The sequence below is a fragment of the Anas acuta genome, chromosome 11 (assembly GCF_963932015.1).
Source record: "Anas acuta chromosome 11, bAnaAcu1.1, whole genome shotgun sequence".
In the NCBI taxonomy this organism is placed as follows: Eukaryota; Metazoa; Chordata; class Aves; order Anseriformes; family Anatidae; genus Anas; species Anas acuta.
The window spans coordinates 19,497,472-19,610,394 of NC_088989.1; the positions used below are offsets into that span (position 1 = coordinate 19,497,472).

The 112,923-nt window shown below is 43.6% G+C and overlaps 1 protein-coding gene and 1 long non-coding RNA gene across 6 annotated transcripts; one reads left to right on the forward strand and one right to left on the reverse strand.

Annotated features, from left to right (window-relative positions):
* Positions 1–7,336: 7,336 nt before the first annotated feature.
* On the reverse strand, positions 7,337–102,998 carry PHF2 (PHD finger protein 2). Of its 4 annotated transcripts, none has more exons than XM_068694087.1 (22): positions 102,701–102,998; positions 51,924–52,009; positions 46,949–47,063; positions 41,456–41,616; positions 38,863–39,004; positions 35,932–36,118; positions 35,238–35,400; positions 34,082–34,169; positions 33,359–33,465; positions 32,084–32,175; positions 30,698–30,787; positions 29,029–29,400; positions 28,022–28,141; positions 26,687–26,805; positions 25,834–26,012; positions 25,536–25,609; positions 23,557–23,714; positions 15,995–16,272; positions 13,348–13,443; positions 12,327–12,436; positions 10,877–11,138; positions 7,337–8,276 (listed from the first exon to the last, which is right to left on the reverse strand). In XM_068694087.1, the coding sequence occupies exons 1-22, from the start codon at positions 102,796–102,798 to the stop codon at positions 8,188–8,190; spliced, it is 3,186 nt and encodes a 1,061-aa protein (XP_068550188.1). In that variant the 5' UTR covers positions 102,799–102,998; the 3' UTR covers positions 7,337–8,187. The 4 variants fall into 4 exon arrangements, with proteins under 4 accessions (XP_068550188.1, XP_068550189.1, XP_068550191.1 ...); XM_068694088.1 differs by lacking the exon at positions 102,701–102,998 and adding an exon at positions 92,861–92,889; XM_068694090.1 differs by lacking the exon at positions 10,877–11,138.
* LOC137862256 (uncharacterized) lies at positions 102,996–107,313 on the forward strand. 2 transcript variants are annotated; one of them, XR_011100141.1, is made up of 3 exons: positions 102,996–103,369; positions 104,480–106,879; positions 107,139–107,313. It is a non-coding gene; the product is annotated as an uncharacterized lncRNA (long non-coding RNA). The 2 variants fall into 2 exon arrangements; XR_011100142.1 differs by having other exon boundaries at positions 104,480–106,076.
* Positions 107,314–112,923: the final 5,610 nt, after the last annotated feature.

The window sequence follows — 112,923 nt, forward strand, 5'->3', positions numbered from 1 at the left end:
TATGTTGAAGGAGCTGTTACAGTCTTTAACTTTGGGTGAGGGACATGTAAACCATACGGTATTAGTGCACTTTTTATTGTATAACTTGTTCTATGTCCTATTTTACAGTCTGCTCCAATAAATTTATACATAAATGCTGCTAGGAAACATTCACCCCTTCTTCCCTTTCTGCCTCCTCTGGACTGGGGCATCTGATATTTCATATTCTGCGGAGGTATTTGTTTTCCAAACCAACCCACCAAATATATTTTATGACAGCAATAAAATAAAGTGGCTATGTGGTTGGAACTGCTGAGTTCAGCAAGGAAGGTGAAAAAATGGCCACTGGAGGAGAGCTGCTGCTACCAGCAAGTGCAGGGAGCCCAGATAGGGCCAACTGATGGGGCCTTCAGCCCCGTGGTGAAGAGTTGTATGAGCCACGGGTGCAGTGCTGTACACCCTTACAGATGTGGCAGATTGGGCCCTGCCATACCAGAATCACACCAGAAGTTACGAACAAGCCTAGGGTGGCTGAAGCCTTCATGAGCTACAGCGCTGAGTAAAAAGCTGAGCTACTCCATCCAGTGGTTTCTCGTTCCCTTCACCATGTGCTGTTGTTAGGCAGCAGTCTCTTAATCCAGCTGTAATTCCTCAGGATACAGCTTGTATCCTGAGCAAAGTAATTACAGATCTCAGAGCTGCAAGCTGAAGGTACAGTAAGAAAAATGATGCCACTATGTGTTGAGTGGTTTACCTATGGGCTTATCAGACACCAAAGCCCTCCCTGGATGTGCACAGAGGGAGAGAGAGGCACTTAATCTATCTAATGACTCCCGTGACATTGATATACCATCTCTCATTGTTGTGTTAAGGACCTCTTGAGCATTCTGCTCATGCATCACTGGATGACATTATCCCAGCATGTTATGGCCAGTGGCACACCTAGGTTAGAAAGGATGTTGTGGTATCCTAGAGGAAACCAATTAAATTATCATCGTCTATTCACCAAAGCAAAGGTAGACCATGGAAAGACTCCCTTGTGTGAGGCATTATTTGCCCTGCCTGCAGCAGCAGTGCACCCCACTTGCATGAAGTATCTCACCATTAGGTGCAGTGCAGTGCTGCATCTGATGCTTTCAGCAAAATGTTGCTACACAGCAGCATCGTGTCCAGTTTGACAGCAACAGGGGTGGTATTGGTCTGCCTAGGCCTGGAGGTAGGTCATGGTACTACAAAAACTGAAAGAGAGAAAGGGCAAAGAGGGAAGGAAGGAAAGGAATTTGAGGGGTCAGGGATTTCCCAGCAGGCCTGCAAGCAGCACCACATTAAAAATGTCTCCAGCTCTGGGAAAAGGCCATTTGTTCCATACCACAAATTCAGGGAAAAATAAATAATTTCTGAGATGTCCCTGTAGTGTAAAGCAGATCAAGAATGAAGGTGTGGGAGGGAACAGACAAATGGCCTTGTGCTAAAAGTCTTCCTGTTATGTAGAAGAAATGCCTGTTCTTCTCAGCACATGGAGGAGACACATGCCTATTTGAAGTGATACAATCTGTGTTACCACTGTGAAGAAAAAACAACAAATGGCCCTTGTGCTGCCCTCCTGCTGAACCATCCCTCGGAGGGAGGACATGCCACCACGGCCAGGCAAGAGTGAGATGCATGCGACCTGAAGACCTGTGGTGGTGCAGGGGATATCGCTGTGAGAAGGGCTCATGGCACAACTGGGTGTAAGCACCCACGTGGCCCTCACAGAGCTCTGAGGCACAAGCACGGTCTTCATGAAGGGGCAGCAGGCTCTGTGTGAGCGTGAGGCAATGCAGAGCAGAGCTGTGGTCCCGGCAGAGGTCTGCCCGCAGTGCCAGCTGCTCTCTCACAGCTAAAGGCGAGATACGAGCAACGAGCATGGCCAGGCGAGGCGTGCGAGGCTCATGGTGCGGGCAGGCCTACAGAGCTCAACCAAGATGCCCTAGTGACCTCAGGAGAAAAGGGTGCATCATGTTTTTCTCCAGCTGCCAACAAAAGCTTTTTAAACAGTAAATGAAGGAGTAGTGTAAACACAAGGCCTTTTAAGACGTGTCTCCTTGTCACTTAAGTGAGGGCTAATTATTAATTTGATGAAGTTGAAGGTGAGAGAAAGACCGCAGGGCCCTCTTTTTAGGAGCGGATCCCCTTTGCACATAGCCTGCAAACTCCTGCCAGTGCACAGAGGGGCGAGCCAAGGAACCGAGGCGAGCAGCGGCTGGCAGCCATAGGTTCGCTACGTGCCTTTCTCAGAGAAGTGCGCCATGGAGCTAAATGTTTAGTAAATACAGTTAGCTGGGGGAAAGAAGTATGTAAAGTTTGACAGAACAGTGACCTAAAAATGGGCCTCAAAGTACGTCTTCGCAGCAGACTGAAAACAGAAGGAAATCTAATTAATTATAATTATTACACTTCTAAGAGAAGAGGAGAAGCAGACTTTCTCTCATGATATACAGAGAACAACTTCAAAACTGTTTACACAAATGCTGTGAATTCTGCTGGGTGGGTACTACAAATCCATGTCAGATGTTAACGGAAAGAACAGCGTTTGTCTTGCAAGATGGCAACATGCCACTGTTTTAAGTAACAAACGTGCTCGCTGTGGTGCGGTTAGAGCCTGCCATGATCCAAGATGAAAGACGAATGAAGGATCTGCAAGACTGATGTGGGGCTGTGCCAGATGTCAATTTTTGAGTGATCCTTGTCATTTTAAAGACAGACACAGTAGAAACCCAAATGTTATTGGCAATCATTTATCAGACTCATCCAAGAGCCTCTCTGCACATGTGTGCAGAAATTACCTACCTGGTAACAACATCCTTTGTACAGATATCATTGGATTTATGAATTTCCAGTCGACAGTAATTGTAAAATTAAAATCCAGTGTAGAAGTCTCCCTTGCAGGTAACTCCACATTGACAAAGAGGATTAAGAATATTTCACCTGACTCTGCAAAAGTGCCAGATATAGCATTCATTAAGCATAGTGAGACTACCCAAGGGTGTTAGATATCCTCAACCAACCAGTAAACATGGGCACACAGGAGCATTCTGTGGCCTTAGGTGTCTGTGGGGCGTTCAAGGTGTGGAGCCGGAAGATGCAGAGAAGCAGGATCACTGCACAGCTGTCTTCAGTGTATGTTTCGGGCAGCATTTGCCCAGCACAGAACAAGCAGAGGGAGCTGGAGCAGTCCGGGGGCTGCTGGAGATACCACATGCTGCCTGCAACCAAACAAGCGGCATTGTCGGTGTGAAACAGTGTAAGGAGCCTTTTCTGCCTCACCATCACCCCGCAGCTTTCACTCAGGCTTGCTCTGAGAGCCCTGCTGAGGAGCTGAGATGCACCAGGCAGGACCTGTGCCAGGCGTCCTGTACCTCTGCTGTCAGGACAAGGCTGCCGTGTGGATGGGAAGCATCAAGCCAGTCTGGGGGTAAAGTAGGCTGGACCCCATTATGCAGTGTGTGCTCTAGTTTTTATATTATGTTTGTGTACAGAAGAACTTGTCAAATGCCAAGCCCTCTGGAGTTAGCCCAGGAAGGGGTTGAGGAGTCGCCTGGAAAGCTGCACAGGGCCAAGAGCCTGTCTGTAGACACGAAGACTTTTTTACCAAGACAACTCACAGTGAAGGCCAGTAGTGAGCTACACACCCTGTCAGTTGGTACATAAGCACATGGCTGAAAGAAATGGACTATTTGGGAGCATAGAGGAAAGGCAAAAAAATATGCAGGGAAACAAAGTAATAACAATTAAGGCACGAGGCAAGAGAAATGACTGGATGGAATCATCAGTTGGAAAGCAAAGACAAGTAATGATATGTAACAAGCCACTACATGTTCTTCCTAGGGGGAAGACTGAAAAAAAAAACAGAGGAGAATGGCAAGAAGCCAGTAGCAAACCAACAGCCCAGCAAGGCAGTCCTTTCTAAAAATGTCACCATGGAATTACACAAGAAGCGGCACATGAAGGACATTTGCAGCACTGGCTCAAAACCTTACAATTGGCTATGGATAAGGAAAGCATAAAGCCACTGTTGAAACTTTTTGCTTCTGCTGGCCAAGCTGCGTGTATGGGAAGCCACATTGTCCAACGACTGAAGTTGCCCACCTCGGTGCTGTTTGGAGGTGTGCTGGCACCCCAGACCAGGGGGCAGGACCTGCTCACAGGCTCCGCACACAGGCTGCATTACCTGCAAACAGCCCGTGTTGCTGGAAAACCTCTGTGCTTGCTGATGAGGCCTGCTTGAGCTGTTGGTTAAGCTGAAGCATTTGGGCTCTCCTGCCTGCGCTTTCTAAAGATGTCCAGAGGGGACTTTGCAAAAGCCAGGCACCCCCAGGCTGAGCCTCAGGGACTCGCGCAGTCAGGACTGTACTGTGCATTGTCCCATTCCAGCGGGGAGATGAAGCAGCAACTGTTAGCACTTGTCACTGGATGAAAGCTGCAGCCCTGTACTGGTGTGTCAGGATCCTTTTGACTGTAGCAGCCACGCTATGTCATCATTTATTTCTGAGGGTGGTTTCTGCACGGACTGAATCAGAGCCTTGTGGTGGCCTCCTGGTGCTTCTGGTAGCTGTGCGCTTGGAGTGAGTCACAGGGCAGCCTCAGCTGCACCACAATAACCTGCCAGACAAAGGCTGTGTGTGTCACCAAGCCTGGAGAGGTGATCGGCATTTTACTACAACAGGTACTATTTTATACACTGGGGTTGTTTCTGAACTGTGAACTCCCCCAGCTGGTGAACGTCTGCTATTACCGTGAGGCACAACCTCCACTCCACGTCTCTGTGAGGGGGTACTGCGAGACCGACCCCAAACCTCACCAGCATGTGCGATGTGCAGTCAGAAGCTGGAATAGCTGCAGAATGATGCGCTAATGCGGCTTACCAAAATGCCTGCCATTTGGGAGGAGGAACAAGGTCAGCTTGGGTTTAAAAATGTCATACAGCTGGTGGGGTTTGTCTGTTTCATGAAGTCTGAGCACTGCGATTCTGGACTTGAATATGGGAAGAGCCAAATCTCCAGTGGCTGCAGGCACAGCATTTTCTCTATCACTATCCATGAGGGAACATCTCAGCCACTTGGAAGCATGACTTCAAGGAAAACAGGCACAAAACCTGAGCCATGTCACATATTTCAGGTCCCTTGCACAGTCTTTTGGGGTTTGTCCATAAGAAGCATTATGCATAACAGGTCACTGACCATCCCTGATTTAAAATCCTGAATTAAAGCATTAATTAAATTAATTTATTATTTAATTCATTATTTATTATTGATATGAATTATCAGTAATTCATTAAATTATTGATTTAATTCAGCATCCATGAATTAAAGCATTAATCCTTAAACTCACAGAAGAGGCAGGAACACTGCTGCACAGCATTACTGAGAAGGCAGTGTGTATCAAAGCTGTTCACCTGCTCAGCAGCACACACCTTCTCATGGTCTGAGCTGGTCATGATGTTGTGGTGCTGGAAGTGTCCGAGCCAAGAGTCTGCAGCCAGCAAATGTCATCCTCTGGATCCACTCCCCATTCTTGCAGGCACCTACCCGCTCTAGCACTTGTTGGAGGCTGCCAGGAACCAAAACACCTTTCTAACAGGAAAATGAAACACCTTTGGTTTTGGATCTGGATGGGTTTCTCATGACATCAGTGAGCCAATGCAGGATGCTCAGTGGGAATACAAAGGCAGGAGTGGCATGCTGGGGGGATTGGGATGCAGGCGGGATACATCCCTGCTGGGGATTTGCCCACCCTTGAAGGGAACTCCTGAGTAAAAGTGGAAAGTTGAGATTTGGAGCTCATCTCATGGGGAGCACTGTCTAGCAAAAGCACTACTGTTTGGGCCTGTGAATACAAATTCACAGGAGCTAGTGGCTGACATTTGACTAACAGTTCTCTGCTGGAAGGCAATGAGAGGAGCAAACTGCTGCCTCTCCTGGTACCCTCTCCAGGTACTGGTGCCCTATTCCCCACAGAAATATTTCCTGAGCTCCTGTGTACACTTGCCACGTTATTCTTGGCCAAAAGACATGCTTACCTTTGGCTGAAAATAACCTCTCAACCTTCCTTCAGCTCACTCAATGCAACTGCACTCTCAGTCTTCCCCTGGGAAACATGGTCTTAATCCACTCACCATGTCACCACTGGTTCCCTGGTTTGAAAGCTGATAACATCCAAGTCCGATCAATTTTGCAATGCCTTGTACTGCACATACTTTATGGTAAAAGCTTCTCTTGCACACATACACGGCCTTTCTGCTTGCCTGGTGTTGTCACAGCGACTTGGGACAGATGCAGGCAAGGCCTCCCTAAGAGGAAGCTATCCCTCAATAGCACACCTGGCCTGCTGTCTTTCTTAAGGAATTACTTATAGCAAAAGTTAATCGAAAGACACCTGTCTGAAGAGATGTGGGCAGTGAAAAGATCCGTGTTATCCCCAACCTCTCATGGTCATCTATGTGATCAGCTCGAGACCACATCATGCTTACCTGCGACTCCACAATATTCACCTCGAGCGTGCTGGGGATGTCTGATAGGGTAACGGGTAATTCTGTGCAGGTTACAGTCAGCTCCCGTCACCGTCCACATAATATGGCCAAGAACAAGGGAGCAGCCAGGGTGTAGGAGATGTAACCAGAAACAGCCTTGTGTTGTGAAAGAGAACTGCAGAAGCAGCAGTGGCTGCACGTGTGTGGATACCATGTTCAGCCTCTTGTGATAAGGAAGCAGTAGGTGGAAAACAGCACCGGGGACAGAAGGGTCCATCAGGACAGCTGGCAGAAGAGCAAAGGGTGAGTTACCTGACCTTTCCATGACTGAAAAGAAGGCTGTAGCACCTGGTGACCTCCAAGATGGAGGGAGGAAGCAGAGGGAAATGAGTGTGTATACTTGACCAAGGGTGGTAAATGATGAGAGGAGTGCTGGGCAGCGGGCAGGTGTGTCTGTGTGGACCATGCTGTGTGTTACCAGGACATAAGCGAAGCAACTGCCCTTCAGGGATGGGTAGGGCTGGACAGGAATCAAGACCATGTCCAACTAGCCAGGGCTTCTGGTGGCACTTCAGCAAAAAGAGGTGGTGCGATGGGTTGCAGCTGAAGCACTGGCTTAGCACTGTGGTGTGACTGTGAATGGGCAGCACAGCTCCGTGCCTGCCTGCCCCTGCTGAGGAGCAGGGGGAAGAGGGCAGAGCACCAAGAGCACCACACCAGGCCATTCGCCCTGCCCTGCCTGCTGTCCACACTGGGGGACATGGGGACACACAGCTGCCCTGTGCCCCTCCACTGAGCCCGCACGCCACCCCTCGCCAACCCCACAAAAAGGCCAGGCCCAGGCGGATGTATACAAAACCTGAAATAGTTTACTTTGCTTTCTTTTTTTTTTTTTTCTTCCCTTTTTTTTTTTTTTTTTAAACTTTGCTCTAGGTTTACTTAGATTTCGTGAACTTGATACAAGAGCATTTGATATGAATCGGTAAATAAAACACCGTCATAGATAGATAGCCACGATAAACTTTGTTAGAAATGTACATGTCGCGAAAAAATAATAATACTAATAATAATAATCATAATAAAAAAAGCCGGCACGACGCCCAGGCCGGCGCGGCCCTCACGGCCCTCGCCACGGCTGCGGGTGGCTCTGGTTCCCCGCGGGCGCCGCACCCCGGTAATGTGTGTATATAAACAAAGCCCATAAGAAATGTACAAATATAAAAAGCTACAAACATTAATAAATTACATCGTCACAAAACACGGAAACACTCCACAAGGTGCTAGTAAAATAACTGTCTCCCTCCTCGTACAAGAAGTTACGCAAAGAGCTGGTACGGGCCGCTGCGGCTGGCGGCGCCCGGAGAGACTTTCCCCTTATAAAAAACGGGTGGTCGTTATTCCAAAAGCTATGTACAAGCTACATTCTAGGAAAAGGATGCCTCAGGAGACGCATCTACACGGCAGCCAGGCACCGCCGCCCGCCCGCTCCCCGCCGCCCCTCACCGCCTCCCGCAGCTCAGCGCCGCGGGGCCGGGCCGGGGGCGCGTTAACTTTTTGCGGACTGGTCGCTCTCAGCACTCTGAGAAAGGACATCTATATTAAAAAATATTTATAGCAGGATTCTGTACACTCCAACCGCTGAAAGTTAAAAGGGTTGCCGTCGTGGTGGCCAAAGTTAGGTGGCAGTAGCCCGGAGGCTGCTAGAGGAGCAGCTTGCCATTCCGGTGGATCTTCAGGATCTTGCCGAGCCGCTGCTTGGCCGTGGCCATCCCCTTCTTCGTGCGCTTTCCTGGAGGGAGAGCGGGAGTGGGTGAGCCCCAGGGCGGCTCCAGCCCTACACAAAGTGACCCTCCAGCCCCGTACCACTGCTGCCTTCCCCACAGGAAGCCCGGCCCCATCCCAGCACCTCCACGAGGCCACAGCCACCCCACAAGCCTGGGGCCTTGCCCGCTCCCACCCCAGCTCCGCGGTGCACCAAGCACAGGAGCGGCACCACCGCAGCTGGGGCGCGTCCCGTCACACACCTGGGGCACCCCCACAGTGCCAGCCCTGCTGTGCTGTGCCCTCACCCAGCCCGCATGCATCCCAGCTCATGGCTTGTGGGTGACCAGTTTGCCCCCAGCATGACAGTCCGTCCAAACCCAGTGTCTCCAGCACTGCCCCACCGGGGAGGCTGTGCTCACACAGGCACCCAGCAGGCTGTAAAACGCTGCCTGCCTTCACCGTGGGCATGCACACACCCCCAGGACCTCTGGGCACCTCTCTACTGTTCTGCACACACTCAAGGGGGAATGTGTAGCATGGGGACACAGTCTGGCACCCCACTGGCACCAGTCCATGTACCACTGTGGTTCCTCGCCCTCTCTTTCCCAAGAGAGACCTTCTGCATCCAGCCTAGGCACAAGCTGCTGAACAGCTGCATGTACCAGTGCACACACACACACACACACACACACACGCACGCACGCACGCACAGACATGCACATCTTTACAGATTTAGGCTAACACCAAGGCACTACAAAGCACCTAACTGGGACAACCTCTCCTATCCCCACACTCAAGAAAGAAAAACACCACTGTGAGCCCTTGCTCGTGGGCTGTGCCATTCAGGAAGGCCTGTGCCCCCTGCATGCTTGTCCTCAGAGACTTGTACAATTGTCACAGCTGATCTCTACCCCACCTCTCGCCAGCTACTACCTTACAGCCAGAAACACTGTGAATCTCCAAGGTATCTGGGACTACCTGGCACTCCACAAACCTACAGAGCCATTTCCCTGCCCGTAATGCTGTCAGTGCACTCACATGCAACACCTGCAAAGACTGGTTCCTCTCCACTTCTCCCACCTGCATTGAGTGCTCCAGCCCAGAGGGCAGGTGGTGACCTTCCACACCATACCTTTTCTCAATAAGAATGTGCTTCTACAGCCACAGAAGACTGGCAGCATACAAAAGCAATTTATAGTTTCTTCATTTCTCATCCTTTTGCCTCACTGTGAGTTGTCGCCCTTCCTGAAATAGTCTGAGAGCTCCCTGACTCTGCTTCATCCCACCTTCTCCTTCCACAGTCCCTTCATTCCCAACCTGTTAGTTCCCAAGCTCCGGGATCTCCTGTGCTCCATGCAAGAGAGATGCCCTGAAGTCCCCTAGGTGGCCCCAGCTGACTCAAGGCCCTTCACTGGAGGCTCTGAATGTGCTCCTCTCACTCAATGTCAGGCACGTACTCTTGGCACATGGCTCCTTCCCTCCTCTGAGGACTGAGCTATGTCACGGCAAGGTGTGATCCACGTGCCTGTTCAGGCTCCCTTCACGATGACCTGACTGGGCACCCAGCTCACCTGCCAGACCAGGGCCTGGCTCCATTCAGCACTCCTCTTCCCATCACATCTTCCATGCTCTTGGACCTGTTTTATTCACGTTACCATGTCATCACAAAGACACAATTCCAGGCAAATACTTTCATTTCACTCTGGTTCTGCAGACAGCTACAGGGCTTGCCAGCTCCTGACAGAGCCCTTGGGCCTATAATGGGCTGTACACATCCTCCTGTATGGCCCATTCAGCTGCCCTGATGTTTTACTGGGGCTGCAGGACACTACACGCTGCCTCTGATTTGCTCCACTCAAATGCAGAATACTGGAAACGTCTGCCACATAGCCTCACTTTTTACAACAGGGCCTCTCCCAGTGGGATCAAGCACTTGATCTTCACCATACACAGTGCACTCGACTGGAGTTTTTGCCTGTCCCACACACCTGCCTTCATCGTGCTTTCTCAGCACAGTTCAAGCAGAGAACAGAAGGCCCCAGCCCAGCCCTGGCTTTCCCTATGGCAGACAAGTGACTTCTTCCTCTCTTGGTTTTGTTTGCGTGGCTGTGTTACTCCCAAGGTCTGACATTCCTCTGCTCTTTTGTTGCAACAGGACTGCAGATTTGCACTACTCTACACGCGCTGGGCGGGACGTCCTCCTTTACAGGTATGCACAGGTATTGCACAACCACTAGCCGAGCTCAGCAGTGCCTGACCCCGCCCTGAGCAGAGCAGCCTTTATGGATGCATCCTCCCCTTGACAAGGCTTCACCAGACGGGCTGGACTGTGACGTGGCCACTGCATGTCCTCCTCAGGAAGCCTGGGGCATGCTCAGGAGCGTTTCCTAGCACAGGATGCCTCACTCCCTGCAACAACAGCCCAGCAGCAAGGCACAAATTTGGGCCCACACTACCAGGGGAGCCAAGGCCATGGGCTAGATCTCCAACCAGATCTGATCTACCAAAACAATTCTACAGACCCATGACAAACATAATACGTGAGGGCCCTGCAAACGGCATGGATTACATGACCAAATCACCCTTCCCCATTCCTAGAGCGTAACCCCAGGCGTTTCCTGGTACCTTTGGCGGAGGCATTGTTCTGCGAGGATGATGAGGGTCTCCTCTGTGTGAGGAAAACACCGGGTGCCATCGGCTGTGATCCCCTGTTAGGCTGGGCGACCCCAAAGGTGCTGGCCCCTGCGGTGTACTCGTGATCTGTGAGGCTGCTGGCATGTGACTCCAGCTTCGGCTCTGGCGAGCTGCCTTCCTGAGCCGGTTTGTTCGCGTTGTTGGTTGACAGCTTCTTTTTGGTATTTTTTTTCTTCTTGCCTTTTTGTTCCTCCTTTAAAATGACAAACATGAAGCTCATATTAATCCCCAGAAGACCTTTAGCTATGGCAAGGGCCAGCGGCGTTGCTTAGGGTCCTGATACAATGAAAAACAATGGAGTTTGCCATGTACAAACTGCTCAGTCTGTTCCGATACCATCTCTCTCACAGATCTCTGCCGCATGCACACGCTGCCTTTCTTGCCTCTCTGTGCTTTGTGCAGAGCCTCCTTGCTTGTTAACTCTGTGCACGCTGCGGCGAGTAGCAGCCAGTCAGGACCGAAACGACCCTGCCTTGGGAGACCAGCGTGGTTTTGCATGAACAAACCTTTTGAAGTTCCACATAAACTGGCATCTCCTATCTTCAATCTTCACACACTTTCACAATAGCATGGAGGATATTAAGCACCCCACTTATTCATAGAATCTGCTTCCTGCTAAGACAGACATTATCTCACCACCTACAACTGCACATCATGAGAAAAGTGGTCTCTCACCATCCTGTTTCCCTTGCCTACCTTCAAATCCACTTCTTGTTGAAACCCTGCTACCGTTCTTGGAGCTCTTCTACCTAACAGCACCCATCACAAAAGCGCAATGCCACCAAAAGCCACAACTCCAGCAACTCCAGCATCTCACCAACCTGGCTCCCGCAGACCACATCACCTTCACGCCTTGCTCTGTCATCTTTGTGGGGCCCAAGTGCATGAGGCACTTAGCATCTATATGACACCTCCAGAGACCAAAGGACACTTATCATCACCCAGAAATGCCTCAATATCTTTGTTGAACTGACATGAGCTATCCTCGGTTCACCAAAGCTTTGAGAGAAAACCCTAATGCTTCCTAGCAGCCAATTTCCACAGACAAGGCAATCACACCAGTCAGACTCTCAAATGCACATCAATACACCGTTCTCACACACTCCTTTCAGGGACCCTCCTTCTACTATTAGCCTGCAAGGTAGCTGTGGTTGCTCTCTCATGCTTTTCTGTACTTCTGACACACTGCCTGCCCTGTGCTGTGGCTTTGTCAGGTATGCTGCAACACTACAGGACTTTCCTCCTGTTTATTTCACCTGAGACTGATGACCCTTGTGTTACTGACATGAATAAACCCTAAGAAGGACTGACACTGCTGCTATTTGGGCATGACTTTGCTGCTTTCATGTCCTGACAGCTACTACTTCCCACGCAACCTCACCTGCTGTGACAGTTTTGCGGCAGCAGCGGCAAGTCCGGTTTCAATGGAGGCGACTCTTGTACCCTCTCGCACCGGTCTGTCCTGTCGAGGCACCGAGGGGCCAACTCGTGCTGCAAGGAAAGCAGGTGCAGGTGAGACACATGCAGCGTGTGCCCAGATGAGCAGCACAGCCACACTGGGCAGCCTCCTAAGCAGGAAGAGCCAGGGATGCCACAGCCTCTGCTCTTCCTTCCTCCCCAGGATGTGTACGAAGAAGGAAGTGCTGACAGCCTCCACCCAGTCACAGTGGTTTGGGGAGAAGCTGCCAACGAAGATATAACACAGCCAAGTAACCTCACAGGCAGATGCAGCTACCTGAAGCTGAAGCCATGGGAGATTTCTGCCTACTACAGGTAGTATGAATGAGTCCAGCATCGTTTCCAAATGGACAGCATTCACCGCCCCATCTGCTGGGGATGGACATGCAGTGCCACGAGCTGAGACACTGCTTCTTTGTCACACACAGCAAGCTGTGGAGACTCCCCCATTAGTGGGCCATAGCAAAGGGGGGTCTAGGAACCCCCTAGCCTCTTATACTGCCTCTGGTGAGCCACAACAAAAACACCTTTCCAGACCATCAGCTTTGGCCAAACCCAGAGGAGACCATTCTCACATTCCCTGCCATTTCTCTCTATGTGGTCAACACCTAAAAGCCAGGGCTACTCAGCTGTCTGTGGTTTCACAACTACGCCACTGCTAAGGTGGCCACCAATCATTCCTTCACCAAGAGCACAAAGAAAAAAAACAACCCATCCAGGAATGACTTTTTCCTGCTGGTTCATGGCAAAAGGCTAAAACTGGTCGGCTGAGTCCCAGCACATGAAATCACCTCACGTTGTGCTGGAAAGAATTAATCCTTCACTATACAGAGAAATTGCTAGTTGTGGTCTCACAGTTTCCACATTCCTTGAAAAATGGCTGGTTCATTAGGTACCTGCCTGACTTAGTCTGAGTCTGGGTAGCACAGATTTCATGGACTTACCTGTTGGGCTATAAGGGGCATCATCTGAGCTTTTCCTTTTCTTTGACCGAGATTTGAATACTGGATTATCTTCATCCGATTCAAGAGAAGGGTAAACTACAGTAGGAAACAAAGAGGATACTTTCAGTGTGGGGACAGCTCTGTGCTGCACACAAGTCCACTTGCTCTATACAGTTATGGTGCCTGCAGGCATCACAGCTCAGAAGAGCTATGTCCCCCAGGGGTAACGCTGAGTGGTGACACAGCTGCAACAATCAGGAGACTTTCTCTTGCTCTCATCTACACACTGCATTTTAGAAGTTGTTGTCATTACACTGCAACCAGCTACTTTTAGGATACACAGATAAACTTCTCAAACAGCAAAAAGCAGTCTTCATCTTGTCTGTGTAGTGGCAGCACAGCTGTAAGAGACACAGACAAATTTCTTTATCCCAAGCTAGACTGATATTGAAGACATGCCAGTACAATTCTCATAACCCCTTGCAAGACAAGATGTGAATCTTCATGTGTCAAAGAAACACGTGTAGGTGCGTGGGTTCTCCTGCCATGAGAGGAGCTTCTACCTTTCTTCAAAAGCTTGGGAAAAAGTGAGCCACACTATGATTCACAGGGAGACAGCCACCTCTTTGTTAAGGGACTGGTCTTTGGACTGCATGGAAGGACTTGGTGCCATGTCTCAGTATTTTTCCTGTTCCCATGGGTTTAGGTCTCAGTTTTTTTCCTGTTCCCATGGGTTTAGGTTTTGCCAGATGCAAGCAAGCCTTGCTTCACATTTTCAAAGGAGGCTCTCTCACATGCACAGTATGATATCAGGCCCAGCGCTAACACGGCTTGCAGATAAGTACCCTGGTCACTTGATACACTCCTAAAGATCCTACAGACCTCCCACAAACTCCTATCCACAACAACTTGGCTAAGATACGTGTGATCTGCCATGTATCTCTATCGCAGTAGCAGTGGTCCTACTTATGACTTAGCACGGGTATGGCCCACTGATACTACCAGGCACAGACAGCTGTCACAGCAAGGAGACATGCAGGAGAGATCACATCTTGGCTCCCACACTTGATTTCTGGTGTCTGTAGGGCTTTTGCATGTTCATGGCTATCTGAACAGCATCCTCGCTGGACAGCAGTACCCACAAGTGCAACTCACACCGCAGTGACTCATGGTTCCCTTCATGCACGGAGCAGACCAAGGCAGATTCCTTTACTGCCACATCCCCTGCTCTTCCCCCAGGAGCAGGGAGCGGCCTTTACTGGGAGCCTGCCTAGTGCAAGCAGAATTACCAGTGCCAGGGAAGCCAACCGCTTCATTTGGCACCTCACCTTCCTGGCCCTTGTGACTCCAGCACACTCAGGCAGAGAGAAACAAGATGACGTGCCATTTGTGCTGACCTCAGAAACTGTTTTCCTTGATTTACTAGTGGCCAAGAGGTAAATGTGAACCATTCTACCAAAGGACCCTTCAAAGGCCTCAGGGATAAAACATCACCTGATCTAAACTTTGCCCCAGCCTTTACTGTGAAGTTTTGTTTGTTTGTGTGTGTACATTTTTTAACAGGCATTTGATTTTCTTGCCTGTTGTCATTTGTTACATCAGTAGTGATTTTACCCTTACTGTGGCCTGTGGCCATTGACACTGTAAGTCTGCTGATTAGATGTGGAACAGCAGAGCCTTTGGAAACCAAGCCTGCTCACAACAAAGGCTCTCCATTCAGTCGCAGCACAGATGTGTAATGAGCAAATCTGCCCTTCAGCAGAGCAGAGCCCTGCCCATGCGTGGCATCTGCTTCATGGAGCTGCCCTTTCTCAAAGCACCTAGCAGCACCACCACTGCATCGCAGAGCACTCTAAATGGCTGGGCTGCCTTCTGCAACATGTCGCAGCACCTCCAGTTTGCCTTGGTATTTCAGAGGGTGAAAACACATGCTATTTTTCTAGTCATAACATGATTTCTGATGGCCATGCTTGCCACAAACCTCTACTTTCTTCTTGTCCCATTCAGGGCTTCAGGTTTTCCAGTTCCTATCAATCCTCACATTATTATTTTCTTCCTTTCCTCACTTCTTATATTCAAAATTGTTCCTGCAAATTATTATGGTAGAACTGATATAACTGGTGCAAACTGGCTATGTGCCCACTTCTGCTTCAGATGCTTACTTTCTATGCCAACACTCAAAATACCATAGGAACCCTTCTCCAAGTACAAATTCAGCTTCTCACTCAGCTTGCCTAGACATTTTAGTGTTATTGTGCAGAGAAGGACATTCCTGTCATAAGTACTAGTACCTGACACACATTTTTGGGACAGCTCCCCATGTTTGCTGGCGGACTGCCACAGTGTCAATGTGTTTCCATGCTTTTTAAGATCTACTGGTAACACCATGTCTCAAGTACAGTCTAACTGGATAGTTATATCACCACCGGTTCTGTAGTCAGTCTACCTATTATGGAGTGTTTGCTTAATTTTGCAGTGCAGACCTCTTGTTTATTACACTCTTCCTTACCAACATTTTGATATTTCAGTGCAACAGACCACATGAAATTGAAAAAGCATCCCATGAGAAACACAAGGATTATTTGTAAATATGCACACGCATACCCAGGCACACACACACAACTCAGACTGCTTCGCGTGTACGTACCGTAATCTGAATCTTTAAAACAGGCATCTAAATGGTCCTGATCTTCATCGTAATCTTCAATGTCAATACTGTTTTTTGTGCTTTTCTTTAGTAACCGCTTGCCAGCATTTTTGTTACTACCACCGCCTGTTTTTTTAGAGTTCTGTGTGGAGATGGAGTTATTCTTCGCCTGATTGGTACCCCAGGATGCCTGGAGGCAGGAATCTGATGACTGGAGGTTTGCCATCGATAGCATGCCCTGGATTGCTTCTTGTGTGCTGGGTGAGGCAGGTGGCTGACTGCAGGAAAACATTGAGAAATACAAGAGCTATTAGCGATTCCATGAAAACACAAACCCCTCTCAAACAGTTGACTCCTTTCACCTCGCAGTGTTGCTAGAAGAAATTTCCTGATTACTGTGCTTTGAGCAGCTGGGCATGCCACAAGTGACAACAGTTGTTTTTTTTATGTTAACAGCAACGTCACAGTGCATTAGATTTGGGGTTACTGTAACAGTAACCTCTATAACAGTATTCCCAGCAACACAACATTTGTACTACCCTACCCTGAGGATGTCACCCCAATCCCTTACACACACATCCCAAATTCCCATCCTCCTACAATGGAGCTATGACGGGTGAAAACCACATTGCTTTCACTGACCTGAACGATGAGACCCCTGCTGTTGGCCAATACCCTTGCAAATTCATTTCAGATTCCTCCATCCCCTCCTTCACATGACTATGTATGAAAGCGAAGCCTGAATAGGGCAGGGAGCAGTGGTAAGGGGGAACTGCACATGGACCATGGCAGTGGGCAGGCTCTCTGGCACCCCTCGAGAAGTGACAGAGCTCAGGAGAATGGAGAAGTCTGGCTGTGGTGACCAAGCTACCACATCACCGTGACTGCACGAAGAAGGTGGGACAGCTCACACCGGGGTGCTGCTGTGTGTGGGCACGGGAAACACAGGCTGTGCCCTCTGCGGTGAAACAACCAACAGGCAGCAGTGCTGTCGTGGTGGGCTTCTGTTATGTACTGCCAAGCAAGTGGAGAAAGGATCCAAACAATGGGAATGAAGCTCAGGTTCACAGGCCACAGCTCTCAATGGGGACGTTCACTGCCCCAGGACCATCAGAAGAGCAACATGATGGGGCACAAGCAGATCATGAAGTTTCTACAGTGCCCTGGGAGGTTTTCTGATGTGTATGTGGGGTGGACTGATGATGGGAGGTGCTGAACAGAGGTAGGACTGGATGAGTGGGCTACAGGAGAGGGAAACCTTGTTCACATTGAACTTGCTTTTTGGCATTTTATTGCCAACTGCCAACAAGCACTGTGCATCTACTATAGAAAACAACATATTCCTACAGAGTAGGCTGAGGTTAAATGATGTGTAAATTCTGACTAATTCTGACTGGCATGTACACTTAAGCAAGGTGGCAAAGCATGTTCTTCATGATACCGAAGAATGTAGAAGAACACTAATCTCATCAGGAAACATCAGACATTAATTCTGCAAAAACACAGAACGCATCATCAAGTATTTCCAGAAGTTCTGGCAAACAGTGAAATGCCAAAAAAAGAAAAGATATTTGAACAGTTATGCAATAGAAGCCACTAACGTACAGCATTTCCCAAGTAAATTAGCAATACCACATCACTTTCTCTCATTTGATCTTAATTTAATCCACTTAAAACCATTACAAGACTCTAGATAGAGTAAGACTCTAGACATAAAGGGAGTTTCTGGGCACTAATTGCATTTATAAATAATCCTGAAAATGAGTTAGGACTGGTGTCAGCAGCTTGCAACTCAAGGAATAAAAGAACATCGAAACATTTATTTAGTGAAGAGACATTTTAATCCCTTCATTATCATGCCAGATGCCTTAGCCTTCCCCCTGACAAAGGCATATTTCACACCATCTATAAGAAATTAACATATTTTCTTTCCATTTTTCCCCCCAACAGTTTTTGCAAACACTGGACTCCCAAAACAGTGCAAACAGACCATCAAAAACTGACCACTAAGTGGGTAAATCAGAGAGGAACTGCCTTAAGCAACACAAGCTTCAACAAATAAATTGTGGAATATGATCAAAACCAGTGGTTCTGAGAGTCAAACCACAACGTGAACGTGTGGGTAAAATGTCTTAAAGAGACAGAGCTGCACACGGAGCAAAGTGTTTCTCATTAGTGCTTGCCTGTGCTTCTATTAGAGGTATTTCAGCTTTCTAAGCCAAAAAAAAAAAAAAAAAAAATCAGAAAGAATCAGGAAGCAATTTTTAAACTCTGGGAGGACTTATCCCCTTTTTGTAGCTTCAGCAATGATCTTATATATATATATAACTATATATATATGAAAGTAAACTGACCATGAGTTCCAACTTTAACTTAAAAACAGTAAATATAGGAGCAGAAGCAGAGCAACCAGCATCCTTCTGCCCCTGTGCTCCCTTCCAAGCAGTTGGCTTGCAAGAGCCCTCCGAGCATACAGCAAGGTGGCACTTGGTGATAGCACAGACCCTGCCATGGCTTATCAAATCCCAGCAGTCTTGCTTTCCTTTCCACAAGCTAAAAAATAATTTAGTGGATGAATAGAAAAAAGGACACTAATTGACTAGCAGTTCGTGCCTTTTGCAGTGGGCTCCCCTTGGGGGATTCTGTTGTAAAGAAACTCTACAAAGAACTGGAGTGTTAGTGTTCTCAGGGTTGCCCGAGTGAGGAAATGGATTACTGCAATAACCATTTGCTGCCTAGCAAGCATCTGGTGTTTTCAGACGCATACAGTGCAGGAACTAAGAGGTCCACACTGGAAACTGCCAGCCCTGCCTGTAACCCCCAGGACAACGAAGTAAACCTTGGTGTAGCCGTGACATGTGCCACAGGCAACAGAAATGCTCAGATGGCCAACAGGGCATGGCCATGAGGCGGCTGCTTCAGCCACCCCCGGGGCCAGGCTGTGGAGGCCGAGCCCCAGGCCCAGCTCCCACCTGGAGCTCACAGGGAGCTGCTGCTGCTCACAGCAGGTGGAATTGGCAGCAAGTTTGCACCGTGTTAACAGAGAGCAGCACTGTAACAGAAGGGAAAATATGTTGCTAAAACTCAGCCCAAATAAAAGGACTGATCCCAGGACTGATCAGCCTGCAGTGCATCCAGTCTGATGGTGTGATGAAGAGTGGGGAAGGGGAGCTCCCCTCCGAGGGAAGCCAAGGAAGGACACATTGGTCTGCACAGCACAGATGGCGTGATGCCCTCCACAGTGCTACCTGCAGCTGTTTGCTAGGATGGGTTTAAGCCTAGGGGCCTTAGAGCCCCAGAACAACTTGTTGTTGCTGGCAGTGTCTTCATCAGGGAGGAGTGCACAGAGCAGCCCTTCAGGCTATGCTTTAGGGCTTTCGTGCTGCCTGCATTCCCCTCCTAGACTTGACAAGAGCATCCTTTCCCTGGCACTACACACCAGAGCAGGTGGCAACAGGCAAACAACTGTGGTTGCTGACAGGAATACACACAGTTCAGCACTGACAGACTAAGGCTTTGCCTCCCTCATTGGGGCTGGCCCCTCTCCACTACCACCATCTCTCTCTGAGGGTCCAACATCTCTCTTGAGAGGTCATCTTCCTTTCATAAGTAATTACCAAACCTGTTACCTCTATTCTTATATTTAGAAATTGAATGCATTCATTTTGTTGGAATACAACTCACTGAATGCTGGCCTTTTCCCTGTTCTCCACACTGCCTGCACAGCGGCTGGAGGTACTGAAGGGCATGGGGGAGAAGAGACAGTAACCTTACTAACATTTTGTCTCGCCTCTGAATAACTACTGCTCAGTCTCATAACTGGGGGAAAATAGGTAAGAGCAAAGGAAAGTCACAGGAACCATTGAACATTTTCTAAGTGGAAATATCTAGCTTGACATATGAACTGCCTCATGGGGTTACAGAGCAGAGGAAGCCAGATCCTACTCGGAGGTGCACAGCAAAGGATGAAAGGCAGTGGAGGGGAAATCCCAGCCAGCCACAGGAAAAAAAGGGCCATGCTGAGGGTGGCTGAGCAGCTCACACAGAGAGGTTGCAGAATCTCCATCCCTGAATATATCTAAAACTCACCGAGGCAATGCCCTGAACTACCAGGTCACACTATGCAGCTGGCCATGCTCTGAGCCAGCAGCTGTATGAAATGACTTCACAAGGTCCCTTCCAATTGCCATTGTTCTAGAATACTGCAAATAAGAGCTGATGCATGAGAGGGGGAGGTAATGAATCACCATTTTCCCTATGTGATAGTTTTCCTGTCATTTCTGCATTTCCCTCATCCTTCCCAAGGCAAGATGGAAATGAACTACAAAGAAGTGAAACAGAGACATTAATGACTTGTCACTATTTTGGGGAAGTGACAAATGTATAGAACTACAGGACTTAAATAACTTCAAGCACAAAAACAGTATTTTCATCCATATTTTACCAGGCTTGGGAACAAGAAACAATTCCACTGAGTTCAAAATCACATGACTACTAGTCTCCTCAACTTTTTTTTTTTTTCCTATATTCCATTTCCCTCTTTTCAGATTGTTTCCACATTTATGGCAGCATTTCTGCAGAACCTCTCTCCTTGTCTCTCCTCATTTTGCTACCATTGGCACAAGTGTGGGAGAGCAATCTAGGTAAAGCCATCAGGGCATTTGTTTTGGTCAGTTGCAAATGACAATCTAACATTTTACAGAATAAAGTTGCACACTATTCATGAGAGGTCATTAACACACAAAAAGAGCCCTAACCTGCTTCCTAAGTTACCGCTGCAGTTCAGCAGCCCTGGTGCTGGTCTGATAGGACTCTGTGCTTCCCCTTGCAGAGCTCACCCTCATCTGCACAGATCACCAAGCAAGCAGAGGACATCCCACACAGACTTTACTGCACTATTACATACTTTATATATCATAGAATCGCAGAATTGTAGGGGTTGGAAGGGACCTATATATATACGTGTATATACATAAACACATATATATACGTAGTACATATATATGTACTACATGTACTACCCTTTACCTGCCTTACAAGTAGGAAAACAAACTAGAGAAACATGGAAATTATTTCTGTGAGTCAGGCAGGACCACATTGGCATTACGTTGCAACACAGTTTGTTTGCATATCAGGTTTCTTCTTTTTTAAAGAAGCACGTTATGGCTGTTTAAAAAGCCTAGCATAATTATGAAATGAAACACAGTAATTTCATTTATCAGGAGCTTTTTTCAATCAAGCTTCAACACACACTGCCAAAACCTAATTGTTTATACAAGAACCAAAATTGATATGACACATTCCCACTAAACTACCACACACAGTGTAGTAATTCATGCGGAGTTTAGTTATGTGACTGCCTTTGCGACTTTGATTTCAGAAACCACAAAGTCTACAAATACCCTGGATACAGAGCCCAGGTTGAAGGGAGGAAAAATGAAAGGCCTGAGTCCTACTCTGTTACTGAATGGCAGTTTTAACCCATTGCAGACAGCAAAAGACACAACCAAAGAGAGATAATCTTTGAGGAACATTCCTTTAACCTGTATTTTCAGCTTACCTCTGTATATCTGCACATCACAAGTAGGCAATGAACCACACTGTATGTGAAATAATTAGAACTGTAAACATGGCCAAGACAAATTTCTTTAATTCTTAAAATGGCTGGCATTTTCTTCTTTTATATGGATATTCATGTATGGGAGTCATATTACACAGGCAACCTAATTCCCAGAGTTAGATACACCTAACTACCTGCCAAATGTCTAATTACCTGCCAAAACGTAAGTGTAAATTTGATATAAACTCTAGTACCATTATGCACCATAATACAGAATGAAAAAGGAATTCAGAGGAACAGCCAAACAGATAACAAGTGCCAATGTGATTATTTCAGTGTTTTTTGAAGAGCAGACAGGGCCAAATCTCAAGAGATCAGGAAAATCTAGAAGCACTGACCCATCTGCACTCAGACAACAAAAAAAAACATTGTATTACCTGGGAGCTGCAGACACTTTGGTACCTCTCTCCATACCCTCTGCAATCACTGGTTTTGAACAACCACTCCTTGCTAGAAGGAAGGCAGTAATGGAAGAAAAATGGCACTAAACTGAAATCAGATCTCTTCCCTAGAAATAACAGTCTTGTCAAGATAAGCCTCCTAAGGACAGTTACTACGTTACTTGTTTTTAAAATCATTGGCTTTTTTCACCTGCAGTTCTGCTGTGTGACACACCCCTGGAATGAGTACCATGGGAAAACATTAGGAACGAGCAGAAAACTCTTACAGGAGTCTTTGCATACACACCCCTGTTCAATGCAGAGATGAGGATCTCCTGAATGAAGGCAGTCTGTATACTATGCTTTAATCTCCTGCAATTATCTGTGTTGGGAAAGAGACAATTACCTAATAAATGGAGAGAGGTCAAAACATCTGCTTCAATAACCCTCTCATTTCTCTGTTGCTCTGTCACCAGACCGCAGCCTTTAAAAAAAAATCCATACTCTCTCCCAACATTTTTTTTTTAATCACTGATAAAATTCACTTTCTATGGTTTCTTTTGATAACTTATTCCATATGTTCCCCTTTGACCATGAGACATATCTTTTGGAATCCACAGTTATGGCTTTTAACTTCCAATCTTTCCCAGGTTTAGATAATATCTTCCTCTCTGATTCCACTTTAACAGGTCCTTTCAAATTTGCAAGCTGCACTTTTCCTGGGTCACGCACACCCAACACCCAGCAAGGGCACAGCCTGGGTGAGAAGGACAGCACCAGGCTCCCTTTACCTAGTGTTTTACCTACTCTCAGACCAACTACCACCACTACTACTTTCTGCACAGGTTCTGTGGGTTTGCATAAGCAAGGCAGACCTAAACAAAGCAGGGAAGAAAAAGATGCTGTTAGCGTATCCCAACAACTACTTAGCTCTGCTGTGTAAAGCAGATTGGTTTTGCTGCTTTGCACATATAAGCGGCAAAGATCTACTTAACCAGCAGATTGCTAGGGAGCACAGGACATAGGATGCAGCAGTTCACATCCGCTGGGCCATTCTGTGCATGTTAGCTGTAAACTCTGATGTACCTAAAACTCTTTTCCAGGGCTCTGTTCCCAAAGTTTGAATTAAGCAAGACATTTCCATATGTGAAGAGTCCTATTCTGATTATTTTGAAATGGCACGCATACCCTAATTCTTCTATCTGTAGTTTATGATCAGACTTGGCACATAAAGAGTGGAGGCAGTGAACTCAAGCAGCATTCACTGAGCAGAAAGCTCCTTTTGAATGATTCATCTATTATAGTATTATTGCTAAAATGGATGTTCAGCATTTACAGATGTGAAACGCCTCTATTTGTTTAAATTATACCACTAAAATCTTTCCCACACACTTTTCCACCTCTCCCTCCAGATCACAGGATAAAGGAAGAATTTGCTTACTGGAGAAAAAGCAGTGACTGAGCTGCGAAGTTCATTCTCTCTCCCTCTCACACACATAACCACAAAAGAGCAATTCTTGTTTACAGGTAAGAGCAAAAAAAAACCATCCCTTTGTGCATACCTGTTGGTGTTATACTCTAAACCCCCAACTTCCTTGCTTGCCTGCAAAAGGTCAAGAATTCCTGCTGAACTTCCGCTCTCTTTCTTTACTTTGGAATTACGCCCTGGCTTTGCCTCTGTGTCAATGTGAAGCAAATCTTCATCTGACGAGTCATCACTCTGTGAAAACAAGAAGGCAGCTCACAAAATGGAAACTTACTATGTTAGTTAACAAGAACACAAGAATTTCTGCAGCCTGCTGCTCTTCTAAAGACACAGGGCTAGCCATTGTAATTTGCTCTTGTTAACAACAAAATAAAAATAAAAATCTGGTACACAATAAAAATCAGTCTCCTTCCAGCCTTTAGGCATAGTTGGTTTTCCTGTTCCCTTCCAACCCTAGGGAGCCAGCTTTGAGATCAGATCCTATGCATGGGATCACACCACTGTAACAGTGGTGTTTCCAGGTGCTGCATTCCATTCCCAGCCACTGCTCCTGTTTTTGAGACCCATGCAGCAGTGTGTGGCTGTATCTGTCAGCCCAGACATCACGGCTTAGGTCTGTATCTTGCAAGATGCTTAGCTTGGCCAGTTCAGACACAGAGACAGACCCACTTCCACCATCCCTGCTACAAGAGAACAGGAAGATGGAACAAAGGAATGGGACAAATGAGCGAGTACCATCTGAGTACACTGAAGGAAGCTACCTGTAACTAATTGACTTTCTGGGGCTGATACCTTTATGCACTGTAGACTATAATAAAACAACTTTTTTTCTCCATTTCTGCCAGCTTTCAGGCCTCCGAAGTTCTAGCCATCATTGCTTAGGCTGCCACTACTGCTTTCTTCAGGAACTAGTTTTGTTTCTTAAATTTCCATGCAATGAGATATCAGCATGTTTTGCCCTGCTCCCCCTGGATCACACTCCAGACTTAGCTACAGGCTGAGGGAAGCAGATATGCACTTATTCTTGAACATCCCTGAGCCAAACCAGGATGTAGAAAACTGTTTAGCTCTTAGGGCTAAACATTTCAGTCACCTACAGTTCTGTGTTAACAAGCTGTTTTTCTTTCTATGATTGACTCAGGTATTACAATGTGGATTTATACCAACTGCAGTTAGACAAAACCTTTCAGCATGTCATTTAATTTCCAGCATTGAGCTACAATGCTAACGCAAATAAGAGCAAACTTATGCCTGTACTGTTAAGCTTCTTGATGCAAAGCTATCAACGGGCACATTGACACTGCCTCAAGTTAGGGACATGCTAAAATATCAGACTGAGCCTAGGGCATTCCAGATGTAAGCCCATAATAGACAGATGGAGACTCTGCTAAGTGATAGTAAATAAATCCTTTAATTGGTACATAATAGGACTTCTAGTAATGTGAAACACCAAATGACATGCCTTCCGTTCTATTAGCATTACTCTGAGTTTCATTGTCAAACATGAACATGGAAATCTTCAATGATCAGTGTTCAAAGAGCTTGGAAACGGGAGACACAGGTAAAAACACAGCCCAGGACAGACCCTTGTGCCCATCAGCAATGTAACATCAAGCCAGGCACAACATAAAGCTCCTTCTGACCATTCCCACCCTTTCTTATGGCTTGCTTCTGCTCTTGTGATACCATTCAAGTGTCATGGTCCCTACGAATGCTTCCCATAAGGCCTAATCACATACAAGCAGTTCAAGCCAAATTCTGATTAGTCCTTACAATGTCTGAATGCTATCTGTTCTGGCCCAGCTGAGGATGTGACAACCGAAAGCAGTCTTCACTACCATCATTTACAGTGCTGTTACCTCACCTGAGCAGAAAAAAGACACTATTATCTTGTGAACGAATGTCACTGATGATTACAGCAAGGCATATTGCATAGCTGCCATTAAGCACTGCCTAGCAGATCTGAGACAACTTTCCAATTTTGGATAAGCCCCCACATACTTTAAGAGATATATAATGGGTGTTCACTTGTGATAGGTACAATAATTACCATACCTTATATGACACCGACTCCACCTTTGGCTTCTTAACAGGAGTATGCTGCAGAGTGTCTTTTTTATCTGATAAAACTGAATAAAAAAGAGCAACAGTAAGTCATGGTCCTTTTCTCTTCTAAACAGTAGCACTCCTAAGCCTTTACTTTGAAAGCAATTCAAATAGAGTTATGTTTGACTAACAGTTAAGATATAGATTTCTTTACTGTAAATCACACAACATAAAGACTAGTTTTGGACAGCCAACGCACAAGACTCTGCCACACAGACAAAAAAAAATATTCTTAAAATATTCTTACAGGGCAGTTCTCTTTTTGTAGTGTTTTTCTTCCTTCTGATTGGAAATTCATCGATTTTTAGTTCACCATCATCTGACACATACTCATATTCATCTCGTACAGGTTTTGCTTTATCTTCTTTAAAATTCTGCAGTGACCCAAACACACTAGTATTCAGTTGGGTTTTGACTCCCTTAGAACTGAAAAAATAAAAATAAAAATAAAATAAATCAGTAACAATATACCGACTGGGAAACATTTTAATAGACAGAGGAAGACAATGAATACCTTTCCTCATACAGAAATCTCAGTCAATCTGAACACTTTCAGAGGTGCCAGAGCAATTTAAATCATTTTACAAACATGTTACTGTACCTACAATTTATATCCCCAAATACAATGCTGACCAGAGCAGCTTTCCTGGCTTGAAATAATCACTACAATATTAAGTTGTATCAAAGTATAACACGATATACATAATGGACACACAGCATGGAATTTTGGCATGCAGTGTTCATTTAAAAGTTTTTTTTTGCCTTTTTTTATGTACCCTGAATAGGATCTGCAGAAAATCATTTAATACAACATAAATTTAAACTAGTAAGAACCTGAAGTGCCAAAAAACAAGACATAGCACAAATACTGAAGGCAGTAGTCTCAAGCAAAATCCCAGCCTCAAAGGTAGATCTTTGCTGTTATGGACAACCAAGAAGGATTCAAGGTAAAATCAAGTTCTATAGTAAAAAACTTTCTGAATAAGTGTATTTTCTACATTGACCATAAATTCAGATTTTCACCTTCTTGTATAAAAATAAATAAATAATCACTAGACTTTAATTTTCTAATTAATGAATATTCTAATATTTTTACTTACCCAAGCAACTTCTTATTAGAGAAAGAGAATGTAAATTTGTTGTCCTTATTTCCTGATAAAGGCGTCTTTTCTGATTTGTGTTCCTCTTCCATTTTTAATAGTGAATCAGGTTTACTGTTCTGAAATGCAAAAAGATCCCCAAAACAAACAAACAAACAAACAAAAATAAAATCAGTTATATGAGTTGCTAATATTTCCTAGGTAATGTTAGAGAATCCATTGACCTGTACATAGAAAAAATATGCCCTGCAAATGAGGTAAGTAATAGAGAATTATAGTCTTCCTTAGACTGGATGGGTTCTAGTTCAGGGACTTGTCCCTGCTCAAGAACTTCAGCACCAGTTTAAGCAGTGCCCACCACAAATATGCCTGATGTTACATTTAAGTATAGCTCTCTTAAATTGGTACAGACTGAGATAAAATATTGAACACTGTTCTTCATCATCATGCTTGTGCAGCTAAGGACAGAATCTAGCACAGTGCCTGTAACATGACCACATTTTATTCCCAGGCTCCACTTGCTTCTTTCACACCTTCAGAAGAGCTTGAATTATGAATTTAATAACAGAGCCATTCATTCTTCAATTATATTTTAAGCATAGCCCTAATACTTTCCTAAGCTGTACTGGCTGGGTAATTAACTGGTATATATTGAACTGAACACACCAACTGTGACTGTTTTTAAACACAAAATTTAGAACTCAGATGTCTCTGTTAAAAGGTCAGGATTCTTAGTAGCTTTCTGCACATGGAAAGACACATGCTTCTGTTTCAAGGAATTTTTTTTGTACCTTTGTCATTAGAAGTTCGCAAAGTAAGCAAAATTCAGACAGCTATTTTTATGAGAAAGCCTATGTCACCCTGTTTTAAAAGGTACCTGGAAAAAAATTAGTTTATTCTATGGATGAATTTTTCTCACCCTACATTAGCTCTCTTGGGAAGCAAGGTTTTAGTTTATGGGGCGTGATTCAGATTTCATTAACAATATTTTTATGCCATCAGGAGTTATTGATCTGGAACTACTCCAGACTTAAAGTACTGTAACTAGGTTAGAGTAAGAACCACAAAAGTGATCAGCACTGAAAAATCTATTAGAAGTGTTCCCACCAGCTTCATCAAGGATAAGAATGAATAATTCAGCACATGCTTTTGAAAAACAGCCATACACCTCCTTTATTTGTGCTTACTTTGTTGGTTTTGGTTCAAATATTTTTCATTGGGAACTGAAAATTGGTGACTCGCACTCTCTGCTTAGGTAGGCCTGTAAACATTTCTCCACCATTGACTTATCTCTATGTGGCAGAACCAGCAACAAAACTTAACAGGAGACCTTACCTTATATTTCCATTTGGCTTCTGTTTTGCTTTTATTTTGCTCTCGAGCTTCAAATTTCTCCACCTCATTTTGCTTATTAGCTGTTTCTTTATTGGGAACACTTAAAACATTCTTTGCAGCCTGGGGAAGAAAATCAACTTGCACTCTTAATGAGGATGGTGCACTGGCATGTTACACAAATACGTTTTTATCTAGAATATAAGATGGTATATTTTTGAGAACTCCTTTTCTGATTTATTCCTTTTTGAATTCAAATGTGAGATTCAATCAAATATTGCTGTTTCAGAGACTGCAGAAGATTAGCTGCATTTCTCCTTCATATAGTAACATACAAACTACTAGGAAATTCAGAAGCATTTCAGAAAAGTTTTATGGAATCTTCTTAAGACAACATAAATAAAGTGTACAATGCATTATTCTGTCAGCACTTCAAAGAAATCTTGGCCTCTGCTGAGGTCAACAGCAAAATTTACATTAACAGACATCAAAATGAAACTTGTCCTACATGGACAAAACCAGAAGAAAACTACTGCTTTATCTTCGTTCACTCATTCTTGAGCAAAATCTCACGCAAGCAAGATGCCCCAGAAATAAGTCCATCTTGTCTGTGGACTGATCATGGAAACGAACACAAAAGTGATAGTATAGTAACACTTGAAATATTAACGTAATAGTACAGGGGCCAAAAAAAAAAAAAGTCTTTTAATTTTCATCTCACCTTCGTTTGGAGGGGGACCTGGCAGTAGTTTGCCAGACTCAGCTTGAATCAGTAGGTTTCTTTCTTCATATCAAATGAGTTACCAAACAAACAGTCAAATCAAACTGAGCAGCCAGGTTAAAAAAAAATAAAAAAATTAAAAAAAAAAAAAGGCAAACGCAAAACTCTCATTTACTTCAGTAAAGACAGGGTTTCACACTGTGTTGCTTAATTTTGTTTTCCATGAGACGTAAGGAGAGCTTTTATCCCCACTATGACAAGAACAGGGGGAGGTTAAAATACGACCCACCTTTCCCTTCTTTGGCGTCTCAATCTTTGTCAGAGCCTCCTTTGTGTGTGCCTCCAGCAAGTCAAGATTCGGGATGGCTGGCGGTGGACTCTCTTTTGCCTTCTTTCCTTTCTTTTTTCCTTCTCCCTTGACTTTTGGTGTTTTGGGAGGTTTGGGGGGTTTGGGAGGCTTGGGGGGCTTAGGAGGCTTGGATGGCTTGAGTTGTTTGGGGGTTTTCACAGTTTTTGGGGTCTTTTTTTTAGGGAGCTTTTCTACAGGTGGGGGTGGAGGTGTCACTTGGACGGGTGAAGGTGCATCCTCCTTCTCCACAGGACAGGTCTCCTCAGCATTTGTGTTGGCACTCGTGTCTGCTTTGCTGGCTTTCGAAGCATTCTGTAGTTTGGCACAAAGTAGGAAGGCATTCAGATCCACCTGTATCATGTTAGATATTCCCCTGCACCCTCCCATCCTTAGGGAAACAAACACCAGAGAAACCTCCGTCAATACAGGAGTAACAGCATCCACATCTCAGGGAATGGACACCACACCACGTGTCACAGGAGCGTTCTGCCCACTGCTAATTTCCCTTCAGCTGCTGCTCAAGCACAAGGTCGGCCTGGAGAAACTCCAGTGGTGAGGAAGGTAACTCTCACCAGGTTATATCAGGCAGGACTCTTAAATGGACTGCCCACACAAAAAAACGTATAACATGAATGGTCTTTTGTTTAAAATGCTAATCAGTTTGAGTACAACCACTTCAATTTAATTCAGATGTGACAATGTAGCAGAATCGTGTTTCATGCCCTCAGGTAAAATAAGCAGTGAAATAGCTGCCCAATTAAAATTGACAATGCCTAACTAATTATAAAGAAGTTATTTTCCGCTTAACTTGCCATTCCGACAATCAAAAAAAGGTACATGCTGCATCAAAGAGGGTAAGATAGATTTCAATTTTGAGGTCTTTGGATATAGTTAGAATGCAACACTTCCTTCTCAAAGCACAAATGAACTAGCTGCTATCACCTTGCACTGTCACACATCTCCACTGTGTGGAACATCATACCAGACTTATTGGACAACAGCTCAATACAGCCTCTGTGGGTTGTTGGTTTTCTTTGTTTGTGTGTTTGTTTGTTTCTGTTTCTTTTTGTTTGTTTTGTTTTTTTCTTTTGTTTGTTTGTTTGTTTTTAATATAATGATTATGTTTAATATAATAACTCTGCTTAGAAACCAGCCAAGAGCAAGGCCTCCTACTAGGCCAATGTCCAGAAGGATAGATAGCTCCTAGCTCAGACATCACAGGTAAGACCAATGAACATATTGAGCATGATTAGGAGATGGCAACAACATTTTCTGAGCTCTACTGTATTTGTGAGTAGGAAGCAGCTAACGTGAAAGGAAAAATAAGGATGGAGATGGGAGTGTGGCCAGTCCTGCTAGCATAACGTGGAGGAGGAAGGACGTAGGCCAGGCAGGGAGAGCATGAAGTCAAGGAGACAGCAAACAGGAGCCCAAAACATGCGGCCAGTCAGCCACAGACAAGAGTCCTGAAAACCCTACTGCTTAAACCTTTCAAATTATTTTAACAAACAAGATAGGGATAAAAAGATTCATTTATTTCAAGTCCTCTGTTTTAGAGTCTAGGTTATTAAAAAATGAACAGTGTAGTTATGATGAAAAGAGTACAAACCTCACTTAATCGTATTTCTTTGGCAAGGTCCTTGATAAGCTGTGCTGGTTTGAAGTTTTCTGGTAGTTCATCTTCATGCTCTGCTAAAGCCTAAACCAGAACAAAGCCAGACTGCTGTTTCTGTACATTTTTGTGTTTGTTGTTGTTGTTGGTTTTTTTTTTTCCAAAAATATAATAAAACTCATTAAGTGACACATTAATGTTTTTTCCAAACTATTCAAATCAATACTGACTATGTCAGTAATACGGAAAAAAAAATACATTTTATTTCTCCTTCTAGGTGTTATTGCTGTTCCTTCAGGACAACTACTTACAAAGTCAGCATCTTTTTTAGATATTATTGCATGTTCACAACTGTAACATCAGTTTGCTTACCCCCTTACATGACATTCTATAAGAAACTCCTTTTCTACATCTACACGGAAAGGTTGTCTCAGGATGCTGTCTTCAGTGGACCCAATAGGCACATACCTTGTCAGCAGAGTGGTTTGGGAGCTCCCTGGCAGGACTGAGGTTTTCATTCACATGCCACGTTCCAATATTCAAAGTTCAAATTTACCTAACTGCCAACACAGTCTGACTTCCTTTCACTACTTGTCATTTGCATGGCAAGTGGGAGAATAAAGAGTGAAGGTGACATGAAGAACAGGTCTTCTACATCAGACAGTCCTACTACAGGCAGTCAGGAACAATTCTGAATTCAGACTGTCTTTTTGCAGAAGGAAGCAGCCAAGACTCTGACTACATTTAAATCTGAGACAGCCACTTAAGTGATCTAAACTGTGTATGCAACAGTGTTTACTCAGCTGCTCACCCATTCTCCAATTGTTCCCATTTTCTGATTGAATGGCCTGCCTCTTGCAGCTAATTCCCCCAAATTTTTGGAGCAATGCATACAAGAATAACGTGGCTGAAATGACTGTAGTGGTAAATTCAGGCTGCAAATATCTTTAAGCCATCTCTCTGGGCATATATGTATTTCCTAGTTTAACTGATGTGTTGATTTCCAGGAACTGAGCACCTTGTGCACACAAAAATGAAGGTGTTGTTCTAGGCCTCGCTCACATACACAGCCTCTACTTTATTGATTTGGCACATGAAAATGCTCAGGGCCATGGAAAACATTTATTCAGTATCCTGTTGACCATAAGCAGAACTGATATTTTTAAAACTCTGATGGTACCTTTCTTATTCTCTGCTTACTCCTTATGTAACATTATAAAATCCCAATTATCACCCTCCTTCCCTGCTCTCCTGGTCCCTTCTCTTTGGGATTCTAGAGTTAGGTGTTTTGCTACGATGATACTGTCTGTTCCAGCATTTGTTCTTTGTTCCCATGACTGACAAACCTGAGGAACACAATATTAAAACAGGGTCTTCTCCTACCTGTTTCTTAGTCCATGACCTGAAAGCACCATTGAGAATTTTTGCTCCTTGGAGTAAATGAGCAGGTGGTTGTTGCCCAGCTTTGTGCAAACCTAAGCAGAGAAAAAGCAGTGCCATTCAAATGCTGAGAGCTGAAGTGGTTCTACATGAATTCTCTAATCTGAAAAAGTTTAAACTGTGAAAGTTAACTTAAAAGTTGGTCACCACCAACAAATCCCTATTATTACTTGATGGTAATACGGAGTATATTTACTGTGTCATAAATCCAACTCTGCCTTTCTATACTGTGGTTCCTGTAAATTATGTTTACACTGGCAGTCATCTTGGCTCTTTTCTTGGTCACATATTCAAGCTAGCTTCCATGTTCATACATCCTAGGCCATGGGCTTACAAAGCTGACATGAAAGGTTGTTTCATTCTGTCTGAAAAAGCAAGCATCAGTATGTGGAACCAAAGCTATACTGGGCAGAGCATTTCACTTCTCCTCTATGAGTACAAGCTTGGCTAAACTTTTCTGCTGGTTACAATTTTTATTAGTGTCTGTCACAAGGGGGCCCCCTTCCAAGGAACCCCACACATCACTTACTAGTTAGATAAAGTGTTGAAGATGTATCTGGTGGGTGTCTCTAGACATGTTCCATAATAAGAAACAGAGGCAAGGAGAAAAGCGAGCCCAAGTTTGTAGAGAACATAACATGCATGGACATTTGGATAAACTCTGAAGGAATATGATTTAGAAGATTTTGAATGTCACAGAAAACTTTGCTTAAATTCGGAGTGGTCCTGCTACCCTGCTGGCCCCATCACTGATGTTCCTGTGAACCCATGTATACATATGGCCTGCCAATGTACTTCCACCAGAACCATAAGAATTATGAGAAAAGGCGGCACTATTCCATCTGCCTTGGGCTGACAAAGCAAGCAGCTCGTTACGTTAAGACAGGGAATGAATCCGGAACTTACACTACCCAGCCTAGGTAGTTGGTTACAACATTATTTGCCTCTGAAGCAACTTAAATATTTTTTACAAAGATGAAACCTTTACTTGAGTATAGGTAAGAGGGATGGCTAAAGTCCTTCCTAGAGCAAGGTGGCAGGCTGATTAAGGTGACAGCTGGACCAGATCTGCACATTCAGCTGACATGTTAGAACTAGTTTTTAAATACTAGCAAGACTGATTTTGGCAACCTGTGGCTCATCAGCAGAAAATAAGAGTAAGTATTTTCAGGCCCCCAAATCTAAGCAATTAAGGCAGGAAAAGAAAAGCAGTTTTACCTTTGAATGTCTCTAATAGATGCTTTCCCATATACCAACATGCAGTTTCGAAGTTTGGAAATTGTGTTAGACTGACAATTTTCAATCGTCTTTCTACTTCATATGCCCTGCAATACAAAGAAAACTGAACTTAAAAGCATAGCAGGTCACAAGTATGTTGCACAGTGTCAAGCACTGCTCATAAATGCCTGAGGTTCACTTTGCAGTACACATGGAAGGGTATTTCTTTGTGCTGCTACCAAGTACTCTGGCATCAGACCAAAAGCAAAACATAAAAATAACACTAGTAAGAAACTGTGATATAGATGTAAGATATTTTTATTACGTTATTTGTCCAACATCAGTAAAGACTACTTCTACTGTTATTCACTGGGCAAAGAGCCCATCTGAGCAGGTGAATATGTATCCAGAAGGTAAATGGCATGTTCTAAGGCAAAAATCCTGACAGTTTTTAACAATTCTTCCTTCAGAATCTGGCCACTTCTGTCCAAACAGCTCACATAAACTTCCAAGCACTATGTAACAGGTGTAAAGATGGCTTGGAATAACCCAGCAAAGGAGAAACTGGTCAAGGGGCAAATATGTGCATGCTTTCCAAAATTCTCCCAAAGAAGCTACATCAATAACATCACTGCAAACGCAGGATAATTATTATGAGAGAGGATGACCAATTTATTAAAACTTGACCCTCTACCTAAATAAAGATTTTAAAAAACAGATTACCTCATCTGCATTTCAACACTTAGACTATGTAGAAAATGTCCTGCAAAGGCCAGGCAGTCTACAGGTGTTAGAGTTGCATAAATCCAACCTAGAAGAGAAAGAAAAGATCCTTGAGAATAAATACTGGGTCCATAGTAACAATGTGTTCACTACATGAACTTCATACTTCACTGTACAACTTACTTCCTATATACCAACACTGCTCCTCAGCCCAAGTCAGCACTAGAACCACCTATGCTTTGAACAAAGTTGCATTTGGGCCCTTGTTCAATTTGCACTAGTAAGGCCCAGTCCAGGGACTTGCTAAGCACCTTTCACTCACAGTCCCAGGATTACCTTCAACTGTGGCTATTTCAAATAGACAGACAGTGAAGGGAATATATTGCCACAAGTGCCCTTACTTTTTTATTGCTGTTAAAAGCAGCAGCAGTTACATAATAATAGCTGTTTTCACATCACTGACAATTCCTGACACTGACTTTATTGCAGTGTCAGAAACAGGTGTTTTCCAAACACTTATTTTCACACAAAAATCTACTTAATTTAGTCAATCTCCATACATTGTTCAATGTTTATTCCACCATCTGCTTCACACATGGTCATGAGAGAAATGAATATTCTTTATGAGTATCATCCTAGGAACTGAGAAAAACAAAATTCAGCACAACCTACAATGAAAGCCTGAGTCTATGAAGTAGCCTATAAAAATCTACGACACCCTGGTCCTCAGCCTCTCGTGAAACCATAAACACACATTCACACCATGCAGGCACCTTGGTGTCAAAGGGAATCAACAACCAAGAAGTGAAGCAAGCAATGCAACATGAGCTCTCCATTAGATATTGTGGCACAAAACATCAATGTCATGCTTGGGCATACAGAGAGGACTTGGGAGTTACTTCAACCCAGGTAGACCAAAAGTGGAACACTGTATGTACTAGTTGCATTTTAAAAGGCTGTTAAAATATTGAGAGAAAACTAAACGTTTAGGGATTGTTGTTGTTTTGTAAGCACATAAAATTGGACTTCTACCAAGAGTTAGACTTCATACGTTGTCAGAGAAAGGTAGTCAAATCACATTCCTCTAGCACTTTGGACATGCTGTTTCGGCAGCTGTAAAACAAACAGTAAACCTCACCTGTAATCGCCTGCTCACCTGAAGGAATGAAGAGTGTCTGTCCTTGTTTAACTGTGCATTTGTAACATTTATCTACCTGGTCTGCAAAAAACATTTCACTGTGGTTTGCTGCTGATTGCCAGCGTTCATAGAGAGAAATATTTGCAGAGGCTGGTTTGATGAGATAAAATATTTTTTCTCCCTGAATTAGAAAACACAATTAGCAACAAGCAGCCAAATCAATCAAAGCTTCACTGACATGGATACAAGCACACACAAATATTTATTTAAATAAATATATAGCATTACATATTTTAACACTATTTAAGTAAAAACTACTAGTCAGCTTTGTAAAGGAGGGCTGAAATACTTAAATCACTAGCTGACTACATTTGCTCAGATTAGTGGGGCAGATGGCACAAAAAGTTTACATTGTCAGGTTCCATTACCCTGCAAAAGTAGGATGTAATATCTTCCAGGTCTTAGGAGATGTACTTGCAGAAGGCACTAAACAAATATTCACATCCTAATAGAGTGAGAATACACCAACAACTTCCACATGACAAGTAAACACTACTGAGAGTGTACCCACTGACGGCAGTTAAGGCTTTGCATATTTCTTATGTAAGTGGACCATTGGGGAAAAAAATGAGATCAAGAGAATTTTAGGATGGTCTTCACATATAAAATGTAGTTCGTTACTAAATACATTGCAAAAAAGATGAACCCTCACCTTCAGCACATGGTACCATGCAGAAGCTCCTCCTGAATCTATGTGGAAATCTGTGTAGCTGTCCTTCACACAGATCAGGCAGTACTTGGTCACTTTTGGTTTAGCCAGAAGAGCATCATCAGGCCAATAGTTTTCCACCCAGGACAACTTCTTAACTATATCTGGAGGTTCGACAAAACTGGACATCCTGTATAGAGAGAATTAAAAGAAAGCATGCATCTTTTAAGAAAAAAAAAAATAATAATGCAAGAATCTCAATACAACCAAAAGTGGACTCTGACTCTATTGCTTCAATGGCAATATGAAGCAACAGCTTACATATCAGTGGAACTGGTTTTTATTCAGAAACTTTGTGAAAACTGTTTTCAGATATAAATTTAAGGCTTTTTTCAGTATGATGATGCAGCAATGACCCTTTGAATTCTTTCAGTAGCAATATTTATGATGAACTGTTTATATTTTCCAGTTTTTGCCTCTTGCTATGTAGGCTAAGTTACCAATTGTGCTGTATCCCAGCCACTTTTCCAGCCCCCTTCAGAGAAGTTAAAGGTGTGCACTCTTACATAAGTGGTCTAGTAAATCTTAACAACTTTCAGGTTAAACTGAATAGTAATAAAATTTACAGTATTGATACTTCAGACATGTGAACTAAATAAGTCTTGATCTGCTGCTGAAAATCAGTTATCTTTTTATTTAGATTGATTAAATTACATGAAAAACTCTGAAGAAGAAAAGATATAATTTGGTTGATAATGTTAATATATTTAAAGTATGATATATAATTAATTTATATATTGTCTTATTTACAGTAAGCATACAATTTAAATACATTATATAAATTATATAAGTATACTGTATATTATTAATCACAGCCAAAATGACGTGGTGGCGTAAGAAGAAAGTATTCTAAGTCTTTCACCCCCAAACATGTTAGATTTTATATTTAAATAGTGAAAATTTGGCCTACTATTTGCAGGAGGTTGAAGTTCACTGTTGGACACTCTAAAATATCACTTCCATAAGAGTATCTGCACTTCAAACTAAAATTAAAAGCTCTCATGTGTCATTTATGCTCACTGTCAAATACTGATAACAATAGCCCCATTTAAAATGGCAGGGAAAGACAGAGCAGTGCATTCAATTAAAACGTCACTGTCTATGCTAAGAGATAAAATATTTGCTAGTTAATGTCTAAATTAGCAGCATATGAGTGACAGCCCCAATAGTCCTTCAGAATAAAAGATCTCCCGTTATTCTCTGATAATGGCAGAAAGCTAAAAAATTCCTACTGGAAATACTGGTAATCTTAGAAGCCTGTAATTACTACAGAAGCTTTCTGCAGGAATGGGTGTGCACTACTAAAACACTAACTACAGGGCTTGAGGTTAAAATGGCTTAAAAAAATAAATAAACTCGTAATTATTCATCAGCTTACTTTTTAAAGGCTATATTAAGTCTACTGTCCTCAGCTAAAATAGAATGGTCCCCAAAACCACCGTTCTTTGTTGTTGTTGACACTCATCATTTTCTGTGTTGCGTTTATACAAAAAGGAATCTCTTCCTCCATTAACACTTCCCATTAGAGCATTAGATACCCAGAAGGACTACAAGAACTGTAAAAATGATTTACACAGTTGCATAAACTTCAATATATTATAGATGCATCTATCTATTTATAGAATAAAATCATAACTATATAAAGCATAAAGTAATAACTTGAACTCTTAGGCATTTACATCAACTAATTATCCTATGTGTATAATTTAAATATAATATAAAGCATATAATTTAAAGCATGAGAAGAATAGCAGTTTTTCTGTCATTGAGGATTGATGATATTCACATAGCCAGTATCATGACATATGTCTCACTGAAACACTAAAGCACCTCAGCCTCAAATGCAGAGCTCATCTGGTAGTGTTACACATGCATACAGACACACATGAACTTTCTGTTGAGACGTCAGCATCACTCTAGTTCTTCACTGCTGTCATCCAGATTATAGGTTAACTTGCAAAAGCACCAAGACTGAAACTTGAACACATAATATAGGACTACAAAATCATAATCATTTCAAACTTACTCTCATTCAAGGACATCCAGTGACATGTTATTCCATACCCAGAGCCACATCTCATTTATTTACTTTAAACAAAAGATTTCAGTATGTAATATACAATGCACTTGTGCCAGTGCTATATGAATAGGGTGCTCACTATGTCACAACACATTTTAAAAAAGAATGCTTCAAGGAGAACACATTAAAAGATTGCCTTAATCTGGAAGAAGAGCTGTCACTGATTTACATACATCATGAGTCTCATCTCTCACAATATAATAGTTTGTATTATATATGCATATATATGACTCCTTTTGTCCATGTTCTCCCACAGACCTATGCTGTCCTTCTTTCTTTGGGTCTTACCAGTATGTGTCAAGCCCCACCTAAGATCATAATAGGAACATACAACATTATCACTCACCACCAGGACAAGGCAGAGAATTCTCTCCTGGAACAACTAGTTATGTCCTAGTTATAAGTATCTAGTATACAGTTGAACTGAATTAACTATACCTGTACTACTGGAGTTAAAATAAAAATGAAAAGACGTAAAAACATTCCATTCTGATATGTGAATGTTGATGGCACATGAATGGTGATGATACGCACATCTGAATTACCATGAAAAATTCTGGCCCAACTAATCCACACCATACTCTTCATACAGCTACAGCACTTTCATTTCCGTGCTTTCCCTAAAATGGCTACATATGGACAAAGCCATACTTGTCAGCATCACAAGAAACCAGGATCCCAAGGCTAGAGCAGTACTTCCTAAGAAGGGAACCACTAGAGAAGGTGGAGGCTGCTCAGAATGCAGCAGTTGGACCCCAGAGCACTGCGTAGTGCCGCAGGATGGACCAGCTCACCTCGTGTCCGAGAACTCCAGGTTAGTCACATTGAGGACCCTTTTCCTGTTTGTACTGTAGTAGTAATCCACAAATTCCTTCAGCTTCATCTTGCAGTCTTTCTGTTTGGTGACATCAGTGACATCAACACTTCTCTCTGGTCCTAAAAATTAATTCAATAAAAAAGGGAGATTGATTGGTGGCCTGACTTGTCCCATTTTGTATGCTTAGGTGTGAGTTAACATTTCCAGAAACATCTTGGGCATTTTATTTGTTGATTTTCTTAGCTTTTGTAATTTATTTGGCTTACATACAAAAACTGCACATGTATAAAATGGTACTTTTTTATTCATGCCCCATGATAAAATTATTTCCATGGTTTTTATTTTTAAAGGATTAATATTATTTTTCATTACAGACATTATTTGCTTGGTGAAAATTATATGCAAATACCTGAATATCTATGGAGTAAGCCCTACCCACCACACGTAAATTTCTTGTGATTGAGTGTAATACTGTACAGGATATCTTGTCAAGCAGATTTTTCAGGACAGTTTTCCTCACGCTCTATTAAAAAATTTATTTACAATTTTTTTTAAGAAATATTTCAGGTGTACCATGAAATTTTTGACTTCTTTTATCACATTAGGAGAGCAAGAAAATATTTTTCCCCCTACAAAATGCCAACACAGTAATGACATATTTGGCAATCTCATTTGTGGTGTTCCATCCTCTACTGCTTGCTTATGATTGTTGCTAGAAGACATTCTAGGTACAATGTAATAAACTAAAAAACAGTGAAATAAATTCCTGCTTGTGAAATCTCACTGAAGCCAACCAATGCCATGGAGGTTACACCAGCATTTTATTTGTTCTGTTCACCTTAAAAATCTGGTGCCAGCTTTGGATTAAATAGCCTGTGCTCTTCCTGTTCTTCCCTTCAGCTTTTCACTAACAGTTTTTTTTCGTTTTGTTTTTGTTTTGTTTTGTTTTGGGGGGGGGGGGGAGGAGGAGGACGAGGAGGTGGATTATTTCAGCTAGAGGCTGAGAGAAAGCCAGCAGATGCATGAGGAGCACCTAGGTCAAACAAGAAAATCTGCTAAGTGTAGCAGATGGGCAAGGAAAATATGTTTCCTGTAGAAGCAATGGGATAGAAATGACAATAAAATCAGAGGTCTTGAATTCTGCTTTATTCATAGTTATCTCACTGCACACAGTCACTGCAAGAGGAACAAAGGCAGTCAAGAACAACAGTGGCTGTTGACAGCATCCACCAGTTTGGGGAATAGGTCAATGGCCTGGTAAGTACCACACAGAAGGAGGAGTGGTTAGCAGGTTATAAAAGGAGATAAAGGGAGCCCTGAAACACAGACATACATTAGAGCTGGAGTCATGGCTCCAAAAGGACGGCAGTTTACCAGAACACTGGAAGGAACAAGAATCTCATTGGAACTGACACAGAAGAGAGACAGAGTGAGAGCGAAGAAGAGACAAGATCACACATGCTAAAGGAAGAAGGATGTAGAGATGAGACAAGTGACTTCAGAGCAGTTCCATGGCTCCTGGCCAAGGTATGTTTTCCAAGGGTGGATGACGTGATGACTTGCAAGATGCAGTACAACACCCTGCCCAGGTTAGAGTCTGGAGGATGCCAGCAGAAATCCAAATGGCCGGCAGCAATGACAAAAGCTCTGTGAACTGACCCCAGTGTAGAAATAGACTGCCTCTACAGAGTGGGAGTCACAGTCTGGTATTTCCTTCAATAAAAGTGAGATGGCAGCAATCAATTAAGACTTGGCCCAAAGGAACAATTTATTGATACTACAATGACTATTTTAATGCAGTGCTACGGAGTACAATGTGGTCTGGCTCAGGTTCACAGTAAGATACACAAGTTGGTACAAGAAACAAGTGTGGATTAATTGCTAATTACAGGCTACCACTACATAATAAATCTTAAAGTTTGCATAGCTCAAGGTCTGATGTCAGTATTTTACAATAACATAACCTCCTTCCTCCTTTGGCCATAAAACACACATATACGCCTCCTATCCCCAAAACCTAGTTTTCATTGCTGTCTGTAAAATCACAAGAGAAAATACTAGTGATTCTGAGCTAGCAGGTAGCAAGCAATGCCAGTGCATGCTGCCTTTCAGTCCCTCACCTCTCACAGTACAGCCCACTAGGACCATGCTGACTCCTGGAGAAAAAAATTACCCTGGGATTATTTTGACTCATACCAAAAGCCAAACTTCTCTGCCATACCTGGGGGATGGAGGAATATGTGCAGGGTGTGCAACACCCTCTTTCTGCTTCTTCCAGGTTTCCTCTATAGTGTATGTTGATTGGCCTACATACGGGTTATACGGCTCTGAAGTTTTGAGCTCCCTCCATCTTTCCAAAGCCTTCATAGATTCTTGTTAGAGACAAGATTCTGCAAAGACTCTTGTTATTTAACCTGCAGTTGACTGCCACCTTTCCCTACTGCTGTTCTGCACCGAAAGGCAGACCAGGAATATTCCAGGCAAGGGAGCCTTTTTCACAGCCCTGGGACCATTTTTAAAGAAGTAAACGAGCTCTAGCAAGTAAAACGTTACTGCTGCCCCATACGCACCAACGTAGTTTTCAACATCGCTGACGTAGAACGTGGGTGCTGGTACAGACAATCCCAGTCCATCCTTCTTTGGAACCAGGATGGGCTCTGTGAAACCATTTTCTTCCAAATACTCTGTTGTTAGTTGGCTGCCTGGCACTTTCACTACTATATCTTCAGCACTAGAAAAGTAAACACAGGTAAGGTTCAATGGTAAGGTGCTTCTAGGCAGAGCTTGGCATCTTCTGCATTTCACTACTGAAAGGAAAAAGTTATAAGCAAACAAGAATAAGCTGACACCATCAGGTAACAGTCACTTCTCCCCAATGCCTATGTGGCATTTTTTGTTCAGTTGGGTGTCTCAGATCTTTTTGAGACCTAGAGACCTAGAATGACCTAGAATAGACCTAAAATAACTCAATTCTCTTATTTGAAAAAAATGCTTGTCTTTTTTTTTTTTAAAAAAAAAAAAGGAAAGAAAAAAGAAAACCCAGACTTCCTGAAGCAGTGGATTCTAGGCACCCAATTCTTAGCTTGTTTACAAATGCCAGCTATGCTATGATTTTTCTATATTGCTGTGGGTAGCTCTACCGAAGTAAGCAGTATATGAATGTGAACTCTAGTATGACTTGTCCGCCTTGTTTGTTTAACATCCAATTTCCCACATAAATAAGTGGTATATTTGTTGAACGCCAACCAAAAGTGTTCTCTAAATAGCAAATTTGCAGATAGGCAAGAATGCACAATGCCAACAACTATAGACAAAAAAAAAAACTATCGGTCATGAAATGTACCAGTTCATATTTGAGTTCTGATTTTATTTTTTAAAGAAAACAGTTATTTTGAGAACCCTCAAACAAACAAATTCCTATTACCTGGAATAAGCACTCTATATGCAAAGCACCTCTGAGAACCAGGCAAAGCCCTGTCTTCAGAAGAGACTACACTAGATACAATAAACCCCAAGGTCTTGGGAAATTCACTCAACAAGGCTAAAAATCAATAGTCTTTCAGATGGCATTAGGCTACATGGTGTTTTAGGCTGTCACTGAGACCTGCCCCGTCTAAACAATGTTTTAGCAGCATCCTGTACTCGTCTGGAGTACATTGAAGTGACTACACATGATAGAAAGCCATGGAATCAGAGGTTCAGATCTCTTTGTGCCTAGAGAGCTAATTTCATTCCTATGAACCATGCTGACCATCACACCTAACTGAAAAACCCCAGTTATATGCAAAGGAGGTGCATAAGACAAAAGCCATAACGCAGCATATTGCAAAGCATGTAAGGCATACTAAAACCATCTGCAACCAACACACTCGACTCTAATACACCAACTACTGGAAACTTCTGAAATAACAGCTTACAATGAGAGACTATTTTCTGAACTACAGGAATCTGTCAAGTTACCAGTGATTAATGTCAAAGAAATTAGTGTTAAATATTTAAATTTAAAGAAGGTAAAGTTTAAAATGCTACATAATCTCAAATAAATTGTCCAGGAAATACTTTGCAAATCATTCTTAAGTAGTCAAATAAATTGTTCAGGAAATACTCTGCAAATTGTTTTCAAGTAGCTGAGAGGGCTTCAAAGTGACTAATAAAAGGGCAGGTTTATCAAATGATCAGTTATTTAAACCGACAACTGTAAAAAGAATTTCAAGGCCAATTTCTAGATCTTTTCTAGAGCAAAATGTTTTGAATTCAAAGTGAAAACTGAGTGTACTCTAACCGATCGTCAGGCCTAAAAGCGCTCCAGCAGCTGTTGCTTGCTGTTTGCCTCTCTTTGAGCCAACCTGGGTAACCCAAGCAACTCTTTGGTCTTTCTGAAGATATTTCAGGCCTTTCCTGCAGCGTGGGGACAGCCAGCTCCGCCATGGGCAGGCTGGGGACAGTGGAAATAATAAAACTTTGCATGTTTACGCCCAAAAGCATTACTTCCCAGAACCTTGAAGGCCAATACGTGACTGCCCTCTTCTGCATCAGTTCTGAATTACAGCTCACGTTTTCAGAGTTACCAAAAACGGGCGGAAAAACGGGCAGGATGGGCGATGGCACTGAAGGGCACGGCCAGGCGTTACCTGTGCTCCGTCCCTGCAGGCACGAAGCGAGCCAGGCCCCAGTCTCAGCCCTGCCCAGACCGCCATGCGATCAGCCGGGCCTGCAAGACACCAGGCACATGCTATAGGCCTTGGATGCCACCATCACAGTGTCTGGCGCTGGCATGGACACAGCCCCAGTATACATTGCTCCACAGGGACGGCCCAGGCCAAGTACCGAACACCAGATGCCCTGCTGATGCCCAGTGTTGGGCGCATAAGTGCTTGAGCAGGGGTCTGTAATTACCAGGCTTCGTGAAGCACATCGGGCATGTGGGAGGCAAGGCAGGGGAAGTGAGAAGTGCATTCCTTTGCAGGCACTCATTTGGCAGGGCTTCCCAGGGAGAATAAGAATGCAAACTTGCCAGATGCAAGCAGGGGTAAGATGTAGAAAACAGCTCACTTCTGGATCATCCCAGCCACAGTGGGCTATCAGGAGACAAGGTTAGTCACTGGGTCTGGGAGAGCCCGGCTCACACCGCAAGCAACATGCGGCCCCAGCAGTGCCACAAGGACAGCGGTGGCATGGTGGGGACCCACACAGCCTGCCCATGCCAGCACTTAGCACCATGCTCCTGCTGCCATGCCACAGCGTGGGCACCCAGAAGCAGCATGGCCTAAGGCAAACAAGGAATTATCCATGCACACTGCTGGCAAAGCAGAGTGAAGACCACCAGAGAGGCAGCCAGGTGGGCAGCAGCGTGAAACACTGAGCATTAGGGAATATACCACTGATCCAGTGTTCATGGCACTGATCCTGCTGCCTCACAGGTATGTTCTGAGGCTTGGCAGGGATTACAGCATTCTGTATTTATGCAAACAGTAGTGCCAGGCAGCAGTAACATATGAAGGATGGAGGCTGGAGGTTTTAAAGAGCAAGATGTAAGCTATGGGAAGAACCTCAGAGGAAGGCAGCATTTTGGGAAATTAGATCCTTGCCTGTGCTCTTACAGCTTGACACTTCTTTGCTGCCCACAGAGTACTTATTAGCACAGGGAGGGTTTCCTGCTTTAGAGAACTGGGATACCTCTTGACAAAGTAGATACTAATTAACTGAAGCTAAGCTCCTCTTTAAATTCCAGGTAATCTTGTGAGCTGATAATGAAGAGGAAGAAAGCATTTGGGAAACAAAGAACACAGACTAGAACTACATGTAATGACAGGAGTGTAAGACTGAATGAATCAAATTCATCTATCTTATGGAAAGCTCTAGAGCATATTCATAGATTTCAGTTACCTCCTGGGTATAAAATAGCATCTGACAGGTTGTTACAGGTATGTCTAGTGTATCTGGCATTACTATAACTTTGAATAAGCACAGGAAACAAAGGTACCATGCAAGCCAAAGAAATGGATGGTGAGAGAGATTCAGGAGCAGCAGCAGTAACAAATGGGAAGCCGCAAATCGTCCACATAGGCTGGGTGACTTCCTCTGCTGTCCTGATACAGCGTAGTCTTTCAGTTTATTCTCAGTTTGAGCAAATGGTATTGATATACCATTAAACCTCTGCTGTTACATCTCACATACTCATTTGAGTCTGGTTTGCTTCTGTATGTGCCACAGAAGTGTCTAGTAATGATCATGCCAAAATGGAGTCTGACACCTACATTGAAGTACCTGAACAATTAATTTTTTGTTATTACTACTGTTACTATTCTAATGCTATTTTGGTATTAAAAAAAAATCAGCTGCATGACACGAATTCAGTTTTTTGCTTGTTTGCTTTCTTCACTATTCCTTTTGATCTGAGTCTCACCGAGGGACTAACTGGTTATAATTGATTGTTGTGTTCTGTGAATCAGACATGAAGTTTCTGTCTTTAAACGAAGACCCCCGGTTTTCATTTCATCAGATTCTGACTGCTGAGCATTGGGTTTTGTTCTGTGAACATCTGCAGATTTCATTCATTTTCTTTAGAAGAGAAAATTTCTCAACAAGACTTTGTTTTACTTATGCCAGAAGTGTCAATGCCAGAGGCCTGAATCTTGCAGGGACTCGCTTTGACTACAGACCGTACTTGCTCAGTAACTTTATTTTGGCAGGAGATATTTTCTGATTTGGCAGCATGGATTTCCTTATGTGTGCATGGAAGTGGGAAACAAACAAACAAAAAAAAATGGAGGTCCATATTTTTAAATAATTTGGGAATGACTCGTAGATACTGAATATGTGAGCACAGATCTTCCAAGTATATGCAAACCTCTCAGACACGCAGGCATAGCACATACACTCAGTCAAATTCCCGTTTCTTTAAATTAGAGAAGAAATCCTATACAGTTTTGTATAACTTTCAGCAAGGTGCTGAAAGCATTAACTGAGAACACATCTCCCTGGAGTAACTGGGGAGACGAAGACATTCACTAAAAACTAGATGAATTGCTATGTTCTCTGAAAGGAATGTCAGTCTTGATGTGATCACTTACTTCTTAGGGTATATTGCTGGTTTGGATTTTGTGTACAAGCCTAGGGTTTTGGATTCAGAAGCTGTTTGTACCTGCAATTTCAGAGGCTATCCTAGGCTACTGAAAACATTGTGCCTAGACCTTAATCCTTTTTTATTAAATTAGCTTTGCAACCTTTCAAATTGTTCTGTACTTAAAAACGGCTAAGACAAAAATAAAGCAGGCCCAGATAAAAATAGCCAAAGAAGTAAAAATACTGGGTACTGAATTAAGTGAAATACATCTGTAAGCAAGCACTACAACATTCTGCAGTGGTATTTTCAGCCTTTTCCTTAACCAGCCTAATAACTGATATTTGAAATTAAAGTAAGATCAAATCTTCTGTAAAATTAAGAAGTTTTGTGTTTACCAAGTACATTTTACCAGTTTCTATGGGTACTTCTAAAATAATTAGTCATTAATAATTAAGAATTCATTTGGCTAATGCCTACTTCAGAAAAAAATAAAATACCACTCTTACAAATGGCTGTGAAGCAGCCTAATAAAGTGCGGAACATGTCACCTAACAATTAGTACTATTCATTACCCCAAATAAGAGAGTCTTTGTCACTGTAGCAACTGAGGATGTCATTGTTCTTTTCAAGATGGAGAGACTTCAGCAAAACCATTAGTATTTCTGAGAGCTGGATAATTCTATGCAATAAATTTGTTAGTCTCTTATTCAAGCATATGTTGTAGGGGCCAAACACATTCTTGTTCTTGTCTTCACACATACTCGCATCTACTGAAATCCGCAGGAGCTGGGTTCAGTCAACAGTAGATTTTAATACTGCTGCACAAACATGGAAGAGCCAGGGACATCTGCAATAAGGAAGTGTTCACTTAAACTTCATAACCCTGCACTATCCAATGCCTTCAGCAAGAAGCTGAACAACAATCAGCTTCATATGAAATGGGCTATATCTGCTTTTCCACAAGAGCACTGTTTACTTATGCAGCCAAACAACTTACCTTGGAAAAGTACGACTTCGAAGTTCCTTTATAAAGACTTGACTCCCGTTCTGTACAGGTTTGACCTCTGTAGTCTGTCCAGTATCGTGTTTATGCCAATTTCTTTTCTTTTTCACTGAAAAAGAATGTGTTGGACAGTAGCATATGCTAAGTAGAAGAAAATTATTAAAACATTTGAAGGAAGGACAAATCTTCATGGCATTTCTTAGGTGAGCAGAGAAGAGGGGACCCCCACTAAGCTGCCATGAAAATTTCAGTATTGCTCTCGGTTCACCATTAGACACTTATACTGTAGTCTGAAGATCTATTACATACTGAACAGTGTTCGTTTTGTAACATAAGGGCAACCAGACGGATAATTACTGAGCTGCACAGCTATCACAGGCTTCATGCAAACACAGGCTCTGGACATTTTGTACTTGTCAGACTACACACTTAATCCTTAGGAAAGACACTTTTCTGCTCTGTCACTACGTCACATAGGTCTTCATGAACATATTTGTTATGAATTACCTTTGTCTAAAGGTCTGTCCAGCAGTGGTAGGTTTGATATCAATTTGGAAAGGCTTTGAATTATGCCCTGCACACAACATGCACATAACAGGGAAAAAAAAAAAAAAAGACGCAAGGGCACCACAAATGCCATTTTTACAACTTCTCTTCTTTCTAGGATTGGAAAGGCAAGCCAGGTTTATGCATTAACTTGATACCATCAAATAGAAGGCCCCTTATGCTCCCTGTGGATTACTGACATATAGGCGAGTTTCTCATGGAAAAAGGGTCAGCTGAAATAAGCACAAATAAGCAAGTCAAATGTCTATATAGTTCTGCCTTGCCTCTGACAGCCAGATAACACAAAACGAGAAAAACTAGTCCAGTTTTTATCTTAGTCAGCATTAGCTCTCTCAGCTATTCCTATTTCCACAGTCTGCTTGGACATGCTCATTTTTGCAGTACACTGTACTGTCCCAAGTGCATATTCAGAAAGTTTCAAGAACCATTAGCAGAATATTCATACATCACAACTTTTTTTACCCCTCACAGAACTAAACATTTTACCCCCAAATCAAGATCTCCTCAGCAGCCATGCCTGGATGGCACTCTTTCCTCACACTTTGCACATGCACACACACATATCCACATACTTTTTTGTTAAGAAAGGAATCCGGAGGCCACAGCTATAAGACATACGGTCCGGAACAAGCTAACTTTTTCCATTACATCTACCAATGAATCCACCCCGGGTTTTGCACAAAGCATGTTGGTTTTATTAGTTCCATGCAGCTCTCCAGCCTAGCTGGATATATTCATTAAAGCTGCTAGTTCTTTATCTTAATGACTCTCAGGCTTAGTGTATTAATTCAGTGCTCCTGGTAACAAAGGAAACAAGCACTACATGAATGCCAAACCTTCCTCCTCTTCTCTCCTTCCCAGTGAGTGCCCCCTCCCAACAGAGCCATGGAGCACAGGGACTACTCACACAAGTCCCAGCAAAACAGGTGTTGCTTGTCACAGTGACGATTAAAGAGCTTATCATATTAGCATGTTCTTTTATTCTATTTCAGATAGCATGGCACGTTGAGAAATAAAAGAGGCAAATCAGCGTGATCTGAGAAATCCACCGCAACTCTCCAGAAAGCACCAGGGAGCTATTTCCTTGGGTACCGGGAGCCGGTAGGCATCCACCTCTCACGCAACGACAGCAAGCAGCATCTGCCACCAGAACTCTCCACAGGAGGTGCTATCTCAGGGATCACAGCGGTCCGGCTGCTGTAGGCCATTATGCTACATCAAACAGTCGACATTTGGCCCATTTTCAGCCATTCTCTTTATGTTTCATCTTTACCATGAGCACTGCAGTAAGGATTAAAGTCCATTAACATGTGCAACAAATACTAGCTTTGGCCAAAAAGAGGACTTTTTCTTAAATGATTACAGATTTCTTTGTCTGCAGAACTTTCTGATCAAAATTTGACCTTTGAAAAATATAACCCTCTCCTCTGACAGCAAACCCTCCAGAAGAAAGAAGGAATATATTTTCATGATCTGAAAATGTATAATTCTAGACTTCAAAGGTGTACTTACAGTTTTTCAAATGTATTTATGAAGAAGGGCTACTTCGAAGCACCATATTAGTTCTCTATTGACTTACATGAAAGGCTGTAACTGTTTAAAAACAGTTTCAGCCTAACTTTGGTCTGCTTGCATCTACGTAACTTCCCTGATTCCAGAGAACTTACCCTGATTTTCACTGCTGCAAAACAGACAGCAATCAAACCAAACATTTCAGACTGTGTTATGAAAATGAGTCAAGTCTGCCTTAACAAAGCACTTACATTTTATGTAAATGATGTCAGAAAAATTTTTGTGAATGTGTATAATTTTTCCCAAAGAGAAGTCCCTACAAATTTCATTAAAGTGAAATGGCTTAAAATGTCATATGACAGGAAGCAATTTTCTGAAATAGTAGCCACTAAGCCACATTGGTAAAGTGGAAGAATGTAAGAGGAGGAAAATGATTTTAAAATTTGACATCTGGAAAACATATATTGTGGAATGTGTGCTCCAGAAATACACATATATTTTTAAATCCAGACAAGTTGCATAACAGACAATTGGTGTCTGTGTTTCCCTTTGCTAATCTTGCAATAATTAAATCCTACCAGTGAACAACTGGCTCAGGAACAACACTTGCTCATTTATTACAAAACTGATACTGCTAGATAACTCGTTTAAACATATATTGGAACAGTTAATAAACAAATGAATCTGATCATCTTGTGGAAGTCCCAACAGAGGCTAAGTGCGGTGTAGCAGGATGTACTGCATACAAATGCCTGCCAGAACGAATGCATTAAGTCAAGCTGTTCCTGCCTTCATTTACTTGGTCTTTCTATTTTCTAGCCTATTGCACTCCGCAAGGAGGGGCTACAGGATAACAGCCTATTTTTTCAACAGAATCCACGATTCTATTGGTTAATGGTGAAAACTGCTACGCAGCTTGAGGAACCTGTGATCTTAGACCAAAACTGAAGGTAAGTTAATCAACAACTAATGTTTAAATGTTCCCAAGATCTTTATATGTAACTACTCTGATGGCTGGTCTTGTACATCATCTAACTTTCCATAATGTAGAGAGAAAACAAACTCATATTGATCTATGGGAAAGTTATATAATGTTCTGTATTTCTATGACACTGAACACTGTAACTAGTGACAGTGTTCTAGCTCCACTTTCTGCCATGCTGCACAATGCAGACTGAGGGACATACTGCCAAGTCAGATTATATCTGCAGTAAAAAGAATTAAATAGCCAAAAACCTTAAAGCATCAGAAGACTGTCGTTAGTTTAAACTCTCCTCATCTTAACTAGTATATTCAACTTGTAGTCTTTTTAATCAAAAACTGCCATTTCTGAATTCTAAGATTATGCACCACTGTTTTTAACAGGATTTATATTTAATTCCTGATGGTAGATTTTGGCTACTTCTGTCTGATTTCTCCCCCACACACACATACTGAAAAATAGGTGTCTTTCACCATTCATAGTTCAAAGCAAAGTGGAAGAAATCAAATCTCAGTGTCATACAAAACTCTCAGAAGTCCTCTGCTTTCTCTCCTACACTGGCTCAGTAATAGCCTCAGAGTATCTGTAGCTATACATCCCTTTTCAAGGCAAGCCATTGTAATGCCAAATTGCTTGCTTTAACATCACTTGTGCTTATTTGTTTGAACAATTTCCAGTACATTTGTCAAAAATCTTCCAACAAAACTGATTAATTTAAATCAAAACATTTTGTGGGGACATACTGATTTTGTTAAGTCCTTCAGGACTTGCCTCCCAATTTTTTTTATTTATTTTTTTGCCAGTGTGCCCAATTTGTGGGTGCCCTGCTTGGACCAGTTGTTAGCAGACCATCTGGGTGACAAGAACAGCTGCAGATTGTCCAGGTTTCCAGTTCACACTTTATTTTGAAAAAGAGTGGAAAAACAATTTCATTTTTTAACCTCAAAACAAACATTTCAGACCATTCCCCTTTCCTCCAAGATATTTTTTTTTCAACTTGAATTTTGAAGACAGTGAAGGAATAATTAGCTGGTTTTAGTATTACTGAGTTTTAATACAACAGAAATCAGTTTCCACCCATCCCTGATTTCTCACTAAAAAAGAAATGTTCTGATTCTGTGCTTGTGGGAGATGAGCACAGTGCTTTTCCTCTGTGTGTTGCTGTAATGTTGCAAAGGAGCAAGAACATCCGCATCACTGTTGCTTATTTACAATAAATGGCTTTCAAGTAAAGCATTTAATCTTACAGCAATTGGTTTCTTTTCTTTTTCTTTCCCATTGTGTAACAGAAAGAATTTGTGAATTAATCTGACCAAAGGCAAACACAGTTACAATTCTTTCCCAGATAAAGCTCCCACTGAGATCAACTGTCACTTTTACTCAGGAGAACTTTTACCTGTGAAATAACAGCAAGAATTGGCATCCCCAGTGCATCCTACAGTTTTGACTGCCACTGAAATTGCTACAGTTTTATACCCTGGCAAACCATAACATATTGTTTCTTACTCTTCTCATCAAAAGACAAAAAACACCACACAGTTTCCGAAAATCACTGTATTAGACCTTTGTCTAGTCCACAGCAGTAAGTGCCTCATGACACTTAAGGGAGGACGCGCTATTTTCATTGCAGACTGGGGACTGAAGCAGAAGAGGTAAGATGCCTTGCATCAGCTCACACACACTGCCTGAGGCCAGGTGAGGCTGGAAGCTAAATTCAGATCTCTAGAATCCAGTCCATGATTCCCCCCTCCCCCTGATGCCTCTTTTCACCTCATGTTTTGAATTCCTTTTTTTATGACACAATCTATTTAAATGTGTCTTACTGTAACAAAACAAAAGGAAGATTCTTTTGTTTAAACATACAGAATCTGTCATCTGTCTGAGGACCAGCCGTGCAAGTATACTTACAAGTAGACTTTCCATGGGTTTTCTCACAATTTGGACAGTGATAGATGTCAATGTCTGGTGCCTCCTCTTCTTCAACGCCCACACAGCTGGAATATTTAAAAGCAGATATTACATTAGCTTGAGCCAATTTCCAAACATGCAAGCACACAATTAATAATAATAAAAAAAAAAAAAAAAACACCACCCTATAAGCTGTGCATTTACTATGCAGCTATGCTGACTGCTAACGGCTATACCCAAGCAAAATTTAGCTGCTCTTTACACTAGTACAGTCTGACCGGATTTTCTGTAGCTTACATTCCTGATGTGGTGCTAAAAAAGGTGGCTTTCAGGAAGCCACTTACCAGCTCACTCTGGACTCCCCATTAAAATGTGGCCGAGTCCCCAAGAATGTTTTTTTCCTAGGCAGACCACTTTGTACCTACACAGAGTTCTTCAAGTACCCTCCCGCATAAACCTAATTAACAAAACACAGCTTCACCAAGCATGTATGGACAGCTGCTAGGTACTGGAGCACTCTGCCAAGGTATACCATATACAAGGCTTCTGTAGGTTCCCTTTCTATTGCAATATCTGAAGATGAAGAGGCAAAGAAGACACATAGCTCACAGCACTTCTGGCTGCCAAGAAGATGGGTTGTATCATGGCAGCTGCTTGGAACACCCACTGAGATTATTTTGGATGCACAACATACGTAACAATACAGCGCAGCCTGCGGGCACGCTGTGTGAATGCAATCCAATGGCACAACACAGCACTGGGGGAAAACAAAACTAAATTGCGAAGGAATGAAGTACCCAAGATAAGATGTTGCGCAGCCGAAGCGCTGAGCAGCCAGCCAAATAATCAAACTCCAGAATGGCACCGTTCCTCCAGGAGGAGGCAAAGCAAACAGGATTCTGCTCCTGCTTGTTCTGTCTGAAACAGCCCAGACTGCGAGGCGCATTTTTGCAGCACATACACGAAAATATCCTTCAACTGCCTTGCAGAAAGCTGGGGGTTGTGAGAGCCCTCGTGCCATGGCTCCATGGGAGCTCAGCTGGGCAAGAGGAGCCATGAGAGGCTCCTCAGCAAGGCAGCCTCACCTTGACCATCAGCACAAACGAGGCTGGATCACACCACAACAGGAGCAGCCTTGGAGTTTCCCTGCTTCAACCCTGAAACACCTTCTCCATGCTCTTCGGTTAGCAAAAACTCCAATATAACTCTTTTGCCAGGGGAAGGGTTTGGACCCATATCATGGAAGTGTCATCTTGCCATCACGTGCACCACCTGCCTGGCCATGTGGAGCTCAGAGCTCTTGTGACTCTGGGGGTGAGGGTATGTGCACACACCGGCATGCTTGGGGCAGCAGGAGCTGCTTTGAAAAAGTGACAGAAGCATGTAAATCAAAATACACAATGACCCTCTGTGTTTACAGAGGTGGGTTTGAAGCTGCTTTGAATCCAAGCCACGCAGTGACGTGTAACTGTAAGGATCATGGTTACAATCCACTGATCTACTTGCTTTTGAAAACCAGCATCCACAAAAAAAAAAAAAAAAAAAAAAAAAAACAAGCAGTGAGTATTCCACAAAGCTGGAAAATGCCAAAGAAGGTAAGATATGGAAATAAATCCTTTTTTTCTGACCACAAAATAATATTCTGCCAGAAACCTTTGTGGACATTTCCATCCTGTTGTAGCCACCAGTGTAAGCACGGGACCCAGGCCTCGCCAAACTAAAGAAGCTTTGCAACCAAAGTTGCAGAAATTCTCATTTTTGTGAGTTCAGCCTGGCAGCAGAGCTGCAGCAGCACTGCTGGTAAACAAAACTTATTTCTGAATCATGTAAAAGTAATCACAGATTTAGCTGATGCTTTTTGGATTAAACAGTTGCTTGAAAAAATACAAAATCACAGGGTCTCCCTGGGCAGACAGCATGGAAAACTGAAGAGTAAGTTTGCAGACAGGAAAAAATCATCACAACAATCCAGTCCTCAGAGTCAAGTACGTACAGGCAATAAATACCAGATTAAGCAGTAGAAAATTTAAACAAACCCTGGCAGATTAGAACAAGCGTAACAGAATGTGGAGGATTCCTCTGCTCGTAAAGCTGCATCAGCTGCTTATGCCACTGGGTTCAGCTTGTCAGGCTTTGTAAAGGTATGGATTAGGCTCTATACAAGGGCTTGAAAAGCCTATATTTAGCTAAACTAAGCAGATGAGACCCTTGGGCACCGCATGGATTGCTACAGGAGATATGAAAAGCTACTGCAATGGGCAAAGGCTTCAGTGTGGTGGGAGCTATTGTTCTGAGAGCAAGTAAAAATATTTAACTAGAACAAAATGGAAGAGTAAAAATAACTGACCTCAAACTCAGATGGTTCTCTGAAGGCTGCAGTCAACTCTTCCAACACAACACGGCTTTTGAATAATGATTAGCCACTTACAGCTTCCAGCAGCCAGAAACCGCTACCCTTACTGCACCTGAAATTGCAGGTACAAACTTTCCAAGCGCTCACCCCTATTGAAATCACTCTGATGATCATTAACAAAATTATGAGCCAGCTCCAGTTCAGTCCCCTTTTCTCAGTGAACAGAGCTTGACTTGCCAGATGCTTCCACATGAATGTGGGCACAAAAATTGAATTTCCATAGTTAAAGACGCACGATCCCCAAAGAAATTCCTGCCAGCACAGGAACAAGGACTGGCTGCTGGGCTGCCGGCAGCTCCACTGCAGTGGCCTGTCCCTGAGTTTGTATCAAAAGCACATTTGCACCTGTGAAGGGGGAAGATGAGGAGCTCGCCAGGCCAGCCTTTGGCAGAGGTCAGCGCAGGGTCCTGAAGTGGTCTCCTGCCTAACTTACACGTGTATTTTAAACTCGAGGTGGCTAATTAACAATAGAATAAAATCACATTCCTCTAGGTGAATAAAACCATTTCATCGACTGCAGCTGAACAGTGCTGCCCTTTCCCTCAAGCCCTGTCCCCCCCCCCCAAATTTTAGCACAAAAGGTGCATTGTATTTTGTATCTTTTTTTTTTTGTGAGAATGCTCCACTTTAGTCTCTCCAGTTTCTCCTCTCTCTCGCCCTTTTTTTTTTTTTTTGTCCTATTTGCCTGAGAGAAATGCAAACACTCTTTTTTGAGTGGAGTCGACCATTTGACCCCCTACAACGATCAAACGGGCTCCAAGTTAGACAATGCCGGATCCCACGCGGCGTGCCTGGGAGCAGCCTCCAGCAACAGCCCCTGCTGCACCGATTCGCACATTAATCTGTCAATATGAACCCTGGATGCATTACCATCAGCAGCAAAGAACTGGAAAAAAAAACCTCTCAATAGCACTTTTGTGCAATTATTCAGATCTGCCAATGAGATAAAAATGGACACGGGAGGTTCAGCAAAGGAACTGCACTTGTAGTGTCGAGGCAGAGCTTACAAAAGCACAGTCTGAGCTGGAAATAAACTGGGGGAGCAGGAACGCCAGCCAACATCGCAGGACAGACACAGCTGCCAGCCTCCTCACAAGCTGTTCCCCACTTGCAGAGGCAACAACTGCACGGGACGCACGCAGCAGGAGCCGGCCTCTGCCTGTGCTGAGCCCTGCTCTCGCAGCATGAGGGGAGGAGAGGAGAAAGGTGAGCACAGGCCGGTGGCACCGGCAGGAAGCCTCCCGTGGGCCAGGAGGAGATGGAGAAGGCTGAGTAGACAGACCCTGCAGCTTCACGGGGTTGGAGGGGAGAAGCTGTGGAAGATGGGCAGGGAGCAGAGGGGCAGGCAGCAGCAGGCAGAACGGGAAGCAGCTTTCAGAACGGCAGCAGGAGCAGGCTCCTGATTCATTTGTATCAGCAGGCCAAGAATTGGTTTCAGAAAGCCCGTAAAATCCCCAAAACGATGTACTGACATCCCAAGAAGATCCCCTTCTGCTGCTAGAGCTCACAGACCAGGTGGCACAGCACTTACCCAAAGCAGTCTGGCAGAGGTGGCTGAACACAGTCCTGTGTGCACAGCAAGGGTAACCCGCCGCTGCCTGCAATTTCACACTCAAACGTGTACAGGTACGAGGGGGGTGTCCTCTGTACAAGTATTTACAGCCCCCCTGACAGTTCTCACTCTCTGTGAACCATCTCTAGCTACTGCTTCTTAACTGGGTAACAACTAGGAAGTTTCGCCAGACCAAGTATGTTGTTCCCAGGAAAAGCATCAGGTTCCCAAAGCAGATTTGAAGGAGAAAACTTAATATACAAAGGCTAAGGAAAAAAGGGAAAGAAAACACTCCCCAAGATGTCTTGCAAAGACACTGTGGCATGGGCACAAACACGTGAGAGGCTGCAGCAGCAAGATGCCAGCTGGGAAGCAGGGCAGCAGCCGGAGCTGGAGGTTACGGTGCAAGTCACAGCAGGGCAGATGCAGGCAGCACAGCGGCCTCAGAAAGCATGCGCCACATCTTTGCCCAAGTGCAGTAAAGCTAGAAGAAGAGGTTAATTGTTGTGTATCCAAGAATATCTCGTTGGGATGATTTAAAACAATGTAATGGTTGACTTTAAATGTTATTAAAATAATTTAGCTCAGGTTGAGGCAGTGTAAAACTAATTTGATCATCAGATAAAAGCGAAGCACTGTTATTGATGCATTTGGTTTTTACCAAAAGTGTCATAGGCTAATAATAATAATAATGAAAGTAAATCATTTGTTACTGTAGCTGTTTAAGCTGATATATCACACATTTTACAGTGACTTAAATGAGAATTAGCGCTAACAGAAGCATTTGCAATCAGAGGTTAGAAATTACATTTTTATTAGAAACTTTGCCCTTTGCCACTTTGAAACAAAATTGCTTCTGTGTTCACAATGAAGAGATATTCAGATTTTAGTATTCTGACAAAGTTAATGACTTTTTATTATTGTTGCCTGCATATAAAAGGTGCATAAATCTGAACTGTTTTTATAGCATGAACGTCTATGAGGACCTTGATTTGTAATCTTCAATGAGATGACATTTAAGTAATTTTAGGAAAAAAATTAACCCATCCTATTAAGGGGTTAATGAGAAAAATTAATCCATTCCATTAAAACCATGTAATAACCATTATCAAACAGAAGACAAGTGCAGAAAAATATCAAAGAACAAAACAACCAGACAAAAGGCAATTTGATGGGAAAGAAACTAAAACTTAGTAATACATAAATAAAACTTGCGAAAACAAACCAATTTTACATTTTATCCTTTCTCAAGGACCACTACTGCACAAACTACAAAGCAGCATGGTCCCAAATTCTGGAGTGGGGAAAAAACATTCTTTCCCTACTTTCCGTCTCACCCAGATGATTACAGATTTAACCTGTTAGCTTTCATTTTGTGCCATGGTTTATCCGCTTCCCGCTGAGTGCAGCTCTGCTAAGGCATTACATGTAAACACACCCTGCCTACAGAGGCCAGCACAGCTGTACCTCCCTGCAGGCACGGAAGGTGTCACTAACAGGACTGGGGGATCTGCTCAGGTTACCCAGCAGGCCAGCAGCAAAGCTGAACATAGAACAAGTCTCCAGAGATTGCTGCTAAGCGCAGTAGTGTCTGTCACAACCACTGTCAAATACACTGTTCAGAATTTCTAACTAGCAAATAAACCGCTGCATTAGTTGTTATATTCTGTTTATTTAATTTAACTTCCATTTTCATCTCTTACCACTTCACTAAAAGCATGCCAAAAGCTTAGAGAATTTTAACACTGGTAAAAAATGACATTTTAACTCTTGTTTCACACAACTGCGTATCTGCTTCTCCTTCTTTTCCCGAATCAGTCCAAAGCCAAATAACTTCCACCACCAGCCACAAACCTGGAAACTTCATGGTATGGCTGAAGAAGTTCCTGACAGCTCAGGAACAGCTTTTGTCCAGCTGCTTCACGAACGTGAATCCAGACACATGGGAACTTTCTGCACAAGCATATGCAAGCTTTGAGGCATGCAAGGACCCAACAGGACAGAGCGCAAGGCCACCTCTGCCATGCACGTGCCAGTGGTGTTCTTCCCACCGAAGGAATTAGGAGAGCCTGGGGCTCTGTGTCACCAGCACAGCCCCAGGCCAGGGCACCCTGACGTACTGAGCACCCAGGCACTGACCCACACTAGTCGGCAGGAGACAGGCTGTGATGTCTGACAACCTTTCTTGTGCTGAGCAATTAATGCCCAGAGCCAAGTTGGAGACCTAAAGACACAGCTGTCCTTACCCTCAGCACTCCTTTCTCATCATCTGCCTACCCTTCCTTCGTCATGGATGGTTTGTCATGGATGGTTTTCTCTTCTGCATCGTTCACCTTTCATTTCCTTGCCTTATCCTGCAACAGCAGTGAAGGATTCCTGCGTGGGGTAAGGCACGGCAATTCTGCTAATGAGACCGTGGGGTTGTCACCCCACAAGGCTGCTGAGAACAACTTAAGCAAAATCCTCTTGAGATGATTCAGACTAACGGTACCTTTGGGTAGGGTGTACAGACCAGATGACCCGTCCCTGTGCCATTAGCTTTAAATAAGGACCATTAATACAAAAAATGGTGCTTGACCTCACTCCTCTCTCTTCTCTCAGAAGCCGGAGGCAAAATCACTGGTTATGAACCAGGAGAGGGAAGAGGGTGCTGAGGGGCCCGTGCTCCAGCCCACGCAGGGCCTGGCCTGGGGACAGGCAGCAAGGGTGCTCGACCTCAGCACATGAGGATGTAGCATCAAAGCCCCGGGTGGGGTGGCAATCATGGAGCAGAATAGGCGTTCATGGCATTTCTATGGGTAATAAAGGCGGTAATTAGTAATTAACCTAAGTTCGTCCTCATCATTTAACAACAGGGCATCTACTAGTATACTTACTTGACATGTCAACTATCACACATTACACAACAACGCTCTTCCTTAACAACAAAACACCATTTATAGGAAAGATACACATCGAGTTTCAGAAGCCTTTGTCATATGGGGAGAAAAACAAAACAAAACACCACTATAGGTACCACAGGAAAATTGTGACTTCTCAGCAGTCAAAAGAATCATGGTTCCCATTTTGATGGCTATCTGGTGCTTACATATCTACTTGATCATGTGTTTGTTACTCCTTTTCATCAGAGCTGCTAAAGTGGCTGTAATTGCCCCCAAACTGAGACATTCCCTTGGCTACACAGTAGTTATGAGACAGGCCATGACAGTGATTTCTTGGGTCTTAACCACAGCATCCAGAAATGCAATGGCTAATATTGCAGATGAGAGTTGTTAAGGAAAAAGAAGTCAAGGAAAAGAAACAAGTAGTTCCAAGAGGAGCAAATCCAGTAAAAAGCTGTTGTCTGGGTTTGAGTCTCATGCTGTTTTCCTGGTGGATGTTACTGGGTGAACTCTGACCAGGGCTCTTCCACGTATATTCTCCTGTGTCTAATAAGCAAACAGACAAGCCCTTCCCTAAGCAGAAGGATATGTCTCTTCTAATCAGCCACATATTTTCACAGAATACATGTGAATTTTTGAGACCTCAAGCCTGCTGTCAGATACAGTTAAAGCTAAATAGCGAGTTGAAAATCATTTTGGAGAACAGAAAGATGCACACATCAGTGTCACCTCACTAGGAAACCCAGGAGCAAGCAGTGGCAGCCGGAAAACAATGCTTGTTGACTTAGGCACATCTGCGAGTGTCTAATAAAAGGGACTTGAAGAAGAGCCTAAATGATGATGAACCTGGTTCCACTGGATAGTTAGTGCTCTACATCAGGCGGAAGCAGTGGGCTCCTCTCCCACATGCTGTATTCTACCACTTGCTATGGCTCTCTTTAATCCCAGGTAAATTACATAATTTCTTTGACTCAATTACTCCACCTATAAAACAGTAATATTAATACCTGCCTGATAACCTCAAAGGCTGCTGTAGTATAATTAACAAACATTTGCTCAGTGCTTTGAAGTTGGGAGTCTCCATGCAAGTGCCTGGTTCTGCTACCCACATGCAGACCTTTTGCTGCAGAGGTTCTGCCTCTACTCCTTGTGAATTCTCCTGTGGAGATCTACAAAGGTTCTCCTTGTGATATCCTTTCCCGAGTGCCACAAATCCACATATTCGGGGAACACCACCACAGAGCGAAGGCTGCGCAGGGGCTGGAACCCCTCGGCTGCGCCTGGCCCCACCTGGCAGAGTGCTGCAGGAGCGCTGTACGCGTCCTCTAACCTCCTGGCAATGAAGTCAGCTTCAAAGCAAACAGGCTGTGCATTTGAAGCTGGAAGAATTAACCTCCTCCAGCTTACAGAAACCTTGAAGGCAGTTATTTTCTGTTCTGCAAGATTTTGTCAATGTTCCTTCAAACTGGAGAGTTTGGAGGAAAAAAGAACAACAACAAATGGGTAAGGTATAGGTACTATGGCCAGCAGAGGCTCTCTTCTTTATTTTAGAGTCAAAGGGAATGCAAGCCATGTACAGGCAACCTTAGACTGGGCTTTAGCAGGGGAATGTCCAAACAAATATTGCCACCAGGCTACAAACGAGTACATGCAGCACACACCAGGAATACCGTGCTAACACAGGGCACGTATTCCAGTCACTCAAACCACACCCCCACTTCTCAGTAGCTGCCGTGCCCGTTACAGCCACAAAACTATCCAAGCACTTGGGGACTGGAGGCATGACATTAAAACCAACTTTTGCCTACAGCAAGCCTTGTAAATGGTTTTATTCCGGCAAATAGGCACAACACAAGCACTGCTGCTGCTTCCTCCTGGCTGCGTGCTGTTCGAGGTGTGCACAGACAGCAAAGGCAGTGTGCTATGCTGAGCCCCTTGTGCAGAAGGGCTTCGGGCACAAGGGCTGGCTGGGACGTCAGGCCAGCACCCCAGCACGGCCCCAAGCCAGCCTCTTAGACTCATGTCAAACTGCGCCCCTCTGTTGAAATCAGAGTGCAAGTAATGCTCTCCTTTCTCCTAAAACGTGCTTCTCCTCCTGTTTGAAAACCCTGGTCCTACAGTCCCTCCAAGAACACAGAGAGGGAAATGCTCTTTTAGGGGCACAGCCGTGGGGCGTGCCTCCATTTACACTTTATTATTTGGAAATTGTTTTAGGAGGAGGGGTGCTACCTGCTCTGATGTTTGCAATTGTACTGGAAGTTAGCTGCTTGTTTACAAAGTAGGTGCCCTTTCGTTTTAAAAAGAGGAACGGACTAAATCTGTTACAGTCCTGGACAGAAATGCAAACAGCATTGAATTACAGCAAGGAGCTGCTCTCTTCTACATCCCTGCACCTCAGCCAGTTGCACAAGTTTTGCTGTCCTGGAGAAACTTTGCTCTTTGGTTGGCTGAACTATGTTTTGTGATTTGTTTCAAACTTGTTTGCAGTCGTGGTATGCAGCAGAGAATCAGGCCTTTGGCAGAAAGTGTGAATTACTTGACCTCTACAAAACTATTCGTAAAAGTGAGTGAAATCAGGACCTCCCTGAAAAACAAATGTTACAGCCAACTAAGCCAGCTGCAGAGTATTTTTTTTAATTGCAAACGGTTGAGGGACTTCATGAATGTTACTGGCCATTGCAGGTGCTCAACACCGCCTTGATCAAGAGAAAAATCTTCCCTATTTCCTGGGGTGAAGACCATCTCTGCAGTACACAGGCATTGACGTATACATTACATCTACACGTTTATCACAGAGACAGAGCTGCAAAAGTCTAAACATAAATGTCTCAAACCCCAGTGATGCAAAATACTCAGCTGCTTGAAATAGGGGATTGCTGCTCTGGTCGGTTTGCTGAAGGCACAACCCACACTGAGCTCTCTGGAGAGCAAAAATCACAATTGGAGTTTTAAAAGCAATTTTCCAGAAGGAGCACCCGAAATTGCAAGGAAAGTTAAAATAAAAGTAGGTACAGGAACAAGACAGACATTGAGAACTTAAATTACGTTTAGAGAATCACCAATTTTATGCAATCAACAATATCCAGATAGTTCATGCCTGAGTCATAAAACAAGTTTAAAAACACCAGAAACAAATCATATTTAGTAACTGAGACTATTATAGCGTACGTTTCCCTAAGGTGTAATAGTTTCATCTCTATTACACTGAACGCTGTTAACGATAATCTGCCCTCAGCCACTATTTTTGTTAGCAGGTTACTTGTTGTGGAAAAAGACTTCCTGTTTTTTTTTTTGTTGTTGTTGTTGTTGTTTGTTTTGTTTTGTTTTTTGAACGCTTTATATCTGATCCACTCACTGAAGTCCCCAGTGGTCTCTGTAATCTCAAGACATTACAAAGGAAACAAAAGTTTAGTTCACTCCGCAGGGAGTTACTATTTTTACATGGTTGCATTGATGCTATTCATAGATACAAAATGTTAAAACTACTCCAGTGGCTCAGTCACAGAAAACTCATTTTCAGCCTATTCCTACATTGAAAATACCGTAAAATTCTTTTAAATTTATGGTAAGAAAATTAGTCCTTAAAATGAACAGCATGCTATACCACTATTTTGCCTTAGGAAGGAACATAGAAGAAATTCTATAGAATTTCTCCCCAAAAGAGGCAGTAAAAATTAATATCAAAAAAAAAGGGGAGGTATCTTGAAGCAAGCAGCTGAGTGACACTGCAATAAGAGGTACAATTTTTAAAAGCCACTTAGAAGCTTAAGTATTTGTATTAGGTATTTTTCAGCAGCGGTATTTGCACTCAGAAGCCGCTGATCCGTACGTTAGCCAATACATATAATTATCAGTGAGTGAAACGAGTGAAGTGTTCAATTCTTACTAAACTGCTGTCCCACCTATGTGGAGACATCATGAGTCCTGCAATTCAGCCAGCTGTGAAAAACAACCCCCCAGCTCTCAGCCTCACTCCTGGCCCCTCTCAGGCTCCAAACAGCCACCCTGTGCATTTACCAGCAGAGAGGAAAGCCAGGTGAACCCCACAGACCCCAATGCGCAGGCCTGGGCACTGCAGCGAGGACAGCCACAGGAGGACAGGGGTGCCAGAGGGCCCGGGGCTGCCCGCCAGCACTGGACTCGCTGTGTGAAGCCCTTGCCTGGTTCTTGGCAGCAGATCACGCCACAGAGCTGCAGTCGGGGAAGGAAGCCCGGTAGTTCCCAACCTGGGGGCATTTTTCTCCATTTCATGTTCTAAAAATAGTTCCTACAGTTTTGCCTCATGCAAGCTTCCCAGCAAATGCCTGACTGCAGCACAAAACAATCTTTCAAACATCTCCATTTCACCCGAGAGAGACGACTCCAGTCTCTCTAGTTATTTTTAAAAAGCCCTTTAAAATATCAGTTCTCTTTTCACAAGCAGCTCACCTTCCTGTAAAACACGTAGTTAAGGATGGAGTGAAATAGGCGGGATCTGTTCTGACCATACCGAGGTCCTCAGCTGACATGTCTTCCAACATCACCCCACCAGCACTGCTCCCTGGACATGGGCTCTGCTCCACAAGTAACAATTACTCACCTGGGTCAAGAGCCAGGCACCTCATAAAGCACCACAGGTTTGGCTTCATTTTTTTATTTTCTTTCCTTGTGCATTTGTATTTAAATTGTAAGCCATATTCTGGATCCTGTTCTAGCATTTCTGGGCTGCTCTTGGGGCACAAAGGACTGAGGAATTGCACTAATTGCTCAGCTGAGAATTAAGCCATCACAGGGGAATGCCCCAATGCCACAGAACCAGGCTGCATTATCTAATTCATATCAAGGAACAAAAGTTCTCAATAATGTATCAAACACAAGACTAATTTAATTTTCCTTTCTTAACAAATATACAGTGCTCCCAGTCAGAGTAACACAGAGAATAATGATCTTTACATATCTAATAGACAGAAAGATGACTGGTGTCCCTGTGATCTGTTACAAAAACATCTTTTTATCTCTCAATACAATTTTTAGCTAACACAATTGTTTAAAAGTGGTTTCCCAATCTTTGCCAGTCTGTGGATTCCTGATGTCCTTTACAGAACAAGCATTTACTGACATCAGACTTATGTTTTTTTGATCAAAAAAATCTGTTAAAAACAGAATGATATAAGGGGGGCACTTTGAACATGCTGAATTATAAGACCTTTTTTCCCTGACACCTAGGGAAACTAAAACAGGTAACAAATGGTTTAGGTTTTGGCCAATCTTCCAAGAAAGCAGGGGCAATGCAAAAAATCTGTTTTATATTAAAAGAACCATCAGTGATTCCAACATTACTGGCACATTTGTTAAGGCACATAGTTAAGCAGTGCCTGCTTTTTCAACCTACCAGTGTAAATATGCCCTCAGCTACTCAGTCTGGATATTCAGTGGTAGAAACATAACTCTAAAACAGTTAGAGAATAAAATTTACCTGTCCAAACGAATTCATAGTAATTATCAACAGTCTGTCACATTTGGGTTTTACACACTATTCTCCCTTAAGAAACCAACCAGACTTGAAGTTCAGATCTTTGCTGTATTGGTTTTATTTCAAAGCGTTCTTTCTGGTGCAGCTAAGATTGCTTCTTTATTGCAGCAGCTGTTTGGGATTTGAACACAGGTCAACACAAAGTCCCCACCTTCCTTCTGGCCTTGCTATTTCTCCTTTGCATGCCAAATTCCTTCTCATTGCAGGAGTCAGCCAACATCACTGTTCTCACCCGGTTATCATGGAGGCCTCCAGAAAGAGCTGAAAGAGTATTTTACAAACATCAACTTGCATAAGAATTTGATCTTTCTGGTTCTGTATTTAAACTCCCATTGGGCTTAGGAACCACAAATCTTCACACGATGTGTTTAGTGCCAGAAAGGCTCACAGAAAAAGCGGATTTTACACTTATGTTAGAGGCTGTCCCCAGAAAAGGCATGTTTAACTTGTAGACTAGAGGCTTTGCACAACCCTAATCTAAGATATTAGCCTATACATAAGATTTATCTTCATGCAATCATGATTCATATGTATCCACATACACAGGCTTCATGACCTGCAGTGTCTTTGCGATGTAGTTACCAGGTGAAGTTACCTGGGGCCTTCCTGACTTCCTCTGTGAACAATGAATTTCAAGACAAGAGTTTCAATTCTTGCTTCTCTGTAGGGGCAGGAATCAAATTACTCTCTTGGGGTACATTTACAGGACACAAAGCAGCTTGTTCAAGTGCTAGAACAACATAGCTCCACCAGCAAATGCTCTGCACAGGAATATAACCTCCCCCATAGGACGGGTTGCACAGGGGAACCTGCGCTCAGGGCCAGCGCCTGCCCCCATGCTCAGGCTGTGGTGGAACAGCCAGATGGTTGTTCCTGCACCGTGAGGCAAGAGTGCACGTCCTGGCCAGAAGCGAAGGGGGAAACCACAGCCTCCTTATCTCTTCAGTAAAACTGCACCTGGCACTTCTGCAGCCTGCAACCACCCTACTTCTAGTACCCAAGCTAGCACAAGTATCTTTAAGCAGCAGCACTTGGCGCCATGCTCAGGCCTGGTGCTTTGGCAGCAGTGCCCTACAAGCCACAATTAGCTCAGCTAGCATCATGCAAGCTCAGACCCGCAATTCTGTTCCCTCCAGAAGCAATGACAAACTGTAAGCAGTGGCCAAATAACCTCCTGAAAGCAAGTACTTATTTAAAGTACTTTAAATAAAGTATTTGTTTAAAATAAGCTTCTCTCAAAACGGATTGCATGCCTGTTTCTCCTAACTGTTCCTACCCCAGACTGGTCAAACCACAAGTCTCCAAGCTTTCTCCCTAGGTAACTTGAAAGTCACCTCCTTTCTGCTCTTCAGGTGTTTCAATGACTTTAAAGTTATTTTGATCTTTAAGTCCTCAGCTGGCAAATCATGACCTGAGAGAAGGATCCTTTAATCAGTTTGCCTCTTATTTTTCAAGGGGGCACTGGGACATGCCAGGGTGTTCTGGTTGACTCTCCCACAGCCTTCTCTGAAGCTAAATTAGTACAGCTGTTGAAAAATTATGATAACCCAATAACTTCTTCTCATTTATTCATACCATTATTAAAAGTAATTATTAATAAATCAGTTCACGTTCTTTTCTCATCTGCCACAGTTGGGTCAAACTAACCAGTATACTTTTAACTGAATAACTTGAATATTGAAGGTTTTCAATGTAACTTTTCAAAAACTGCCAGACTTTAAAGTTATTCTGAAAATTAGGGAACTCGAAGAATCATTAGTTATTCATTGAAAAGGGGTCAGTTCAGCTTTTGCAGCCTTGACAAAGACGAAGGCTACGACTCCACTGCAGGTAGGCCCAGCGAAGTTACTACAGCACCTCAAGCTGCACAAGCGCTGCCAACCAACATGCCCCACATGCCTACACAGAGCTCCAGGCCCCTGCTACTCACACCAGTACTCAAACTGAGCAACTTAAAACATCTGGAGAGCTTGCACATCAGAGTAGAGTACATACACGGACTGAAGTCAGTCCCAAGAGGCCATGATCAGAAAAGCTTGTACTCTTTGAGACATGGGTAAGTTCCTACATTTCCAAAGATTAAACCTGCTCCTCTCCTCATAGAACCCAAAAACCCCAGCTTTTCTTCAGGCTAAAAAAACAAAAACAAAAACAAAAACAGATGTTCACTGAATTTAAGGCAGCAATATATACACTGTGGATGTGCTTCCACAGAAACAGAAATCTTTATCACAAGCAGCAGGAAAAGCCATTTATTGAATGTAAAGCTCAAAGTCTTGTCACAGGTATCTGTGCTCATTTCAACGTACTACTGGTCACTAATTAATGCTTTAATTTTCAAAACATTCTCTGAAAAAAGAGGTAGGAAATTCACCAATAAATCATCTTACTACACAGCCCATGCTGATTCTTAAGGCCTACCTCAGTTTTGATTCAGATACATTTTTCTGTGCAACTGGCTTTGAAATTAGGAGTAGGTATCAAGGAATAGCCCTAGCCTTTGCTGTTGTTCCCTGCCACTGAATACGTGACCAGTCTTTTAGTTTTGTGCTCCACAAGAGCTAAGAAGCAGAGACACAATCCTGCCTTTTTTTTTCTTTTTTTTTTTTTGAAGCAACAATAACTAGGTCATGAGACGAGCAGAGATACAATCTCTCTCTCACTCTTGCTTTAAGCAAAACATGTAAATTTTAAAAATGAAAACAGGAAGCCCATGTAGAAAGCGAAATACTAACATAAATAAACTGTAAAATATCCTTTCTTTACCTATTTCCTCATTTAGTAATGTAAATAGTTATCCATATTAAGACTCTGAGATGTGCATTTCCTATTGTGCTCTGTTTTCTGTAGGCTGACACCAGTGTCTTGGTACCATAGAAACAATACATTTTCAGTCACCAAAAAGGAGTTAAAATGCCTGGCAAAATATAAATTCGCATACAAAACTAATCATCTGAGTCAACTTCTGCTCTTAGAACCCATCCTCTTCTATGCATGTAGGAGCTCGATTTAGATCTGCTTATGTCTTATTAATAGAGAGAAACCTAAATATGAATAATGAAATAAAAAAGGGGAAGAACACCTGTACTGAGACAATTGAAAAGCATGCTAGCAATCAGTAGGCTGTTTTTCAAATACACACAGATCTAGCCCAAGTCTTCTCATCAGTGGATGTTTTATTCTCCATCATACATGTATATCTTTTTCCTGGGTTTCAGGAAGTTTTTCAGGTTTTCCTGAAGCTCTGTCTTACAGTCCTTTCCGCCATGTTAATATTTGAAACAACTTTCCCATTGAGTTCAGCTCCTGATTGAATTGCATCATTTTATTTTTTCTTTTTTGAATTCACTACAAGGCACTTTACGTTTCCAGAATAAAATGTTATAAACTTAGATTGTCTGAAGTCAACAGCAGGATTTGTGAAATCTAAGGGAAGGGAACCTGTCCCTTCAGAACACACACACACACACAAAAAAAAAAAAAAAAAACAAAACTAAATCACTTCTATATCTCTCCACCAACTAAGACACAGCCACATCTATATAGACATAAACCTACACAAGAAAGACACAAATAACATTTTTCCTATAAACACAGTTTTGACCCTCAATAAACTCTATGAAGTCCACGAGAGAATTACTATTGACTTTATTTGGGAGATCCTCAGAAGCTACAATATTTGAAAACAATATAAAAGTCCAAGATCATACATTTAGATGACAGACATTAAACTGTTTACTTTGACTCATCTAGGGACAGTTCCAACTCATATTCACTCCAATGTTTACTGAGTTGAACTGCTGACAAGACTTAGAGGCAAAAGATACACAATTAATTGATTAACCTCTATTTTTTTTAGTAAGATGGTAAATATTAGTAACATAATCACTCATCATCTCTGATGAGCTTGTACTTTGGCCTGGATGAGCAGAGAAGGTATGTTCTTTCATCAGAGGCAAAGATAAACCCAAACACACATGAAGACTTTTGCCATTTTGTCTGTAGAGAAGGAGGGGTGGGGGAAATAACAAAAACACAAAACCAGAGGATTTAAAATATAATCTAATCCCTAAGGATGTCTGTCATTGGAAATGGAGAGTTTTCCTCCATCTTTATCAGAAGCTGGTCTGTAACCCGAGACACAGAAAAGCAAACAAACCAAAAATACTCCATCATGTTTAAAAATGCCAGGGAGGGAAGCAACGCAACAGAGGCGGCAGTTTCTCTGTGTGAGAAAGGGCTCCTGGCCCCATGCTCTGAGGTGCCCCTCTGCTACACACACTGGGGTCACGAGCATCATAGGGCAGAGAGCTGTGGGTGCCAAGACGAGGGGAGGCAAGAAGCAAAGGCGGAAGAGGAGGCTGAAGTGGCCACAGACAGAGAGGAGAAGAGCAGGGAAACCCTGAGAGCCAACAAAATGTCCTCAGCCATGTCACAGCAGGGACAAAAAAAATAACGCTTGAATTGTCCTTGAGTAACTGTCTGCGGCATATGCAACCACATCCACCGTAACACCACAGCATAATAGCAGGGCAGGCTCCCACCTCCTCACTGACAGCAAACTCAGAACAAAGCAGCAGCTGTGCTGTGCTATCCCAGTTCTGTCAGTTGGACCTAGTTTAAAATCAGTTTAGCCATAAACATTTAAAAAAAAACAAAACTTGATGATCACGTATCTTATCAAGCTTCTTTCTAACTGAAAACAAATTCTGTATGAAAAAATGCCACAAAATGCTCATGCTCACAAGAGCTACCTGGGAGAAGAAGCCGGTGTTCTAGATGCAGAACTGCTGAAAACCACCCAAAAGCCATGCAGGAGGGAAAAGCTCTGCAATTCTGTTCTCCTGTTGTAACTGCCATTACAGTTGTGCATCACCTGACAAACCTTGGAGGTGATGGCAATGCTTGAAGAAGTTGCTTCCAGCTTGGACTTTCAGTGAATTAAGACCTATGTTTCTGCATTTCAGAAAGAGATGGAAATTTAGACCTACACCTTAAATTTATACAGATACTGTAACTGTACAAAGTTAAGGAATTTGAACTGAGCACGTGGTTGGCTGAGTATACAGTTTCCAACATAGACGCAGCAAGACAGGTAGCCAGCTGCAATCTAGGGGAAGGATTGACACTGCTGCCACTGTAAAAGTGGAAGACAGATGAGACCTAAGAAAAAAGCATCGGATGTATCAGTTATTGATAAACTCCACCCCAAAGTCAAGCAGCCCTTCAGCAGGTACTAATCACTGATTTCAAACAGAAGTTGAAATTTGTTTTTGTAGGAAAATTTTGCACCATCTGGGCCTAAAATTTCAGCATTTTTCTGCTGAGTAGCATCTCTGCAAAGCATAACTCTCCCAGAAGCAAGGCTTATGTCTTTGTTTAGAGCTCAACTGTGGTCCCCCACCCCTTAAATAATTGTACAGTGGGATTTGGCTAATAAAAAAAAATTCTCCTCACTAAAATCAAAATCACTAGATCAAAATTCTCCTCACTAAATAGTGAAGAAGGGACTAACTATTTCAGATCATCATCATACTTATGAAGAAAAATTATCTTGCAGTAATTTAGTCAAGATGGACTAGATGTAAAGCACAGCCACTGTGGTGTCCAACCACACCCCGTTAACACCTGTATGATGAGCTGGCTGTGATACACATGACACCCTAAGCCTCTGGCAACAGTGTGTGAGAGGAGCTGGGGTTCATATAGGTCTACGCTACCCCTTCGTTAACAAAACCTACCCTTACGTATCTTTGGCTCACATGTAACTGTCATTGCCATCACTTGAATCCCTGTAACTTCACCAGTTCAGGAAGGAAAAGGTTCTTCAGGAGTAAGTGGAGCACTCAGCTTCCATGTACATTGAAGTTAATGCCCTGGGAGACAATCTGACCACTTCTGTTTCTTCAGATAAAACAGTTCGGATATCAGTGTGCAATTATATATTAAAAAAAAAAAAAAAAAAAAAAAAAAAGCAAAAGTATGCATTATAACCACTTTTCCAGATCCACCAAGAAAACAATGATGCTTTCCTTCAGTCATTATCTTTGGGCCTTGATGAACCATTGCGATCATTTCTGGAACTAATTAGAAGAGTCCTGGTGTTGATCTGTACAACTGAAACCAAAACAATGCCAAGGGCCCACCTGCAAGTCTGGAACTTCAACCTGAGTTCCTCAAAACAAATTGTGCTTCAGCAATTACAGCTCTCTACAGCAGCCTCCAGCATGGAGCAGCAAGAACAGCCCCTGGCCTGCACTGCATTGCCAACAAAATCCCACTCAGGCTCTGACAGGCTCTCAAGGGATCCCAGGATATCCTTGGGAGTAGGGAACATAATTCAGAGCAGCCACAAATCGGGTATCTTGTATGGGCATAGGAAACACGTGGTAGTTTGATCTGATAGTTGTAGTGCTCTGACAAGGCAGCAGATTGACAGACCTCAAGGTTAAAAGCTTTTGTCCACAAGAAGAGTGGGACACTTCTTGACCTACCAGAAGCACCTTAGGTGCTCAGCCTCCATGTTGCATTTGTTGCTGCAGTGAGGCCACCAGCCAGTGCCCACCGCGACGGCGGCTCCTGGTGCAGACACCTGCCAGCCACCTGCTGGGCTGGGAGCACCGGCTCGTGTCACGGGCTGCTGGCAGCACTGCACGTGCTAAGGGCCTGTGAGCCAATTACAAAAACTTATGGACGGTGATTTTGTGTTTTGGCTTGTTATAAATAATAAGGTTATGTTTTCTTCATAGATCTTTTGATTTTTTTTCCTTTGGGAGGCTTGTGGGTTTTAATGGCATTAATTCCTATTTGCCAACCTTGTCCTTATAAATGAGGATGTTCATTAAATTAATGTTAAGCGATGAGCACTATAATTAGAACACATTTAAAATGCAGTGCATCTAAATCAAAGACTGTCCAAGATGTTCTCTTTTTTATTAGGATATAATTTGAAGGAGGCCTACTGTTTAGTTTAAAAAAAGCATTTTTCAACAACCTCATCCCAAGAAGGCAAAGAGCAGACCAAGGCAATACCACAGAGTGGCTTTTTCCAGTTGACAATTTTTCATATGCTCTGTGGTATGATGTCTTCCACTACCTATTGCATCAATACTTAAGTGAGAACGTGGAGTTTACTGTGTATTTTTTGCCACCAATAGCCATAAAAAAAAAAAAAAGGAAAACAAACAAAATAGTGAGCTGCAGATAACTAAGACAGTTGTTATTCTAGGAAGCAACATGTAATGTCACAACTTTGATAAGCTGCTCAGGCTACAGCAGCTGCAGTTTATTTCATTTCACTAGGAGCAGAGGCTCACTGAGGACAGTCACACACCAGCACCCTTGAGAAGGTATCAGCCAAGGCAGAAGAAAGGACACCAGGGATCTTATAACTTCAAGCCAAGGGCCAAATCCATTCCTAGAGCATTTTTTCCTTTGTCCAATTCAACAATGCATCAAGGAAGGAGGCTACACCTTACTGTGCTCAGGGAATAACTGCTCCCACATGAACCCCCCACTTAGATGCCCTACTGTCACCCATCCATCATCCTCCCGGTGAGGTACGGAGCTGACATTAGCCCCTTCTCCCAGACAGGGAATCAAGGCAAGGGTAATAAAGTGATTTGCTGCAGGTCATGCAGAAAATCTGTGGCACGGTTAAGCAGCGAATCCAGTTCTTCCAATTCCTACTGCTGAAAGACAACACTCTCACAAGAAGATACCAACCAGAAATAAATTTAGGCTGAAAAGCTTTCCAAATAGGAGTGGGGGTGAAAAGTGCCAGATGAGACACTTCCCCCCCTTGTTATTTTATATCAAATCAAAATTCTGTCATCTCACTGTCATATAATTTAAAATAATTAAAGGCTCAGAGATCTGACCCCAATGTTTAGTCATACAATTCCAGCTGACTGCGATGTCTGTCATCCGAATGACATCAAAGGCAATACCTGGAAAAGGTCACCTTTACCAGAGACAACATGGGAGAACAGCTTGTGCATTTTTTTGAACAGCAACATATTACCATTTATATCCAAAATTTATCATCTCCCTGTGACATCTTGATAGTCAGACCCTGATCCTGTTCTCAGCCACACCAGGCCGTCACGTAGGACCACGCTAATGGAAATCAAGGGACACCTCCAAACAGCTGGGATTAGAATCCTGATGTGACTATTCCAGTTTCTTTCCCTAATTCATACAGTATTTATGAAGTTTGTTCTTGAGTTTCTTTGCTTGACTTGCCCTCTCATCTCGTCTCCTAGCCATTCCAGCCCGGGTCAAACCCTCAGCCATATGCCACATGCGGTATTTGCACTCAGCACAGGACATTTGTGGAGGCACCTGTTAGTGTGCCAAGGATTCATTGCTGGAAGCAAGGCTCTGCCAAATGCAGCCTGTTTGGCGGAGAAACTGCTCAGCTCTCTGTGATTACAGCTGTTCTGATTCTTGTCCTGCCCCTTCGCCCTACTGGATTTTCCAAAAGCATATGGGAAATAAGCCAACAGGGAAACAACAGAGAAAGAGGCAATGCTGAAAAGAACGAACTAAACAAAAACTTCAGGAGAAAACTGCAAAGCTAGAGTGTATTAAAAACAAAAGGGCGAGAACTACATTAAACAAACAATATAAAAATAACCCGCCTCTCAAAATCATCCCCTTATTTTGCAATTTATTCCTTGTGTAACTCAACTGAAAGAAGTGGCATTGGTCCACAAAAGAATCCAGCCACACACAGTAATAGAACTTCAATTTTTTACAGGCTACTTTGACATAAGGAAATTGCAGGGAGCCCAGAAGTGCTCATTATGACCTGGTAGCCGGGGAAGGTTACAAAGACAAACATGCTGGTTGGCAGACTGCACCATTATACAAGTGTTCAAAAGCATTGCATTGTATCTGAGCTGCACAACAAAAGATTTTGATGAGGGCAACAAAGCTCTGTGCTTTAAGGTGTAAGATGATAGCCTGCAGGTGTGAAAAAAAAGAATTTATATGCACACATTTTTTTTCTGTTGCTTTCTTTCTCTCTCCGCTCCTTTCTCGTTACCTTCTGTTCTTCACATACAGTTTTCTATTACATCTTCAACTGATGCACCAGGTGTTGGCTAAAGACCACAAAACGGATACCAGCCAAGGCACTGGGCTGACTCAGCGTGACAGTATCTATGCTCTCTGTTGCAAAATATGAAGGCGATATCATATTCAAAACACATATTTGAACAGACTGCTTTTGGCACTCTGAAGAAAAATTAAAAGGTAAAGCTAGTTATCAGGAGTGGAAGAGATCAGGAGGCATCACACTGGCTTGTTGGATATTCAGTTTTTTAGTTCCAGGGTCTCCATGAAGCTCATGTATTGTATGGCTATGACTGCATATTTAAGAACAATCTCTTGTCTGAGGATCTTGCTGAAGTCCTCACAGTTGGACTACTCCAGTCACATCATCTTCTATCCCCGTCTCCTCAGAACAGTCAGAGAAATGGTGTTTTGATATCATCTAAAGTAGTATTTGTGCAAGTGTGTTGCCAGAAAGCTTTCAGCCAGGCTCACTGCTCAGCAGGCAGCACTTCAAGTGTACCAGCATAAATCCTTCAGTCTGTAATCCTTCCTCAGCACAATACTTTCAACAACTGAAACTCGAGGCTGGATTTCCCAAAGGGCTGATGAGAACACTGATGGGCTGCACACCTTCTGCCTCCCTTTCCACACACACTCTCTCAACACCCAGGTGCAATGCACAGTCCCTTCTGCAAAATTCTCCTCTCCAGCCTGGCAGCATGCAGTCCCATGGCTGACAGCGAAGATGACCACACAGAATTTGTGTGACTAGCAAGCAGGCAAAAGACAGATGCAATAATCATAGTAATAGCAACGTAACAGGAACCAACGAGGAAAATCTGAACTAGTTTTTAAATAAGCAAAAGTGGCGTGATACAAACTCCATTATATCAGCAGCGATTTTTCAATAAAATAATAGGTCAGTATTACCTAAAGCTGAAAATAACAGGCCTGCTGATCAGCAACAAAGGGAATGCCTAACAGATTGTTCTCCATAAATTTTCCCAGACGCAACATTTCACATCTTTAAAATTTATGTTAGGCAATACAGAGGAATATATATAATATAGAGAATACAGTATGAAAAGCTGACACATACTCCTACCTGTAATAGAGAAAAAAGGCTGAAATCTCTGCAAATGTATTTTCCCTCTCAGTAAACCCAGTGAGCTCCTCTTTTTCACTACAGACATAAATGGTAGTGAAATACAATTTTTATTAATAAAACTTGCATTCACAATCACCAAATCAGCTTCTAAAACCTTAACACAAGGACAGGCCTTCTCCACTTAAATTTGTCCTTATAGTTCTGATCAAGATTCTAGAGAAAAGGCTACAAAGCAGTATGAGACCTATGATTAAAGCAGTACAAAACTTGATTCTGATGTGTACCTGCAACATATTTCAGTTTGTTCAGGTAAAAGAGCCTAATGCTTTCCCAAAAGCACCCCAGATAATAGAAACGTTCTCCCAGTCTGGGATCTCTGAAAGCACCGAAATATTTCTGGTTATTTCTGGAAGAACCAGTTGTGTCTCCGGTGTCAACACAAATTTCCTTCTAAATGGGCCCAGCCTACTTGTTTATGCACATTTGAATCTCGGTTTTGTAATCTCTACATATATAAAACCAAAGCATTTGTGTCTTTGTCTCCTACACATTGACCAAGTGGTTCTTGCTGACAGCTGTGATTCAGATACTCTGCTAGGAAACACGGGAAGAAGGAAAGAACACTACAGAAGAGAAAAACGGCTGCATCTGCAACAAAATGGCCAGGGACTCTGGAGATCTGGATCCACTTTCTGCATTAATATGCAGTAAGTTATTTTCATAAAATGGCATTAATATCTTATTCTGGTTCTATTTTACCAATGATAGGGACTGTTAAGAACAGACTTTCTTCTACCAGTTGCTCAAACATTTAGCACAACAGACCTCAACCATGGTTAAGGCTAGATGCAAGATTGAACAATAAATAGTACACATATTGTAGGGTCTCAAAGCTATTCCCACTTCTCAGTACACGCTCCTCATTTGTGACCTACAGTCACCACAAGGACCTTTGCAGTGCAAGACTTTAAACTACACACTGCTATGCAAGCTGAGTTCAAGCAAAAACAACTCAGCTCCCAGGAATGATGGAGCAGAAAGCAGGGAAGTCACGTGAGAAAATACTTCTGAGAGAGTAAAAATGCTTGAAGTAGAGCATTTTGCCTTGGAATCTGAAGTGCTTCTGTTCTGTACAGAGAAAAGAGAGACCTAATTCAAGGACGGATCATTTCATGCAGTCATATCCAGGTCAAATATCAGTTTACCCATTTTGCTTTGTCCAGAAGAAAGGAGCAGCTTTCCATTCTTTAAAGAAGCATGTTGCTTTGGTGGTGGTTATCAGTTTACTGCACGGAATAGCCTCACATTCACCTTGCAGGCACGATGCCTTCAAACCTGTGATCCTCACGTAAAAATTTCATCTACCACAGAAAAAAGTTTGCCTCCCCTATTTTGAGTCAAATGCTTGTTTTTCAGTGGTTCCCTGCCCTCTGCAAGACACTTTGGCTTCCCCACCATCTGGTTTGACCCATCAGGATCCAATACTGAGCTATTCCTTCTCTCTTCAATTGGACACCAAACTACACCCAGCACCAATGAAACAACAAGCTCTGGTCTGCGGGATCTGGATAACAGAAGCCTCTGTCAACAGAATAACTTCTCACACTAAGTTTCTTGATGGCTGAGATCTAAAAACAAATGACGCAAGTACTGGAGTTACTACCTCAGTAAAATTCCCACTAAAGTCACTGAGAGCTTTGCATGAGTAACAAGGAGCAAGCTGCGTACTCGGCCTGGGGCTCGCTCTGGATTTAAACTGTCATTTTAGTGATTATAAATCAAAAAGCAGACTCACACACAAAATTCTCTTTGAAGGAGAACCCTTTTCTCCTTCAGACTTCTCGCTTGCTACCAGACTCTCCAGGCAACTGTTCAGGTAGCTACAAATGCCCTGTACACAACTTCAAAACTTTTATATGAAATTAGGTGCTGGATTGATCCAAACAAGCTGTTATTTACCAGCTGCAAGTAATCGAGTGAAGTACTTTCTCTAACAGATCCTAAGTGCAACAGTAAACAAAACAGTAATAGCAACGTATTCATTGTCACCTGCGCATTGGGAACCGTAGGCTAAATCCTGCACAGTGCAGAAAGGGACAGAAAAGGAAATTCAAGTGCTGCAGCAAGACAAGGCTCCAGCAAGTAGAAGAAGTGGATCTCACAGAACTGCAGAGAGCAACCTCAAGGCATTGTACCTTGAGAATTGAGTTCAGGAGCCTGACCTGCTCCCTCTCACAGCAGCATCAAGAACAGCTTGAGAACCATAGCATGTCCCAAGTCAGCCCTAGCCTGCAGTGGTACCTGTGCACTGCCATTCTCTGCAGCTATGCTGTTAAGTGAATGCAACAAAAGCTGCTTCTCAACTTTTCAGTCTGGTAGGGCACAGCTCCGTGTACCACCAGGCACTCTGTGTCCTGCCACAGCAGCACTCAGTGCTACCCATAGGTCACTGGAAATTACAGTGCCATAGCAAGAGCAGTTCTGTGGCCCAGTATCCACAGTGGGCACCCTGGAACTGTCTGTGGTAAAAATGCATTTTTGCTTTATTATATGACCAAAAAATGAGGTGATATTAGTACCCCAGCACTTTTCCTTGTACAAACTTAGCCCTCCTGCACAGCCAGCACAAGGGGACAGGGATCTGTTACACTAGGCACCCTACAAACAGAACAGAAATACAGTCCTTGTCCAAGAACAGGTACCACAATATTTAAATATTTCTCATGAAACCAATTGATAACTATATGACTAAAATAAAGAACAGAAATCAATGTTTTGTACTTTGCTGCTACAAGAGGTGACTCTCAAAGAGTTCAGACCAGCCTTTGGCTCTCTCTGCATCTTAAACCAGCTCCCTGAGAATCACCATTCATCCAGCCACAAATACATCTCCCAATCCCCACTTAACATGTCTTCCATGCTATTTACCATTGCCCCATAAAAAACTTCAAGATGCAGCCCATATGAAAGATAGTGTCAAAATATTCTTGTATTACAGCTACGCACCAAAACCAGCATAAACTGTTCTCCGCAAAGAAGCGCTGCAATTTAGCCTTCATTTGTTTACATTAATATGACACTTTCTGAGTGAGTACAGGTCAAAACTGCTTTAGAAAAGTGTCTATTGTTAGCAAGTGCTTTTTGTTCTTCAGCCAAAACAAATCAGAATTGTATAAATGAAATATTATATATCACAGCAGTTTAGTTACTTTGCAATCAGAATTTCTGCCAGCATCACACTGCTAAGTGCCCTACCTAGAAATGGTACACACCAACTGCAAATACATTTTCCAAAGCCAAAATGCCCAAATCAGCAACACTGCACTGAGGCCTCACTGATCAAGGTCACAGTCTCACAGTATAATACATGTACAGTTTGCCACGCACTCACAGTGGAAGAGGAGGATGGGCATCCAGACGTAGCCCTGACGCACACCAAAGCCCCACAGAGCACCTCAGTGACCTCAGTGGAAGCTTGGTCTGAGTGAAAACTGGAAAGCAACAGTCCCTCTGACAGCACCCAGTATGAGACACTGAGCTCGATTTTGCCCTCAGGCTTTCTTTGCTACAGTCTTTCCGTGACCCTTTCCTTTTGTTTCTTCTTACAAAAGGAATGTTACTGCAAATGTTACTGCAATAGTGTCCTGCCACCACAGTAAAAATAGCCACGCAATACCCATGACTTACTAAAATCTGTAACACTGGTGTGTCATAAACTCACATCTGCAATTTGGTATATCCCTTAGCAATTTTCATTTTCTAACTTGCAGTTTAAAAGCAACAGTTCTCAGAGCAACACTGTGACCGTATTGCTTCTCAGTCAGGCAACTTGACTGCAGCATGGTCCAGGTGGATGGTAGCAGCAGGTATGTTGCACTCCACTGTTGGAGATACCTGTCTCACTGGTCTTCGGGTCAGCTGCCTTCTGCCTTCAGCTGAGGAGATGCAGGGACTGCTCCTTACTGAGATACGGGCAACAACAGTGCCTGGAAGGTGTCTGCCATTGCTCTGCGAGGCACCTCAAGGTAACTTGCTAGCTTTGGTAAACAGCAGGAAAACCTCCAGCTAAGCAGCTCTGCCTAGTGAGTGAGAGACCATCGTGGATTTAAGGGGAAACTCCAGACAGCTGAAAATACAATTTGAAAAATATACATTAACTGACTCTCCAGCCAAAACACCGAACCATAATGCACAGCTGTTTATAGAAACAATGTAACTTTGGCAAACCAAAGAGGTTGGGATTATAAACAATAATTTTACATTCCTATCTTTCTAGCAGCAAGTGAGAGACCTGGGCTTCAACTGCTTGTTGCCCTCCCTCGTGCACCCCCATGCTGCCAGCCCTCTGATATTAGCTGAGAGCAGATTTGCAGCCTAAGAGAACTGCCTTAATAGAAAGATTAGGAGAACTGCCTGATGAACAAATCCATGATCTTTCACAGAAAACCTTGCTCTCTTCCTCTTCTCCAAACACCTTCTTCATTTGAGACACACGTGGATCATGCCTTTGGCACACCAGTGTCCTGGCTGCGCTGAAGTCAGCTGTGGCAATTTAGGTCCATTAAAAACTGTGCCTCTGTCTTTTTCCTTTTCACTTCTTTCATTCCCTATCCCCAGTCCTCTCTGCACACACACAAACCCTTCTAGCTTCATGTGGCTGGCTCAGAATGGGCCAGCAGCTGCAGCCGACAGCAAGGCTGCTCCTTGCCTTGGCAATGCCACGCGCCCTTCACCAAACAGCTGTCTGGTGCAGACAGGCCACACGGAGGGCCATGATTTAACTCTGGCTGCGTACAGAAAGCATGTTTACCAAATACAAATGCATCTTCCTTATTTTGGATCATGAGCTGCGTGTATGCAAAAGCAGGAGGAAAGAAAGAGAAGGATCTGTGCACAGGACTGCAAGCATGTGTGCATATGTATTTGCTCCCTGGGCAGAGTGAAAAATTTCCCGACAAATCTCGCTTTATGAAAAGCTGTCATGCTTATCTATGATTTTAGCGCCCACGTTTTCGGTAGCAAAAAGCTCTGCCTCAGGCTGATCTTTCTTGCTCTTTTCTTTTGGGGAATAATTTCCAGTTTCTATGGATAGTTTAAGAGAAATACTCCATGCTGCTTGAATCAATAATACAAGAAGAAACAGGGCTTTCTCCCAGTGCTAAAAACGAGTTTATGTAATTTCCCTGTGCATAGATAACAACATTGGCTTGGATTTCAAACTGAATAGACCACACCTGCATTTACATGCATTTTTACATTGATAAATGTGAGTTTACAAATAATTAAGCTCTGAAGAGAGCAAATCTCTTTGAATCAGATATTTTTAAGTTTTCTGAAAGGCCGCCCAGAGATTAAATGATGTCTTTGCCTCTTTCTGTACAACCCTGTACACCAGTTGGAGGGCTCATTTATATAGAGGAATGTATGAGTAATTTTTACTGCTAAGTTACACTGGTATGCAGTCTTCTGGAGTTAATGTCTACATGGGAGGTCCATCAGCCTATGTTTTCGTATCTCAGTTATTGAGGCTACGTAAGTACTTTAAAATAAAACAACTGACAACCGTCACAGCTGCTCTGTCCTCCAATTGAAGAAACTGTTCAGAAGACTCAGAAAGCACTTTTTGTTTTCTGAAATCAGACTACCACCTTCACAAGAAGTTGTGCACAGAGAGGACTGCACAGAAGGGAACACCACTTGGCCTCACCAAGCCAGCCACTCTCTGAATGACCAAACCACTGCTAATTTCTCCAGCAGCCACCATGCACCGTAACATGCAGAGACAACCATTGTTCTAGGAGTGCAATCCTTGCCATATTCATTCTAGCCACCTACCCACCAACTCAAGAATCCAGTCACTCTGCGTATCACATCCAAAACCTATGTACTGAAAGAGCATGCTGTAGATGCACAATACACATATACAACTAAGCTATAGATAAATGCAAATAAACATGCTACAAGTAAACTAAACTCAAACAAGGCCCCAGGCAACATCATTGAGTTTGTACAACCATAAACACTGTACTGAAACATGCATAAATGAAATGTCTGATACTGCATGTTTGATTTACTTTAATTGTAAAGTCCATTTCTATCACTTATTTTTTAATCTGAGGTAATAACTGTAGAGCAATAATGCCTATGCAAACCAAGATCTCACTGAAAATGCCCGTCAACGTGTTACTGGTCTCTCCTTCTCATTCATACATACATTCTTGCATTCTTTATAACACATAGCAGTCCTGATAGTACATTGACATTACTGTTTTTCATGCTCTATTTTGCATGGCAAATGATCTGAGCCAACTGTAACGCTCACATGGGAAAATCCAACAATGAACCAGTGGTATACCAAGAAGGCCAGAAGGAAAGGGAATTATTTTCACTTTTGCGTTTATGAAGAACCTATTATATTCAAACCGTCAACAATGCTATTTAAGAATGTCGTTTTGAATAAATTATTAACAGAAACCCTCAAACCACTCTTGACTATTTCTGTAGTTCACTTGCATAACCTGCTCTTGTATCTCAACCTCATTAGCTTTCAGCATTTCAAATATACCTTTCTGAAGATTCATATCCAGTTTCATATGATCTAATTACAGATTTACCATGTTTTATTTCTATTTCAAGATGATAAATGGGCTTTATATGGGCACATGTACACTTGTGGTGCTCTCTGAATAGCTTTCACGTACACTTCTCTGCAACTATGGCAGACTTACCTCAAAAATTATTAATTAGTACAGCAATATGTGACTGTTCTGCCTACCCGGTGCTCTTCGTTGTCTCACTGATGAAGACATCCATCATGGAGATGGTACATCTCCTTAGATACAGCAGAGAGGACAAATATCTCAGCATAATAGATGCCAGATGTGATAGAGAACACTAAGTAAAACACTAAGTAAAAACTTTTCAGAAAGAAATACACATAGTAATATATGTAGTATCCAAAGGTGTAAAACACAAAGGTTTCCTAATTTCATTGACCTGAATCACTGGACTGGTAAAAGATGTAGTAGTGCCCTTTGTGCCCATCATAATGAGATATGATGATTTACTCCACCTGATAAAATTCAACTGTGAATATACACATTTCAAATATTAACTGGTACTACTGGTCTCTTCTTGGTCTGCAAAGGTATTTGTTTAACTTGTAGTAAGCTGCATGATGTAAGAGGTTCATGATACTTGGATTTACTGAGAGAAACATGAGGCCTGGCATAACTTAACAGGTGAATCTTTCCCAACGGCTGTGTTCTGCCAGTAAAAAGCAAGTGCTGTTTTTTTTGTTTTGTTTTTGTTTTGTTTTGTTTTGTTTTTCCCTCACAAGATAATGTAAAACAAGCAAATATATTCCTGAAAAAAAAAAAAAAAAATTGATCATATATCTGTTGGTGATACCCAGCTGATAGTAAAGGTGATACGCTGTGGCAATGCCAGACAAATACACTGGCACACTAAAATAACGAGTACCATGCTGAACAACAAGGCTTGATCCCAGAGCCCCTTTTCTCCCTCTTGACCTCAACAGAACTTTTAGTTACTAAAACAGGTCCCAAAGCTCTGCTGCTAAACGAATTCCTTCTGTGTACTGCATTAGTGTTTATCTTCCTTTATCAGCAATTTCAGAGCACATGCCTACATACCATATTAACATTTGTCCCAGTAAATTACTCAGCCTTCAGAACAGCAACTCGTCCACAGACATCATGCTTTGCAAAAAGTAGCCTGTTAGGCTCTGAGACAGTGCAAGCTCTCAGGGATTTGACAGCCAATTCCTAGAAAATTAATTTGCTATAATTTAATCTTATACTGTATTTTATAAAACTGTTCTTTTAAGCTCTATTTTAGGCCTTAGAGCCTGACTCAGCAAACATCCAGCATTACTCTCCTGACACTGAGGTGAACGGGAGCTTACTCATGTGAGAAGCAGTGCTTGGCTGTAGACGTGACTGCAGCAATTGGGATTTTGATTTTCCACGGAGAGAAAAGAGGTTCACAGCCATTTTAACCCAGGAACATATGCGGTGGGATTTCCAAAGCTGTTTAGCATGCAATGGTCTAACCAAAAGTCAGGAGCAATTTCTGGTCTTGTAGCTGTTCATACAGAAACTAGAGCAATGCTTAACTCTTTTGAAAGCCATGCATATCAACTAAAGCTGAAGTTTAAACAAAATTCTGAAGTAACATACAAATCCTCCATAAGGTAAGCTGCCTAAACTAAAGCAAATTAAAACCAGCAAGAAGATAGGGCTTTTTTTCAGGGTTCTAGGCAAGGCACCTGACATACCTAAGACTCCTTTGCATATGTGAAAGAAAGAATGCATAAACTAAGTATCAGAATTTCATTTAACCAGGCATTTTAAATAGAACTATGCAGCAGTGTGTGTTCTGGGAAATACATGGCAACCCGCCCAGGATGACAGAGAGCCCGAGGGCAGCTGCAGACCTGAAGGCCAGCCAGGGCCTCCATGGCCAGAGTGGTCAGTGCGACTACCAGCCATTTGCTAGCTGCACCTTCAACACTTCGCTAGTTAAAATAAACCCAACGCTTTAATTCAGGTGACGTGGACAAACTTCATTTTGTTCATGCTGTCCCAATGAAGCTCCAGGCAACTCTTAAAGTAGAAGCTTCCTACTTCTCATCCCCCGTTGTGCCAATTTATTCTTCTTTAAAATAATAATAATAATAAAACAGCTCTTTGATCGCTACCTTTTTGACATTGCTGGAAAAGGCCGTTTTGGGCAGCCAGAACAATCTTGTAATGCTTTTTGTAGGCTGAGTGGGAAGCAAAAGACAAGCTTCGAAAGTGGCTATTAGGTTGTGTTCATGTGCCAAAATGGCATTATTCTGGCAGTCAAACTAGATGCATTTAAGATGTTTGTCTTGCTGCTCTTTCCTTATCTTTGCTGTGGATTTGTCATTTAAAAGCACAAAAGGTTTAAAAGTTGAAAAAGCAAATCTGAAATCAAATTTAAGCAGGAACATTCCAAATAACTTGCCTAAAATTGATTTTCCTAGGGTTTATGATGTCATTACTAGTGCATAATAATGGAGATACTAATTTCTTTTCAGTAAGAAACACATCAGTCTCCAGTAATTTTTAGCCTATTTTCAAATTGCTCCAAATATGCTAAGACCTGCTAACTTCACATTTATGCAACTACATGTAATTTGTTCCAAACTAACAGAGAACCCCAAAATATTTCTTAGTAACACATTATGTTGAGCTGCAGAGGAGCACAGACAAGTAACAGGACCAAAAATACCAAGTAACATTCCCCGTCATTGGTAACCGAATGATGCTCTTGAGATTGCACATTGTTATGTATGTTATGTTACGCTTTGGCAAATTGCTATTTGCTTCAACTGATTTGGATGTCTGCAAATTGACAAACATTTACTGCACACAATTTATGAAGCAGATTTCCATTTACCAAAGAACTGTAAAAAACATAATCGTTTTACATTTTGAGACAGGGATTAAATGTCTCCATAAACACACTGAATGGCTTTGATGTTCATACACCTGGAGTCTGTGGTTCTTTGAATCTACAACACTTGACACATGCTACTGAATTTCTGCTATTCCTCTGCAAAGTCTTAGATGAAACTTTGTTTTCATTCTGGTACATACTCCTAAGCAAAATTAGCATTATATTTATGCTTAACATTATGCTTTAAGATTATCATTTAAAAATTATATTGCATGTATCAAGATGCTACATTTACTGCAACTCATACATAAAAGAGTAAGAAAATGAGAACTGGTACTAGTGGCATTCATTTCCAAAGCTACTTAAGTTGTTATATGGGAAGTAATACATTTACTCTTTCTCTCCAGGCAGGCTTTATATCATTGTACAAGCCCAACATAAAGCATTGATATTGTTTCCTGGCTTGTGGCATATCAACACAAAATGAGAACTCACAGCCTTGCTCTCCTTGAAAGGGAAAACTTCACCTAAGGAGTGAAAGTTTCAAGTCCACACTGGCTGGTTTTCCCCAAGATGCTCCACAGTTCATCGAACACCAGTCCTCAGGAAGGCTCCGCTGCACAGCAGGTTTGCCCTGTATGCCCACCCTCCCATGGTAAACACACCAGATTTTTACACAAATACACTCGCTGAGCTTCCTTAAGCCATCCACAGAAGGACTAACTCCCTCAGCAGTGCAAAACTTTCTTTACTCTAGGGAGCCTACCTGCAACAACGATCAGAAAAGCTGCAATATAACAAGGTTTTAAGCAAAGGTTCTGGGGAATGCTCCAGCGTCTTTGTAGCCCTGTCCCATTTCCATTCTGATACATATTCCTTTGCAGAGCACTAGCAGATTTGTGAGCAGGAAACTTTCCAGGAGTTAAATTCAGCTTTGAGTACATGCTCTGCTCTCAGTAATCTCTATGGAAACTGGACAAAAACATCTGTGTATATACTGGCCACTGATGTTTAAATTTCAGTATTCCTGTTCCCTGAAGAGCTGTGGCACAAGCAAGACGCGGGACTGAATCTGTTGCGCTGCTCTCAGCAGGCATTTTGCCACTGACTGCCGTGGGAACGCAAGGGGGCCGGTGCAGCTGAACCTCACTTGCTGCGAGCCGTGTTTTGCATTTAAAGTGAACGGTCCTGCTTTGAGCTGAACTTAGCTCCAAGAACGCAATGAAGCACAAAATTGAAAAAGAACAACAGCAAAAAAAAAATAAGCAGCAGACAGCTGTTTTAGACTGTGACCATCAGCAGTCAGATGGGCTGAAAACACGACGCATTCCTGCTCACTGCTGAATTCAGTGTAAGCACTGTTCAGAAACACGCTCCACACACCACACCTTCTTGAAATCTACTTTTCTCTATAACGTCATTTGCCAACCCTCTCTCTGCGTGAAAATGCACAAAAAATATTCTGAGCAGCGTTTGTAGCAGCAACTTGGGTTCAGGGGAAGTTGCTGTTGCCGCAGCACAAAACAACTCCGCTCCTTCTGCCTCCTCTTGGACCGCTGCTGGCAGCAAAAGCAAACGAACAAAAAGCTGTCAGCCCCTCCCTGAGGAAAGCCTCCCAGGAAAGGGCAGAGGCTTGAGGAGGTAAAAACTTCAAGGCTTGGCTTGTCGTTCCTTTAACACAAGACGTAACAACATCTCCGATTACAAGTAACATGCTGAATTGGTAACTTCCTCCTATCCTTTACTTTTGAAGCATAAAGGAGCAATTATGGTTACTGCTTACTACAGCTGTTTGAGTATTTTTTCAAATAGCATTGAAGTAATCTAATTTCAGCAAGAGCAATACTTTTTTAAAATGAAAAAACCTAGCAGTATTATAAAAAGTGATATAAATTGTATATTGGACTCAAGTAGTTGGAGAGTTGGTGAGCAGCCTGGCAGTTATCTTGCAGATTAGTTATACACACAGTGTAACAGCTTTATTTATATCTTCAGGCTGCTCGTTCCCCTACACTCCCTCTCTTTCCCTTTTGTAAATCACAAGCACTCCTTCATAGGAGGCTGCTCAGCACAACACCACCATGGACCCAGGCCAAGCAGCGAGTGCCTGACCTCACCGGACCACTCCAGGGCACTTCCAGCAAAGCACGCACAGCCCCAGTGGCCCAGTGCTCCACCTGTCCTTGACTACTGCGGGCAGCTGATGCAACTCAGGAGCTGCCCTGGTTTGTGAATGGGACCAGAGCACACTGCCAGGGACAAGCACAGTGAAACACAGGGCTTTACACCATTTCCTCAACACTACTCTGCACATTTAAACTCACGGCTTCTGCTGGATGTCTCACAGAACCACCCTACTAGCACCCTTTTTCCTACCTACTCTATGGATGATATAGCTTGCAAACATCACAAGTGAATTTGAAACATCTATTTTAGAGTAATACCTACAGCACCCAGCAAGGACAATGGACCACACTGAGCTTGAAAATCAAAAGACTACGATCACTTCACATTACCTGAGAATGAACTCAGATTTTTTCTCAGTTACAGTGAGCAGTGACTATGCAGGAGTGAAATAAAGCTGATCAGAAACCGAGTTATGTAAGAAGGGAAATCAGGTAACTTCTGCTGAGAAAAAGTGAAACTAAAAATGAAATACAAGAAAAAAAAAACAAACCCACAGAAGAGTAATCAAATGACGTTACTCAAGTTTATGACAGCAGCATTCTAGAAACTGCAAGCTGTACACAGATATGTTTATTCACAATAGCTTATATCACAAGAGCTAGTACTCTGACACACACTCAGAAAAATCATGGTGCACTGTCCCTTAGCTGCTATGCTATACCACTGCCAAGCTGCAAAGTAGCACAGCATGTTCAAGATATACGTCTTGCCTTAAAGAAGCAATTTTCTTAAAATACTAAATCACTGAGGAAGACTCCGTGCAATTACAATTTACCAGACTTCCACCGAGTATATTGCAAAGATCATTGATACATACTTCCAACAGTGTGTAAGTCAATACATGGAAAAAGAAGAGCAAAAAGGATGGCTGCAGTGGTTCCTGTACAATTATGTATCAGAAGTAACTCAAACGGTCAGCCAGATGCATGGGAATGAAATCCAACAAACACAAACCACACTTCGATCACATCTTCCCAACAAATTCCTGGTCCTGTTCTGACCACGTCTTCCAGAACAACTTTCATTCCCCTTCCTCTTGCAGATATAAGCTACTCATTTTCATTATTGTGTTACATATTACATTTAAAATATTAATGAGGAGTGTAAATGACATTTTAACCAAAGAGTTCAAGCCACTTTCTAAAGTTAACTAATTAGATGTTACTACATACTATTGGTAAGATGGATCAGTATTACGGCCTTGGCTTAGTATCAATTTGTTACTGCTACATTCTGTACTGCACGCACAAGAGTTAAACCAAACCAGATCACAGAGGGGTTAACTGATTTGACAAAAACTCAGGAGGAAATGAGGAACAAAACCAGCAACAAAATCTTGCAGTCCCATCTCTTCTTCCTCTTCATTAATCTGTGTGTTTAACCAGTATGTCTGAAAATATAGATGTCTTCATACTGGTGAAGTATTTAACGCGGAGTTCTGACTATAATAATTTACACAGCAACTTCAAATCCAGACTACCTTTATGCTCCGTCATTCTACAAAGCACAATAGATAGTTGCAGCACATTAGTGTAGGCCTGTAATTTACTGTGCATTTCAGCTAGAAGATTGGGTACAGTGCAACAAGAGATGAAAATGCTGAAGAACCAAGGAGAGCAGAAAGAAAAGTATAGCTTGCTGCCAGCCACCTCCCTCCCCAATATTATTTTTTATTTATTTTATTATTTTTATTTTTTATTTACAGAATTTAACATTACAAAATCCAGCCTGGTGAAATCACCATAAAGCACTCTAATGAATGCCTGTGGTCAACTAAATGCTGAGGACATGTCTTCCAACAGTACAGCTCCTTCCAACATGACGCCAGCCAACTGCTCGAAGGGCAGCACATTAGTCACTGAGTCCTTGTTACTCATTTTCATTTTATCAACACTGTGAGCCTCTCAGTAGTGCTCAGCTTTCATTGCTTAGTCCACAAGACCTTTTAAGGCCACAGCTATAGGTATGATGAAAGGAATGACAAAGTGACGCACTTGGTGGATGAGGGAAAGGCTGTGGATGTGGTCTACCTTGACTTCAGCAAGGCTTTTGACACCGTCTCCCACAGCATTCTCCTCAAGAAACTGGCTGCTCTTGGCTTGGACTGGCGCACGCTTCATTGGGTTAGAAACTGGCTGGATAGCCGGGCCCAAAGAGTCGTGGTGAATGGAGTCAAATCCAGTTGGAGGCAGGTCACTAGTGGCGTCCCCCAGGGCTCGGTGCTGGGGCCGGTCCTCTTTAATAACTTCATCGATGATCTGGATGAGGGGATCGAGTGCACCCTCAGTAAGTTTGCAGATGGCACCAAGCTAGGTGCGTGTGTCGATCTGCTCGAGGGCAGGAAGGCTCTGCAGGAGGATCTGGATAGGCTGCACCGATGGGCTGAGGCCAACTGCATGAAGTTCAACAAGGCCAAGTGCCGGGTCCTGCACCTGGGGCGCAATAACCCCAAGCAGAGCTACAGGCTGGAGATGAGTGGTTGGAGAGCTGTCAGGCAGAGAAGGACCTGGGAGTGATGGTGGACAGTCGGCTGAATATGAGCCAGCAGTGTGCTCAGGTGGCCAAGAAGGCCAACAGCATCCTGGCTTGTATCAGAAACACTGTGACCAGCCGGGCTAGGGAGGTGATCGTCCCCCTGTACTCGGCTCTGGTGAGGCCGCACCTCGAGTACTGTGTTCAGTTTTGGGCCCCTCACTACAAGAAGGACATCGAGGTGCTTGAGTGGGTCCAGAGAAGGGCGACGAAGCTGGTGAGGGGCCTGGAGAACAAGTCCTACGAGGAGCGGCTGAGGGAGCTGGGCTTGTTCAGCCTAGAGAAGAGGAGGCTCAGGGGTGACCTTATTGCTCTGTATAAGTACATTAAAGGAGGCTGTAGCGAGGTGGGGGTTGGCCTGTTCTCCCACGTGCCTGGTGACAGGATGAGGGAGAATGGGCTAAAGTTACACCAGGGGAGGTTTAGGTTGGATGTTAGGAAGAACTTCTTCACTGAGAGGGTTGTTAGGCATTGGAACAGGCTGCCCAGGGAAGTGGTGGAGTCACCATCCCTGGATGTCTTTAAAAGACATTTAGATGTTGAACTTAGCGATATGGTTTAGTGGAGGACTTGTTAGTGTTAGGTCAGAGGTTGGACTCGGTGATCTTGGAGGTCTCTTCCAACCTAGACAATTCTGTGATTCTGTGATTCTGCGAATGGGTAAGTTTCAATGAATATATCCGTGCCACTAGTAATGGGGGATAGCTTTCAATAGTAATAGTATGGGAGTAGAACTACAGGAAACTGTAAGTGCTGCCATGGGGTGATATACAGCTGTGGTGAAAAAGTGTTAGCACTTCTGAAACAGTTTGTAAAGTGTTAGAAGTACAAGTTGAAGACAAAGTCAATGCAGAAAGTGAGGAACTTCAGAACAGCCTTTCTTTGCTGAGTAAAGCAGATTCTGAAGAATTATAATGCATTATTTCTCCTAATCCTTTGGAAACCCAGAGAATTGCTTAGGCAGGGCTCCTCCAAATTAATCAAATATTTTACAGATGTTTCATCTTCACAGTTCTAGTATGTCTTTTGCAGGACTCAGAAATTATTATTTTCCAAAGACACTGTCTTAACATCCTGCTGTATTCTGAAGTTTTATCATAAAGTTCTACCTTCCCTTCCATATTAGGATAGACTGACTGGAGAATGTGAACCCTTACACATAGCAGCAAATAATTTTCCCCAGCTAACACAACACTTAGCACCTGAAAAATGCAGACAGTTTCTGAGAGGTGATGTATGGCTTTAGGGTCATGAGACTGACTCAGTCTAACGGACAGATAGGAAACTCTCCTGCAGAACTGATGATGAAATGTTCCCCACAGCTGACGCCTGTTGAGAGCTATTAGCTTGTAGCCATGGTACACTGACACTGCAGTTGTGATTAAATTCAACATAAGCCCACGCTTGCAAGTGATTTAAATTTTCTTAAATACTCACACTTTGATTTATCATTGCTAGATCACCATGTTAGAGAGGGTTTTACTTTCTAAAGACTCGGAGTCTTCTGCTAATATTCATGATTTACTTCAAAAGGTATAAAGAATATTTCTGAACTGAATTGTTTAAAAAATAACTAGTAACTCATAGTTGGATTCTTTATGAGTTTAATGCAGTTAACCAATATTTGCTGGTTATAACTGGCAAATTACTGCACACATATAAAAAGCAAAAGGGAACCATTATTGTTGAGTGGAAGATATGTGAAAACATTCATAGAAATACAGTCAAAAATAAGGTCTCTTTACAGAACTAGGGAATTAAACATTTTTTCTTGGACTCAAGAAGAAACACAACTACTTTCTCAGCTGAACTCAAATGAACAATTGTAACATCTTACAATTAAAGAGGTTAGGTGACTCTTAACAGGAGGATGTCAATGTGTTGATGGAAAAATCTGTCTGAGAACAAGAGCTTGACTCAACTAACCAAATAGCAAGAAACAACATTTAGAAACTGAAACTAAGCAAACAGAGTGGAAATACATGTGATTTTTATTTTTATTTTTTTATTAATGAAACAATCAACCATTGTAACAACTCACTAGTTAATTGTTGACTTTTTCTCACGAGTTGATGTGCTTTAATTCAGCTTGTTTGTTTTGATGTAAAAAAAAGTTGATTGATATTCTATTTAAGAGTACAGAATACAGCCAACCACCATTTTGGCATCAAAAATCTGTGAATTTATAGGATCTTCTCAGAACTAGTCTGAACATTTCAAGATCACCTCACGTATCTAACCAAGAGCAAGCCTACCATTTTAGAACAAATGTCCTGTGTTCAGCTGTAAGGAAATGGTGTTCTCATCTTTCTCAGATCTTCTGTAACACTCACCATTTTTCTGACTTCCAGTATTAAAGCAAAACTGAAAGGCCTTGTCTCCAGACCAGAAATTAAGCAAGTTTTTAGAATGATTAATCCCTAGTCAGCAACTAAATGTAGACTACAGGCTTTAGTGTTTCATACACAAAAGGTAGGGATGAATGAGTTGAAACTGCTGAGAGATTGCCCACGGACTTCTTCTCTAGCTAGATTACACAAAGTGGGAAAGCAGCATTCGGTTATTTGGTCCTTCTGTGGATTGCTTTGGATGGTACTTTTGTGATGTACGTTTCTGAAGTGATGATGGAAAAATATTCAATAGCTCTACAATTTTACCAACCTTCTTTCACTTAGCATTCATCCAGGTATCCAGCAGGATTCCTCACTGTGACAGCATTCTTTAATTCCACAAGAAACACTTCTGGGATAGGAGCTCATACACCATATGTATAGAAGTCTGTAAGGAGCTGGATGTGATCCTCCTCCCAATTAATTCCAGCCAATAAATTGAAAGTCTTAGCTTAAAAAAAATACAGTAGATAACACTTCTAATTTTACATTCCTTAGCAACTGCTGTAATTGTACATAAGTGTATTTAATAATCACGAATGGAGAGAAAGAAAGTCACAGATGGACAGCACTGTGGCCCAGGAGATACTCCCATTGTTCAGACACAGGCTGTACAACAACAGAAGGACAAACCCTTTCACTTCCCCCTCCTGCCCTGATCCAGAGACTTTGATGAAATTTCAATATAAGGGACTAAATATTGCTCAGGCTCTGGCTATTTGCATTGTATGCCTGAATAACCATCACTGGCTGTTTCATGTGCTCCCACGTTATTCTGTGTTCATCCAAGACCATAATGGAAAACATTTGCAGTCTTTGTTGTATCTGGCATCAGAATGCTGAAGACTTTACAGTACCCACTGCTAGAAATTTACAATGAGATACTGTTCTACACCATATTAGTAATAATAAAGATCTGAGCTGAAAGGGTAAATCATAACCACATGGCTCACATTTAATGAGTATATTTTTATACGCATGAACAATCACAAATGCATACTACAATCACTCATACTACATGTGCAAATCCCACGAAAACCAAAGACATCATCTAGTCAACTGAAATTACTATTCTGTCCACACACTGTGTAGACATAATGTCACTGTGCAAAAGGAACACAGAAGATTGTGTTGTTTTTTTTTTGTTTTTTGTTTTTTTTGGTAATGGGTATTAACTATCTTTTTTTTAAGTCATTATAATTTGGACATATAAAATTCAGTCTTTCCAGACCAATGAATGGCACATATGCCATAGGAACAATGTTCCTGCCAATTTTCACATTTCCACCACTTACCATTGAGATGTTAACAACAAAGAAAGGAGGTTTAACAAAAAAATCACAACTAATGATTCACAGCACAAATATCTCACTTTTTTTCCCCACTTGTTACATCCTTTGAGTCTGCCAGACAAAAACTTTCAGGAACAATGCTCTTCCTGAGGGTAAATGTATTGTAGTTTTTGCTAAAATAGGAAAATTCAATTAAATCCATAAGCAACTAATTAAAGACAAAAAGGCAACCATAACTGCAAGTGCTCTCACATAGCTCTAAGGGATCACATTAATAACTGCAAATACAAAATTTAAAACTATTTTTTTTTTTTAATTATTTGTGTTTTTCCTGTCAGAATACAATCTTGCTTAACTTTAGGCCTGTCTTGACTACTTACTAGAACTAATGGATAAAACAGCTGAGTATCTTGTTAAATAGAAACCACAGTGAAAGTGACCATCCTCACATCTGCTCAGGACTGCAAGTACAATACTAAGTCATGGCCTGAACAGGAGAAGGAGGTACCCATGTTTTTCAGGGATCTGCCTGAGAAGCAGTGAGGAGAGGCACTCCACTTACTCCTGGCTGGGCATCCTTCACACATCTTCAGCCTCTTACATCAACTAGAAAAAAGCAGGAGCTCAACAAGGAGTTTTCACTCTCTGAGACCATGAGAAAATTATCTCCTCATGTGCTGGATGTAAACACCCCCCACCCTCCCTGCTGGAATTCCAGCTATGGAGAGTACCCAAAAAAAAAAAAAAAAGGCAACAATAAATGAGGAACTGCTTCAGTACGGCTGAATCATCCTCGGTGAGCTTGGTCACCACTGTCTACCCTTCTGTGATTTTTTTCAGAAGTGGTTGAGCTATTCAGCCATTACATGGAGGATAAATCCAAGTTGTATCTCCTGTTATTATGACATTTCCATCAGAAACACGGGTGCAGTGGCAATTGTTTTATAAATCCTGTGTATTAATTAGTGCATCTGGAAAGAATAGAGTGAATTTAGCCAGTCAGATTGCACTGGACTAACTATACATGTTCATAATTTAGGAAGCCTTGTTTTGAAGTATACTCACTGATCTGCAGATGATGTCAGTTAAGGCCTACAATATTTTTCATGTTTAGCACTTACATTGTTGCAAGTAAAATTACACATAATTTGCCTAACACAGTAATTAAAAGCAGGTTCATTTTCTGGAAAAAAAATAAATAGAGAACTTATGAAATTTCCTTAAAATCTTTTTGCCAATATAATCTATATGAAAGGTATTTCAGTGCAATGAACAGCTAGATAATGCCCCCAGAACAGATCGTGGATGATGCCCTAAATAGATTGTGCACACTCTTATTGTTTTCAAATAAAAATCTGGAAAGGAATTACTATTTATATCACTCGGCAAGTCTAGGATTTTCTAATATACACACACATTGCAGATAAAATGGCTACTGTCAAAAATCCAGTTGATTTCCAAGAGTTAGCTCACCTACATCACAAAAAAATAAAAAACAAACAACAACAAAAAAAAAACATCTAGGTCTACAGGGCACCTTTATCTCACACTTTTAATATCACAAGCTTGGTTTAATATAAACGTTTTGAGGAACCAAAAGACATTTTAGATATATGGAACTTCTGATGAACAGGAAAACAAGTCAAAACAACTAGAAAGTTAGTGCCGTTTAGCTAATGGAGTTCTGCTCATTGGAATCATGCTGTAATAAAATACCACTAGTGGGGTTTTATATTTGCTGTGACGGAACTTGCATGTTTTGGAAGTCTTGTAAAATGCTGCTAATAAAGCTCCAAGCAAAAAGATCGTTTGCTTTTGAAAGTGAAAGTACACTGTCATAATGGGAGGCCAGCGAGCGAGGGCCTGAGCAGTGCTCCTGCACAGAGCACGACTCCCAGCAGCTCTGCATAAGCCTGCGGTGCAGCTCTAAAGTGCAACCCAAATTCTTGGAGGCAGATCGGAGCTAGCTTTCAGCGTGGGGCAGTCGCGCAGCTCCAGGCATCGAGTATTTACTCAGAGCCCTTGTGCAATTGCACAGCTGTACAAACTGCACCTCGGCTGCAGCCCATGCTTGCTTTATTACAGGCTGTCATACACAGGACAGCTATCCAGGCCGTAAAAATACCATTAGTTTTCACTGTGGCTATGTTATCTGAGAACTGAAGCAAACACATACTATACTAACCTCCCTCCCTACCACTTGCCCCTTCCAAGCGTGACAAGGAGCCACGTAGCACTTCTCAGTTAACCCAGTGCCTGCCACAGCTCCCCGAATGGCCCAGCCTGCCCACGGTGCTGAGCCAGCCCCGTGGTACTGGATGTGGCTGGCACGTTGGGAAAGGATGAAGGCTTCCACCTCATTGCACGGAGGCCACAGAACTGCCATCAGCCGCCTGACGTCTAGAAAGGTAGCAGAGCTGGACCTCCTGTGTTGACAAAGGGCTCTGCACTGCTATTGCTGGTGTCCCGAGGCAGGTATCTCTGGTACAAAGCCAACAAACAGTTCAGCAGCTGGGCATGAGGACTGCGCAACTGTAACAGCTCTGCTGGAATAACATGATCAAAAGAACTTAGGTGGATATGTTCACTCGTTCACTGGAAAACGTATATTGATCACAAAGAGGAAAATGTATTAAGGTGCTATTGAAAATTATGGGGTTTAGAGAGTCTTATAATTCATCTGGAACATTTTTTCTCCTCACCAATTTTTCTCCATACATAGCTACACTGCCTTGATCATTTTTTCATGACATTTTTATCTATTTCCTCCACTGCAGAGCTATTTAGCAATAAGGAAAAAGCAGCGGGTCAGTTAATCAAGGCTCACGTTGCGTGCAGAACTGATTTTTTGTTGCCTGAAAAATGGCATTGCTTTAACTGCCCGATTAAACTCCAGCACCTGCTAAGGGTGCAGTCCTGCTATAACTGAACTTAACGGGCACCTGGATGTTTGTAGGACTGCTTAACAAATGCAGTCTAGCTAAAAGGTTTGGGCTGCTGAAGAGCACTCATTAATTTATACTCTTTTTCAAACATGCATCTTTAAACTAAATGTGAATTCACAACATTTTATCCTCTTACTTGTAAACCCCTCTGAAATTACAGGAATCTTTATATACAGCACCCTTACGTGATCTATACTTACTTATACCAGTTGAACAAACAACATATTTGTAGGCCAGCTCCTATGTTACTGTCCACACCTAGTGTTACTGAAACTCGTATTTTCTAAAGCATTCTTTAATTTGAGGTCTGAGCTGACACATCAAGACTTCGATGTACAGGCCAGTTAGGCACTCGTTATACCTAAACTCTTATCTGCATAAAATGGACTAATCGGTGCTTGTCACAGCTGGACTCAAAGTGCATCTGTTAAATGCTGTTTCAAACTGAAACCTCAGGGTTTTCTAACCAGCACATTTAAATACAAGGCATCCAGGCACTGTAAACCTAGAGGTGTCTAACAGTCATGCTGAGTCCTACAGCAAAGAACTGATCAGAAAAGAAAAGGACATTCAAAGTCAGCTTTGTAGACCTAAGTGTTGTATTAACATCCTCTGAAAGACAGTTTGCTACTTAGGCAGTGCTCCAGAAGAGGACAGAAGACTTGAAAATACTTGAGTGAGGAAGCTGATGCACTTCTTGCATGCAAATCCACAGACTAGCCTGTAGTTTACCAAGAGACTGCAGCATCAAGTGCTTTTCCTGGGGATGTCAGCATTTGAATTCCACCTTAGAAAATTAAGGGTGAACTTCAATTTAAACGTAAACTTACTGGGGAGGAGGGGAGGTTGGAAATCAATACTTTTAATTTACAGCAAATACAAGCATTCAACACTCTAGCATATTTTCTTTGCAAGATAAAACTGCAGATAAAACTGCATTTGAAAATCTGCCATATAAATTGAGCGTATTCTTTTAACAAATAGTTGTGAAGTATTCCTGCAGATGTGATTGATACTGCAAAGGCCCGAGACTCTCTGAGGTCAAATGAAATTTTGATGGCATACTAAAACTAATATATTTTCTATTCGGAATCACAGATTCTTTCTCAGAGCACAAATGGATGTGGGAAGGTAAGACGAGCAGTCTACGTAGCCGTGCCAAAGGACCAAGAACACAACACTGACTGGCAGCACAAAAACCGACTCGCTTTACCTTCTGGCCAGACTCCCTGTACTCTGGAAGCTGCTGTTAAAAATCACCGGGGGATCACACAATTGTATGAGACAACAAACTCAGCGTGAGTACTGGGACAAGTGTGCCACGCATTGCTATCTCTATGCAGTCCTGGATATTTTTTTAGAAATGCATTTAAATATATTTTTTGAACTGATATCATCTGAACTGACAAAAGTCTCTTAAGTTCTCTGAACTGTTTTCAACTTTCAGAATAAGTAATACTATGTTACAGAAAGGAAGATTAAAGTGACATTGATTTCAGCCCGAACAGAAGAAGGCTTTTAACAGCTTTATCACAAGTTCAAAACTTTTTCATGTTCCACACTAGCAAATATATTTTTAAGTAGGTGTTTTGGTTTGTTTAGGTTATTTTCCTTCTAAAGTAAACAATTCCCACTAACTTGTCTGTATGGACAGTTTATCCAGAATAATTAGCATGCTTTATGGGCTCTATAAAAACACTTCTCAAGAACCTCTTTTTTTTTTTCTCTTTTTTTTTTTTTTCCTTTTTTTTTTTTTTTTCCCCTGGAATAAAGCGTCCATAAGGAAACACTTCCCAGTACAGGTATTAGTATGGCTTATTCACAATAGTTGCTCTGGTCAACCTCTCAGTATAACTGAGTCTATAACGTTGACAAACTCTTCAGAAACAACTAGAAATAATTGTAAATATTAACTGTTTATTTATCAAAAAAACTTATTTACCTTGTTCTATCTAAATTCTTCATATTCAATGAAATCTTTTCTGTGCAAGGTACAATTAACATTAGTAACTCCCTCCATTGTTATAGTACTAAGGGGAACTGCATGGTGTTTTAAGAATTAACCTAATCTTTAAGATTTACCCAAATTTGGGCACAGCTAGTGATAAAGATGTACAAGAGAAGAACTAGACACTGCCATGCAAAACTAGACCTATGTAAAAAAGAGGCAATGCTGAACACTCCAGAAGGAGAATCACATCTCTCCAAACACAGTGTTTTTAGTTTTGCAATATAACAGAAAAGTGCATTTCTTAATCCAGATGGAGTTCATTCTGTGCATCAAGGCACTATGATTAAAACCCATCATAATTTTATGCTGATACAGTAACTGCATTAACAATTTCTAGTTAACTAAACCTTTTATAATTTTACTAAGACATTTACTTCAGCTATGCCTGTGGCAGAAAGTTTTAAAGTTTAAATCTACATGGAGTAGAAAAATAAATATTAAAAATACTTGTTATTCTTGCATCAAGTGATTGTACGATCCCTCCCTAAAACCACAGGTGCATGTTTTAAATACTGGTAACAAAATATCCACTGCAGAGAAAATAAATAACTCACCTTCCTTCACCTACAGCTGTACCTAATAACCCACAACGGATTTGTAGTTGAACAAACTTGTACAAACAGACTTTCCTTGCCTTGAATATTAGGTTCTGTAAACTCCTGTAGTAGCTGAGTTTGGCTCGCTAATAAATATGACTTCTTCCTAATCATGACATCTTCCTACCATTATTATTTTGCATTCACAAACTGTCTGCAAAAATACCGTAACTGCTTTCAACTGCAGAAAAGGTGCACAGGAGAAGAGGGTGCCCCTAAAACGGGTGGCTCCTAAACCACGTGCAACTTCACAGATTATGAGCAACATCATCACTGAGATGTAGACAAGAAGGTGCCGTTCACAACACAGAAGCAGAACATGCTTTTGCCAAACCATGCCCCTGAGCTGGTGAACTATCTTCTCCCACCCCACCTAAAGCAAGCCTGCCCGGTACGTGGCCTGGAAGACACGTGTAGCTCGCAGCACTGCCTGCACAAAGCAATTTGGCTGGCCAGGCCTGCAGAAGACATAGCAGAGGAGCTACTTGGGAACCTGCCGATTCTCAGCTTCTTTGTCAATCAGCATGTGCTACAACTCCCTCCTTCTCCTCGTCAGAGGTGGGTTCTGTGCACTATGAAAGCCACAGCTGCCATCCAATTTTAAGGGGTATTTCAGGAGATACCAGACAACACTTCGGAGGTCATAGCAGGAGGATGCAGAGGACAGCAAGCACAGGAGCTGGGATTACTGAAGCTAGTATATGGTCAGCTCCACAAAGACAAGTCTGAGTCTTGAATGGTTTATCCGCCCATTTGAGTCCGACACCTTATTCAAGACTTTCAGGTAGTCCCCAGCAATATCCCTAGTGAGAATGGGCTGCGCAGACTCAGCAATTAGAGTCACTGGAGACCACTGTAATCCTGTAAATACAGGCCATAAGACTGTGTTTGACCTAAGTGATGTCTTCAGTAGATTTCCACTCATCAGTCTCGCAGAGGATGACAAGTCCATGACCACTGCAACAGGAACACCCGTGAGTACTGTGCTACAGAAACGTTCTGCCAGCTTAACTAACCACAGGGGAGGAAAAGTAACAGCAGGGACAAGCATGATTCCTTGGGAATCCAAGAGTAAGCGTTTCAAAGTGTCCCAACTCCATGCATTTCTTTGGCAAAGAATGTACAGTCTTCACGAGCGGAGGAGTCTGACAACCCTGCTGTCTGCTGTGGGATTTTTTTTCCTTTTGCCTATAAGATCATCTCCATTCTCGCCGGAGCTTGGAGCTGCTCGTCTCAAGCTGCTCAGGCACATAGAAAGCACAGAAACGATTGAAACTCAATCTAATGAGAAGTCACAAACAGCACTCTGTGAACATACCAGTGGCTCCTTCGTTCAATCCACTTCATAAACAGCATCTAAGGGTCTCTGATGATGGGTAACATATGGAGTCATAACAAAGGGCCTCTGAAGGCATTCACAGGAAAGGAACAGAGCCAATGATGAAAAAGTCTTTCCTCTTTCTCTTTATAGATCAACACCACCACATGGGCAAGATTACCAGTGACGACTGATCCACAGAATTAACAGAGATGCCTAAACTTTGTCTCTCACAGGAAACCTATCAGCCATCTATATCAATTCAGCAGTGTATTCTAACGCAGTCACTTCACTACGTACAGGCCCAAACCAGAATGATGACAGGCAGCCAGGAAACAGAGGAGTGCTCTGAGGTACAGCCTTCCCCTGCCACACAAAAGTTTAGATATGACAATGAGCAACCACGTAGAAGCTTCTCAGAGTTAAGGAATGAATTCTACAGAAAGATCAAACACTGCTTCACAAGAGAAATCCTCACTAATAAAAATTTCCCTGATGAGTGAAATCTGAAAGCCCCTGAGAACCCCGGCTCCCTCCCTCTGGCACTAGTTTGAGGAAACATCACAGAGCAGTGATTTCCAAACTGTAGTCAAGGGCGCATCAGCAAACTGCTGAGTACACTGTGGTGGTCTGGAAAGCGCTCATCCGTCACGTGGTGGTGGTTCCATCTCCCTGTTTCCAACTTCTAATTGCATTAAACAAGTTTAACTCACATTTAGTACTTCTAATTTACCCTCAAAACCACTGAAGTTGCCACAGAGATGCTACCCACCATTAGATTGCAGGGAGACAGTGACTGCTGTGTAACTGAAACTGTGAAAAATATTTCTTTAAATATTTGGAAACTAGTGCCAGAAAGGAAGCAGGAAAACACCTTATCCTTTTCCACAAAACCAAAATAGGAATGACATTTGTTTTCTGAATTGCACACTGTGTGCCATGTTAAAGAGACAAGCATGATTACAGAATTAAAAAGTTGGGCAAGCCTCCTTGTGCAGCTTTGCACACTTGCTTATTTTTGGTTGCAGTAGAGTATCCACATAAACATTAACACTGTCAGTGCTTTGTGAGACTAGGAGACAGACAGGACAGTTCTACATGACTAAATCCTGATTTACATTTTTCATTGTTGAATATGTATTTGTTCATGTAATACCAAGCAAATCAAATAGGCACATATACAAGGGGTTTCCTACTTCATCAGTCAACATACTTCTCCAATACAACCATGAGGTTTCCCCTCGAACAGAAGTCTCCTCCTTCTCAGTTTTGTTTACATTAAAATACGTCTCTGGGTGCTACCTTGTGGCTAAGCAAAAAGCATACGCACCCTGTTTTTAAGGCAGTGTGATGGATTTATGACCCCACTCTCCCTTTATAAATGAACCACCTTTCCTTGTGCGTGCGGAAGATGGTCACCGAGCTGCTCACAGAACGATCATCGTCTTGCTCAGTTACGGCTGATCGCTTTTCATCAGTTTTAATCAACATTACCCACTGTATCGAGGCAGCTTAACTCCTTGTCTTGCTTAGGTTTTTCAGGAATCCATGAAGTGTGAAAGTCTTCATTTTTATCAAGTACTTTAGTGTCCCGAGTCTCAAGCACACACCTACTGAAGTTTCTCTTCAGCCTCTCAGTCAGTTCCACCTGTACCTCAGTGTTAGCGCAGGCCGGCGCGCCTTGTTCGAGCCTGATGTCCAGAACCACAAACGCAGAGCACCCCACTGCCAACACGGGCACGGAACTGCGCATTTCCCTGTTTCACTTCACGTTTACAAACAGCTTTTTAACCCACTGGTGGCACACCAACCCGAGGGCCACCGCCAGGTTTCTGTACCAGCTTCTCTGCGACAGGGCCAGTTCCCAGGACGCCGCACTTGACCCGGGGCCTGCTCGGCTGCCCGTGACCGCGGTCAGTGCCCCCTGCCCCCGGCACGTAGCCAACACCTCTAATTTAACACCATTTCACCTCTCCGACCACCACCCGCGCCCAGCGCTCGCCCTGTGACAGGCTGCATTTTAATTTTGACCGTGACTCTGTCTCTCCCCGCCCCGCCACCCGGCTCCTCAGCCCCTCTGCCGACTTCCCCATCGCTCTCAGAGCGGAAGGAAAAGAGAATAAAAATGTAAAAAAAAAAAAAAAAAAGGAAAGAAAGAAAAAAGCGAAACGCTCCCGAAGTTCAGTTTCGCGGCGTTAACTCGCGCGCGCTCGCTCTGCCATTGTCTCCCGCACAAAAGCCGCCTGCGCCTGCTTTCCATGACAATGCTTCAGGGGAGAGCCGGGGCGAGAGCCCCAGCCCGCCTTTGTCCGCCCCAAACGAGCCCCCTCGGAGGGGCTGCAGCCCTCGGCGGCGGCCGGTGGGGCGGCCGGGGCCGGTCACAGGCGGGCGCCCATTGTCCGGGGGCCGCCGGGGCTCGGCGCCACACGGCGGCGGAGGGACCGGGGGAGGGACGACCGGGGGGGGGGGGGGGACCGGGGGGACCCTGCTCGTCCCCGCCGAGGCGGGGGCGCCCTGCCCGGCCCTGCCCGGCCGAGGGGCGGGCTCTCTGCCGCCGGGGTCTTCCCCGCCCGGCCGCGCCCCGCCTCGGGGCCGTCGCTCCCCGGTTGCGGAGGGGCTTCCCCCCTCGGCGCGGCGGAGCCAGCGTGGCCGCGCTTCCCCTCCGCCAGGGCGCGTGTGGAGCCCGGCCCTCAGCGGCGGCGGCGCCGCGTCCCCCCCGTGCACACACACACACAGACACACACACACACACATTTATACACATGATACACACATATACGCGCACACACACACACACACACACCTCCCTTCCCTCAGCCCTCGCCCTGCCCCGCCGCCGCCCGGCTCGCCCCGCCAAGGGTTAAGGCGAGAGGCCGGCGCGGCGATGGCAGCAGCCCTGTCAGAAACACCCGCTGGGTGCCGCGGGGTGGTGAGGAGAGAGAGAAAAAATAAAATACATTTAATAAATAAATAATAAATAAATAAATAAATAAAAAGAGAGAAACCCCCCCGCGCGGGGGCCCTGGGCTCCGTGCGGCCGAGCCCGCTGTCAGGGCGGCCGAGCCCCGGGACGCGCCGCCGCCGCCGAGCCGCTCCTGCGGGCGGCCGGGGGGAGCCGCGGGGCCCCGCTGAGCTCCGGGCCCCGCAGCAGCGGCCCCCGCGGCGGGGCGAGCGCGGCCCCCGCTCGGCGGCTGCCCGCCCCGGGGAAAGCACAATAGCCCCCCCACCCCAGTGACACCGGAGCCCCGGGGAGAAAGGGGGGGGGGGGGGGGGGGCTTTGTGAGGAGAATTGAGCGAAATTTACAAAACAAAACAAAAAAAAAATACAACAGAGGGAGAGAGAGAGACGGGGGCAGAGTGGCTCCTCCTCCTCCTCTCCAAAAAGGCCTGTTGGAAAACTGCACACGGCAGCGGCTCCAACGGCACCGTCTCCCTCGCTCTGCCCTGGAGAGAGAAAAGGAGGCGAAAGGCACCGAGCGAGAGGGGGGGATCGCGGCGAAAGGGGGGAAAAGGCCCGATCTCTTTGTGTTACCTGCCGTGAAACCAGTCCTTGCAGGCATCGCATTCAATCATGAAGCGGGTTACGTCGTAGGGCAGCCTACAGATGCAATAGACGGGCACCGTCGCCATGTTAGCTCCCTTCAAAACAACGCTGGACTCCCAGACAAGCGAGCGGGGCTCGCTGCGGCTCCTGCCGCTAGGTAGCTTTTGCTGCTTCTCCTTCCAAAATGCCAGCAAATTTGCAATGTCGAGAGACGGAGCGGGGAGGGGGGGGGGGGGGAAGGGGGAAGAAAAGAAGGGGGGGGGGAAAAATCAGATAATGCAATTACGGCTCCTCAAGGGCGAGCGAGCAATGTCAGAAAAATAATAAAGGGCTTCGCAAAGTTTGGCTGCATGGTTCCTCCGGCTCCGCGAGCGCCGACCGACCGGACTGGGGCTTTTTTGTTGTTGTTGTTGTTAAATGATTATTATTCAAAATGTTTGGCGAAATGCATTATATTGCATGCCCCCTGGTGACAGTACAGTACCGAGGCTTTTCATAAACACTCCGAAATGTAGCCCTTTCCTTGTAATGTCCTTACGTCAGCTTGCAACATTGCAATATTTCCTCTGCTGGGGCTGGGGCGGGCGGCGGCGGGGGAGGCGAGGCGAGGCGAGGCGAGGCCAGGCGGCAGCTCCGCTCCGCTCCGCTCCGCGCCGGGTGAGTTCGGGGGGCTCCCGGGGCCCCAGGGGGGTCGCCTTGTGCCTGGGGCTCTCCCCGGTGCGGTGCCCCGGGAGGGACTTTGTAAAGTGGCCCGGGAACGGCGGGGGGTGCCCAGGGATGGGGGCAAGAGGGAGAGACCCCCCCCCCCCGGTGCCCCCCAGCACCCCCCGGTGCCCCCCGTCCTGCAGCCGGGCTCGGACGCCCCCACCCATGGGCAGCTCTCGCTCCGCGGCCAGGTGCGGAGCATCCGCGCTTCCAAGCGGTTCGCAGCCGCCGTGCTGCCCCTCGGCTGACAGGACACCCCGCTGGGTAGCGCCCTGGGGGTGGTTAGGGGCCTCTGGGCACAAGCTGCACGTGTGTTGATTTATATTAAAAAAAGAAAAAATATATATATAAATGGCCTGTTAGTTGTTTGGAGTTATTGCAGTGCGTGTGAAGGTACCTGCCTCTGCGTGTGCTGGTCCGGTCACCACGAGCCACGGAGCAAGCAGGGCTGCTACAGCAGAGGTGAAAATAAACACCCTGTGCCTGCAAAGCACCGACCCAAAGCCGGCAGGTATGGGCTCCGTGCTGTGGGGTGCCCCTTGGACACCCCTGCGTAGCCCCAGACTACAACTGCCCACAGACACCGGCTGCCTCATGGACAGAGAGCAGTAAACAGGGGGGGGCAAAGGCAAAATTTGAACCCAGATTGAGAATGCAGGACCTCAATTTCCCCAACACCTAGGCTCCAAACAGCTGTTGGGGTGGTTAAAATAGTCACACTTTGGGATGTTTTGCTGGGATGTACACTGAGTGTGTTTGATAGCCACTGGCACACTTCTCATAGATGTGCGAAAACTTCATAAAATAGTCACAAAGAGTCCCAGAGTCCCACCTGACCTGTGATTGCCAGTTACAATTGATTTGGTGTCTTGAATCCATCTCATTTGAGGGACAGGGGGATATATCTATTTGTTAACAGATAAAAAATAAAATAAAAAATGGACACCTTTCTGTTTTTTCAGCAGTCTGCAAAAATCATCAGAAATCACCTGTAGTAGACAAGGGGAATTCAAGGGCCCAAATAACTTGAGCTCTTTTTTTTTTTTTTTTTTTCCCTTGCAGAGATAAGGCCATTGTCGGCACAGGCAGAACCTGTCTAGGCCAATTGAAGAGACACCGTCAAAATTACTTGCCTTGCCCATCAAATTTACATGCCACAGCAATGACTTTCAGTCAGTGTTCATGCAGAGCTACATTGAACTAGTGTCAGAAATTACATTCCTGGGTCTACCATGAATGTTTACAAGTGAAACCAAATTTCTAGCATAGCTCAAGGTGTGGTAACGCAGGGCTAAGTTTATAGGCCTACATTTTACATCATGACTCAGTTGTTTTGAACGACATTTTGAGGCACACAAAGGGGCCTATTTTCCTCATTATGCCGAGTGGTATAAGGATCTTGTCCTCTAAAAATCAGACCCCTTTTAACTTTGAATTGATTTATCATGATTTTAATTGCTTGGGGTTTCAACCAGAAAAGAAGAGCGAGTCTAGGGGGATACACATGATGAGGAGACAAGGCCCAGAAAACCATCACAAGAGCTACGCGGGCTTTTATAGGATCCCCTCTTCACCACCTGAACATGCCAACCACATCCATCAGAACCTCTCAGCTTTGCAGGAAAGGTTTAGGTAGAACTTCTGTTGATTTTGATAACCTTTAGTATTATGGGACAGTCAAGCAAAAATTGTTTTCTTGCTTCCGCACACTAGAAAGGCATGCAACTGCAACCTGGAGTGCCTTGTTCCTGCTTTATGAGCTACCAAACCCATATGTTCTGTGAAAAATCACATCCTCGTTGCCTTTCTTCAAGTTCCACAAGCATCTCCATGAAAGCAGTCCTATTTCCAAAGCACCACCTGAGATTCTAGCATCAGCACGTCTCCACTGCAGCCACTGGGGAAAGAAACCATCCTAAAACTGCGGGGACTTTGGTGGCCACAACAAAGGGTGGCTGGGCTGCACGAGGGTGTAGCCAGACGCTGCTCCACAGACGCGGTCTGAGCAGCGTGAGGCTGCTCCACTGTCCCTTGCTGCTCTCCGCTCCAGCAGCAGAGCGGCGCCACCAGCACAAGTGTTTGTGTGAAGTTGGTGTGGTTGTCTGACGGCGTGCCGGAGGCTGCTGGAGCTGACACTGCCAAAACTGCATGGAAACAAGTTAGGGGAGAGTTGGATGCTCTGTTCTGGCAACTCAGACGTTGTATAATTCATTTTGCAGGGATTAGCATATAAAGAAACTAATTGGTGAGGTTGTCCCGTTGTTCTGAGTTTTTCTGTAGACCCAGGAGCTGTGCAAGGAGGGTGCTTGGCTGGTCTCATGCAGGGAGGAGCGAGTTGTGGAGCGATGCTGAGATGCCTTAACCTAACATAATTTGATCACCAAGTTAACATGTTCTAAGTTCTGAAGCAAGTTTTTAACAAATATTTTTAAAATGGTAGGAAAACAACAACAGCAACAACCACCCAGCAGCATAAGCCCAAACAGCTGCCTGGAAAACACCTGCATGGTGACAGCGGACTCTGCGGACAGGATGCTCACAGCAGCCTAGCTGTAGGCCGAGCTCACACAGCGCTAGGAGCCGGGGGGCTACCACACACAGAGATCTGCTGCCATCTTTGAGCTTCTGGAAGGGGATGAGATTTTTCTGGAGTATTCAGGTGATCCCGGAGCACAAGGCTCACCAGCTGTGACATTCTGAATTACCTGGGCACTTCTGAGGAGCCTCCATCTGCTCTTTGATTGCAACCAGTAAACACTCACAATACTCAGCTCTCAGGTCCCTGGCCTGGTAAGGCACACAGAAAAGGCTCTGACTTGATCACCAGCACAGAGGGAAGTTCTTTATTACCATTACCATTTTTTGAGCTTTCCAGTTTTTCCTCATTATCATTTTGTACTTCCTATAGATTTCCTCTACAGTGGTACATACAAGGTCCCTCTCTGTAGCTTTCGACACATTGTCCCTGGAGTTATTTCACTGCTAGTGTAAAGAAGTAAACCACATTAACTTTTTTCCCCTTCGACCATATCTGCTCATTAAGTAAATGTTTACAAAGAAGATATCTATGAAACCAACCTTGAAACAACAGGGATCACTGAGCTTCAGCAAGAGAGGAGCTAGTTGGTGACAGCGTACGTCCCTTCCAGTTTTCCTCATCTGATACCAGATCTCCTTGTTACATTAATTGGTTAGATCTCAAGAAACACTATGCTGTCTTCTGAAAACATACAGCTGAGTTAAGAATCTGAACAGAGAACTTACACACACTGTCTCCCGTGATTGTTCAGCCCTGCCATGGGCAGAAGTGGAGGCCAAGTGAGATAACAGTGGGAACCAACCTGCAGGTCTAGCATGGGCACAAGCGGTCATGCAGCACACAAAGCGCCAGGGCTGTCCTGCGGGGAACTTTACAGTAAATACACAGAGGCAGCAGTTCAAATGCTGTAATAAAACACCCAAGTAAACCCCAATTCCAAACCAGGGGGAATAATGAGATATGCCGTTTGAAGCAAGGCAGTCAAGAATGTAAACAGCATCTGTAATTTAAAAATCATTGAAATTGTAATAGGAGACTAGGTTAAAAGGGCCTTTCATGTAGCAAATTAGCTTAAAGATCTAGCTAAAGAATTTATTTCGTATTCATAACAGTTAACGCAAATTGCATTATCAGTCCATACATGTACCTTTCGACTCACTTTTCCTTTGCCTCCTATTTCAGCACACAAGCTCATGTTACACCGAACCTTGACACAAGGAAGCTACTTCATTGGGCATCAGCATTGTACTGACAGTAAAACTGTGTCTTCAGCATGGCTTACCAGAATCTGCAGGATTCATAAAACCTGAACTTTGACCACCATCTCTGATGTCAATAAAAACTTACCAGCTTTTTTTGTACAAGGTTTTAAGATTTCAAATGCATTGTTTGGAGGAAAAGATTCTAATAATTCAGAAAATCACCAGTAGTCCTCCCTCCCACCCCCCACTCTTCCTGGTATTCCTGTGCCACTGCTGCAGCATGGGGAGCCCCAGAGAGGGCAGTAGGATAGAAGAGCAACCATCTGCCTTGCAGCATCACCCTGACCACGTCCTGCAGCCTTTCAGGTGTGCTGTCAGATGTGCTTGTTGAAGTATATACATTTATTAGCCAAAGCCTCCTTCAATTTAATGAACATTGGGTACAGAAATATTTTTGAGGTGTTTGTTGTTTGTGTTTTACAGCAGGACGTAAACTAGTGGAATGGCTGTCACATTTTACTGAGCTCAGTGACAGAAGCAAACATTTAATTCAGCAATATAAATACTTCCATTAAACATAGTCCTCGCGTTTAGAGCCCAGGTGGCAAGAAGCATCACACTAGCTATGCCTTTTCTCTCACCACAGACATTACATGTGCAATACTTCATCAAACTTAATTTTCAGGAGGATAGCTTAAATACGAAAAATTAAAATAAACATCAAAGAAGCACACCATCCCCACTTGGGCTGTGGCAAGAGCAAGGGGAGGACAGTAAATGAGGGCTGAGCCTCAGAGCAGCCTCCCGGGTCAACCTACCACCTCTCCATCACTGGTTGTGGACTTTGCCAATTCCTACAGGCCACATCCTCCAACATGCAAAGCACCCAGTCAAGTAGTGTTATATCGACCTGCTTTAACTCATCAGAAACACTTGTGTAAGTGAGACAGGCGGCTGGTGAAGGGGTTGGACTGGGAGGCCCCAGTGCAGGGGCTTCACCGCCCACCCTCCTGCTCCAGCCTTTGCTCTGTAACCCCTCACACACGGCCTGAGAAGCAGCCTGGCTCCCCACAGACAGGACAGCAAACCAAAGCAGCGACCCAGCTCCTCGCCTGGACAAGCGGGAAGCTGTGCTGGCGTGAGCCAGAGGAGAAGCCAAATCTCCACACACCTCGCAGCCGAGGGGCCTGCAGCTTGCAGAGCCTCACTGCGAGGACCGCACGTCCACTCCACTTCGAGCCAGCTGCTCCTGGGCCACAGTCTGTGAGCTGGGCAACACATCTCCCAGCACGTTCGTTGGGCTGTGGTCACACTTTGCCCAGTGTCCAAGTTCCACACACCCTGGAAGGCCCCTAGTGCTCAGGAAGCGTTGGCGGAGGCTGCGGTGCGGGAGGCAGGCAGGCCCAGCACGGTTGTGCTCGGCAGCCCTCTGCAGGCACCGCGGGCGAGCGAAGCAGCGGGAGCTCAGGCACTCGTTTGCACTCACAAACAAAAGCCTGAGGCTTGGTACTCCTGCACATCCCTCCCCTCTTCCATGCGCCCTGCAGTCATTGCCTCTTTCATATGTCCTGGTTAAATTGGGTTTCTACTCTCTAAGGAAACAGCCAATTTATACAGGCAGGACAGAGCAGCTGTATCTGCCAGTCTGGATTTACAATACCTCCCCTGGCAAATCGTCATAATCTCAGCTACAAGTGTGATTCAGCTGGCACACCACGAGCAGGGCAGCAGCATTCCCACAGGCAGCAGGAGCTGCTGAAGAGGAGCCAGAGTTGCCACCTACAGCACAAGCCAGGAGGCTTCCCTCACGACTCATCTGCTGGATGAAAGCAGCAGCAATCTGTCCCGCTCCCTCCCTGAAAAGGCCTTGCTTCACCCAGTGCTTGGTACATCAAAGCACCCACAGCATCCATGAGCCCCCAGGAAAAGCAGCCCAAATACATCAGTGCAGACACAAAGCTAAAGTCAGAGCAGAGTCCACAGCCACTGATGCAAATAAGAATGAAAACACAAGAAGAAAGGGAAAAATATGTTTTCATTTATTTTTTTTTTTATTATTTTTAATCCTTTGTTGCTCTTACGGTTGGTTCTTGGAGCAATGGGCTGCATGGACAGACTGCTTGTCACTGTCACCAGAGGACTGCAGGAGTCACCAGCAAGAGCTGAGGTGTGAGGCGCACCAAGCAGAAAAACGATCAGAAGAGGTTCAGCTGCAATCTCTAGAAATCAGTACTTGGTTGCCAACTCTTCTGCTCTTCTGGGAAAAGCCACATTCTGGAGGGATAATGCCCCACCTCACCCCCAGGTCACCCTCAGGGGCAGCAGAAACTTCTCAGGGCCAGCAGCAACCTCCTTCACCCAGCTGCAGCTCTGCCCAGCACACGAAGGCTGCAGGGCCAGGCTGTGGCTTCCAGAAGTGCTTTGTAAAAGTGATTTTGGCCAGGGTTACTCAAGTAACGTGGCCACTGAGGAGCTTCATGCAAAATGTTTTTATAAACATTTAAACCATTTGTAAACAAGATTTCATAACTTGGCAGTCGTACTCGTATTTTGTTATTTTCACCCAAAGCATGCTGCTGTGCTGAGAGCTGCCTTCTGCCTCCATCCATTACGATATCAGAGTCCAAGGGGGAAGTTGCAATGAAGACTTGATGCTTCTCCTGCATTTTATTTTGGAATTTCTTACTTGTGCTTACAAGGGTCACTTGAGGTTGTTTCATCCGTAAAGGTGGATGTATCCTGGTCAGGAGGCACACCACAGGGCACTACACTTTGTCACAAGTGCTGTAACTGCACCACTATGAAACAAGCTGAGAGGCAACAGGAATCTGCAGCACTCCTGCTACTCTGTAGCACCCACCCCAACTTTTACTTTATATTTTCAGGGTTCTCTCACGTGATTTTTTTTTCTTTATATTGTCAAACTCATTCCCTCATGTTTTTTGTTTATATTGTCAAATTCATCTGCATAGCTACATGAGGACAGATGTGACTACAGCCAGGAACCAGGCCCACCCTTCACCACAAAGCACACCTAGGCTTAAACACCAAACCAACAATTCATTACAACCCCACAAAACATTCAAAACTGCACCTTCTCCTGCCAGAGCAACCAAATCCCTCCTGGCACTGACATCTCTCACTTGCATATTAAATGCTCACCCCTGCCAACCTCAGCACACAGCCTGGTCCCTGAAGGAAGGAGGCCATCCATGCCTGGTGATTGCAGACCAGGCTCACCTGGGGGCACCCAGCCCATGCTTCTCTTCTCACAGGCCTGCCATGGTGATAATGAGGTCTGCTTAATTGCTTATTACATTGCCCTTCCTTTTGCCTCGTCTCTAGGCTGCAGGTGGGCTGAGAGAAAGGGCCGTCCTATGGCACCAGGCAAGGCTGTGCTACAAAAGCTCTCCTTCCCCCCTGCCTGACTTCCCTTCGGGCTGTTGCACTTTCTGCACTTGGCTGTGTACTGCTGCATTGATCCGATCCAGCTTTAGCTCCACAGCTCACCTCCTGTAAGGAGGCAAAAATGGGTCACAATGAGGCCTCCAGGGCCTGTGGAGAGCCTGGAGGGAGCGGAGCAAAACTTGCTGCACATGCAGGAGGACAGGGGCTATTATTCTACTTGTAGTAGTCACAACTATTGGTGCAAAATACCACTGAAATGGCTGTGAGGGTTGCGCTGGCCCTTCTCAACACCCCACCGGCTGGCTGTTCCCATCAGAAGGCCCTGAGTCTGCCTGGTGGCTGCTGTCCAAGGCCTGCTCGCAGCACCTCAGCCATGACACAGCCACCTCCTGCCACAGCATGGCCACGAGCAGAAGAAATGAGCTGGTTCTGGCTCTTCCCCAGCACGCTGCTCGCCCACCAGTGCTCCACCAGGTCACTTCAGCTCACATCTCTCTGACTACCCTTCTGTAACCCAACGCTGGGCTCTCCCTGCACCTATGGCCCAGCCCCCTCCTTGTGCTTGGGCAATGGGAGCTGTGAGATGGGCTCCATACCTGGCCTCAGAGCCACGCCTGGTCGGCTCAGCACAGTCCCCAGCACCCTGCTGCAGGACCCCAGTGGCTGATACCCCCGGGTGGCTCTCGCCTTGGGGATGGGTAGTGATGTCCTGGCTGCACGTAAGTTGGGAGCAGCCATCATCGTTGTTCCTATCAGTGTTCACTTGAGAAATGAAAAGGCTCACTTCTCGTACACCATGTTGGCCTATATAAATAATAATGAACTCTCCAGTCTTGGGCACCTGTTCCAGATGCTGCATCCACAGGGTGCAAAGACTTGCTGCATAGCAAGGAGCTGACTTCTGCCTTCACAGTCAGTGCCCAAGACATTTGTCTGGGTCATTAACAGTAAACCTTACGGCAGTGCAGAAGCCTGCGTTTGGTGTGGCCACCCTTTGCCACTGCCCAGCAGGTGTGCTGCAGCCCCAGTGCTGCGTGGTCCCCGTACGACTGGCAGCAGAGAGGACTGCAGAGAGAAGAGAGGAACACCAGCGAAACACAGGGCAGCTGCCTCAGTGTCTCCATGCTCAGGGTAGAGCTGCTGCGAGCCCCAAGTCCAGTGTTGTTTCAGGAGATACATGCAACCTGTCTACACATGGCAGTAGATTATTAAAAAGTGTTCACTAATTCAATTAACACATCAAAAAAGTTCATGTGACAGTGAATATCAACATAATGTAGGTGCAGATGTATAAACCCATGTATGAAAGACACCTGTCAGGAAGTGTGAGATGTAAATATTTAGAAAAGGATCAATTTTAAATGCACTGTAATTCCTGCAGGAAGCTACTCGAGACTACTGCATGAGTAGCAGAGGGATTACAACCCGCTTCCTGTGCCCACAGCCTCTGGTCCAAGGGTAAGGACAGACACCCACGCATGTACCCCCACTGAGTGGATTCACACATTGTTCAGCTCCCCCCAACCTGCGAGTGTGCAGCCCGTGCTCAGCCCCAGAGCTGCCACTGCTGCATCACCCCAATTCTCAGTTGCCAAACTGTACATCCACACTGCAGACAGCAAGGGAAAAAAAAAAAAAAAAAGTGTTGGTTCTGGATTAGATTTGCATATTCCTGCTCAAACAGCACCTGCAGACTCCCCGAGACTTCCACGAGCATCTACTAGGGGCCGAGAGCTTGTCCTCCTCTCACCTCAGCATCTGCCTCTGCCAGCCCCACGTAGTTTTTGCCCGAGAAGACAGACTCTGGCCTCCCAGGGGCAGTGCCAGGCACTAAAATGGGCCCCAAAGGAAGGAAGAGCCCTGGGTAACAGGCATAAACGTAATGCAAGCCAAACTCTTTCACCGTAATTTCTGGAAAAAGTCAATGCATTGCTTTGTATTTGGGGCAATGATCTAGTTCATCTGCTGTACTTTCACATCCTAACTTCATGCTTGTGTGGATAGCTAGTTGCACTCCAGCTACACAGGACAAATTTTGCACGTATAGTTACACTGAGTGGTGAAGTCACTGTACTTCCAGCACATAGCACACAGGTGGTATCTCTTATGTAGGCAACATCAGACAAGATTTATTTTTGTTGACATCGATTATTGCATGGCAGTGACTGGTTTATGCCTTAGCAGTGCAATGCATCCTCTGTGTTGTTGCAAGAGGGGGCAACTGGTGCCTTGTAACTTCACCAGAGCAAGAGATGGAACACACCACACGGTGCAGGAATAATACTGCATGGGTGCTGGGCAGGCAGGGACACAGTCCCAAGAGTTCAGCAACAGAATCCCCAGCTTAGCTGCTGTTA

What these genes read in the sequence shown, in the direction of transcription:
- PHF2 (XM_068694087.1), bottom strand. Translation starts at nt 102,798, where the DNA reads ATGGCGACGGTGCCCGTCTATTGCATCTGTAGGCTGCCCTACGACGTA. An exon ending in CTGGAGTTCTCGGACACGAG is followed by an intron (nt 36,119 to 38,862) that starts GTGAGCTGGTCC and finishes CTCTCTATACAG; the next exon opens with GATGTCCAGTTTTGTCGAAC. An exon ending in CATGGTACCATGTGCTGAAG is followed by an intron (nt 35,401 to 35,931) that starts GTGAGGGTTCAT and finishes TTTCTAATTCAG; the next exon opens with GGAGAAAAAATATTTTATCT.